Source organism: Amblyomma mixtum, chromosome 1, assembly GCF_055824585.1.
Source record: "Amblyomma mixtum isolate Tamu chromosome 1, ASM5582458v1, whole genome shotgun sequence".
Taxonomy (NCBI): domain Eukaryota; kingdom Metazoa; phylum Arthropoda; class Arachnida; order Ixodida; family Ixodidae; genus Amblyomma; species Amblyomma mixtum.
Genome location: NC_143012.1, coordinates 104,642,900 through 104,770,297, shown reverse-complemented (window position 1 = coordinate 104,770,297; position 127,398 = coordinate 104,642,900). Strand labels below are relative to the sequence as shown.

General features: G+C 46.9%; 4 protein-coding genes and 2 pseudogenes across 4 annotated transcripts; 2 read left to right on the top strand and 4 right to left on the bottom strand.

Annotated features, from left to right (window-relative positions):
- Positions 1-21,163: 21,163 nt before the first annotated feature.
- On the bottom strand, positions 21,164-25,736 carry LOC149367407 (uncharacterized). Its single transcript, XM_089573923.1, has 4 exons — positions 25,568-25,736; positions 24,907-25,460; positions 24,380-24,675; positions 21,164-21,191 (listed from the first exon to the last, which is right to left on the bottom strand). The coding sequence occupies exons 1-4, from the start codon at positions 25,734-25,736 to the stop codon at positions 21,164-21,166; spliced, it is 1,047 nt and encodes a 348-aa protein (XP_089430049.1).
- On the top strand, positions 25,735-29,388 carry LOC149367406 (uncharacterized). Its single transcript, XM_089573911.1, has 5 exons — positions 25,735-25,789; positions 28,121-28,159; positions 28,222-28,427; positions 28,949-29,108; positions 29,279-29,388. The coding sequence occupies exons 1-5, from the start codon at positions 25,735-25,737 to the stop codon at positions 29,386-29,388; spliced, it is 570 nt and encodes a 189-aa protein (XP_089430037.1).
- A 17,361-nt stretch (positions 29,389-46,749) lies between these two features.
- Positions 46,750-89,826, bottom strand: LOC149367404 (uncharacterized). The gene is made up of 3 exons (XM_089573897.1): positions 89,816-89,826; positions 89,564-89,767; positions 46,750-46,957 (listed from the first exon to the last, which is right to left on the bottom strand). Exons 1-3 carry the CDS (start codon positions 89,824-89,826, stop codon positions 46,855-46,857), a joined length of 318 nt encoding a protein of 105 aa, XP_089430023.1. The 3' UTR covers positions 46,750-46,854.
- Positions 75,828-82,335, bottom strand: LOC149367405 (uncharacterized; annotated as a pseudogene).
- A 12,909-nt stretch (positions 89,827-102,735) lies between the features above and the next one.
- On the top strand, positions 102,736-103,476 carry LOC149367403 (uncharacterized; annotated as a pseudogene).
- An 11,426-nt stretch (positions 103,477-114,902) lies between these two features.
- On the bottom strand, positions 114,903-117,956 carry LOC149367402 (uncharacterized). Its single transcript, XM_089573873.1, has 3 exons — positions 117,664-117,956; positions 115,731-117,172; positions 114,903-114,949 (listed from the first exon to the last, which is right to left on the bottom strand). The coding sequence occupies exons 1-3, from the start codon at positions 117,954-117,956 to the stop codon at positions 114,903-114,905; spliced, it is 1,782 nt and encodes a 593-aa protein (XP_089429999.1).
- Between the last annotated feature and the right edge of the window lie 9,442 nt (positions 117,957-127,398).

Genomic DNA, 127,398 nt, shown 5'->3' with positions numbered 1-127,398 from the left:
CCCCTGCCCCTCTTACTGCGTCATGCACATGCCTAAAGGCATATTTACCTACCTAAGGCATATTTACCTACCTGCTGCATTTTATGTGTTCCACATTATTTCTGCATACCTTTTCCCCATTTACAATACATTTTAAGTAACAATGCTGCTTCTTGTAACGTACCTAGGTAGGCGTCAGTGTCTGACAGTATATATATATATATATATATATATATGTATATATATATATATATATATATATATATATATATATATATATACAGGGTCTGTTCTGAAAGTAGTAGGACTGTTTTTTTCCTGAGCGAATGGGCGGACGAGAGGCGGTCTGCGCGTGCAGGATCGTTGAAGGGGGATTTTGGGAATGCTGAGAAAAATTGCCAGTCGGCTCTCGGCCCTTGAAGTGAGGAGGTCGCTTGTACTGTGAACTCCTATCGAAGCGCCTCGCCACGCAGAATCATGGAGCGTTTACAGATCAGCGATACGCGATAAAATTTTGTGTAAAACTTGGTAAAAGGGGCAAATAGACTCACGAAATGATTAAGAAGGCGTACGGTGATGCTTCCATGGGTAGATCCAGTGTTTTTGAATAGCACAAACTGTTCCGAGAAGGTAGAGAAAGAGTGGAAGATGACGACCTCTTCGGACGCCCTTCGACCAGCAAGACCAACAAAAATGTTTCGCGAGTGAAAAATTTACTAAACTGCGATCGTATGATGAGTATCAGAATGATTTCGGATGACTTGAGCTTTCCACAAACCCAAGTTTCTGAGATTGTGAGAGAAAACTTAGCCATGAGGAAAGTGTGCGCGAAGTTGGTGCCGCGAGTGTTGTCAGAGGAGCAGAAGGCCAACCGGAAAGCGATCTGCCAGGATCTTCTTCATCATGTGAATGAGGACTCCAATTTTGTGGACAATGTAGTGACTTGTGATGAGACGTGGGTGTCTGAATACGACCCTGAGAGCAGGTGCAGAGCTCAGAATGGCACACCGTTTCTTTCCCACGCCCCAAGAAAGCGCGAATGAGCAAATCCAAGCAAAAGTCCATGCTCATTTTCTTTTTTGATCGACATGGAGTCATCCACAAAGAGTTCGTACCACTCGGACAAATAATTAATGCAGTTTTTTATGTGAAAGTCCTCAAAAGACCGCAAAAACGCATTGTTCGTGTCCGCCCAGCCATCGCAAACAATTGGCGGCTGCACCATGGCAACGCGGCGAGCCACACAGCGTTCAGCGTAGTTGAGTATCTTGCCCAGCACAAGGTGGCAACGCTGCCTCAGCTCCCCTACAGCCCCGACTTGGCCCTGTCAGAGTTTTTCTATTCCCAAGAATAAAATCGACTCTCAAGGGAAAGCATCACGGATCGGTAGAGGCGGTTCAACAGGCTGTGACGAGGGAGCTAAACAGCATTCCGGTCCAGGCGTTCCTGGAGGCGTACGAAAACTGGAAAACTCACTGGCAGCAGTGTGTAGATGCGGAAGGGTGTTACTTTGAAAAATTCTAATCATTTGTACTATTAACATGAATAAATGTTTAAAAAAAATGAGTCTTACTACTTTCAGAACAGACCCTGTATACATACATACATACATACATACATACATACATACATACATACATACATACATACATACATTAAATGAGAACAACATTGATTCAATCTGTACATTTTGTTTTGTGTGATCTCTGCTTTGATGTAATAAAGTCACGTTCACAATGTTATTCATGGTGTTCTCAGATAGTCAAAACGGAGGCTTTGTTCCAAATGAAGCATTAAACCAGAACCCATTAACCATTAAAAAATGCTCGAAAAGATTCCAAACCATCGCAAAAACGCTATATACACTGCCCACAAAAACACCATAACGGCAAAGAAATACTCCCTTTTGTACTCATAAAAACTCCAAACCAGTAAAAAAATACTCCCTTTGCTGTGTGTAAAAAACACCCGGGTGGTTATAAAATAACTCCCATAAAACACCCCAAAAACACCATATATGGGGAGTAAAAAATTTACTCCCTTTTCACTCCAAAATAACTCCCTTATATAAAGGTGTAAATAAAAAATACCATACATAGGGAGTAAAAAAAACCTCCTTTTGGGTGTACGTTAGAGGACAAGCCATTTACACCTTTTTGGGTGTTTTTTTGCTAACAGTGTATGGCTTGAGTCTGGCGACGTGCACAACTTCGGAGGTTGGCGGGCGTCTTGAAGAGCGAACACTTCCTTGCGGTCGCACTTCATGCGTAACTTTGCTGAGTTTGCGGAGTACCTCGTAGGGGCCAAAGTAACCGCGCAAAAGCTTCTAGGAGTGACCGCGCAGGCGGATGGGGCTCTAAACCCACACTTGACCGCCTGGCTGGTAAATGATTTCGCGGTGACGAAGGTTGTAGCGGTGAGCATCGATTTCTTGCCTCACGCAGGTTCGTTGCCGAGCCAGCCTGCGGGCAGCCTCTGCGTCGAGAACGAAGGTATCAGCGCCGGCGACGGATGGGTGCGCAATATCGGGCAACAACATCGTGTCCAGCATAGTCACGACTTCGCAACCATGTGCCAAACGGAATGGCGTGAATCCCGTCGTCTCTTGAAGGGCAGTATTGTAGGCAAACGGGACGTAGGGAAGTATTTGGTCCCAGTTCTTATGGTCATCGTCGACGTACATAGAGTTTTGCGGGGGACTTCATTTTCATCTTGCTTGTACGATTTCATGTTTGCCACTCCTGCTAGGGCCAAAATACTGGCCTGCAGTATTTTGAAATAAATAAATATCAGCTATAGTCTTATTAAGACGCTCGGTTAGGCCGTTGGTTAGAGGAAGGTAAGCTGTGGTCTTGCGATGGCTTGTGCCACTGAGCCGCATAACTTCCTGAGTAAGTGTGGACGTGAACGCTGTGCCTCGGTCAGTTAAAACAACATAAGGGGCGCCATGACGGAGGACTATGCTGATGAAAAAGTGAGAAATTTCAGCAGCAGTACCGCGGGGAAGGGCCTTCGTCTCGCAATACTGGGTGAGGTAGTCAGTGGCAATCACAATTAACCGGTTACCCATTGAGTAAAGCTAATTTGAGCGAGTTGGTAAGTATTCATCTTATGGGGAACAGCGCAACAAAGGCGGGACACACACACACAGAAGACAAGCGCTGACTAGCAACTGATTTTATTGAAAGACAGAACGTGGAATATAAGCAGGAAAAAATAACAAAAAACCTAGTCAAATGAAAGTATGTTATGTGGGAGGCAACATAGTCGATTTCTTTGTCAATCAATGTCACGGAAGGGTGGCTGACGCACTTTGCTCTCTGAATGTGGATAAAATACGCTTCCATGACTTCGCGGCTCTATTTGTCCTTGTGGCGAAAAAGCACTGCTGTTTTTTTTGTAGATAAGGGCGCTCTTGCAATTTTTGCAACGAAATTTTGTGTCAGGAACCAACCCTTCTTCAAATCTTCTTTCGTGTTCCCCTTTCACGGTTGGAGTTGCATTTGGCACAGTGGACGGCAACATGGCAACATGCATATATTCCACGTTCTGTCTTTCAATAAAATCAGTCGATAGTCAGCGCTTGTCTTCCGTGTGTGTGTCCCGTCTTTGTAGCGCTGTTCCCCATAAGACGGTTACCCATTGATGATGTGTGAAATGGACCGAGTAAATCCATGCCGACTTGGCGGAAAGGAATTCTCGGTGAAGCAATGGTTGGAGCAAGCCAGCCGGCTTGAAAAGTGGTTTCTTCCGACATTGGCACTAGCGGCAAGTGCGTACATAACGCTTGAAAGCCGCAGCAAGCCTGGACCAGTATTAACGGTGGCGACCTCGTGCCATCGTTCGAGAAAATTTGAGGTGGCCGGAAGGAAGCTCGTCGTGGCATGCCTGCAAAACGTAAGTGCGGAGCGCTGTTGGAACACGTGCAGGTATCCAGAGTCCGTGAGGCCGTAGTTTCGTTTGTAGTGGACTCCACCCCGGAAGCAAAATGAGAAGCGACGCGCGAACTGACAAGGTGGTAACGGTGCGGTGCCCTCGATATAATCGATGAGTGGCTGCAATTCCGTGTCGTCCCTCTGTTGCTGAGCGATGGCGGATGTGGTCAGGGCACCAATAAATGCAGGGTCATCTTCCAGGTCATCAGAGCCGCACGGGATAGGAGCATGGGACAAGCAGTCTGCATCGCTGTGTTTGTTACCCGACTTGTAGGCAATTGTAGCATCGAATTCCAGCAAGCGAAGGCTCCAACGAGCTAGCCGGCCCGAGGGGTCTTTAAGGTTCGCGAGCCAACGCTTAGACAAGTGTGAGCCATCTAAACTGTTAAAGTAGCCTGGAGCCCCCGATTATGCGCATGCGTGTGAAGACTATAAATGTGTTTCTTGCATATTTCAGTAAATCAGTTGTTAGTAGCGCTCCGTGTGTGTCGGTTCCTTTCTCTGTGTACATCTTTTGCGCTGAACCAAGTTTCAACTATGTCCCACCAACTAGCCCAGCATGAAGTTTTGTTAACGCAAGGAGTGGTGGTCACTCACGACCCGAAACGGGCGACCATACAAGTAGGGTCGAAACTTCGTTATTGCCCACACAACAGCTAGCCACTCCTTTTCAGGGGTTGAGTAATTCGCCTCGGACCGTGGCAGCGTGCGGCTTCCGTAAAGAGTCACGCGCTCACCACCACCTTGCCACTGGACGAGGACTGCACCGAGGCCGACGTTGCTGGCATCGGTGTGAAGTTCCGTGTACGCCTCCTCGTCAAAATGGGCATGAATGGGCGTTGTTTATAGGCTTTTTCGGAGCTCGTCGAAGGCGTCCTGCTGTTCCTGTGCCCAGGTGAAAGGCTGATCGTCTTTTGTCAGCCGTGTGAGAGGCTCAGCCAGCCTGGAGAAGTCTTGCACGAAGCGTCTGTAATATGCGGAGAGGCCAAGAAACCGGCGCACAGCTCGCTTATCAGTGGGAGTCGGGAACGCAGCTACAGCGGCCGTCTTGTCGGGGTCGGGGCTGACGCCCTCAGGTGTCACAACATGGCCCAAAAACTTCAGCCGTTGGTACGCGAAGTGGAATTTTTCGGGTTTTAGAGATAGTTCAGCTGATCCGATTACCGTCAATACTACACTCAAGCGTTTGAGATGTTCTTCGTAGGTCGCAGCGAAAATAACTACATCATCAAGATAGACGAGACACGACTGCCATTTGAGGCCAACCAGGACAGTGTCCATCATTCTTTGAAAGGTGGCAGGAGCGGTACACAGGCCAAAGGGGAGCACCTTGAACTCGTACAAACCGTCGGGAGTTATGAACGCGGTCTTTTCACGGTCACGTTCATCGACTTCGATCTGCCAGTACCCACTGTGTAGATCAAGAGAGGAAAAGTATCGGGCATGACGCAGGCGATCGAACAAGTCATCAATTCGGGGCAACGGATAAACGTCCTTTTTAGTAATCTTGTTGAGGCGACGATAGTCGACGCAGAATCGGAGAGTGCCATCCTTTTTGGCGACCAGCATAACGGGCGAAGCCCACGGGCTTGTTGACGGCTGGATAACCTCCCGTTCTTTCGCAGGCACTCGATAGGAGCGGTGTCGTATAGGCCCCTCGCCTTCATCAACTACAATGCGATGTTTAGTGACAGGTGTTTGCCGGACTTTAGAAGTGGTCGCAAAGCAGTCACGAAAAGAGTCGAGGATCATGTGAGGCCGGTGTTTCTGATCAGCGGTTAGGTCAGGGTTAACATCAGCCATAACGGGCACGTCAGGCGTCGCTTCATGGGTTTCGCTGAACAAGGATAACGCGCAGTGGGCGACTGACTCATTAATTTCATCGAAATAGGCTATGACTGTTGCTTGCGGCAAGTGGCGGTATTCGGTGCTAAAGTTGGTAACAAGAAGCTGCGTTCGCATTCCGCGGAGGGAAATAACACACCGCGCAACGCAGACTTGTTGGCTAAACAGTAACGACAGGTTACCTTCCGCAATCCCGTGAGGCGTGCGTGGCTTGGAGCACTCCACCGTAATAAATAAACTGGACCGTGGTGGTAGCGTGACATTGTCGTCACACACGCGAGCGACAGGCCTGTCGGGCTCGCTCCTGTCGGCGATAGCACACTCAGCTGAGAACGTCACAACAAGTTCGCGGTGGCTGATTATCGCACCGTGTTTCTGAAGAAAATCAAGCCCGAGGATTAGGTCCATCGAGCAGTGAGCCAACACAACGATACAGCCAGTGAAGGTTACACCGCGAGTCTCGATTCCAGCGGTGTCACCATATGGCCTCCAGCTGTCCGGATGTGCGTTCAAGGCCAAGGTGTCAGAACTTCCCTCAGGACAGTCGTCAGACCACGACTCATGACGGAGAAATCGGCGCCGGTATCTGCGAGAGCAGTCACGCGGCGGCCATCAACGACGACCGTGGTTTTAGCCGAAGTTTGGTCACCTTTGGGAAAACGCTGTGTGGAGGAGGTCAGACTACGGGGTCGTTCAAGTCAAATCAAATCGTCTTTATTTCTCTCTCAAGGAGAAAAGGGGGTGACGGGTAAAAGCCGCATGACTGCGGCTTGACAAAGTTCGGCCCCCTCTATGTACAGTTCGGCAGTATTGCTCGTGCACATACAGAATTAAATTTCACACTTCCTCTCAGACCTAAAATTTTGCACCCTACAGAACAAAATCACTCCAAATGAAAGCACATGCAGTTTTAAATACATTCGAAACACACATTCTAGAACACATCAGGTTTTAAACATAAAAATTTCAAACACACTCAGATTAAAAACACGTTCAGTTCAATAATTTTAAATTTTTTAAAATTCTGGAAAAGACGTTACCTTTAGTGGTAGCAGAAATTAAGACATTTTACAGCAAAAAAGCACCAATAAAAAATAAAAGGCACCAAGAAAAACACAAAACGCAATCATACAAGAGAATCATGTGATGTTGGCTGCAAGGAAATGTGCATGTAGCGCTCGTAATGACAATTTTTCCGGGAAGGTATCGATGAGCGCAAGGCTATTTAGAAGAATAGCAGCATGATACGAAATGGACTGGCGACCGTACTCTGTACGACAGTGAGGCACCACCCATGCGTCACTATGACGTGTATTGTAAATGTAAGTGCGGGGGCGAAGGTTTAACAAATTCAGGATGCTGTGATTGCACGCCGATACGGATGAGCGATATGTACAAGATAGACGGTAAGGATAAATGCATTCCGTGGGAAGAAGCTTATAGCGCAAGAAGTAATCGGAAGTGTGTGCATGACAAGGGACATTAGCAATAGCACGCAAGGCACGTTTCTGGCAGATTTTAAGTTTCTGTGTGTTTTCTTTCGTTGTAGTTGACCAGACTAAATAACAGTAGTTAAGTGTCGACAAAAATAGTGCGTTATAAATTAAGCGTTTAACTGTTGTTGGCAAGAAGTTGCGGTGTCTGTTTAGTATCCCGCAAACCTTATTAAGTTTGTTGCAAAGCCCATCAACATGCTTGTTCCAAGTTAGAGTTTCCGATAATGTTACGCCAAGAGTCTTAATTTCATTAATAATGCTTACCTCTTCGCAGTCTAAACGAATTTTGCCCTTGATGTTTACCTTTGTGTTCTTAGTACGGAAAAGAATAGCTTGGGTTTTTTTGGTATTCAACCGCAGGTAATTTGTTTGCGACCAGTCTCTAACTAATGATAAAGCGTGATTGGCCGAGCAGACTAGATCATCAGTATTTGCCCCTCTGAAAAACATAGCAGTATCATCCGCGTACCCAACCCATGTAGCTGTGTTTAGAAGAGAAAAAATGTCGTTAATATAAACAACAAATAGCAGAGGTCCTAGAATACTCCCTTGCGGTACGCCGGAAGTGATGGTTCTTATGTCGGAATTATGATTGTTATTGCTGACATACTGGCACCTGTTTTGAAGGTATGAGAAAAGGAGACGATTTGCACTACCGCGTATTCCGTAATGCTGCAGCTTAGATAATAAGGTTACATGATGTACGCAGTCAAATGCTTTCGTGAAATCAATATACAGTCCTAGTACAAGTTCTTTGTGTTCAAAAGCGTCAATAATGAATTCTTTTTCTGTTAATAGTGCCAATTCTGTGGATTTGCCTTTCAGGAAGCCATACTGGTGCGGCGAGATAAGTGAGAATTTGTTTAAAAAGTTGTAAAGGCGTGTGTGCATTATTTTCTCCAAGCCTTTTGAAAATATGGGTAGTACGGAGATGGGACGATAGTTATTTATGGCATTTTTATCACCCCCTTTATGTAGAGCTACCACTTTTGCAATCTGCATGTTCTTGGGAAAACTGCTGTACTGCAGAGCTAAGTTGTATATCTTATTCAGGACAGGTGCGATCATGTCTAGGATCATGTCACTGGGGCAATCTGCATGTCGTTCACATCATGTGATTTAGAATTTTTCATTGTCTGGAATGCAGCAATGATTTCAGTCTCAGTTGTGGGGAAAAACACCATACTGTTACTAACTGCACTTGGTACAGGAAGTGGGACAGAGCTTATTGCTGGTTTACTGTTTGAGGTGCCAACACTAATAAAATGATCATTAAGCATATCAGATAGCTGTTTGGCAGCCACAATATTATTACCCACACTCAAACTGGTGAGTACAGCTGGGCTTTTACTTCGAAGAAGACTGTTTAACCGCTTCCATAATAAATCAGGGTTTTTAATTGCATCACTGAACTGCGCCATTAAGTACTGATCTTTAGCCTTCTTAAGCTTAGCATTTAGACGATTCCTGAACGACTTAAATGCTTTAAAATCTGACGCATCTTTTGATTTTATGAATTTCCAGTATAGTGCGTTTTTAAATTTAATTTGAGCTAGTAGGTAGCTTGTAATCCATGGCTTTCGAGAGTTTTTGCCACTCGAGCGTGTCGTGTAAGGAAAATGCTTTTTGTATATGTCTGTAATATCTGACAGGAAAGCGTCATACATGGAATCAACATCAGTGTTTTTAAGAACAAGAGCCCAGTTGTGGGCCTGAATATCAGCACGAAAACTGTTTAAAGAAGCATTAGTGATCTTTTGAAAAAACCATGTAGATGAGTTTTCTATCTGTGGTGCTGTTCTATCTTGAATAAATGCGAAAATAGGCAAGTGATCACTAATGTCCCACACAAGGGTGCCAGAAGTTGAAGGCTTGTCGATATTGGTAACAAAGATATCAATTAGAGTTTGCGAAGATGATGTTATACGTGTAGGCTCATTGATGAGGTTGACGAAACCATATGCATCGAAAACTGATAACAGACCAGTTCGATAGCTGGAAGAGACAGTCAGGTCAATGTTAACGTCCCCACTAAGAAATAAGAAATACTTGTTTAAAGATATGAAGTCAAAAAGCTGCTCAAGAAATTGCAGAAAAACGGTGATGTTTGCATGCGGTGGGCGATAAATCACGGTGAAAAATCTACAGCCATCTCGAACAGTCAGTGCCTCATAGTTCTCATTTGACGCAGAAAATTCTTCAACAATATGCGCGTTAAAACAGTGTTTTAAAAGGAGCAGCAAACCACCACCCCTTTTCTGCGGACGACAAAGCGCAAAGCTTTTATAATCAGAATGATCAAAGGTACAGGAGGCTTCAGTGTACCAAGTTTCAGATACTAAAACAGCATCAAACTTGATATCCACGGAATTGAGTAGCAGTTCAAAGTCATCGTGCTTATTTTCCAGCGAACGGGAATTTAGGTGAAGAAAAGACAATGTGCCTTCAGGTTTCAGGCTTTTGAGGCAGTCGGGCTTGACTGGCATGAAATTTCATGTTTCTGCGTACTTTGGCTCATTGGTTCAGATATGACTACGTGGTCCCATCATCGCTAGTCATGTTATCTAGGTCACTCATTGATGCGATATGGATCACAGACGAGCCATCTTCCTTGCGCGCAAAAATTTTTCCGTCTTTGCACCATGCGTACTTCCATCCAACTTGCTTTTTCTTTCTGATTGTAGCCCCGAGTAGCTGCTTGTTGCAACGGGTGAGGTGCTCATTTATGAATACTGCGTTGGGTGTTTCGCATCCGAACGTTGCAGTTGTGACCCGGTTTTTCTTTGCCTTTGCTAGTACACCGTTTCTTTTGCCGCGACGCATGAAACGCACAATAATGTTTGTTTCACTTGAGTTGTACCTGGGTACTCTGTGACACGTGTCAATGTCGTTTAACGAAATCGGTTCACCCACCGCCTCGGCTAGCTTAATGACAACATCGCTGGGTTCAAGATCAGACGGCGCACCCTTAATTTCCAGATTGTTCGAGCGGGAGTACTGCTCAAGCTGCTCTACACGCTCAACTAGCTTGCGGTTATCATCTTTCAGTGCTTTGTTGGTTTCTTTCAATGCCTTGATTTCTTTGATTAGCACTTTCACTTCTTTGTTTGTTACATTCATATCGTCACAGGAGTCACTGCAAAATTTGATGCTCGATTGAAAGGATTGAAATTGAGCTAGAACTTCTTTTCGGAAGTCGCCTAGCTCAGATCTCAAGTCGCTATCCTCACAAATTTCTTTACCATCGTCTTCTTTAGCCTTAGTACCTCGTGTGTTGCGACCAGTCATTATTCCACACCACACGCACAAACCAGCATGCACACATACAAAACTTCAGCAATAGACTATAAGCCCTTCGGCAGCAGTGCAAAAATACAACAACGCCAGAACAGAGAGCGTACCAAATGTTTGTTGCTTACCTGCAAAGTGCAGGAAGATTAGTGAACGTGGCAAGACGCGCACTGCTGCCGAATGGAAACCCCGTCAGTTGTGCTCCAGCTATTTGTCGATGATCCCAGGTGGCGGGTCAACCGTCAGCGCAGGCGCAGAGCTCCGATAGGTCCGCAATCCCGTAAGGTGCTGAATCAGATGCGTGGCTTGGCTTCCGGCGACGAACAGCTGCTTTAGGGTACTTGCGTCGATGAAATGCCGGATACTTTGGCTGCAAAGTGCAGGAAGATTAGTGAACGTGGCAAGACGCGCACTGCTGCCGAATGGAAACCCCGTCAGTTGTGCTCCAGCTATTTGTCGATGATCCCAGGTGGCGGGTCAACCGTCAGCGCAGGCGCAGAGCTCCGATAGGTCCGCAATCCCGTAAGGTGCTGAATCAGATGCGTGGCTTGGCTTCCGGCGACGAACAGCTGCTTTAGGGTACTTGCGTCGATGAAATGCCGGATACTTTGGCTGCAAAGTGCAGGAAGATTAGTGAACGTGGCAAGACGCGCACTGCTGCCGAATGGAAGCAAGTCGAGTTGGGGTGTCAAGTGGCGTCTCTGTTCGTCGAAAGGTCGTCGGCCTTAGGGGTCCTTCGGGTTGTCCAGTTGAAGCGTCAATCCAAGGTCGTCGGGGCGTGTGATCGGAGGTCGGGTCGAATGCTAACGTCGCTGAGCGGAAGGTGTTCGTCATTATGTCTAGTGACAGAGGCCCTACCCCAGGGGGTCGCCGTCCTCAGTTTTCCTGGTGCGGGATGGAGGACTGTCGGACGTAGGACTGGCGGGCTGGTGAAGACGACCGTCGAGGCGACGGTGAGCTGGACTGACGGGCAGTTGGTGCAGTCGGGACGTTGACCGCCAGGTACTGGTCGATTTAAACTCATAGTTTTTCAGCGCAACGGCACACGGCCAAAGAAAACAAGCAGGAAGAGAAGGACCCCAATCAACCAGTGTACATTCATCGGATGTCCGAAGTATATCCTTCATTGGATAAATGGATATCCGTAGGAGATACGCCAACGTCCTACGGCTCTCGCTCGGAAGTCCGACGGAGGTACAAATATAATTATGCAGACTGCCGACAGATATCCGTACCGGATATCCACTGGCGGACCTTTTGAGGATATTCGCAGGTAGTGCCTTCTACGCCACCATGAAGCAAGCCAGAACTATAACCACCAATTAGAACATGTCGCAAGGCCCATGGGCTTATCAAAAGCCTACAGAGTGTCCGAAATCGGACATATGCCTCGCTGTATGTCATATGCATGAATCTGTAAAGCAATCAACGACCAAAATGGCAAAGAGAGTCAAATGCAACATGATTTTATTAATGACATAAATGCTGTCTTCAGACTGCATGAGATTTTTGGATTGGAAAACGTTTATTGTCAGCACTGAGCCATAGTGGGCATTATACTAGGTGGCTTCGAGCCCATGGCTCTTGGCGACCTCGTGAGCCCACTCAGTGGCCCGGACTTGCGTCAACGGGTCTGAGCTGGCCAGTATAGCCTCCCACCGCTCTAGAGAAGGGACTGGTTGTAGGTCCGCCGGTGGCGGCGCCTTTTTGCAGCTCCATAAAAGGTGGTCATATCCGGCTATCTCGCCGCATTGTTTGCAAGTAGCGTTGTATTGTGTTGGATACATGTGTGCTAGTCTCGACGGGCTAAAGAAGGCTCGCGTCTGGAGCCGACGCCACGTTACCTCCTGGCTTTTGTCGAGCTTTTTGTCTGGTGGCGGATAGATCCTCCTTTCCAGTTTAAACTGATTGGTGTATTCGTGAAATGATATGAATGCATCTCTCGTGAAATTTGGGGACTCAACCCGGCTCACTGCTCGGCTGACATAACCTCGAGCTATACTGTGAGCCAACTCGTTTCCCCTGTTCCCCGAGTGTGCCGGCACTCATATTAGTTCCACCTCTCTTTGGTCCCAGTCTTTATGCCTTAATATTCGTTCTGCCTCCTGGGAGATCATACCCCGCGCAAAATTGTTGATAGCCACCTTGGAGTCGCTAATTATGGTGACTGCTTTGGTGCTGGCCATTGCCATGGCGATAGCCGCCTCCTCCGCTGTCCCTGAGTTTTTTGTTTTGACTGAACCGGCCGTTAATGTTTCACCCGAGTCGTTCACGGCCACGACCACAAAGGAGTCGCCTCCTTCGTATTCGGCCGCGTCTACATAGGTTGTGTATTCCGAGCCTTCGAGCTTGGCTTCAAGGGCCTTTGCTCTGGCTCTCCTCCTGCCTTCGTGAAAAGCAGGGTGCATGTTTTTTGGAAGTGGTTTAATAGTGAGTGATTTTCTAACTTTGGTCTGTAATTTTGCCTGCGCGTTTCTTTCCGGAATTCTATCATGTAATCCTAGGTTGCTCAGGATCTTTCTCCCCGGGGGTGAGGTCGCAAGCCTCCTTAATTGCGCAAATATATGTGCCTCGCATAGTTCCGTGGTGGTGTTGTACATCCCCAGTTTAAGAAGTCTTTCCGTAGGAGTGCAGTGGGGCAGCCCCAATGCTGCTTTATATGCCTGCCTTATGATCCCATCTATTTTGTTCTGTTCCGCCAGCCCCAGCTTGAGGTAGGGAACGGCGTAAACTATTCTGCTTATCACGAAAGCCTGAACCATTCGGCAGAGATCTTTCTCTTTGACTCCCCGTCTTTTGTTAGCTATTCGCCTTATGAGCCTGGTTGTCATGTTAATTGTGGACTTAAGCTTGTTTATTGTCTCTGTGTTCTTTCTATTGTCCTGTATTATAAGTCCTAGGACCCTGATTTTGTCAACTCTGGCTACCGGAGTCTCATTTACCAGTACGTGAATGTCTCCTGCGTTGGTATCGCGTTTGCTAGCCCCCCGGATCACCAGAAGTTCGGATTTGCTTGGCGAGCATTTTAGTCCTGCCCATTCCGCGTAATCCTGGACAATATCGATCGCGTGTAGGAGATTTTGTTCTATTTCCCCATCGTTTCCTGTATGCGTCCATATTGTTATGTCATCGGCATATAGCGTATGGTTTATACCCTCGACAGTCTTCAATAGCGGCGGTAGGTTCTTCAACGCCAGGTTGAATAAGAAAGGAGAGAGCACTGAGCCCTGCGGAGTTCCCTTGTCTCCCAGCTTAATAGTTTCTGACTGGATGTCTCCTAGATTTATTTCTGCGGTTCTGCCGGTTAGAAAGTCCCTTACGTAATCGTAGGTCCGCTTTCCAGGGGCAATCTCCGCCAGATTAGTTACCTCGTGTTTGACGTTATCGAAGGCTTTATGTAGGTCTAGGCCCAGTATAGTTTTGGCGCCCCCTTTGTTGGTCGGGTCTATGATGTCTGCTTTGAGCTGGAGCATGACGTCCTGCGTGGACAACTTGCTCCTGAAGCCTAGCATCGTTTCAGGAAATACCTCCCTTTCCTCTGCGTATTCCTGGAGTCTGTTTAATATCACGTGTTCCATCAGCTTCCCCAGGCAGGACGTTAGCGATATCGGCCTGAGGTTGCCCACTTCAAGTTTCTTCCCGGGTTTTGGAATAAAGATTACTTTGGCATGTTTCCATTGTGAAGGTAGAGTACCTCGTTTCCATATCTCATTTAGGTAATCTGTGACTGCCGTGACCGAGACTAGATCTAGGTTCCTTAGCATTTTGTTGGTTACCCCATCTGCCCCCGCTGCCGACGTGGTTCTTAGTTGACTCATTGCTCTCCATACCTCCGCTATCGAGATGTCCTCATCTAGCTGTGTGTTCTCTGCTCCTTGGTAAGCTGGAGATGAACCCCCTTTGTCTGTGTTAAGGTACCTGCTCTTCAGTTCCTCTATTAGGTCCGCGGCTGTTCCCTGGTATTTGTGAATCAATCGTTTAAGCTGCCCTTGTGCCGCCGACTTTGTTTGTCCTGGGTCTAGTAAGTGGCGAAGAAGATGCCACGTGTTCTTGCACCCTAGCTTTCCATTCATTTCATCGCAAATTTGTCCCCAGTGTTGACGCTGAAGCTCGTTTGTGTAGTCTTCTATCTGTTTTTCGAGTGTCGATTTTCTTTTCTTTAGCCTTCTATTGTGTTTCTGTATTTTTCACCTCTTCAAGAGGCTCTCGTGGGCTTCCCACATGTGGGCCAGCCTCGAGTCTGTGATGTCATGTTAGGTGGTTGGGGTCTGTCTAGTGTGACTTTTTACGTCTCTTTTGAGTGTCTCAACCCATTGATTTAGATCCGATATCTCCCTCGGAGCGGTTCTGTCCCGGACTTTTCGGAGGGTGTCCCAGTCTGTCAGCTTTGTTTCGCGCCGCTTCCCCGTCATCGGCCTGGTTTGTGTTTCAATCTCCATGATGTAGTGATCGCTACCCAAGGTGTGTCCTGTGTTTGACCATCTTTCACCCTCGAGGTCTTTGCCTAGCGTGAAGTCTGGGGACGTGTCTACGCTGACGCTATTGCCTATCCTCGTGGGGTCTTGCGGGTTGTTTAGTAGCGTGAGCCTTAAGTTTTGGATTTCTGTCCATAGCTTGTTTCCCTTAGGGGAGGCCGTCCGATATCCCCATGCCGGATGTGGGGCGTTGAAGTCCCCCGTGATTACTAATCCTTTCTTATTAGATAGTCTAATGGCTTTACGTAATAGGTCCGCCAGCCCTGTGCCCCGGTTTTTCGGTGAGTTGTATATATTCAGAATAAAGAGACTGTTGTCCCCTTTTCTGTTTGGGATTATTTCTAACATCACGTAGACCTTGCTTGTGTTTTCGAGTGCGTGTTGTGTTGCCGTTAAATTTCTTTGCACTAGCGTGGCCGTGAACGACTTGGGTTTGTGCTCTTTTTGCACTTCTAGCGGAGTGTACGCAGCGTAGCCATTTAATTTGACCATGCCGCTTGCCTCCTACAGCGTGATTACGTCCGGTGTGGTTATGTTTTAGAGCGCAGCTCTTTGGCGTCCGTTCCTGGGTTTCGCGTCGTAGCCGGCGTCGGCCTCGTAACCAACTCCGCCCCCTTTTCATCCCCCCAGCGCTATCGGCGTCAGCGGCATCAGTCAGTCGCTGCTATCTCTTCCCTCCTCCCTTTATCGTGTTGTCCGCTTGCTGCGCGCGCTTCTGCCCCCATCGTTTGCCGCTGGGTGTACACGCCGCTTCTCCCCCCTCTTCCTGCGAGTCTCCGGTTGTCAAAGCGCCGGCTCGAACTTAATTCCTTTCTTCGCTCCTCCTCCAATGCAACCCCTGTGCGGTGGCAATCAGAGAGCCAGATCGGTGGCGGCGGATCTGTATATGTGCACCGCCCGAGCCGAAATTGCGAATACGTGTAAAAAATAAAAAAAATTCTGTGATAGCGCATACATGTGTTGCTCGATTTCTTTGCCTCAATCTATCGAAAAGGTGAAACAGCTTATTTGCTGCGCTCAAATTTCGCATTAGGAAGTAACGTAATCGTCGGTAATTTTTTTTTAATGTATGCCTGCAGGTTCCATCTTTTGGACTGGAAGCCTCTGCAGTTCCACTGCCAGATTCTAATTTGTTGGCGAGGGGCCATGATGTCCTATAGAGGCTGCTGCTGCGGTTTCAGCGAGGGGAGGGTGTTGCCGGCAACAGGGGGAAGCCTGGCTTCTATGTTTGCTAGGTGTTCCAGAATTTGCTGGAAGCAACCCATGGTTCGTTCCCTGAACATGACGGATTCCGCCGTCAGATTGTCAGCACGTTCGGCTATTTTGTCTACCCTAGCGGTAAGGGCATCAATTCTAGCGTCTTGAGCGTCAACCCGCTTCAATAGTGTGTTCATGTCCGACCTAACCTTGATGTGGGTTTTAGCCGATGCGTCCTCGTTAGTACTTTCTGCCGCCTTTTTGGGAGTACTGTCGTCTGTGTTTCCCTCTCTCGGTAGAGGTCTTTTCAATGGGACTCTGGTGTCTGTCTCCATTGCGTTTTGAATGTCTCCCCCTTCATATGTGTCACGCGGGGGCGCCTGACTCGCGTTTTGTGATTGTTGCAAAGGAGGTTTTTCGACCACCTTCGGCTGTTTTGTGTTAGCGTTAATGAGTTTCCTCAGCTCCGCCATTTCCTTCTTTATGGTGTCTAGCTCTCTGTCTCTCTTAGCGAGCTGCTCTACCAGTTCCTTCTCCCGAGCGGTTTCCCAAGAAGAGGCTTTATCTGGCCAGCTCACCTTTTTGCCCGCGTCTCTGTCCTTGCTTGAGCCTCTTCCTCTGCTCGAGCTGCTCTCTCTGTCAGGACCCGAGCTGGCGCCTCCGGTCCCCGGTAATGGTGGGAACGAGCTCGATCTGCTTCTCCCCCGGTCGCCTTGACGGGTGCCGCTGTGGTCCCTGGACTTCGGTCTTGGTTGGTGTCCGGAGTCAAGTTGCCCCAGGTCGTTCTTGGCTTTATAAGGTACTTTCTTTGCCAGCCGATACTTGCAATTCCGGCTGCCGGTGTTGTGTGGCCCCCTGCATACGATGCATTCGGGCTTGCATGTCTGCAGTTCTCCCTCCGGTGGGTCTGGATGGTCTTCGCCGCATCTGCGGCAACGCTTTACCCATGGCTTATAGCACACATCCGTCCTGTGTCCCGTCTTCCTGCAGTTGTAGCAGGTCTCTACCCGCTCTCGGTACGGGTAGACGATGAACACTGATCCCCAGTAGAAGACTTGTCTGGGAAGCTTTTTCTCTCCAAAGGTGATGAGAATAGATCTCGACTTGCCAATTCTTCTGGCGTTGAGTACAACGATGTCCGGGTTGCGTTTGATGAATCCTTGACGGACTTCTTCCGGTGTTCCGATATCATAGCCGTTGTATACCACGCCCTTAATTGCGTCGTCGGGAGCCGCGACGTAGGGTGCCATGGCGAGGGTCTTCTCCCCGATAACTATCGTCTTTATCCTCGCGTAGGTGCTCGCGCGTTAACGATTCGGTGTGCTGATCGTGTACGTGTTGTTCACGGAGTTGATTCTTGAAGTGTCTTCGTCCAGGACATCTCCGTATGGTAGTTGCGCGGCCGCGCAGGTGGCCTGCAGTAGGTGACGTGGCACGTAATCGTTCAAGTTCCAGCCTCTGGGCCTGAAGATTATTTTATAGTCGCTCTCCGGGAGCTTCGGCATTGGTGCCCTTTTTCGGATGTTCGGGTCTTGCCTCTTTTTCTGAGTGGCAGTCGATTTCTTCTCCCCGGCGCCGTGATCGCCAGCGTTCCCACCGAAATTCGCGGCGGCGTTCGTGCCAGCGTTTCCGCTGGCGTTTCCAGGCTTCCCGCCTTTTTTCATCATGCGGTCGTGCATGCTGAGAACGGTCTCCCACTCACCGTTCTCAAATTCCGAGGGTGCCAGTTCATCTCCGTCGACGGCGTTGATCATCGTGGTGGTCACGGAGCCGCCCCAGGGGCCGGCTCCCGTCGATGCACGGGTAGCTACGCTAGGTCTGGGCGTTAGGCCTAGCTAGCTCTCACGCGTCCGAGAGGTGAAAAGTCCCATGAAATGTGAAATAGTCCACCGTTTGCCCGAAATCCAGTGTCCCCTTGCACGGAGGGAGAATCCGGATCTGTTCACGGTAGTTTCCGGCCCGCAGGCCCAAGTTGAACGCCGAAAAACAGCTGCTTGGCGGGAGCGCATGCGACGCACGTCTGCACCGCTCTGACGCGGGTGGTGATTCTCACTGCATGAGAAATTCTTCAAGCTGGCCATACAGAGGTTTACATAGCAGGAAGGATACTGCACGAACCATGAATTTGTAGCCAAACTGTGGACGGTTGTCTGCAGAAAACAATGCACACCAAGTAAATTCTTAATATGTCATTAAAGCAAGAAAATTTGACAAACCATGTTCACTTCTATGCATTCTTGGGATGGCGTTGCGCACACGAACAAACGTACACAGGAAGAGACAGAAGACAGAAAGAGCTCTTTCTGTCTTCTGCCTCTTCCTGTGTACGTTTGTTCGTGTGCGCAACGCCATCCCAAGAAAGCTATGCACCAACTCGCCCAGCAATAAGTTCTTCTACATCACTTCTATGCAATATTTCTACAGCGCCCAGCAATTTGCAGTAGGTTAGAGATCTCCACTAAGAACTCCAAACAAACATGTTCATGGGTAGTGAGAGGTGACTTTACCATTCAACACTGTGGTGTAGCAAAGAACGTTAGGATGCAGCAAGAATGTTGGTCCCGTCCAGATCTAAGGGCTAGAAAAATAGCAGTACGTGAGATGACTGCTAGAGTGGTGTTGGCAATTCTCAAAAAGTGTGAACTCGCATACAGGTTACCGCTCCGCAGTTAAAACTACTATGCAGTGGCTAAACAGGCTAGTCGCACCCACACAGCAATCCTGAGGAAACAAGACGACGGGCAGTGAGAGTAGGTAACTTTTCCCGCACAACCACAGCTTACCACTGAACACTAGCTTCGGTGCAGCAAAGAATGTCAGTATGCAGCAAGAATATTGGTACCGTCCAGATCTAAGGGCTAGAAAAATAGCAGTACGTGAGATGACTGCTGGAGTGGCATTGGCAATTCTGAAAACAGTGTGAACTCACATAGAGGTAGCTGCTCCCTAAATAGGTTCTATGCAGCAGTCCAATTCAGGCTGGTCGCACCCACACAGCAATCCTGAGGAAACAAGACGACAGGCAGTGAGAGTAGGCAACTTTTGCCGCGCAACCACTGCTTACCATTGAACACTAGCTTCGGTGTAGCAATGAATGTCAGTATGCAGCAAGAATGTTGGTCCCGTCGAGATCTAAGGGCTAGAAAAATAGCAGTACGTGAGATGACTGCTGGAGTGGCATTGGCAATTCTGAAAATAGTGTGAACTCACATAGAGGTTGCTGCTCCCTAAATAGGTTCTATGCAGCAGTCCAATTCAGGCTGGTCGCGCCCGCACAGCACTCCTGAGGAAATAAGATGACAGGCAGTGAGAGTGGATAACTTTTCCCGCACAACAACAGCTTACCACTGAACACTAGCTTCGGTGCAGCAAAGAATGTCAGTATGCAGAAAGAATATTGGTACCGTCCAGATCTAAGGGCTAGAAAAATAGCAGCACGTGAGATGACTGCTGGAGTGGCATTGGCAATTCTGAAAACAGTGTGAACTCACATAGAGGTAGCTGCTCCCTAAATAGGTTCTATGCAGCAGTCCAATTCAGGCTGGTCGCACCCACACAGCAATCCTGAGGAAACAAGACGACAGGCAGTGAGAGTAGGCAACTTTTGCCGCGCAACCACTGCTTACCATTGAACACTAGCTTCGGTGTAGCAATGAATGTCAGTATGCAGCAAGAATGTTGGTCCCGTCGAGATCTAAGGGCTAGAAAAATAGCAGTACGTGAGATGACTGCTGGAGTGGCATTGGCAATTCTGAAAATAGTGTGAACTCACATAGAGGTTGCTGCTCCCTAAATAGGTTCTATGCAGCAGTCCAATTCAGGCTGGTCGCGCCCGCACAGCACTCCTGAGGAAATAAGATCACAGGCAGTGAGAGTGGATAACTTTTGCCGCACAACCACAGCTTATCATTGAACACTAGCTTCGGTGTAGCAATGAATGTCAGTATGCAGCAAGAATGTTGGTCCCGTCCAGATCTAAGCGCTAGAAAATTAGCAGTATGTCAGTCGAGAACTGCTCGAGAGGTGTTGGCAATTCTGAAAACAATGTGAACCCACATAGAGGTTGCTGCTCCCTAAATAGGTTCAATGCAGCAGTCCAATTCAGGCTGGTCGCACCCACACAGCAATCCTGAGGAAACAAGATGACAGGCAGTGAGAGTAGGTAACTTTTGCTGCACAACCACAGCTTACCATTGAACACTAGCTTCGGTGTAGCAAAGAATGACAGTATGCAGCAAGAATGTTGGTCCCATCCAGATCTAAGGGCTATAGAAAAATAGCAGTACGTGAGATGACTGCTGGAGTGGTGTTGGCAATTCTGAAAAAGTGTGAACTCGCATACAGGTTACCGCTCCGCAGTTAAAACTACTATGCAGTGGCTAAACAGGCTAGTCGCACCCACACAGCAATCCTGAGGAAACAAGACGACAGGCAGTGAGAGTAGGTAACTTTTCCCGCACAACAACAGCTTACCACTGAACACTAGCTTCGGTGCAGCAAAGAATGTCAGTATGCAGCAAGAATATTGGTGCCGTCCAGATCTAAGGGCTAGAAAAATAGCAGTACGTGAGATGACTGCTGGAGTGGCATTGGCAATTCTGAAAACAGTGTGAACTCACATAGAGGTAGCTGCTCCCTAAATAGGTTCTATGCAGCAGTCCTATTCAGGCTAGTCGCACCCACACAGGAATCCTGAGGAAACAAGACGACAGGCAGTGAGAGTAGGCAACTTTTGCCGCGCAACCACTGCTTACCATTGAACACTAGCTTCGGTGTAGCAATGAATGTCAGTATGCAGCAAGAATGTTGGTCCCGTCGAGATCTAAGGGCTAGAAAAATAGCAGTACGTGAGATGACTGCTGGAGTGGCATTGGCAATTCTGAAAATAGTGTGAACTCACATAGAGGTTGCTGCTCCCTAAATAGGTTCTATGCAGCAGTCCAATTCAGGCTGGTCGCGCCCGCACAGCACTCCTGAGGAAATAAGATCACAGGCAGTGAGAGTGGATAACTTTTGCCGCACAACCACAGCTTATCATTGAACACTAGCTTCGGTGTAGCAATGAATGTCAGTATGCAGCAAGAATGTTGGTCCTGTCCAGATCTAAGCGCTAGAAAATTAGCAGTTTGTTAGTTGAGAACTGCTTGACAGGTGTGGGCAATTCTGGAAACAGTGTAAACTCACATAGAGGTTGCTGCTCCCTAAAGATGTTCTATGCAGCAGTCCAATTCAGGCTGGTCGCGCCCGCACAGCAATCCTGAGGAAACAAGACGACAGGCAGTGAGAGTGGATAACTTTTGCCGCACAACCACAGCTTACCATTGAACACTAGCTTCGGTGTAGCAATGAATGTCAGTATGCAGCAAGAATGTTGGTCCCGTCTAAGCGCTAGAAAAATAGCAGTATGCGAGTTGAGAACTGCTTGACAGGTGTGGGCTATTCTGAAAACAGTGTGAACTCACATAGAGGTTGCTGCTCCCTAAAGATGTTCTATGCAGCAGTCCAATTCAGGCTGGTCGCGCCCACACAGCAATCCTGAGGAAACAAGATGACAGGCAGTGAGAGTGGATAACTTTTGCCGCACAACCACAGCTTACCATTGAACACTAGCTTCGGTGTAGCAAAGAATGACAGTATGCAGCAAGAATGTTGGTCCCGTCCAGATCTAAAGGCTAGAAAAATAGCAGTACGTGAGATGACTGCTGGAGTGGCATTGGCAATTCTGAAAACAGTGTGAACTCACATAGAGGTTGCTGCTCCCTAAATAGGTTCTATGCAGCAGTCCAATTCAGGCTGGTCGCGCCCGCACAGCACTCCTGAGGAAACGAGACGACAGGCAGTGAGAGTGGGCAACTTTTGCCGCACAACCACAGCTTATCATTGAACACTAGCTTCGGTGTAGCAATGAATGTCAGTATGCAGCAAGAATGTTGGTCCCGTCCAGATCTAAGCGCTAGAAAATTAGCAGTATGTCAGTCGAGAACTGCTCGAGAGGTGTTGGCAATTCTGAAAACAATGTGAACCCACATAGAGGTTGCTGCTCCCTAAATAGGTTCAATGCAGCAGTCCAATTCAGGCTGGTCGCACCCACACAGCAATCCTGAGGAAACAAGATGACAGGCAGTGAGAGTAGGTAACTTTTGCTGCACAACCACAGCTTACCATTGAACACTAGCTTCGGTGTAGCAAAGAATGACAGTATGCAGCAAGAATGTTGGTCCCATCCAGATCTAAGGGCTAGAAAAATAGCAGTACGTGAGATGACTGCTGGAGTGGCATTGGCAATTCTGAAAACAGTGTGAACTCACACAGAGGTTGCTGCTCCCTAAATAGGTTCTATGCAGCAGTCCAATTCAGGCTGGTCGCACCCACACAGCAATCCTGAGGAAACAAGATGACAGGCAGTGAGAGTGGATAACGTTTGCCGCACAACCACAGCTTACCATTGAACACTAGCTTCGGTGTAACAAAGAATGACAGTATGCAGCAAGAATGTTGGTCCCGTCCACATCTAAGGGCTAGAAAAATAGCAGTATGTGAGATGAGAACTGCAGTAGGCCACACTTTTAGTGTAATTTGCCAGTTTTACTCACCGGTATGCTACTAGGACAGGTGTAAGAGGTTGCAGCATTTGTAAGAGCCTCTACTGTAGACAGGACTGTGATCATACTGTCACGGCAGAAATAGGTGTAGCAGCGTTTCTAGACCCCACTATCTTAGCCGAGAGTGTCAGTACACTGTCACACAAGAACAGCTTGTCTTGAGAATGGTGCGATGTCAGTACATACACGTTACATATGCCCATGTAGCCGATAGTGATCCTGTGCCCTTCGTTTCAGCCTCTTGCTTGCTTCTTTCACTTCCACCTTCTTCCCTCATGGTGTAGTTGGGGTGCCCAGTGAAGCCGCCTTTCAAAACAAATTTTCTTTTTTGTTGCTCCGCATCCGTTGTGAGCCGCCGTGGTGGTTATGGCGCTCAGCTACTGACCCGAGAGACGTGGGTTTGATTCTGGCTGCAGTGGTCGCATTTTGATGGAGGTAAAATGCTAGAGGCCCGTGTGCTTTGTGATGTTGGCGGTGGTTAAAGTAACCCAGGAGGTCGAAATTACCCGGAGCCTTCCACTTCGGCGTCCCTCATAGCCCGAGTTGCTTTGGGACGCTAAACAATATAAACCATTAGCCAAATCTCATTTCAAATACACAAGCTTGTGCCTTACTGTAGGGTTAGCTAGTATGTGTGCAGCTGTGGCACAACAATTGCCTTGTCAGAGAATGGAAGCCTGAGGAGCTTGAGGACACCAGCTACTGGCCAGCACTTCAAACCAGATGGCCGAGAAACAACAAAAACACCAATCTGGGCAGACAGGAGTGGCTTACTGTAAAGGTTCTCTTTCATCATCAACTCTCTTCCAATTATGCATGGAGCAAGAGTTGAAGTGAAGTGTGCAAAACTCTCTACAAGAATCACGGAATCCTCTACCATACAGCAGTTGTCCGCTGTACCTGTTACAAGCTTGAAATTGGGAAATTTAGCACACTTGTACGAGAGAGGAGAACAACCAGAAGGTAGAGGAATATCTGTGTGCTGCCTTTCTAGTAGTACCTCTGATGAAAATAACCTTTCCACAGGTTCCATGTCCTCCCGCTCCTTTAAGTGGTTGTAGAGCTGAGTAAGTGGAGCACCATGTCTTTTAAGGAGACGCTTTAAAAACTGCATGTTGCTCTCAGAGGGAAAAGCGCTAAATGAATCTAGTGGCCCTTGGTTGCGCACATCATCTGCAATGTGTAGAAGGCAGTGAACATTGTACGACATGTGGTCATCTCCATATAGCTTTGGAAACAGCTTCACAAAGTGCTGCAGAAGCGATTCTGCATACTCGACGTATTTGTGGCACAATGTTGGGCTGGCAAGAAGAAATGAACCACAGTGCAAGGTGAGGAAGTGAGAGTAGAGAGCAGAAGGAAGGACAGACTTCAGCACTAAGGGACCTGTGTAGAGTAAAAAAAGTCTGAATTCAGTTGCCTGCCATCGTTCAAACTCTGCAATGCTTCTTGGTTTGCGCACAAACTCACTAGGCACATGTGGAGCTAACAAAATGTTCATATCAGATAACTTCCTGCGCTCTGCAGGCCCAAGGCGTACACTCAGCGGCCCACCCAACCATAAGTGTATCAGCTTCTTCATCACACCAAGACACAGTAAGTGCATGTAGTCTAGGGGTGCACTTTTGATGCAATCCACCGGGAGGAATGTAAGCACTGACACGTCATGGTGGTGGTCTGGGTCGGTCTGGCGCCTGAAAGAGTCGTCAGTTCGGAGTGTAGAACTCTTTGAAGGGAACACGACTCTGCTGCTCACATAGGCGCCTTCAACACAGCATTTTGGGCACCCGAAATACCCCATGTGGACTTTTATACAGTAGATAAAAGACCGGGCTGGTGCATCACAGATAAAATTCTTTACCAAAACCTTAAAAGTTTGGCCTCTGAAGTTCATACCGGATGAAGTCAGCTGCTGGTGTGTAGATCATTTGTGCCATCCAACTCTGTATAAAAGCGACACGTTTCTGTCAAGTAAACTAGTTGAAAGTATGCGCTTCGTCCGTTTGTGTTTCCGTGTGTATGTCCCTTGTAGCGCGAATTGATCAGTATGAAGCACCAACTAGCCCCCGCTCTTGCATTGTTTCACTTCCGTCACGAACGGAGTCATGAACTCATTGGCCGACTCCGGCTTTGACGTCCCAGAAAACACGCCTACAACAAAAGGTGCAGCTCTGCGATAATCTACAACCATGCACTGTATGACCCATAGTTGCAACCAAGAACTTTTTGAGATAGGAAGCCCATCCACATTGAAGGACAGAGAAACACACCAACCTTCAGGAGCTCTTTCCGACAGCAGGTTTTTCAGTTGGTACTCAAGACCGAAATGGCGGTATTCGCCAGGCGGCATCGAGGTCAGCGCCGCAACATGCGTTGTCTCGCGCGGTGTTCGGAGCAAAGTACGAGCATAGCTTGGCAGATACGATGTGTCTGAAGGATGCGCCTTAAGAATCTTGAGGAGTGAGCTTAGAGCCGACTGCGATATATTTTCTTTGAGGGCCCAAGCCCGCAATGCCGCAGCCAAACTGCCCGACTTGACGGGTGGCTTTGTGGTGGGGAAAACTTTGGGCGAGTTCTCGGAAAACGTGCCGCAACTTGGAGCGGAGCTGCAAGCAGAGCTCCTCTGTGCCTCTTCCACGCCTGAAGAAACAGACTGCACCGCTTCTGCGATACCCAACTGCAGTGTTGCTGTTGTGTTGGAGTCACTTGTGTTGTCAGCAGCCTCTTGTTGGTCCTGGCTGTCATACAATGTGCCCGATCTGCCAGTGCACTGCCGTTAAAAGCGGCAGGCGCCGATGCTGTTGATAGCGCAGGAACTGTGCTTTGGCAGCTATATCGTCCAAAGTTCTCGAAGATCGCCTTTGCTTCGAGCGAGGCTTTTGTCCGCATATAGGGCTTCTCCTTGATTTTAGGCATGCCGACGCGACCACTCAAGCGAATCGTGAAAAGCAATGAGCTGAACTGCAGACGTGAGCAAGGTGCCGTCCGCAGCTGCCCGAAATGCGTCAAGTGTGGTCCGAAGCACTATGGTCCACCAAAGCAAAAATCGCACGAGCGATGGGTACGGTGGCGCGTGGTAACTACTACCGCTACTACATCATAAGCTACATTCTACCGTTGTCAGTAAACGTTGCCAGCCTAAGCAGCACGCGTTTTTTTTCGCATTTTTATTATGACAATGCAAATAATTTCTTATTTTTCCGAAAATATTTTAGCGTAAAAAAAATTTAATAGTTGCATGTTAAATGTTTCCGTAGATGTTCCGTTGCATTGTAAAGTGCCACTAGGGGCTGCTTCAGTAGAGACAATCCACTAAACAAAGAGTGGAAGCACATGGCCTGCTGGCCCGCGTATTTCGCACGTGTTTTTTTGTAGTGGTAAGACTTGGTGGTGCCGACCAGTGTTGCAGTACGCGATTCAGGCCCGCGCAGCACTTTTGGCTCGTAGCGTCATTGCAACAGGCCGGTAAGTGTCGCCTCACAATTTACTGCCCTGGAGATCTCAGTTCAGATCCCACAGTAAGGCTTCCTTTGCTAAAACCTTTGTTTTTGTTTCAGACATGTACGCAATTGTTGAGTTGAAAGACTCACAAGAAGTCGAACTTGTCCCATGCACTTGGGTGGATGGCGATAAATGTTTGTGGCCAGATATGGCTAGCGATAAAGCCGCGAGATTGGTGCGGCGCGGACAATCGCCTTTCCCGGACTTCCTTGAGTATTCGGCTTGCATAAAAGCAATATTCCGTAAGCATCTATCGCTTTCTTCTAAAATACATCAGAGCTCAAGCTTGTCTTTCATTTCCAGGAACATATGAAGAAGGGAGGAAAAAACTGGACCTTGCGCGGTCCACGTCAGATTTGTCTGCGGACGAGGCCCCAACTCCGAAGCGCAGGCGGATTGTGCGACCGCACCTGCTGCGAAGCGATTCGGACTCGAGTTCGAACTCCAACGACTTTCCCGTCGCACCCCTGGGGCTGTCAGACCCTAGGAACACGTGTACATTTCGTTTTCAATATTTAGAGTTTTTTGTGCGCGTTTGCCGTATATTTCGTTCGTTTACAAACTCGCGCGGTCAGCTAGGTGATCCACATCGTTGCATAGCACTGACTTAGAACGCTGTCTGGCATTAAGAGGTTTTACACGCAAAAAAAAAGCCATGCACCTCAGTATGCCCGATTTCCCCAGTTTCATTTTTCTAGAGATACTTCTGTGTTCATCCCTACTTTTCAAGTATGTGAATGCTGAAATCACTGCATAGTCATGTGCTGCTGATCTGTGCATGCTGACAAGGGTGATAATCATGAGTAGCTAGCCGAAGTGTGACTTTCTTGGTACTTTCATTTTACAAGCTGCATTTATTTCTCTGTGCTCAGCTCCTTGGCAGGAAAGGACAAAGGCACTGGCCGCCTTGGAAGAAGTCGCTGGTAATCGCCTTTAAACTACAATTTGTTTATATTTCTTTGTTTGATTTATTTTTAATTTATTGTGCATTTATACCCAGCGAACAATGTGACCTGTGGTGAACAAGTGGCAGGTCCCTCAGCTCGGGGCAAGTATAAATTGTTTAATCGTGTGATTTTTTATATTATGTATCTTTTGTTTTAATTTTTATTTGCATTCTAGTTTGATCAGCTGTGGCCTGTTCTCACACAAATATGGGGGCAGCTTTGAGGCAGTAGCATGTCCAGCTCTAACGAGATACCAAGGAAGAATTGCAGTCGGCCTGTATACTGATACATTACCATGTCCAATACAACTGTAATTGAAAACGGAGCTTTCTTAACCCACAAAAGTCCAGGAACTAAAATAGTCATTGGTGCCATTGGCTGTTTTCACAAGCAAACTGCAGTGATGCTAAGATAGTTTCTTGCATGTTTACATTACTGATGTCAAGCTACATTGCCATGCACTCTCAGTCTGACATGGTCGCAGAGTTTCTGGGCCTTTATACAACTAGAAATTTGAATCACATGGCAGGCGGAACATGGCACACTTGAAAATCTAATTTTCTCAATGCTAGATATGCATTTAGGTAGGATGCTGCTGCCCCAGTCTATTATCCAAAGTTAATAACCGAATGGGAGATCCACAGTTATCTATCCATTGTCTGCATTGCTAACTGTTTTGTCTCCTTATGCAGTGCTCCATGTGCCATCCAGTGTGCCAGCAGAACCTGCGAACCTGGAACCGGCTGTGGAAAATGTCATAAACTGCTGTAAACTATTTTTCGCTGTTGCTCAGTAACTACATATGTTGAGGTTTTCAGACTTTTAGATGACTGCCATTCTTTTTCCTTACAGGTGGTGCAGAATGCTGCGTCAGAAGCCTTGGGTTTGCTGGTGAGTTCTGTTGCTTGATGCAGGAAATTTTGGCATTTTAACCTGTTTCCTTGTACTTGCAGACTTTCAACGACGAGTCCTGACGAATTTCACCATAATCAGGCACACCCAGGTCGAAATCCTGGAAGCCATTTCGGCACTAAAGCAAGCTGGACTGGCGAGCCAGGAACAAGATACTACTGAAACGGTGCTGAAGCAGCCGCTCGACTCGGTAGAGGCGGTGAAGGCCTTTGATGAAGGCCTAACGCCTGCTATGAGCAGTGCCTTGGTAACTGACTGCTTTTGATTATAGCAAGTGTCTGTTTTGTGAATTTGATACATTAAGGCTTGTTCACACTTGCATTAGCTACACTTTGCATTACCAGAAATAGCCATTAAAGATAGTCTTTTTTATTTTATTGATTGCACCTTTGCTTCTCTCGATTCTGCATTGGTTTATGATGTGTGCTCAAGCAGGTGCTCAAAGCCATTAGAAGGCCAAAGGAGTTGATGAGATGGCCAACTCTGCAACTACACTATTAATGTTGCATCTATGCACTACTAATTACTAGTGGAGGCGTTGCAATGATACATTCATTACTCCATGCACTAAAAACTATGTGAAGGTTGCGCAAAAGCATCCTCTATTATTACAGGTAGCACTGCAGGTAAAGTGTCAGTTAACAGTGCTGTTCTATTGGTTCTGTGTACACCTTTCAGTTTTGCATGCAGCTGCACTTTTAGACCACCTGCCTATGTATTTTCTGAACCATCAAGTGTGTTAGCCAAGAATTGGATGCTCTCTTCCAGATCTCCGAGCTGAAGTGCTTCGGTACTAAGACAGTTCCTATAACGGTAAAGGGAATGCTTGGACATATGATGGATGACAGCACTGCAGCGCGCTTCTCAATGCATGGCCGTAAGGGCAAAGAGCGGTTTGACGCTCTGAAACTTCGAGAAGTGATCTTTGGTGAGTATATATACGTTTTTACAACCAAAGTTATGATTCAAAAGTGATGCCATGCTTGAGGTATACAAGAATACCACAAACGATACCTACAGGCATAGTATTTACTTGTGGGTCTGGCTCTGAACATCTGTTGTACACCTGGCCATCCAGTCTATGCTTTATGCTTTCAGATGCCGTCAGGAGGACTCATTACAACAGGGAGGCCACGCACGATGACGTTGACAGTGCCATTAAAGAGTGGCTGCGCCGAGCGAAGGAGCGGTGCGCCGGCAAGAAGTAGTCGACTGCTATAATTTAAACGACTATTGACACCTTATTTTAGTTACATATTTTCTTATTTCAAATGCTGCATTATGTATTTATTTATTTAGAACATACTGCAGGCCTACAGCAGGCCCAAGCAGGAGGGGCGAATACATAATATATGCAAAAAAGAACAGGTTTAGCAAAATTGAAAAATGTTAAATACAAGTTGTAACTCAAAATACAGCAATAAATACAAAGCTCAGATGCAAAGTACAAAAAGTAAATGTATAAATAAATGGCTCTGAAATTAAATGCTGTGAAGAAAACATTGAGTCAAAAGAATCAGCTCTGGTTAAGAGATCTGGCGGACACCTGTTCCACTCCTGAATGGTGCGTGGAGAAAATGAGTATTTAAAGGCGTTAATCCTAGCACTGTAAGGGGTTAATGATTGTGTATGATGATTTCGTGTTTGGCGCGTAGTGTTAGGTTTAAGGAAGGGGTCTGCATTCAGACAGTTTATGGTTTTTTAGTAAGAAAAATAGTTTCAGTCTTTGAATTTTCCGGCACAGCTGTAATGTTTCAATACCGTGAGTTCGCATGAGGGTCGTTGGTGAGTCAGTTACACGATACTTTGAAAAAACAAACGGACGGCTTTGCGTCCGTTTTATTTATTTTTAGGTGGGGCAAGTTTTAGTTTATGTCTAAGAAAGCAGAGTTTACTAAAGGCTGAGGAGCATACGTTTGATACATGTTTATTCCAGCCAAGGCTTTTCGTTATAGTAACCCCTAGATACTTGTACTCGCTGATTTCGGTCAGAAGGTGAGATGAAATATTGTAAGGAAATGAGAAGGAAGCCTTTTTGTTAGTTATCGTCATGTATACTGTTTTCTCTAAATTTAGCTTCATGTCCCATTTATTACATCATGTATGTATGTTCTGAAGATTGGAGTTTAGTAAAACTTGATCATCTTGGCAAGCAATTTGGTGAAATAAAACGCAGTCATCTGCCAATAATCTAATTTGAACAGGGGTAGTTATAACGTTAGTAATGTCATTGATATATATCAAAAAGAGGAGAGGTCCGAGGACGCTTCCCTGTGGGACGCCTGAAGTGACCGGCAGGTTGTTTGAATAGCAATCATCAATACAAACAAATTGTGTGCGGTGAGAAAGGTATGAGGAAATCCAACGAATTATGAAATTTGGAAGATCAATTAGACATTGGAATACATGAATCACCACATGGTATTGACGTACGACCACTAAATAATTTATAACTGAATTTTACCTCTCATGCTGTTTCAGTTTCACCAACTGAATGACACCTGTGACATGTAGTTCACACTTAGGTCACGTGAAGTGAAAAAAAAATGGCAGTGTAACTGCTGATGCATTGCTTGTCATTTCATGTGATGGAGCAAGCTGGACTAAGTGTCTAGTGAATTAACAATATGTATCACCGTTTACATGGCGTTTTTTTTTCGCACTTCACGTGACCTAAGTGTGAACTACATGTCACAGACGTCATTCAGTTGGTGAAACTGAAACAGCATGAGAGGAGAAATTCTGTTATAAATTATTTAGTGGTTGTAGGTGAATACCATGTGTTCTAATGTCTAACGCGGCATTTGGAATAAGAAAATGTGAGACTAAAATATGGTGTCAATAGTCGTTTATTCTTTTTGTACTTAATTTAAACCAAGTGACAGTGACACAAGGGGTCCTGTACATCTAATAAATAAGTTTTTGTACATATTTGATTCATTCTTTCATCAGGATATGGGAACACCCTCGATGGCCCAAACCCTGTATTACTGCCAGTATAAAGTCTGGCCTGCACAATGTGCCATAAAAATGTTGCAGGTTTTTCGAAACTAGCTGGTAGGTGGAGACAAAAGATATTGTCAGTGGACAACGAAGAAGAGAGTGCTGGGCTCGTGCGCGGAGCGCGAAGAGGACGAAGTGTGATCTGTGCGCCGTTGGCCGTTCGATTGAGCTGCTGTCAGCATCCCTCAGTGACTACTCCTTGTGTGTCTACATTTACGTAACATCTCTTGGTGGAGGTGCGGGTTCGAGCCACCATGCCGCTGACCCGACGAGCCGACGAACCGACGAGCCGATCCGTCGAGATAGCTACCGACGCGCCTGCCACGCCAACTGTCGTCCTAGCCCACCCTCGAGACCCGGGAACATTCTGCGGTACCGATGGCGTGGACGTCGAAGACTGGCTCTCGCTGTACGAGCGTGTGAGCACACACAACAGGTGGGAGCCCACGATGAAGTTGGCCAACGTCATTTTCTACTTGACGGGCACTGCAAGGGTCTGGTTCGAGACACACGAGGAAGAACTGACCAGTTGGGACCTGTGCAAGCAGAAGCTTACCGAATTGTTCGGTAAGTCATTCGGACGTCAGCTGGCTGCGAAGAAGGAGCTTGCATGCCGCGCACAATCGTCAACAGAGTCATATGTGTCTTATATTCAGGACATTTTAGCCCTCTGCATGAAAGTTGATTCCGACATGTCAGAGAGTGACAAAGTCGGTCACGTTCTCAAGGGAATTGCAGACGACGCCTTCAACTTGCTGGTATACAAGGACTGTGGAACGGTTGACGCCATCTTAAAAGAATGCCGCCGGTTTGAACAAGCGAAAAGCCGCCGTATTTCCCCCCAGTTCACGCGGTTGCCGAACACGGCGGCAACGTTGTCCTGCGTGGATTTATCCCAACCGTGCTCCCTGCCAACATCCGACAGCCTGACACGACTTGTACGCCGAGAACTAGAGGCAGTGTCTCCCACAATTTCCCAGTTATCGATACCGGACAGTGCCCCTGCAGTATCCCTTATACAGGCTGTTGTCCGACAAGAATTCGCCAATCTCGGGATCCGACCTGTATGCTCCATTAGTTGCCCAGATGCTCGTAATGTGTCTCCCGTGCTCGGTGCCCGACATCCGTACCACACTCGCCGCAGCCGCAACCCGGATGAGTGGAGAACACCTGACGACAGGCCCATCTGTTTTAACTGCTCCCGAGTTGGTCACATCTCCCGACACTGCCGATGCCGTCCGTCATCGACCTACCGCCGCTATCCTGATTCTTTCTATCCCCGCCGCTCGTCGTCGCCCCATGAACAGCTCGCAAGCTCCGACGGTCAGGCCCCTCCAATTAACCGCTCGTCGTCGCCTTACCGTCGTCGATCTCCGTCGCCCCAAACTCGCCGCCCATCATCTCCTGGCCCGTATGCTCGATCCCGTTCGGAAAACTGATGGCTGCAGCGTCTGGAGGTGATGCTGCTCCGACGACCGACCTTGAAAATCCCCCTTTGACTCTACATGCCCGCCGGAATATACTTAGCGTCGTCGTGGACGGGATCCCTGTTACCGCTCTCATCGACACGGGAGCGCACGTCTCCGTTATGAATGCCTGTCTACGCCGTCGCCTCAGGAAAGTGCTCACTCCTGCCCACTCCGCTGTTGTTCGTGTCGCCGATGGCGGTACTTCCGCTGTCGTTGGAATGTGCACAGCCCGTGTGTCAATCACCGGCCGCCATACTTCGGTTCTCTTCACTGTCCTCGAACACTGCCCTCATAACCTCATCCTTGGCCTTGACTTTCTTCCGAACATTCTGCCCTCATTGATTGCGCCACAAGTGTCTTTCAACTCGCGCTACCTTTTAACGAGGAGCCACCGGCTCCAGGCTCCAGTATCGCCTATGTACCGTGGATTTTGTCCGCCTGAACCCCGAAGCCGTCACATACGTATCATTCTCTTCCGTCCCACCAGTTCCCGATGGCCATCGTTACTCCAGCCCTTGATGTGCCTCTCACAAGGAGTGTTGCCCTCGCACATACAGTGGTCACTATGTTTGCCAATCGAGCGTCCCTTCCGATCCTCAACTTTTCATCGCACGTTCAGCCGCTTCCCCAAGGCATGTCGCTCGCCACGCTGTGTCCTGCTTCCGACTGCGTTGTATCAGCTGTCACCGGCTGTGTACCTCCCTCGCCGAAATGCCCCGAGTCCGACGTCCCACCATCTGACCAATACGCAAAAATTATTGCCCCTGACCTCTTACCAGCGCTAACTCACGACCTCAGGTGTCTTCTTTCCTCATTTCATGACATCTTTGACTTCGACAACAGCCCTTTGGCTCGGACCTCTGTGGTTACGCATCGCATTAACACCGGTGACGCCGCTCCTATCCACAGACGTCCGTATAGAGTCTCCGGTACTGAACGGAACACCATTCAGCAGGAGGTGGACAAAATGCTTACCAAAGACATTATAGAGCCCTCGTCGAGTCCTTGGGCCTCACCAGTTGTCCTCGTTAAAAAGAAAGACGGGAGCTGGCGCTTTTGCGTTGATTACCGGCACCTTAAACGCATCACGAAAAAGGACGTGTATCCTCTCCCCAGAATTGACGACGCTTTGGATTGCCTGCACGGAGCCAAAATTTTCTCTTCCATTGACCTTCGATCCGGCTATTGGCAAATTGATATGGATGACCAAGACCGTGAAAAGACTGCATTCGTCACACCAGACGGCTTATATCAGTTCAAAGTTATGCCGCTCGGTCTCTGCAATGCGCCAGCTAACTTCGAGAGAATGATGGACTCCTTGCTTCGAGGATTTAAATGGGTTACATGCCTGTGTTGCCTGGACGACGTCGTGGTTTTTTCGCCCTCATTTTCCACGCACCTCGAACGCCTGACGAGCATTCTTTCTGTCTTCCGTAAAGCCGGGCTGCAGGTCAACTCGTCGAAATGCCAATTCGCTCGTCGCCAACTGACCATCCTTGGACATCTGGTCGATGCCTCGGGTGTCCGCCCGGACCCTGCTAAAGTTCAAGCTGTCAAAGACTTCCCTCTTCCGCAATCGTCCAGGGACGTCGCAGCTTTGTAAGCCTGTGCTCTTATTTCCGACGTTTCATCAAAAATTTTGCTGGCATCGCTCGTCCCCTCACCGACCTCCTTAAGAAAGACAGCCCTTTTACCTGGGGCCCTGCCCAAGGAGAGGCCTTTTCCTCCTTAATCCAACTGCTCACTTCCCCTCCTATATTGGCCCATTTCGACCCTTCGGCGCCAACTGAAGTTCGCACAGTTGCCAGCGGATATGGTATCGGCGCTGTGCTCGCCCAACGTCACCAAGGTCAAGAGCGTGTCATTGCATACGCCAGCCGTCTTCTTTCCACCGCCGAGCGCAATTACTCCATAACGGAGCTCGAGTGCCTCGCCCTTGTTTGGGCGGTCGCTAAATTTCGACCCTACCTGTTTGGCCGCCTTTTCTCAGTTGTGACGGACCACCACGCTCTTTGCTGGCTTTCTTCGCTGAAGGACCCCACAGGCCGGCTTGGTCGTTGGGCATTGCGCCTGCAAGAGTACTCTTACACCGTTGTTTACAAGTCCGGGCGCCTACATCAAGACGCTGACTGCCTGTCTCATCACCCTGTGGAGCCGCCAGTTTCTGGAGACAGTGACCTCGGCCCATGCTTGTTCGCTATCTCTGATCTGCTTAACATCGCTGCCGAGCAACGCCAAGATTCCTCCTTGCGTCCCCTTATTGACCGCCTCACTTGTGCCATGATGACATCCTCTTCATGATGACATCCTCTACCGCCGCAGCCTTCGCCCTGACGGCCCTCCGCTCCTGCTCGTCGTTCCTCAACGTCTCCGCTCGTCTGTCCTCGCGGAACTACACGACCTGCCCACCGCGGGACACCTCGGTGTCTCCCGCACGTACGATCGGGTCCGATGCCGCTTCTTTTGGCCCGGCCTTTACCGTAGTGTTCGCCGTTACGTTGCCAGCTGTGACCTCTGTCAGCGCAGGAAGCGGCCCTCCACTGTGCCTGCCGGCCTGATGCAGCCTATCGACGTACCTCTGGAACCCTTTCATCGTGTCGAACTAGGCCTCCTCGGACCTTTTCCTACGCCCAGTTCCGGCAACCGTTGGATCGCCGTCGCGACTGACTACGCCACTCGGTACGCTATCACACGTGCATTACCAACCAGTTGCGCCACCGATGTCGCCGATTTCCTGTTGCAAAATGTCATCCTTCATCATGGTGCCCCACGCCAATTGCTGACGGACCGCGGCCGCTACTTTTTGTCCCGGGTAGTTGACTACATACTCCGGTCCCGTTCCACGCAACATAAACTCACTACAGCGTACCATCCTCAAACGAACGGGCTTACCGAGCGCCTGAATAGGACCCTCACTGACATGCTATCTATGTACGTCGCACCCGACCATCGTGATTGGGACACTGCCTTGCCCTATGTAACGTTTGCTTACAATTCATCGCGGCATGACACCATGGGCTATTCGCCTTTCTATCTTTTGTATGGCCGGCGTCCTGCGTTGCCATTGGATACACTCCTGCCGCCTTCTTCGGCCTCGACCACGGAGTACGCACGTGACGCCATCGCTCAAGCAACCTCGGCCCGCGAAATCGCCCGCGACCGTCTCACCGCCTCCCAGGCCTACCAGAAGTCAGTTTACGATCGCCGACATCGCTCAGTACATTACACGCCAGGATCACTAGTCCTCGTTTGGTATCCCTCTCGCCGTGTCGGCCTTTCAGAGAAACTCCTACATCAGTATAAGGGCATCATGGGAAGTAGCGGGGCCAGTTGGTTCATTTTTCAACTTAAAACAGTGCGCAGGAACAGGACACAGTCGAGAAACACACAGACACAGCACTGACTGAAAACTGACGAATTTACTGCTTTGCTTGCAAAAAATACAGAAAGTATCGTCTAAAATACAGTAAAAGCAGTAAATTCCTCAGTTGTCAGTCAGTGCTGTGTCTGTGTGTTTCTCGACTGTGTCCTGTTCCTGCGCACTGTTTTAAGTTGAAAAGTATACGGGCCCTTATCGCGTGCTCCGTCAGGTGACCGACGTGACTTATGAGATTGCCCCCCTCGATCCTCCGCCGTCATCCACCCCCCCCTGCCACTGACGTTGTTCACGTCGTTCGCCTCAAGCCGTACCGTGCACCTGCTACGTCTTCCACTTAGCATCGGAACGATGCTTTCGCCGCCGGGAGTTGTGTCAGTGGACAACGAAGAAGACAGTGCTGGGCTCGTGCGCGGAGCGCGAAGAGGACGAAGTGAGATCTGTGCGCCGTTGGCCGTTCGATTGAGCTGCTGTCAGCATCCCTCAGTGACTACTCCTTGTGTGTCTACATTTACATAACAGTATTGATGAACTGCAATTTTATGTCAAAATCATACAACTCTCAAAATGGCTCAATGCTGGTTCATGTCAAGCAGAGTAATATGCTTGCAAAGATAACACCTGCTTCAGATATTTTAAGTTCGTTTTGAGGAAAGGAAATGGTGCAGTATTTGTCTCACATATCTCAACTATGCAGTAAGAGAAGGTAGAAGTGAAAGGAGAAAGAGGTGAATTCTAGAAGTGTGTGATGAGAGGCTAGTTGGTAAGGCATTCTCAAGACATAAAACTACGCAGGAGACAGGACACAGAAAAGATGCAGACAGGACGGGCGTGTTCTGTGTCCTGCGTAGTTTTATGTCTTGAGAAAGAGGTGCCAGTAGTGGAGGTCTCCAGAATAATTTCGACCACCTGGGAATCCTTAATGCACACTGACAACGCACAGCACACGGGCGCCTTTTGTGTTCCGCCTCCATCGAAACGCGGCTGCCGCGGTCCGCTTCGGACCAGGGTACTCTGGCTCGGTAGATGAGTGCCTTAGGCACTGCGGCGGGTGCTATTTTGCTGCATGAAGTTTTTGATCTACAGAAAACACGTTGCATCGCAATATCCCTTAAGACATTACACGGCCATCCCACAGATATCCGCTGCTGGATATCCCCCCGTTATCCGATTATGTACGTCCTTCGGACATACGCTGCATCTCCGGTGCGGATATCCGCAATTGGATGTCCATCGGTATGCCTTATGTACATCCCTTCTCGGCACTGGAGATTCGGACCTTGCTCGGATATTCCACGGATATCCGTGGTTCACTGGGACCAACAAAGCGCTGATCACTGTCAACTGTTTATTTAGGGACGCACACACAGCTTAAATACACTCAGACCAGCGCAGGGGCACACCGTGCAAGGTAAACAGGAAAAAAAACTCGTTTCACATCTTTATCGCAAAAACTTTGATAGGGACATCTTTTCTGCAGCATACAGAAGAACTGAAGTATCGCTGACACAATCTGACCCTGCTCTCTGAATATAATATGCATCTATAGTTTTACGGGTTGTTTTTGATTTACTTGTGCTCAGAATCCTCACTCCCGAAAAAACCGGTGTGCAATCCTTGCAATTAGCATATTGCTCGACAAGTTTAGCACCTTCCCCTTTCCTTAGGTCTCTTGCGTGCTCCCTGAGCCGGTCGTTGACGCAGCGCCCAGTTTGCCCGATGTACGATCTGCCACACGTCAAGGGGATTTCGTACACAACGCCTGTGGCGCATTCCGCAAAGCGGTTCACGTGCCTCTTTTTAGACCCAGGTTTTTTGTTTTCACCTATGATGCGTCGGGCCAACTGGCCAAGCTTCCGAGGGGCTGAGAGGACCAACGGCACGTTGTGCCGGTTAGCCACCTTTTTGAGGCCATGGGATACTTAGTGCACGTATGGCATCACTTCAGGCCTTACTTTAGCCTGCGGAGGGGTTATTGCCTCCTTGCCAGTTCCGGGCTTCAACTTCTTCAAGAGCGCTTCTGCAACAGCGACAACTGGTCGATGTCGCGGGGTCGTTCAGCATAGCGTGGCCGGGGTGCGCCTGGTGAAAAGCCGTGCAGGCCAATTGGAGGTACGGGCGGTTACGACGGATGTGGCCTGCTTCGCCGCAGTGAAAGCACATGGGCCTGTTGTTCGGTGTGCGCAACACGTTTGCCTTCGTGACGGCTGGGCGGCCGTTTGGCAGCGCTGTCGTATACGGGAATCGGTGGGACGGTGCGGTAGTGGCAGGAGAGTAGAACGCCCATGGTGGTGGCGACGGGCTGCGCAATGCCTCACTGTATATCATCACATAGGGTGCTGGCGGCTGAGGAGGTGGAATGGTCTGCACCGTACGGCGTATCTCGCCACGAACAGCATCCGAAATGGCGACGACACTAGAAGAGTGCTCAACAGAGCGAAGCTTCTGCAGCTTTTCGCGGACGATACTCCTGATGAGCTCACGGAGGGTGGCATTCTCGTTCCCGGGCTTCGGCATGTGGCACTCCACAGCGGTGAGGTTTAAGGGGCGGCCGTGGTGAGCAATCGGTTGCTGCAGGGCGAGCTCTATGCCTGCCGCTTCCTTTGCAAAATTGGCGACTGTAGCCGGAGGATCGCGCACGAACCTGACGAACAACTGCTCTTTCACTCCTCGCATCAGATGGCGCACCTTCTTGGCTTCCGACATTTTAAGGATCAGGGCGGTTGAAAAGCCGGGTCATGTCCTCCACGAGCATCGCCACGCTCTCGTTTGGCTGCTGCGCTCTGGATTGCAGGGCCAGTTCAGCACGCTCCTTCCGTTCGTTGCTTCTGAACGTATCCAGCAACTGTAGCCGGAAATCTCGCCAGGTGTGGATGGCCGACTCATGATTCTCAAATCACGTCCTGGCGGCGTCCTGAAGGGCAAAATACACGTTCCGAAGCTTGCCGTACTCGTCCCACAGATTATATTCAGCGACCCTGTCGTACCCGTCAAACCAGTCCTCCACATCCTCAAACTTGTCGCCATGAAACGACGCGAGCGTACGAGGCGTACGGAGAAGTAGCGGTGGCAAACTCACAGAATGCTGGACGGTCTGGCTGGCCGCCGTAGAGGTCATGTGGGGTGGGGCGGTGAGAGTATTGTATTCCGGGGCAAAGCCTCTCAAGCGGCAGCTTGATTTATGGACAGGTGTCGTGTCCAGGATTTTTGGCTGAGCGCTCTAGGTTCCTGAGATATCTTCGTACATGGATCGATACCCAGCGACTCCGTCAAATAGTCACCGGACGCCGGTAGAGCGTTCTTACTGGCAAAACAGTAGTTGGTATGAGCACTCAGCAGAGGACAGCCGACCGACCCTATAGCCGAGCAGAAGACGAGAAAGTCCGACGAGCGGCAAAGGACGAAGACAGATCGCACGGGGGCGTCGGTTGAATGCCTGAAATAAGTGTGGCACTATTTATAACTTTTTATGGAAGAAAGGGAGCGACCATTTATGCTGATGTTAACAGCGGAGAACTTAAACGGGACACGAGAAGAGAACACACAACGAGCGCTGATTTCAACAAATTTCAGCAGTGTTTCATTGGAAAGGAGACATCATCTTATATTCGCACGGACAGCACACGTGTCACAGACCCGTCATTTACACCATGATACACATTTCGTCCTGCACACTCAGAGCAAGATTACTGCACGCACAACATCTCAAGTTCCTTCTTTGTTAACTATATGGACGGCTTGCTGACGTATTCATCCTTTAGTTAGGAAATCTCGGCGGCCTTAGCAATCTCGCAGACCAACTGGACATTGTTTCTTCAGCACTTTACATTGCTTCAATTCCGCGGCACATGATTTGGAAAGGCACTCCCTTACATGAATGCCTAAATCGTTTCCGTTTATTGGGGTTTAACGTCCCAAAGGAACTCAGGCTATGAGGAACGCCGTAGTGAAGGGTTCCGGAAATTTCGACCACATAGGGTCCTTGACGTGCACTGACTTCGCGCAGTACACGGGCTTCTAGAATTTCGCCTCCATCGAAATTGCACCGCCGTGGCTGGGATCGAACCTGCGTCTTTGGGGCCAGCAGCCGAGCGCTGTAACCACCGAGCCACCGCGGCGGGGCTATGCCTAAATGCTTGTAGGCTTGATCAAAGTTAATTTTGCGCACCTTGAGTCTCTCATTGGTGCACCTGCCTGTCTGCCCTACATATTCTTTCCCACATTTTAAAGGTATCGAATACACCACGGCTTACGCGCATTCCATGAAGCGACTATAGTGGTATATTGTGTACCCTTTCTGCTTTTTTTGGATGATATTCATTCACTCGTCGGCAAAGGTTGTCAAGTTTCTTTGGTCTGTTAGAACGTCATAACGTCCAGCAATCTTTTTCAAGCGATGGGAATTGTGCCATCACAAAGTACTAAACAATGACGAACGTACACAAACACTCTTCGAACGCTTGTCACAATGAGGGTGTTGTTTAGGAATCTCACTTTGCGAGCGAGGTACAATCACTAAGTACTGGTGCAATACACGACCCGATGCACACGCCACGCCAGTGCAGGTACACGTCTCCTTCCCAGGGGTGGACTTCAAATACACAGAAATGAGTTCCAAGAACCCACCAGTCGACACCTCGGAGGCATTTTGAATGCGACTGCACCGTAGGCATTACACATTTTTCGGAAGTGTCCTTGCGGAAACTCTCTGGTTCTTCCCCCGTTGTTTGCATCTGCTGTGACAAAGCCTATAAGTATGCATCTTGAAAACGTAGCAGCACGAAAATACGGGGACAAAAAAGACACAGGTACGGCAGGACGTATGCTGCACTTCCAATTGAATTTTATTGCGGAGGCCAAAGCTTAAGTACAGCGCTACTATCGTCTCGTGGCAATCAACCGCAATGGCCCAAAAAAGCCAGTTCATTATCAAGAAGAGACAAGAAAGCGGTGCTAACACACTGACCACCTGCTTTTCTAATGTGATATGCCTCAATAACCTCTCCATTCCCCAAGAAACTTAATTTTCCGAAAATGGGTTTAAACTTACAGTCCCCGCAGCGGACAGCAAGATGACAGCTCTTCCCTTCTTTCACCAGATTGTGATGCTCCCTAGCTCTCTCATTAAAACAGCGTCCAGTATCACATATTTACACTCTGTTGCAATTGAGCGGAACGCTGTACACTACCTTAGTGGTGCAACGGGTGAAACCTAGTTGGTGGTTGATAGTACAAATCGGCTTTTTCTTATTAACCATCATAGGACAAACTTTTGATAGCTTGCTTGGTGCGGAGAAGAGCACGTTTACATCCTATCTTCTTGCAATTCTCTTAAGATTATGAGGCACTCTGTGAAGGTACGGAATTACTTGACTCGCCACCCTGTCATCATGCTTATCTGTCTCTTTGGTGCCCTTTTTCTTTTGTAGCAACGCCTCTGCAACAGCTGACAAAGAATCTGGAGGAAAGCCTGACATGCGCAATCGGTCAGTTTGCAATTGAAAACTTTCAAACATTTTATGTGGACATGACTTTTTCAAAGCGCAATTGAGGCAGTTCATGGCTATTGCTCTTTTGATTATCTTCGAATGAGCACTACTGTAAAGGAGGAGTGCCTTTTGTGACCTAGGATTGTGCATCCAGCATATTGTCACGTTGTAGTGACGGCAGTCCAGCGGTCAGGAAGACACCAACCAGTCTTGGAAACGAAGCTCTTTATTTGGGCTGACTTGCGCCCGCAAAAGAACTGAATCACTCGGAGGCGGCGTAAGCAACAAACGTGCTCGTCGGTCGTCGAACTACGAATACCCGCTGCTCGTGGCATCGTTCAATTTAAAGCCGGCTCGGAAACTTCGAGATAACAGGTCGAGATCATCTAGAGTAATCTAGAAACACGTAGACGAAGCTGTTCATGGCTCTGAACAATCGAGATTAGTCCGGTCCACTGATCTCCACTAGGTGGCTGGATGCCGCATTCCCGCTTTCCGAGACGAGCGCGAGTGAAGCCACCGGAAGTTGGACCGCTTGTCCCGGAAGTCGGGTGTCTGCTGTGTATTTCAATGCAAAAAGTCGTGTCTTTCGCCCTTTCGTTCTCAGTTTTTTGCGTTGTTTTCGTGTGATGTCTGCTGTTATATGAAAGGAAGAAGCAAGCTGAACGCGAGAAATGTGAGCATTGTGTGCAGAACCCTGTAATTTCTGCGAAAGCGAAGAAAACAGGCATGCAGGTCTCACCCTGCCTTGGCAAGGGGGTACGTGCATTAAACACTATGTTCTTGCCTGGTTCGTGTATTCCGAGCGTAAAGGAGAAGTAGTGGAATGACTATGAGGCTAGGTCACCTTAAAACCGAATTTTCGTGCAGTAAAGAAGAGGCACAGCGCGAGAGGAACGACTGACAAGAAAGGCGAATGGTGCAGTGCGCGTGAGAAGCGCTGTTAGAAGTCAACTGCACCAAGCACCACGAATTAAAGACCATTCAGGCTTAACTTGCTACAACACGAAACAGTACATGACACGCTCCGTCGAAAAAGCAGTACCATACCTTTTGGAGGCGCTAATGTGAACCAACCGAACACCGTCGACACCTCACAAGATAGTAGCCTAGCCCTCGCTCCGGTTCGGTCTAAACTTAATTCGGTAAAATGGTCGCTGCAAAGTAAGCTGCCTGGTGAATGTTTCAACCTATTCTTTCTTATATTTATCCCCCATTGATAGCATAACTTGGGCTTGAGCGTGGGAACAAGCATCGCAGTAAAGAGCACAGTTGGCGAAGCTAGGCAAACGAGACGACACCGAGCCGAGTAGACGAGGCTCCATACTTGCTGTGCGTAGCGGCGTCCTGTCGTCTGCTATTGTCGCCCCATTGAAATGCAATGGGCCCTTATTTTTGAAACGTCCTTCCCGAAGACTTCGCTGGTCTCCTCGCTCAGTTGGCGGCGCAAAAGGTAGGCATTGTCATGGAAAAAGACGAGAACGGCGAAAAGACGAAATGCTAAGTGGGAAAACAAAACTGGAACTGAAAAACCGTGCTGAGCTCCGATTTCATGCACTGCCAAAGGCTGACTTCCGGGACAAGGCCGCTTACTTCCGGTGGCTTCACTTTCGGGCGCCCGATGCGGCATCCAGCTCCCCTAGTGGAGATCAGTGGTCCGGTCGCTTCTCGCGTCAGGAACAAAAACGATAACACCAATTTTCTGCGGCCTTGCGCGAACGAACGGACGCTACAATGATACGTGGCAATATATGCCCATCCAAAAAATGAATTCTTAGGTCAAGAAACTGTAAACAGTTTTCGCTAGGCAGTTCAAAGGTAAAATTTAAGCCTTTTGCTACCGTTTTGAACGATGCGAGAACATCGGCAACAGCTTCGTCAATAGATAAAACATGTGGCTTGTCCATTATCACCAAATAATCGTCAACATATCTAAATATGCGAAGGTTAGGGAGTAAGCTCAGCAAGCTTTTGTCATTGCAGGAAAGGAAAAATTCAGGGGGCACTTTGACTGTCTAAAGTGCGTAGAGGCGACAGTGTTTTCCACACCACTTTGAATGCTTCTGTGGCACTGGTGGCGTCACTTGTAATTGAGTGCTAATTACTAAGTGACGACAAATCACTAATTAATGGTTAATTACTGATTTGTGCCTGAATACTAATTAACTGCTAATTAATGACGCTTAAGCTTCGCCTTTAGGAGTGGAACGCGACAGCGTGTTGTAGCGCTGCTATGGAGTCCACGGAACCACCCGTTCGGCGCGATGCCTTGCCCTTTGAACGCTTTTTGAGAAAAGGAAAGGGCGCAGTAATTCTCTGTCATCCCGGTGGACACCTGAACCGCACCGTAGATGAAGGGAGGAAGTGATAGTGGAAGAAGAAAGACAAAGATGGCCCGTAATGAAGAAAATGAAAATTGTATTCGAGGAAAGGAAATTACTCAGTAACTGTCTCACATATCTCGGTGGACACCCGTCAAAATTCAGGGGGGCACTTTTTTGACTAAAGTGCGGTCACTGATGTGTGGTTAAGATGTTAAGCTTCGCCTATAAGAGTGGAACGCGACAGCGTCTTGCAACGCTTCCAGGAGTCCAGAAAATGCCATCGCCCATTCGGTTCTATGCCTCCCTCGTCGGCAGATTGATTTTTGAGGAAAGGAAATGTATGTGTCTCTCATATCTCGGTGGACACCTAAACCTCGCCGGAGGAGAACGGAGGAGGTTGGGAGTGAGCGAAGACACCGTATTCACTAGACGCAGCTTTGTTCTTCCCAAACCATCGAGCTGGCATGGCGGAGCGGATAGCGTGCTCGTCTCACACTCCGAAGACCGGGGTTCGATTCCCGAGCTCGACGAATTTACTCGGTTTTATTTATTTATATGGCCTGACTTGAAAAGGTAATTAGGCTAATTCAGCAATTAAGCAATTAACTAAGCTCAGTCCCACTTACTTGGAGCATCACTATACGATCCCTTCAATTGGTTGCCTGGTTACTAGCCGAAGTACAATTGGCCCTGTTTGAAATTCGCGCACTTTGACGTCACGACCGTTTCGACCAACTGAAAAGCGTGACATTTCTGTCGACAACTGCTGCTTACAACAATGAGACATTAAAGGCTTTCGCCTTGAAATGTCAGAAAGAACAGGTGGCGCACACGGCCCAATACAGATTCCTGCTTTCTGTGTGTGAAACCGGTGGTTAAAGTTAATGGCAGTTGACTCTAGATAAAATTCTAAAATGGCTAAAAAACGGTCACTGTTCACACCTGCGCTGTTCTGAAACGGCACTTCTACAGAATCCTCCATTAGAAAACTTTGCTTTGGTCTCCGCAATAAAATTCAATTGGAAGTGCAGCATACGTCCTGTCGTACTTGTGTCTATTATGCCCCCGTTTTTTCGCGCTGCTACGTTTTCAAGATGGATCAATACCCACTGGCCCAAACTTCAGGGGTTTTGCATAGTTTTTCTATAATTATGCAGCTGGGAGCAAAGATTGAATAATTTGTTAGTTGTGTTCACCTTTTTGTGTCAGCCTTAAATGTTAGCTTGCAAAGAATGAGTCACCAACAAGACCAGCACCAAGCTTTATTGGAAACATACATGCGCCCTCCACCCATGGCACTATCTGCTAATCTGTGAGGCGAGCCTCTGCCGGTTATTGTGACGTCCGCGCCCTCTCGTTCACACTAGGCTGTTCGGCGCGCAGGACGTGCGGCATGGCAGGGCTATCTATGGCGGCAGGCGGGTGAGCTTCCTAAGAGAGTACTTCGTCGTAAAACAAACACAAGACATCTCGTCTTCCGCGCGGAAGCGCTGTTCGCAGTGTAGGATGCAAACAGTGAGATGCACTTAATACATGTGAGGCCGCAGAATGGCGCTGCGTTTCAGGGCATTTCCTGTTGTTTTTGTGAAAATAATTCCGGGCCCCCAGTCGATGTCGTGGCATTCTCACTGTCTCATTGGGGCCAAAGTTTCGTCTCTGACAACGTTACAACACTCTTCCAGGCGCCTCTCGAAGTTAGTAGTCCTGCCGGAGTAAACTTAGTCGCAGCTGGGATGCTCGTAAATGGCGTTTGTGCCGGATATATAAAGCTTTCGTTCAATGTTTTATCAGCATTAGCCTGGCCACTACTCCCATTGCATAACCAAGGGCTCTTCCAAATACCTCCAATTAACCCAGTCCTGTACCAGCTGCGGCCATCCAACCCCTAAAAACTGCTTAATCTCATCCGCCCACCTAACTTTGTGCTGCTCCCTGCTATGCTTGCCTTCGCTTGGAATCCCCTCCGTTAGTCTTAAGGAGCATCGGTTATCCTGCCTTCACATTACACGTCAAGCCAAAGACCATTCTCCAGAAACTATCTTCTCTTGAAATCTGTTCAGCTGTGCGCCGAAAATCAATCTGTTGCAAGAACCTTGCTCCAGCGAGAAGACCGCATTTGCACCTCTCCCAAAGAGCGGCCAACTGACTCAGTCTGTGCGGCGAGCACTAAAACATGCCGCTATACCCCGCAGATATGTGAGGCGTGGCCTGCGCACGGCGTTCCTACAAGAAAGCTTAGACATGCGAAGGTCAACGTAAAATACATACTTCCACACACAAGAAATTATATGTCACGTCCTTTAGACCATCCAGCTACGACCATGTTTACATTGGAAAGACAGGCACCTCGAAGAGCGCAATAACGATGCCAGAAACTAAAAAGTGGCATCTAATGCTATAGCCGACCACTCGGTGCCAAAAGGACGCGGTGTCGACCGAGATGCTGGCTGCCGTGTTTTTTTTATTTTATCTTAAGCATCTGCATTCTCTCCTTTGTCGTGTTTTCCCCACCGCGTATACACAGTATGCATACATATAAGATGGAAAGCGCCTAAGAACTGCATTTTCAAGGTTCGAGTTTTGCCGTACCGAACACTGTATGACACGCAATCGAGCCAAGTCGGGATCGGCAGATCATTACTTAAGTGCAGCTGCTTCTCTTCACTACATCTAGCCATTGCTTGAGGCCAATTTGAACGACTGGCAGAGCACGCTTCTGACGCTACTGGTTGCGCCAATTTCCCGATCAGGGCTAGATGAGGATGATGAAAAACATCTGTTTATTACTCAGGAATTGTGAGATGTACTGGCAACGGCCTTAGTGTAGGACGCGGGCTGCTGCTGCGATCCCATCGATGCTGCTCTTGTTGGCTGGCCTCCCAAGAGACTCAAAAGGTGCTTGTGGTACGGGTGGTTCCGAAGCTCATCTCCGCAAGTACACTCTCCACTTTCCACAGCGGTGACGACCAGGCGCTGACGCAGGGCGCGGCGAAATCTACCGCTCAGCCACCGTTCACGCAGCTCCGGTGCAGGCAGTCAGTTTGAGCACGGACATCCCGTGGCGCATCACCGCAGCGCTGACAGGGCAGAACAATTTAGAGCCCTCGATCTGTTCCCTGCGAGAAAAATATGAATAAAAAAATATTTTCAAAGCATTTCTCAGCACTCTCAGGGGTCATTCGCTTCGAACGCAACGCTTTCGTGCGCGGGAGATCTATCCATCGCAAGCGCTGTGCACATCAGCGGTGGCGCTGCGATCGGCCACTCTTGAAGAGCTTCAAAGCTCACTTTAGCCGCGACACACTAGTATTGACACTGGTAGCACAAAATCCAGTCAGAACGTTGTGGCAAAGTCACCAATGTTTTATAATGTTGTACAACATAGTGCAGCAACGTGCCCATAAGTTGGTCAAAATGGCACTATCTGCTAACATTGCAGCCACGTGCTCAGAAATTGGTTGCCGTAATATACCATCTGCCATCGTTGGAACAACATAAAGGAGCAACGTTCAGGCATATGGCCTGGTGAACGGTATTATAATGTTTTAATCATAACAATAAAACAAGATTACGATTATATTTCAAGCAAAGGTTTCAAAAATTTTTCCGATTGTTGTTACAGTAAACATTTTTTTACTAGCAGTACCTTGGAACGAAACATTTTATTGCGCCTGCTATAGATTGCATGCACAGCCCCATTAATTTCTCAAAAAGCTTTGCTTATCACGCCCTTCAGTGGTGACTACATAAGCTTGACTCCATGCTATCCGTTAGGAGGTGACTGTATGAGTTGCATATACACGTAGTACAATATTGTGGCTCTCAAGTACCGCTCGCTCGTTCTCGTTGGCCCTTGCAAAGTGATACGTTGTGAAGCACACCCACTGGCAGGCCTGCACGCTCGTGCAGGGTTGCTGAACTGTTCAAGAATGCTAGTTACATTACGAAAATTGTGGCAGTGTTGCAGCAATATGTTCTATATATGTCAAATGTGTCTTAAAAGAACGTCTTGTTGGGCAAGTTGGTAACTGTTCATCTTTGGTTACAGGCGCGAAAAAAAAAAACAGAACACAAGACAGAAAGACGGGACGAAGCGCCACTCACAACTGATTTATTCGGAGAAAACGTGCACAGATATATGCCGTCTTACAGCAAGAAATGCTATCATCTTTGAAGCAGATATGATAGCGAACGGGTGAAAAAATTTCTCTCAGCCTTATACAAAGATATGGATGTGTCGCTGACGCACATGCTTCCTTTTTTTTTGCAATAAAATAAGCTTCAATTAGTTCCCTAGCTTTTGTGTCTTTGCTTTTTGACAGAATTGGTTGGTTGGTTTATGGGGTTTAACGTCCCAAAGCGACTAAGCCTATGAGAGACGCCGTAGTGGAGGGCTCTGGAAATTTCAACCACCTGGGGTTCTTTAACGTGCACTGACATCGCACAGTACACGGGCCTCTAGAATTTCTCCTCCAAAGAAATTCTAGCCGCCGCGGCCGGGATCGAACCCGCGTCTTTTGGGTCAGCAGCCGAGCACCATAACCGCTGGGCCACCGCGGCGGCTTTTTGACAGAATTAGTGCACTAGAAAAACATGGCTCACAAGAGCGTGACGGGCAGGACCTTATATGCTTAAGCATATTTGGGACTTCTTTATTTTGCTCAACGTTTCTTTCGTGATCACTGATTCGCTCGTTAACGCAGCGCCCAGTTTGCCCTATATAGGAGCGGCCGCACGAGAGGGGAATGTCATACTTCGTCGCACTTTATGAACGATCGCCCATGTTGAATTGAATTGAATTGAATTTATTTTTCCAGAACAACTGGAAGGATTTCCAGGCAAAAAGCTGCTTTCGCAGCTTGACTGGGCCCGGAAAACCGTTACATACAGTGGCTTAGACTTTTAAGGTGATTGAAATAAACATAAACAAGATACAACAAAAGGAGAACAAAAGTACACACTATTTGAATACAAACAATAAAATACACTTACAATGAAATATACATACATTAAAGCAGAGTACACACATCAAGTTGTATAAAATGATCAAAAATTTTAGAACATAGTGCATCTAGAGAATCAGAAATACATAATGAGTGCAAAAAAAAAACAAAAAACAAAAAACATCACATATCAACAAAATACCGTCGCAATTTTTTGAATCTGAAATCTGTGGTATGTTTATATTTGTTAAGTACATGCGGAAGATTGTGTTGCAGTGTTTGTAGTTTATAATTAGTCCTAAAATGAGGAACAAACCAAGTATCCGTGCTGCGGGTATTAGCTGAGTTATGTTTAGTTTTTAAGGACGCTGTTTCTGTAATAAAGGCCTTGTAAGAACTATTAGAAAAATAAAACAAACGTAACATCCGGAAGTCGTACATGTGGTCAATGCTGATGATGTGATATAATGGAAAGAGAATGCTTGTTGGGGATAAGTAGTGTACATTTGCGATGTGACGAAGGGCTTTCTTTTGGAGGCGCAGAATCATCGCGATATTTGCTTTCGTAGTGGTTTCCCATATTAAACTGCAATAATTAATATGAGACTCGAAGAGTGCATAATAAATTTGTCGCTTAACCTTTTAGGGTAGCAGCGTGCGGCATCGTGACAGTGCTCCTGTTGTCGCAGCGAGCTTTTTACAGATGTTATAAACCTGCGTATCCCAGCTAAGATTAGCTGAGAAAACTACTCCCAGAATTTTATGCTCATACACAATTTCAATCTCATTATCAGCATATCTAATTGCGTGTTGAATTTTAAGTGGTTTATTTTTTGCGCGGAAGATAATTGCTTTTGTTTTTGCTGCATTAATATTTATCTTGTTGCTCTGCGACCAGAGCAAGAGCTTGTCAAGCACATCATTGCATTTTAATACTAATTTGGGTACACTTTGGCCAGAAAATAACACCGTGCTGTCATCTGCATATATTATGAACTTCGCCGTTTGGTCCAGTGTAACAATATCATTTGTATATAAATTAATTAATAAAGGCCCCAAAACACTTCCTTGTGATACGCCATGAGTAACTGTTAAAAAGTTTGACTGTTCTCTATCGACGCATACGCACTGTTTTCTACCACTGAGATATGATCGAAACAGTTCGAGTGGTATGCCCCGAATTCCGTAGAGTGAAAGCTTATGCAGTAGTATATCATGATTAAGACAATCAAAAGCTTTCGTGAAGTCAATAAATAAACCTAAAGTATAATTGTTATTTTCTATATTTTCTAGTATATTTTCTTTCAGAGTCAATAAGGCTGTCTCGGTTATCTATTTTTCCGAAATCCATGTTGAGCATTGGTTAGCACATTATGCTTATCTAGAAAAAGAATTACTCGATCATAGATTAATTTCTCTAGCCCCTTTGAAAATATTGGGAGGACAGATATTGGCCTGTAATTTGAAACCAAATTTTTATCGCCTCCTTTATGAACTGCAGTTAATCTAGCTTTCTTCATGGCAATTGGAAATATGCCCGTTTCAAGGACCAAGTTATAGATATGAGTTAGAACAGGAAGAATATGCTCCAAAACTTATTTAACAGGCTTTACTTGGATATTGTCTACATCTAATGCTGCACTGTTGTTCAAATGCATAAATTTTGTGTAGACCTCTGATTCATTAGTTGGCTGCAAAAACAAACATTCAGGAACACTATGAATAGCCATATCCAAACTTACTGGGTTATTTTCTCTTGGTAGAGATTTGATGAAATGTTCATTAAAATGTACCGCGAGTGCCTTTCCAGTCAATTCGGAGTTGTTAAAAGTTAATCTGTTTGGCTCTGTGTTCTTCGTTCCGCGACCTAAGACCTTGTTTACTACTTTCCAAACGATATTCGGGCTTTTTCGCGCGATATCAGTGAATAATTCCTGGAAGTACACTTTCTTGGCCCGCCTCAATTCGGCATTCAACCTGTTTCTGGCTGCTTTAAAACTGTCTAGGTCGGCAGGTGAGCGCGTGCGCAGAAAAGCATGATAAAGAGCATTCTTCTTTGTGATCGCGCCTAGGTGAGCCCTTGTGACCCACGGTTTCCTTATCTTTTTTGGTTGCTTAAAGCTCCTAAATGGAAAGTGTTTTATGTATATCTGCACGAAGATTTCAATGAATGCGGTATAGGCAACACTTGGATCTCTAATGTGAAGTATGAACGACCACACCCTCTCCCGCACCCTCTCTCTTCTTTTCGTCTTCTTTCAATACGAGAGCAAAGGCTTCCGAGTTTTTCAGGGGCTGAAAACACAAGCGCCACACCATGCCTGCTCGCGACCTTTTTCAACTTGTGGGCTAACTTGTGCACGTAGTCTAAGAGCACTTGCTGCTGGGCTAGTTGGTTTTGGTCCATACTGAAATCGGTTTTAGGCGCAAAAAACAGACGAGACACATAGGAAAAATAACAGGACGAAGCGCCAACTTCCAACTGATTTTATTGCATGCAGGAAACGTACTTATAAAGCTTGTCGTCACATGCGCAGGAGGGTCACCTAAAGCTCAAGAACGACATGATAAGGCGCGCTCCAGGAATTTCTTTTCACAGTTGAACATTACAACAGATGTGTCGCTTGCGCACATGTCGCCTTTATTTTTGATAAAAAACGCTTCAATCCATTCCCTAGCAGTAGTGTCACTGCTTTTGCCCAGAATGCGCACATCAGTGAAGCATGGCTCACAACTACGGGACAGGCACTTACTAATGTGCTTAGTCAGATGTGTGCCTTGCTTTTTCTGCTCTACATTTCTCTGATGTTCCCTCGTTCGGTCATTCAGGCACCTGCCTGCCTGACCTATGTAGGAGTGTCCCCAAGAAAGGGGGATTTCGTAGACGACCCCTTCAGTACATTTCACGAACGGGCTCCTGTGCTTTGTTCCGCAGCCTCGTTCCTTGGTGTTGTCTTTGTCAGTACGGGAGCCAAGGCCACCTAGCTTTCTTGGTGCCGAGAAGGCGAGCCGTGCAGCATGGCGGCTGGCAACTTTCTTCAAATTATGGGCCACACGGTGCACGTATGGCACCACCACTGGTCTTACCTCTTCTCGAGGGACCTTCTCGAGGGACCAGTACTTTTCTGTCTTCTTTAGGAGACACTACTTCTAGGGAATTGATAGAAGCGGTTTTTATCAAAAAGAAAGGCGACATGTGCGTAAGCGACACATCTGTTGTATGGTAATGAGGGGGTGTGGTAGATGGTCCTTGGCGATCACAGAATGAACAAGGGAGGGGAAAACCTTAGGTTGCTTGAGCCAACGTTTCGACAAGGGGACTTGTCTTCGTCTGGCCAAAGCGTTCATCATTGGCAGGGATTAAATAGGGCCTTCGCTCCGAGGAGGAAGGCGCCGGGGGTGGGGAAGGAAAGTGGTGTGAGAGGGAATCCGTGTCAGGAAGGGGAGGGAGGTGAATCTTGATTCTTTAAGCTGCAATAGTGGGCTCGGCGGCACAGTGATGGCTCCAGCTTACGACATTTCGTCCTCATGTTGCAGTTCCTCAGCGCGGTACCTTGGTTGCCGCTCTTTGTCTGCCTGGCCGGTGTTCCGCCTTGCCCTGCTGATGCCAGCCCGAAAGACTACCTGTCACCTACCTTGCCGCCTCGGCCTCCTGGAACGTGGTGCCCTTTCGAACTACTACCGGCGGATTACGGCGCACTGCGGGGCAACTCGTGACGACCAACCCAGCCTGACCAACAATCATCCCCATATTTGGAAACCCGATTGCCTCACCGTTATCGATCGACAAGCGTCACAGCCGATCAGGATATAAAACCAGTTCACCCGGAAGCGCCTTTCAGTGGGCTCGGCGGCACAGTGATGGCTCCAGCTTACCGACATTTCGTCCTCATGTTGCAGTTCCTCAGCGCGGTACCTTGGTTGCCGCTCTTTGTCTGCCTGGCCGGTGTTCCGCCTTGCCCTGCTGATGCCAGCCCGAAAGACTACCTGTCACCTACCTTGCCGCCTCGGCCTCCTGGAACGTGGTGCCCTTTCGAACTACTACCGGCGGATTACGGCGCACTGCGGGGCAACTCGTCACGACCAACCCAGCCTGACCAACAATCATCCCCATATCTGGAAACCCGATTGCCTCACCGTTATCGATCGACAAGCGTCACAGCCGATCAGGATATAAAGCCAGTTCACCCGGAAGCGCCTTTCAGGGGGCTCGGCGGCACAGTGATGGCTCCAGCTTACCGACATTTCGTCCTCATGTTGCAGGTAACCAACCGGCATTGCCTTTTTGCTACGAAATCTAGCTATAGGGGTATTGTTGTGTTGCCGAGCCCACGCTGTTGGCGCAAAATTGCATATGACTGTACACGGATGTTGCTGAACTTGTTGTTGTTAGCGGGAGATGTAGAGACGAACCCCGGGCCTCTTGATAGTGTTGACGCTATCTCATCTCCTGAACTGGTCAAGATGTTACAGGATCTACAATGCGGGCAGTCAACCATACTCGGCGAGCTTAAATCAATTAACGAAAAGCTATCTGACCACGACAAAACGTTCGAGGACCTGAGTAACAGGCTAGGAAAAATTGAGTCCGAGTTTATGTCACTTACAGCTTTGAAGTCCGACCTGAGCGAAGTTCAATCGGCAACAAATCAGTGCTTGGCTCAGGTATCTGCTCTGACTGCCCGCGTTGTGGATGCTGAAAATAGGTCTCGTCGCTACAACTTAGTGTTTTTTGGTTTGACGGACAGCCCAACCGAATCCTGGTCTGAATTCGAAAAGTTGATCATTGACCACTGTCATTAGTTTCTTGATGTCCACATTCAACCACGAGATATTGCACGTGCCCATAGATTGGGTACTTACACACAAGGAAAAAAAGCGGCCGATAATCGTTAAGTTTGAGCGCTACAAAGACAAACACCTTGTGCTTTCTTTGTGCAAAAATTTTAAGGGAACAGATTATAGCGTCAGTGAAGACTTCTCGCCTGAAACTCGTCTTGCGCGGAAAAAGCTTTTTCAGTTTGCGAAGGAACGTAACCTTAAAATCAAATTAAGAAATGACAAGCTTATCGCAAACAACAAAACTTACATTTATGTTCACGCCGCACAAAACGTTGTCGAAAAATCCTAGCACGAAGTGCAAATTAAACGCGAAATCACCAACGTCAATTATTCGCCGGTGCAATTCTTGTACACTAATATCCGCAGTGTTGTACCGAAACGTGATGAAATTTGCAGCCTCATTTCTTCTTCTTCGAGTGACTTAGTACTACTTACAGAAACTTGGCTAAATCCATCAATAACTGATCTCGAAATATTACCTTCACTCCCTCACTTTGATATCTTTCGCAAAGATAGACCCGGCAATGCGCGCGGTGGCGGTGTTCTAATCGCCGCTGACCGATCGCTGCGCTGCACGCTCGTTAATATCTCGACCCTTTAGAAATAATCTGGATATGTTGCAATGCTACCTTTCCGCGCTTCCTAATTGGTGTTTGCTATCGACCCCCAACTAACGACGACTCTTTCTTACATTTATTTTACGAATCATTACAAGCTATGCCGCCGCTGTGGCTCAGCGGTTATGGTGCTCGGCTGCTGACCCGAAAGACGCGGGTTCGATCCCGGCCGCGGCGGCTAGAATTTCTTTGGAGGAGAAATTCTAGAGGCCCGTGTACTGTGCGATGTCAGTGCACGTTAAAGAACCCCAGGTGGTCGAAATTTCCGGAGCCCTCCACTACGGCGTCTCTCATAGCCTTAGTCGCTTTGGGACGTTAAACCCCATAAACCAAACCAATCATTACAAGCTATAACAACCATGTATCATAACACCCCCGTCGTTCTTTTTGGTGACTTCAATTATCCCTCGATAAAGTGGACTAACCCCACTTCCACCTTGTCAAAGTGCAACAACGAATGTGAATTCATGAACACGTGCCTGACTTTCGGTCTATCACAGCTAGTCACAGAACCTACTCGCATTACAGACCACTCCTCTAATATCCTGGACCTCATTTTAACAACCCACGCCGATATTTTTTCTGCGCTTATCTTTCTCCCGTCCCCGAGCGATCACGCTGTAATCTGTGGCTCTTTCCAGTGCAGTTCACTCAGAAGCAAAAAAAAACAAGAAAAAACTGACTCTTTATGGTAAAGGTGATTATGCAGGCATGAATACAGAGTTGGCCTCTTTTTGTGACACCTTCGCGGCCAGTTATCAAGAGCGTCCTGTTGATACTAACTGGCAACTTTTTAAAACCGAAATGCTCCGTCTAATCGCAAAGTACATCCCCACTATCACAATAACAGAGCGTGCGCAGTCGCCATTGTTCAATTCCGTACTAAACCGGTTGAATAACAAGAAAAAAAAGGCTCTTTCGCATTGCAAAGCATTCTAACAACGACGCTGCATGGGATAAGTATTTTCGGGCCGCCAGCGAGTACAAAAAATCTTTATATACCGCCAAACACAACTTTTTCAACAACACTCTGCCCTCTATGCTGCGTAACGACCCAAAACAGTTCTGGAAAACAATCAATCCTTCAGTTTCAACCAGTATTTCTTTTTTCCATAACGACGGCTGCAATGCTCCTGAACACGAAGTTGCTGGTGTACTAAATGATGCATTTTGCGCTGTCTTCAACAGTGAGACACTTGTGCACCTCCCTTTACTATGCCAAAGTGCTTAAAAATACTAAACAAGTCAGTAGTTTTGTTTTGTCACTCATATTTCAGCAATCGTTAACTAGTGGTACCATTCCTGCTGACTGGAGGATTGGGAAGGTCGTTCCTGTCTTCAAAAAAGGTAACCGTTCATGCCCCACCAACTACAGACCAATATCTACCACAAGTGTTTGTTCAAAAATCATGGAGCATATTATTTATTCCCAGGTTGCGTCTTTCCTTTCATCGGGCAACTTTTTCCACCCCAATCAGCATGGCTTCCGTCAAGGTCACTCTTGTGAATCACAGCTTGCTCTTTTCCTTCATGATATTCACACCAACCTTCACCTTAATACACCCATTGGCGCATTTTTTTTTTAGATTTCGAGAAAGCTTTCGACAAAGTATCGCATCGTCACCTGCTACTCAAACTGTCATGCCTTAATTTAGACCCTTGTGTGCTCACCTGGATCAGCAGTTTTCTCACCAATCGTCTCCAGTTTGTTGTCGCCAACTCCCATTCATCCGCTCTCTACCATGTCCGGTTGGGTGTTCCTCAAAGTACTGTTTTAGGCCCCCTTCTTTTCCTAATTTATATTAATGACCTGCCAAATAACATGTCATCTAACATACGCCTGTTTGCCGACGATTGTTTGATTTACCGCTCCATAAATAACCAATCAGATGTTGCCGACCTACAGAACGACCTCCTTAAAGTGCAAGAGTGGTGCGATACCTGGCTCATGAAACTAAATGTCAATAAAACCTTTTTAGTCTCTTTTCACCGCCGACGTGACTACTCACCTCCCAACTACCTCCTTTACGGTTGACCCATAACTCAAACCGACAATATTAAGTACCTAGGTGTCCATATCTCCAGTGACCTATCCTGGCACAGTCATGTTACTAATATAGCTAACTCAGCCAATCGCGTCCTTGGATACTTACGGCGTAACTTTTCCTTAGCACACCCTTCCGTCAAACTAATTGCCTATATATCACTTGTCCGACCTAAACTAGAGTGTGTTGTGTTGGGTTTATTGGCGCTAGAGTACGCTAGTTCTATACTCGATCCTCACCAAACCAACCTGTCGAATTTACTAGAATCTATTCAAAATCGCGCTTCGCGATTCATTCTTTCAGAGTACTCATATCGCGCTAGTGTAACTGGACTAAAATCTCGACTTGAACTTCGTACCCTAGCATCCCGTCGTCAAGTAGCTCGCCTTTCTCTTTATCATACATTTTTTCACAGCTTGCCACCGAACAACGCACTCATCCGCCCAGCCCATCGTTTATCCTGTCACAGCCATCCCAAAGCAGTATACCCCCAGCGCACCCACACCACAACGTTCCAAAAATCATTTTTTCTCCGTACTGCCCTGGACTGCAACGACCTTCCCGGCCATATCGCTTCCCTTGAAGATCTTCAACAATTCAAGACTGCCATCGAAAATCATATTTTTTTGTCATAACTGCCGTACTCCCCGCCCACCCGTCATGTAATACCCCTTAAATGGGGCCTTTGAGGACTTAATAAATGAAATGAAATGAAATGAAAAACTTATATCCCGGGGGTGTGTAATGAACAAAGGCTTTGAAGGGGCTGCGACGGGGGGTTGGCGCTGGGTGGACCTGAAAAACTCAGATAAGAGGATTAGTCAGCGTGGTACAGGGAAATGACAAGGCAAACAAAATAGGCTGGCACTGGAAGGAGAACGAAAGGGGGGGGGGGACATTTCCAAGGAAGGACAAGGCAGGGGGGGGGGGGGGGGGGTGAATGGCTCGAGTTCAGAGAAAGCCAAAAGGTGGGGTCGGATGGGGTAACAGGAATGTCATGGTTTCCGAGAACTGATAGTAGGGAATAAGGATAAAGAAAAAAAAAGAAGGTGACAAAGGGAGAGGGTGAGAAGGCCGGAAATGTGGTGTGGTGGAAGATATGACGTGGGAAGGGTTTAAAGAGCGATAGTATACTCAGAAGTACTTGTGTTTGGGCGTGTTGGTTCATAACTTTTCAGGAGGACGCAGGGGCGCAACAAAAGACACGGACATAGAAGCATACAGGGACAAGCGCTTGCCCCTCTCTACCTCCACGCCCGTGCCTCCCATCGCGCCCCTGTGTCCTCCTGAAAAGATAATATACTTATACGAGGTTCTAGGAAATGGTCTGAGCACGTGCAAGACATTTGTTAATTTAAAATTATGCTAACCCTGGAATGTACCTGAGAGATTCAAGGTTTCCTCTGGACATGTTAATCCCTGTTGGTTGCAGTGTTTTAAATTTGTGGATTAGGAATGCTTCTCTGTATTTTCTGTCCCTATTCGATTTGAAGCCTGACTGAAGAATGAACAATTTGAGTTCGTCGAATTTGTGATGGCGTTGATTAAAATGGGTCGACACTGCCTTCTGTTCATTCCGTGTTGTGTCAGCCCGGTGCCCGTTTAATCTGGCACTCATTGTTGGCCCGGTTTCTCCGATATATTGTTTCTGGCAGAAGGAGCACTGGAGCATGTAGATAATATTGGACGATGTGCAGTCAAAACTGGTCTTTATATCGAAACTGAAATCGCTTGCCGTACTTTTAACTGTAGTGTCCCTTTGTAAATGTTTGCATGTCTTGCATCTAGGTCGAGATCATGAAGTTACTGTCGGTGGTGGTTTCTTACCGAGCCTAGCATGCACCAGGATGTCCTTCAGGTTTGTGTTGCGTCTGTATTGTTTAACTGTGAAAAGAAATTCCTGGAGCGCGCCTTATGTCGTTCTTGAGCTTTAGGTGACCCTCCTGCGCATGTGACGACAAGCTTTATAAGCGCGTTTCATGCATGCAATAAAATCAGTTGGAAGTTGGCGCTTCGTCCTGTTACTTTTCCTATTTGTCTCGTCTGTTTTTTGCGCCTAAAACCTATTGCAGTATGGACCAAAACCAACTAGCCCAGCAGCAAGTGTTCTTAGACTATATTTCTAGTACAGTGGGCCCTTCCTTTTGTGTGTAACCTCCACGTTTCATTGATGATTGTATCACATGTGTCGTTGCCAACACCTGTCGTGCGAGGACAGTCGCCTTTTGCATCAAGAACGGCTTGGTACCCGTTGAAGTAAGTGCGCTTTTTCGTCCAGTGCTTCGTTCATGGGGTCACGTACCGTATTTTCCGGTATATAAGAGGCGGCTTTTTTTCAAAAATCTTGCTGGTCCGTCCTATACAAGGGTGCGTCTTATATGCGACTTTTTTTGTTTTTTTTTTGCGAGTTCAGAAATTACTCAGGTCCATGTTCAAGCTTTTTTCACCGAAAAAACATCACTAACAATAACGGGGTTTTAACACGGTTAATACTTCAATACGGGGACCATCGAGAGCAACTTTATTATTAAACGGTGGTGATGACGACTTCCGGAATCATAAACCCGCGACCGTTTCGCAGGCCCCAAGCAAAAGTAATGTGAAATGCCAAAAGATGGTGACAATCGCGTTTCTCACCATTGTCAAGACAAGCCGGCGTTTCTTTCTGTCACCCTTTGCAACTTTGTTTGCTCCGTGTAGGTAGTACGTACGTATTTGAAAACTTTAAAAGGGCTTTAAAATAGCTTCCTTAATCAGATAAGCCGACTTTTAGCGGCAGGGTTCCCCTCTTCGATCTTGATTGCTGGTTGTGAGACCCTCCTCCAGAAGTTGAAGCATGGAACAGGAATGACCGGTTGTAATCGGGAAAAGGCCGAAAAACCTTTGGTTGTGCCGTACCTACACAAGACCACTCACAACCTAAAAAAAGTGGCCAACAGGCACGGTGTGCCGGTTGTGTTTTCGGCACCCAGTAAGCTGGGAGGGCTATGCCCCCGCATCTGTGGCCCGAAAAAGAGTGGGTGCCAAATTAATCACAAGCATCGGTTTGCGACATGTTCCACGGGAGTGGTCTACGCTATTCCCTTGACGTGCGGGAAGGTGTATGTCGGCCAAACCGGCCGTTGCATCAATGATCTATTAGGGGACCATTCAAGAAATGTTAAGAATTTTAAAGACAAGTACGCACATTTAGTTGCGCATATTAGTAATTGCAGTGGTTGCGTGGCCCGATTTCATGAGACGAAGATTCTCGGCAAAAGCATTGATAAGACGACACGTCTCAGCTTGGAAGCCTTTCATATCATGAAATATGGCAACAGTTGCATTAGCAAGCCTTCGATATCTCTCTTAAACGCTGAGGCCTGTTTTTTAGATGCGACTAATCTGTTCACCCCTTGAGCGCCTTGCTTGGTTTTTCGTATTTTTTTCCGCAGTGTCTCTTGATCGCACGTGCGTTCTGCAACTTCTTATCTTGTGTATGCTGCTGTGTATATAAGGTGTTCCCTTGCTCCAATAAAAATCAGTTGACAGTCGGCGCTTGTGTCTCGTCTCTTGTACTTTGTGGTCGTGTGTGTTTGCGCCCTTTTAAAGTTTTCAAATATGAACCAACTTGCCCAAAAAGAAGTGTTAATGAAGTACGTACGTAGTGCGAAGAAAATGTTTCAGCTGGGTCGCCTCCAGAAATGGGCGTGCTTTTTGATAGCACATCTTAAGATCAAGATTTCGAAGGTTTTAAGTTAATATAAAATGTTCTTATGGACATAAGGAGAGTTCCTTCGTTCTTTTTTTCTTTTTTTGCTAAAACGTGGGTGGGTACGGCGTGAGTGTTGCCTTTTTCGATCACTTAGCGGTGCTTAAGAACTTCTCACAGGTAAGGTGCATTTTGCAATGGTCGCACAAGCATGTTTAATTAAGCCTCACTAGCCTAACTGGGTAAAATGGGATGCGTCTTATACACGGGTGCGTCTTATATAATAACTTTTTCAATGACAGCCTGCATATATGGGGGTGCGTCTTATACAAGGGTGCGTCTTATACACCGGAAAATACGGTAAAAATAATTAGCAAGATCCTCAGGTCGGAGTTATGGCGCCAGAATCGCCTTTTTTTATGACCTTCTGCGTGTTGCCTGCTTCGCACTAAGTCCTGCATGTGTCGCTGAGAACACTTTTCGGTCCATCACGAAGTTGGCCTCAAAGATGACTGAGCAACAGTGGACGTGCATGCTCAGCAGTTTGCTGAGGGAAGCAAGAAAGGACCAGAAGAAGAAGGGTGGTGAAGGATTGGTGATAATGGGTGATGTACAGCTGCAACGGAAAAAGAATGGCACAAGTGAATCATGACCGGAGCTAAAAAATCGCGACACGCGGCGCTATTGTTCCCGAGTACGCCGATAGCGAGAGTGCCAGGAACATTCCATTTCCTAAAGCGGGGGTGGCCGGCAGAAAGCAGCCCACCTAGACATTCGCCCATCAGAAAAGCGACATCCTAAACGAACGCCTGTAGATTTCTTATCAGCCAAACCATGTTCCAAGGTGGCTAAGCACATAATCTCGTTTTCTTTTTACGCTTTTTTTGCGTTTTTTTTATCACCGTTTTCCTTTTAAAATGTGCTGGAGATGAACTGTCAAAATTAAGGTGTAGCAGTGCCTACGTCACACGATAGCAAAAGTTTAAAAGCAGGTGTAGTTCGCATGAAATTTGCAACAACGACGTAAGGATGCCGCGAATCGACGAGGCGACAAGAGTCCAAATCTTAACCCTTGTCCAAGACGGTCGGACAAGAAGGAGCGTTGCTGCGGAAGTTGGGTGCTCGCTTGGAAGCGTTACGCGCATTGTTCGGGCTTTTCTCCAAGAGGCAAGGATATGAGATGCGGCTCGAGATGGGCGGCCAAGACGAACCACCGAAGAAGAAGACAGGGTGATTGTGGCCGCCGCCTGTTGTGACCCTTTCATAACAGCCGAGGAGATAGGACATGAACTTGGCCTACAGAGATCCCTCACTGCCATAAGAGAACGCCTTCGTTCAGTCGGGCTCCGCAGCAGGAAGTCTTGCCAGAGGCCACTTTTGACTCGAAGAAACAAGGAGCTCAGGTTGGAGTTTGCCACTAGGCATCTTTTGTGGACAACCGAAGAATGGATGACTGTAGTGTTCACGGACGAATCTACCTTCAGCAGCAAGTGGGACCAACAGCGCCGTGTTTGGAGGCCAGATTGCACCCGGTAGGTCATGTGCTTCTGTGTCTAAAAGGACAGGAAAGCAGCAATTTCTAAGTGTCCTCTTTTATCGAATACGTCCGGAGCATAATTGTCGCCTGTGTATGGCAGCTTCTGCGGTGGTCTTTTCATTTTTTTTCTACACGCCTGGCAAATTCTAAAACCTGTAGCTAAGAAGTTTACGTTTCCTTTAAATCCTGTTATGCGAATGTCCAAAAAGAACTGTTGAGCTGCGGAGTAACAAGCAAAACTGTCACTTTTTTTGTTACAGGTTTGAACCCGAATATACGCAACACGTCGCCGCTAGCGGCCGGCGGTCTCTCAAAGTGTGGGGGGTTATCACACACCAGGGGCTTGGCTCACTCATCTGGATAGATGGGGCCCTGACATCATCAGTATATGCGGATATACTTGAAAGAAACTTAATTCGTTTCATCCTGGATGGCCCGTTTCCAGATGGATGCTTCATTTTTCAGCACGACAGGAGCCCCATCCACACAAGCAGGTATAATTACATTTAACGTAGATGCACTTCGCACGAAAGAACTATAACATTTTTCTGACAGTTTGTAAATGAATGGCATGGATTTATAAGAGTGATTTGATATGGAGGACAAAGTTTTTTTTTTTTAAATAATATTATGAATGGACGTTTGGATGCTGTTGGGGTGCTACCGTTGCTTTTCGCGGCTAATAAACGTCTGACTTTTTGTCATTTAACTTTCTTTCTTTTTTTACTTTCACCCACTTACAACGTTCTTTCCTAGCTGATCTTTGAAAAAAGTTGCATTATCATTTCTTGCTTTTTTATTAACTTTCACACCCAAAGGCAGTTTTTTTTTACCAAACGATTGCTTTCGTTCGATATATAAGAAAGTAATACAACGCGATGCTTACACATATAGCTTTAGCTTTCTTTTATTGCATCCTCATAACTCACTCGTTCTGTTCCTTTGTTCGTGCTACCCGAAAAGATTTCCCATGTTCATGATTTTAAAACATTCTTTTCTTTCTTTTTAAGGATAGTACGGCAGAAGATTTAGGAGCTCTGCATTTAGGAGCTCCCACGGCCTCCAAAAGGAGCTGACTTTAACATTATAGAAAATGTGTGGGGCCTCATGAAGCAGCAGCTGGCAAGACGGCAACTACACGGAGCGTCACCAGATCTGCTTTGGGAGGCTGTCCAAGAAGAATGGACAGCCGCCGCGGTGGCTCAGTGGCTATGGTGCTCGGCTGCTGTCCCGAAAGACGCGGGTTCGATCCCGGCCGCGGCGGCTGAATTTCTTTGGAGGAGAAATTCGAGGCCCGTGTACTGTGCGATGTCAGTGCACTTTAAAGAACCCCAGGTGGTCGAAATTTCCGGAGCCCTCCACTACGGCGTCTCTCATAGCCTTAGTCGCTTTGGGACGTTAAACCCCATCAATCAATCAAGAATGGACACGACTAAAAGGCGTGCCCGGTATCGCGAGCACCCTCTATGCCTCACTACCTGCACGGGCACGCAATGTCGTGGAGGCTGGTGGAGCGTTCGCCCGTCACTAATCCACTAGCTTGGAAGAGCTTCTCATAATTTGACACTTGTCAATTCATTTCACACCTTTCTATTTCATATGCTGTGCTAAAATTTCAAGGAAATTTGACAATAAAGAGAAAATTGGGAGTTTAAACTGCTGCGTTCATTTCTTGCCAAAAAGTAAACTCGTGTCTGGAATGCGCAAGTTCAAGTATCATGCCATTTATCTTCGCTGGCGCTGACAGCCATTGACAGTCTATTGTCCAGCAAACCATGACTTTGAGGGAAAACTTCGATAAAGAATATACCGCTACGAACGCCAGCTAAAAAAAAATAAAGAAATGGAGTCATGTGCGCCACAACGTTGGCGCTTGATTCTACCGATAAAGCGCACAAGCTATCATTTAAAATGGAGGCTTTCGGATGGGCTGCTTTCTGCCGGCCACCCCCACTTTGGAAAGTAGAATGTGCCAGGCACTCTCGCTATCTGCGCATACGGCTACAATAGCGCCGCGTCTCGCAATTTTTCCGCTCCGGTCATGAGTCACTTGTGCTAATCTTTTTCCGTTGCAGCTGTACATCTGCCAGAGAAGATGAAATCTGTTTTGGAAAAAGGACCGAAGTACGCAGTGGAGCCAAAATTGCCGTCTAAAAATCTATTAGCCATCAACCGACAAATTGCAAGAAAAGCCACAGCGGAGATGCGAGAAAAATGCCTGCTGGAAGGCGTTGAATCCCTTCTAAAGTCAGGTTATCAGAACACCACAAGAAACATGGGAATGTCGAAGGAAGCCATTGCGTCGTACTGCAGAAGGAATCAACTGCGTCTACTACAAGCTGATAAGGGCCGCCGCGGTGGCTCAGCGGTTACGGTGCTCGGCTGCTGTCCCGAAAGACGCGGGTTCGATCCCGGCCGCGGCGGCTAGAATTTCTTTGGAGGAGAAGTTCTAGAGGCCCGTGTACTGTGCGATGTCAGTGCACGTTAAAGAACCCCAGGTGGTCCAAATTTCCGGAACCCTCCACTACGGCGTCTCTCATGGCCTCAGTCGCTTTGGGACGTTAAACCCCATAAACCAACCAACCAACAAGCTGATAAGGAGGGCGGGTTTGTAGTTGCTCTCGGATGATAACTTCTCAGCGAGAACAACTCAGGCGGTTAGAAAGAATTTTGTTCCAATTTCTAAAAATCTACAAAAGTGAAATCGGCCGCGATGGCCTTATGTGATCGTCTGGGGTTGAGCACCCTTACTAACCAGATTAGAGATAGCAAAAAGAGCGCGCTAAAAGTTTTTGTTTTCTGAGTAAGGAAGTGAAAGAGCTTGCAAAAGCTCTAGACGATTTCAAACGCGAGATAAGGGCTGACCTCCGAAACTTGAAAGACAGTGTCAAGTACTGTAGCGACATATGTGACGGCGTCAACGAAATCAAAACCGAGATCAAAGAACTTCGGAAAGAAGTTCAAAGGCTGTCTAAACAAAATGATGAACTGACTGCTGAAAACCAAAGCTTACTGAAAAAAATGAAGAACTCGAGCAGTATCTGAGAGCAAACAATCTAGAAATAAAGGGTGTACCTGAGGAGGGTGATGCAGTGGACATAGTTAAAAGGATTGGAAATTGCTCAATGAGCTAATTGTCGACTCTGATATTGATGTGTGCCTTCGCGTCAGTACCTTTAAGTCCGACAAGAAGAACATTGTTGTCCGGTTTGTGCAGCGCACGAAGCGAGTCAAGCTCTTGCAGAAATGCAAGAAGCAGGATATCGATACCAAAGACCTTGACTACGGTGGCGAGGGTACACCTGTGTACTTGAATGAACACCTGACTGGCACAAACAAAAAGCTTCTCGGCGCAGCCATTGCTCAAATGAAAAGAGCAGGGTGGAAGTTTGTGTGGTTTACTCGCGGTCGAATCCTTGCAAGGAAGGACGAGCAGGCAGACATTTTCAGAATCGTCAATATGACAGATATTGCTAACATTGCAAGCTAGACAACATAACCCGCATTCTTGTGTGCTTCTGAAGCTGTTACAATGGAAAGGCAGGAAATTTATTGTTCCTATTATGACTGTCCTACATTTAACAAAACGTGTGCAACAAAGAACTTGCCGTTTGCGACCATACATTTGAACATGAGAAGTGTTAAAAACAAGATAGACAATTTAGAAATGTACCTCGATTCTCTTTCAGTAAAATTTGATATCGTAGTCCTTACTGAAACTTGGTTAAAGAAGGATGAAGTGCCTCCTCACATTCAAGGTTATAAGAGCGTTATGAGAACAAAAAGTAACTGCGCAAAAGGACGGGACAAGAGAAAGAGAACCACACGGGACAAACGCAGACTGACAACTGATTGATTCCACCAACTCCTCTTTCTTTCAGCAGCAAAGCGCATGCGCACCAACCACAAAAACAAAAAACAGAAGCGACACTCATCTCGTGGAATCAAAGAACTCGACCTCCTTGCGGTACAGGTGTACTGAAGCATCGCTAATGCACTTATCAGGCCCTAACCTCGCGATTTCCAAGGCCTCGATAATTTCTCGTTCTTTCTTATCCCTCGAGCGTTCGATAATCTTAGTCCTATCGAAAAGCGGATTACAATCTTTGTCATCATGCTTGGAAGTGTGTCAATGCTTAGGCAGATGCTGCCCCCTTGAATCTTCTAAGGAATTTGCGTGCTCTAATAATCTAATGTTGACGCAGCGGCCAGTTTGCCCTATGTAGAACCTGCCACAACTCATGGGAATCTGATAAATTACATTGCATGTACACTGTACGAAATTATTCCTGTGGTTAATGCCACACTCGACCTTCTTTTGCTTATTTTTTCTCGCCAAATTGCACAAACGCGACAACTTGCAAGGTGCAGAAAAAATGGCGTCAACGCCGAATTTTCCGGCGACCCTCTTGAGCGTAGCCGTTAGCAGAGAAAACAGGAGAGGTGGCGGTATAGCCATTTACTTTAAGTGTAGTTACGAATATGAAATTCTTTATGACCTAACGAAGCTGAATGAAAATAGCGAAAGCCTATTTCTTAAAGTATCGAACGTGGTAGTCGGTGCACTCTACAGACCACCATCTGGCATTGTAGCGGAATTCTTAAATTTTTTTGAAAATGCCCTTGAATCACTTCGGCATCCAGCTGCCTCTTTCGTTATTCTCGGTGATGTGAATATTGATGGTCTCTCCGATGAACCATGTGCAAAATAATTTAAAGATATTGTTGATGAGCATGCGTGTAAAAATATTATAACCTTACCAACCAGGATTACTGCTGATACTGCCACGTGTATTGATGTCTGTGTCACAAACATTGAAACCGAAAATCTTATTGCTGGTGTGATGACAAGCAATATCAGTGACCACATGCCAATCTTCTGTCTGGCCTCTGTCGCAACAAAAAACCACTGTAAAAAGAAGCATATTAAGTCAAATGTCCGCACAATCAACGAACAGACACTGGGAACCTTTCGTTTTCTTTTACAGCAGGCAGACTGGGATCATATATGTAAAGACACCAACCCCAAAACAGCTTATCAAAAATTTCTTCATCAGTTTCTTTCCTGCTATAATACAGCTTTCCCTCTGCGAGAAAGTAAGACCAAAAATGGAGAAATAAGAAAACCATGGATAACCAAGCATTTATACAAAAGAATTAAAAAAGGGACAACATGTATCATGGTTTTATAAAAAATCGTGATCCCGCTTTGCTTGTTGAGTAGAAAAAGATCAGGAATAGACTGAACTTGGACCTCAAAAAAGCCAAAACAGAATTTTATCAGAATAAGTTTAGCCAGATCAACGGAGACCAGAAAAAATGTGAGACATGATTAACCGCCTTATGAACAGAAAGCATAATTGTGCTGCTGTGCAAGAAATAATAAAAGACAACGAGCATGTAAAAGGGCAGAAACTGGCAGATGAAATGAACTGTCACTTTGTTAACATTGGTCAGTACGCTGGGCAAAATACCTGCACGGATAACTGTCCACAGGGACATAGGCTGCCGCAATCTGTTATGCTTTGGCCATCTACTCCTGCTGAAATTGAGACAATAATAGCGCAACTAAAGAATGATGCAGCAGCTGGAGACGATGGAATAAGAGCATTGCCACTTAAATACACTGCGCCTATTATTAGCCCAATATTGGCACATATCATTAATGCGATGCTTCAGTCTGGAGATTATCCTGAAGAATTAAAAATTGCTAAAGTCACGCCCGCGTATAAATGTGGTTGTGCATTAGATATCAATAACCATCGGCCAATTTCCGTCCTCCCTGTTTTTTCGAAGATATTTGAAAGAGCTATAAGTGATCGGCTTGTGTCCTTTTTTGAAAAGAATCAGATTATTACATCTGCCCAGTACGGGTTCCAAAAGAGAAAATAAACGGAAATGGCTTTGATTCATATTAAAGAAAAGATAGTGGAAAACATTGAACAGAAACTTTTGACCCTTGGGTTATTTTTGGACCTAAAGAAAGCATTTGACACTGTACAGCACGACATTCTGATAAAAAAGCTGGATATGTATGGTGTACGAGGAATAGCACTCAATTTAATTAAAAGTTATTTATGTGATCGCTACCAGTATGTTGACATTAATGGTATAGCATCCAGTAAAATGCGAATTCTGTATGGTGTGCCCCAGGGATCCATTCTAGGACCGTTTTTATTCCTGGTGTACATCAATGATATTACCTCAGTCACTGGCTTTACCGACATAGTTTTATATGCGGATGACACCAATGTCTTCTTTACTGGAGCAAACAAAGCAAGCTTGGAAAAAGCTGCTAATGAATACTTCCTTAAATTATCAGGATGGCTTTTAAATAACAAATTGAGTCTAAATACAAGTAAGACAAAATACATTATATTCAAGCCCATAAATAGGAGAGACTATTCAACCATAAATGTAACCTATGATGGAACTCTGATAGAACAGGCAAAAGAACAAACATTTTTGGGTGTTTGGTTCAGTGAAGAGCTTTCCTGGACTACGCATGTTAATAAATTAAAAGCTGATTTGGCGCTAATAACTGGGAGCATCTATACGATCAGGAATCTGATAACCACGTCCTTAAAACAGGTGTTATATTATTCTCTTTTTTACTGAAGATTAAGTTATGGAATATTGATCTGGGGGACGACGCCAGCCTATAATTATAATAAATTAATTGTTTCACAAAAGAACGTACTACGCTTATGTGAGAACTATAAAGGCGATAGGCGCAGCTTACGGACCGGGCCGCTTTTTGTTAAGTACAACATGCTAAAAGCAAACCAGGTCTATTACTTTAAACTGCTGCAGTGGGTTCATCGAAACAAACTACATATCCATCTAGGACAATATAGCAGTACATACCCGATCCGCGAGCCTAAACGAAGAGTGCCTATGATACGAACTAATTATGGTAGCCAAACGCTAACTTTTCAGTCTACTAAACTGTTAAACAGCTTTGGGATGCACATGGATTTCAACAAACCTTTTACTGTTTTTAAATGTGAATGCAGACACTTCTTGGTTAATTCGCAATTTCATACACAACTTAATGATATGTGTTTCTAGTAGAGCCTCATCAAATCGATTTAATCTTCAATACGTGTTCCGCGGTTTGCACATGGAATGTGGTACCTAACGCTTGCCATTGGATACAAAATTGTTTTTTAAGGCGGAAGCCTTTAATGCCTCATCGCTGTAAGCAGGAGCTGTCGACAGAAATGTCACGCTTTTCAATTGGTCGAAACGGTCGTGACGTCAGAGTGCGCCAATTTCAAACGGGGACAATTGTACTTTGGCTACTAACCATGCAACAAATTAAAGGGATCGTATAGTGATGCTCCAAGTAAGTTTGACTGAATTTAGTAAATTGGCTACTTAACCAATTAGTCTAATTAACCAGATAAATAAATAAAACCGAGTAAGAAATTGGCCGAGCTTGGGAATCGAACCCCGGTCTCCGGAGTGCGAGTCGAGCACGCTACCACTCCGCCATGCCAGCTAAATGGTTTGGAATGAACAAAGGCGCGTCTAGTGAATACGGTACGTGCCTTCGTTGACTCCAATCTTCCTCCCTTCCCGTTACGGCGAGGTTTGGGTGTCCACCGATATATGAGAGACAGATACATTTCCTTTCCTCAAAAACCAATTTACCGACGAGCAAGGCGTATTTGTCCGTGTTTCAGGTTGGTCCTAATTGTCGTGACGTCACCGCGCGCGAATTTTGACGGGTGTCCACCGAAATATGTGAGACAGTTACTGCTCAACTTCCTTTCCTCAAATACAATTTTCGAGTACTGTGTACTGAGATATGTGAGACGGTTAATGCCTAATTTCCTTTCCTCAAATACAATTTTCATTTTCTTCATTAAGGTCCCTCTTTCTTCTTTCACTCACACTGTACTGTGCGGCTCAGGTGTCCACCGAGATGACAGAGAATTACAGCGCCATTTGCTTTCCTCAAAAAGCGTTGCATTCAAAGGGCAACGCATCGCGCCGAACGAACGGGTGGTGGCGTTCCTTGGACTCCGTGGAAGCGCTACAACACGCTGTCGCGTTCCACTCCTAAAGGCGAAGCTTAAGCGTCATTAATTGGCAGTTAATTAATGCACCCACAAAATGTGCAATGAACAATCGCGTAGCAGAATGCAGCATTCAGGCTTTCGCCTTTCACCACTTTAGCCGCTAAAGTTCCTCGTAATTTTTGGTGTTCTATTTTCTTTTCTTTTGTTCATGATGGGGAGATGGCGCGGTGGCAGCTCGAGGAACGGAAAGGGAACGGCACGTGTTCCTTCTGCGCTATCTTTTCATCAGGAACATTATCTAATTCGCCCAACTTTCGGCTTTGCTTTTCTTGTGTATTGGTTTTGATGTTTGTAGTGCCGGTTTTGTACTTGATGTTTCCTATTGCCTGTGCCCTTTGTATGCAAACCTGGATATGTTTACAGAATCCGCTTTTTCTTACAACTTTGGATCGTTTGAGACTGATGTACAGGACGGTAAAATTTTGCCTTTTAAAGAATTGTTTACATTTTTTCCCTGCTACTGGCCGAAGTATTATGCCTGAGTTCTGTTCGTTGATGCAAAAATTTGTACAAGGGGCCAAGGCCTCCTCAGGCTCTTAGCCTTTAGCCTTAGCCTCCTCTTAGACACTGTCTGAGGAACAAATAAATAAAAAAAACTGACAAACAAAGCATGTCGTTTAGAACTATTGTAACTGAAAAAGGCACGTGGCAGAAAAATCTTAGCATGTATTTGGCTAAGCACTTGTCTAAGCTGCATGTAAATGATCCGTTTTTGACGAAACGATCAAATGAAATTTGTGACTTTTTTGAAACCAACCCTGATGTTTGGAGTGCTTTTTCAGTGGACGTTGTAGATTTGTTCTACACAGTTCCTCATGGCCCCTTGTTCTCCGCTGTTAGGGAGTGCATTGAAGAAAATGGCCCGATTTCTTTTCAGAACTCAGCCGGTATTTCCATAGATGATTTTTTAGCCTTATTACAGTTTTACCTGGAATCTACTTTTATCACTTTTGACCAGCAGTTTTTTCTGCAGAAGTCAGGCATATGCATTGGGTCCTGTGTGGAACCGGTGCTATGTCACATCTTTTTATCTCATATTGACCAAGCTCTGCAACAAGTTTTACCCAGTGACAAGGTTTTTAAAGTTTTTAGGTATGTTGATGATTTTATGATTGTTTTAACTAAAGAAGGTCTTTACAACCTTGATGAAACAGTGGACAGTGTTTTATCTGCCTTTAGAGACCATGGAAAAGGTCTGGAGTTCACACACGAACTACCTGATCATGAATCATTACAGTTTTTAGACTTGACAATTGAGTTCTGTGGCGATCGGGTCTGTTGTTCCTATTTTCCGCGTGCAAAGAAGCAGCTGCTACCTTTTAACTCCTGCCATTCTAAACTTGTGAAACGCGGGATTGCTTCGCTTTGCCTTGAATCGGCACTCAAAAAGTCATGCCCTCACAAAATGCGGGACGGTTTTAATCACCAATTGGCTAGGCATTTTGCAGCCGGGTTCCCTCGTTCGCTCGTGACTGCGGTGGTTGAATGTCTCCTAAAGAAGACAAAGAAAAGTACTGTTAGAGCTAGGCCAGAGGTCCCTCGAGAAGAGGTGAGACCAGTGGTGGTGCCATACGTGCATCGTGTGGCCCATAATTTGAAGAAAGTTGCCAGCCGCCATGCTGTACGGCTCGCCTTCTCGGCACCAAGAAAGCTAGGTGGCCTTTGCTCCCGTACTGACAAAAACAACACCAAGGAACGAGGCTGCGGAACAAAGCACAGGAGCCCTTTCGTGAAATGTGCTGAAGGGGTCGTCTACGAAATCCCCCTTTCTTGCGGACACTCCTACATAGGTCAGGCAGGCAGGTGCCTGAATGAGCGAACGAGGGAACATCAGAGAAATGTAGAGCAGAAAAAGGAAGGCACACATCTGACTAAGCACATTAGTATGTGCCCGTCCCGCAGTTGTGAGCCATGCTTCACTGGTGTGCGCATTCTGGGCAAAAGCAGTGACACTACTGCTAGGGAATTGATTGAAGCGTTTTTTATCAAAAATAAAGGCGACATGTGCGCAAGCGACACATCTGTTGTATTGTTTAACTGTGAAAAGAAATTCCTGGAGCGCGGCTTATCATGTCGTTCTTGAGCTTTAGGTGACCCTCCTGCGCATGTGACGACAAGCTTTATAAGTACGTTTCATGCATGCAATAAAATCAGTTGGAAGTTGGCGCTTCGTCCTGTTACTTTTCCTATGTGTCTCGTCTGTTTTTTGCGCCTAAAACCTATTTCAGTATTGTGTACGTAGGGCGCCACCACAGGTCGCACCACCTCTTCTCGAGGGACATCTTCCCCAGCTCTCACAGCCTTACCCTTAATCTTCTGCAGCAGGCTTTCAGCGACAGCCGCTACGAGCGAACCAGGGAACCCAGCTGAATACAGCCTGGCCAATTGGTTTTGAAAACTTAGATGCGTCTTGTGAGAGCATGATTTTTCAAGGGCAGATTGGATTGGTTCACTTTGCCTCCAATATGGCCTTGAAAAATCATGCTCTCACAAGATGCATCCAAGTTTTCAAAAACAATTGGCTAGGCTGTCTTCAGCTGGATTCCCTGGTTCGCTCGTAACGGCTGTCGTTCTTGAAGTCTGACATTCATTGATGAAGTCTGACATTGAAGTCTGACAGTGGTTTTTTCTGCGCCCAACAAGCTCGCCTCTTTGTGCAGGAGAGTTAACAACCAGCAAGTTCACCGTGGTTGTGGGCAAACGCACAGTAATCCACATGTTCCTTGTGCCTCCGGTGTTGTGTACTCTGTGCCCTTATCCACCGGGAAGGAATACATTGGTCAAACGGGACGGTGCATCAATGTCCGACTTCAAGAACATAATAACAATGTAGGTAATATAGCCATCACTGGAAATCTGGCCAAGCACTGTCAAAAATGTGAAAGTAAAATTTGCGCTCCAATATTTGACCAATGTGCAATCATTGGGAAAGAACGAGATCGTACGTCGAGAGAAATAATTGAGGCTTGGAACAGCCGTCGTGCGAAAGACCACTTTGTCAGTACACCATCCATTAGTTTATCTCAGAAAGAATTGGACTTTCTGAGAACCGCAGGGCCTGCGTTGTGACTCTTTGCGTTGTTTGATTTTATCCCATCCTCTTTTTATTGTTTATTCCGGGTTTTTGGTCCTTTAATTGTGACATAAGGTTAGCTTTTATTAGTCGCAGGCCTTTACTCCTTTTAGTTGTTTCGTGCTTTTAGCCCCCTTTTTTGCCTCTAAAAATTCATCATCCGGCCCTTTACACCCTGCGCTTCCCCTTATCGTCTTTCACCGCCACTGCATTTACCAATATGTTTTACCTACTGACGTGACCGTCTTCTGGATTCCGGTGACCGAGCAGCCCTTTTATCTATGTTCCACCCCCTTATGATTGCTATATATTCTCTGTATTTTGAAATAAAAATTCAGTTGATAGTCAGTGCCTGTCTACGTCCTTCCTTGTTTCTTGTGTCCCATCCTTTGCGCTGCTCCACCGTGATGCACTTCATAAGTGCCCGGCTTCATACGTCGGCGAAGCAAAAAACCTCCCCCAAAGAATAAGGCAACACAAGAATGACGTCCGGCTAATGAACTCGGAAGCCAACCCCCTCGCCGAACACTGCGAGCGCGCCGACCACCCAATAGCCTTCGAGGAGGTGAGCGTCTTGGCCGTGGAGCCAAACCTGTTCAAGAGGCGACATGTAGAGTCATGGCACATCCGGCTCACAAAGGCGGCGATGAATAGAACTCCAGGAACGCTCCCCTCTGCGTACGTTCGTGGACTGCGCCACGTGCTAACAAAGGGAGAGCGAAGGCAACAACCCGCTGCTGCTGGCACACTTTAGTCGCCACTGAAGAAGGGACCGAGTTGGTCCCGAAACGCGGGGCAAAATTTAAAAAAAAATTTTGGTTGGCGTCAGTTTTTTTTTCTTTTTTCTCTCAAAAAAAGTTGTATTCTGCGTTGCGTTATGTTCGGAGAATATCCTTCCAAAAATAACATCATCGTGCAAATAACACATGGAAATATTCCTTCCACTTTTGGCCACGTAAAAGCGCATCCATAATTCGTTCAAAAATGGCAGGGCCGTTCATCGTGCTAGCTCGCCTCAATGACCTGAAATACGTGGTCTCTCACCAATCTACGCAAGGACACCGTACTAGGAAAACTGAAGTCGTGCACGTCGCACGACTGAAGTTCTTTCACTCTGACGACCCAGATTGATTGACTGTCCCAGAGGGCTTCGTCTGCGAACGGGGAAGTGTCACGCGCTACACATGGACCCTGGAGGAACAGCGAAGTAGGCACGCAGAAAAAGGAGGAAGTTCGATAGCTTGTCGCTGATGCACCAGGCTCGGGTAGAGCTGCCTATGTAAATAGCCTTTGTAAATAGGACCTCTAACAATATATCAGATCATGAATGGCCATTTACCAGTATCCCTCAAGGGAAATGTATACAACAGCTGTATCTTCCCGGTACTCAAGTATACGGCAGAAACGTGGAGGGTGACGAAGAGGGTTCACCTTAAGTTAAGGACAACGCGGTGAATTATGCAAAAAAAAATGCTAGGAGTAACGTTGAGAGATCGGAAGCCTGCACAATGGGTGAGGGAACGAACGCGGTTTAATGACATCCTAGTCGAAATGAAGAGGAAGGAATGGGCTTGGGCAAGGCATGCAATGCGAAGCCAAGACAACCGCTGGCCCTTAAGTGTAACGGAGTGGATTCCAATAGAAGGCAAGCGTAGTAGGGGGCGACAGAAAACTAGGTGGGCCTTAAGTAGGCCCAGAGTTCCCAATGAGTTTCTGATATTGGCTCGACCACTCTTTACCGCATCCAGTGGTGGCCCTGGTTGTCCATCGCTTTTCCAGTACTGGCTGTGCCGTCACAAAATCATGGCTATCATGGGCCAGGTTAGCAAGAATTTTTCCGCTGTTCGCTTTTGTCGGTAGTGCCAACTTAAAATCATGGCTGTCACGGGCCATGTTGGCCAGAGTGTTCCCAGTGTTTGCCAGAATTGACTAGGTTATTTAGGAAAGCTCTCTATATTGACCTAGCATTGCCATCTCTCATTGAATGTTAAAAGCAAACTGGCAAACAGCGGTCAACCTTGTGCCATCTACTAACACGACAAGGCAATGTTCAATATTTCTACAATAGAGAGCATCCGTTTCTTTAATTTTTTTGAACTCGTAAAAAGTCACTTGAGCTCTTGATTAGAGGTGTGAGACCTGTATAAACCTCTCTCATCTCAGTTTAACTATATTTGGCTTGTATACGTTGCAAAGTAGATATTTTAAGCTGATCCTTGAGGTCAAAACACAGGTTCCTGGAACACATTATAGCATGCGAGCAGTCTTAGAATAGTAGCGCGGTGCTATTGCTCGACTACTACTGCTGCAATTCTGTCACAACATCTGTGCTACGCGGACATTTAAGGGGCATTTGAGCCGAATGGTATTCGACATGTCTACTGGCATTCGGACCGAACGGAGTTGTGCGGCACTTCACAAGAATTTCCCGACGCATTCGGAAGCATTTAAAACGCATTCGCTCGCTGCATAGGTGCTGTTTGTTACTTCACTGTTTTTCAGTGGAACAAAAAAGTGACGACAACTTCGGTGGTGGTCAGTGGACTGTAATTATTCCGCCACAGAGGAACCGGTCTGTCGCATAAGACCGACAAGGACACCATCCAGACCAACGACCACAAATGTAAAGAATTCTATCGATCTATCGATCTAAATCTAAATTTTCTTTTAAAAAGTCCCGTAAGTTTAGCAATTAAAGAATGCTCGCTGGCGTGACCCAGTGGTAATGATTCGTGTAATAATTGAAGTAACGGAACGTAGCTGGTGGGTGGAACAAAGAATGAACGTTTATTGCTTGGTGTTACTGGCTTTATAACGACACAGCCAAGGTCACATGACTGATCCTGATAAGCAAGAGTGCGACACGTGTGAACCATCCTGCTCATGCTATACCTCAGCGCGCGTGCTTGATAACACTGCATGAGGCGTGCTTGATGATGCTACATCCCTTCCCCCTAAGCTGGAGTAAGCGTGACGATCCGGAAGCTTCCGTAGGCGAGTCGAACGACGTGGTGGTTGTTGGTCTTCGGCTTGAGAGCTGACTTCCCGTGCCTCCGGGCCTTGATCTAGATACTAGATACCTAGTAGATCTAGTTGCTAGATACCGCTCGTCCTGTCCTCTTCTCGCTCTTCAGTCCTGTCAAGTTTGCGGTTATTCCTCCTCTCCAACTTGATCAACTTCTGCCTGCTCGGAGCTACGCTGAGCTTCTTCGTGGGTCGGGAGTTGGCTCGGCTTGCTAGGTGACAACCCTGTGTCGAGCGGTGGCCGGAGTTGGTTTACGTGGCGCCGCTGCTGTCCCTCCGGTGTTTCCACTGTAATCATACGTGCTCCAGTCGTGGACACTACTGTCGCCGGCATCCACCTTCGACCAGACTGAAACTGGCGCGACCATACATGCCTCCCCGGTTGAAACTGTCGGTGCTTTTGCTGCCCCTGGCACAGGTTCGCCGGAGCCATCATTTCCTGTCACCTTTGTGTCTTTGAGTGAAGCTGTCAGCCGGGTTCGGGGACGGAAGCCCAACAGTAGTTCTGCTGGCGACTTTCCTTCTTCCAATGGTGTCGTTGAATAACGGAATAGAAAATTGATTAGTCGTTCTTGCAACGTGCCTGCCGGATTGTTTCGAAGCCCTTCTTTTACTGTCCGCATGGCCCGTTCCGCCAAACCATTTAACTGAGGATGGTATGGCGCTGTTCTTACGTGCTTCACGTGGCTTTCTTGCAAGCAACTGGACATTGTGGCACTTGAAAACTGTGGTCCGTTTTCCGATACTGAGCAGTGTTGTGGGCCAAAACGTGCGAAAATCCCTTGAAGTGCATGAATGGTGGTCTCCGCTGTGATGGTCTTCAAAGGTATGGCCTCAATCCACTACGTCTCGGCATCAATCAACACGAAAACTTGTCAGCCACTGATGGGGCCCGCAAAATCCATATGCAACCTGTACCATGGTTTGTTGTTGCTCGCCGGCCATGGAGACGGCACTGCAGAAGCCGGCATGGGCCAGCATTGTATACATTGAGGGCAACCATGAACCAGCACTTCGATGTCCCTATCTAATCCGGGATACCAAAACAACGCTCGCGCTGTGCGCTTCATGGCACTGATGGGTGACTGTCGTTCAGTTCCTTTAGCATGCATCGTCGCGCCGCATCCGGCAACACTACGCGATGGCCCCAGTAAATCAGGTCATGACTGGCCGCGAGCTCGTTACGGCGAGAAAAGTACGGCATCAGGTGTTGCTGTGCTGCCGATAAGTGCCGCGGCCAGCCGCGTGAGATCCACTCCCTGATCTGACGGAGCGCCTCGTCCGAGCGGCTTAGCTCTGCTATTTCCTTAGCGGAAAGGGCCATGGAATCTAGACTCCGCGTATACAGCACGTATTCCATGGGCTTTTGGCCTCCTCGGTCACCCAAGCACGGCAATGGTAGGCGACTGAGAGCGTCTGCGTTAGCATTTAGCTGTCCTGGGTTGTACTCGAGATCATAATGGTAAGCCGACAGTAGCAATGCCTACCGCTGAATTCTTCCTCCGGCCACGTGCGGAATCGTCCTATCCGGGTGGAACAGTCCTGTCAGTGGCTTATGAACCGTCACCAGAGTAAAATGCTTCGCCAACAAGTAGTCCCGAAACTTGCTGACGCCGAACACCAAGGCCAACGCTTCTTTCTCTAATTGCGAATAATTCCGCTCAGCCGGCGTCAGTGCTCTCGAACGGAACGATATGGGGTAGTCCCTGTTTCCAATTCGGTGTGACAGCACCGCGCCGTCCCCGACTGGCGAAGCGTCGCATTCAAGCCGCAGCGGCTTTTCGGGGTCGTAGTGCACGAGAAGTTCCGCTTCTATCATTGCGCGCTTGGCTGCCTGGAAGGCTTCCTCGTCTTCGGCTCTCCATTGCCATTGCTCTCCTTTAGTCAACAGCCTGTAGAGTGGAACCAGCGTGGTTGAAAGGTTGGGTAAAAACTTGGCGTAATATGTGATCAATCCCAAAAAGGATTTTAGCTGGCTCACAGTCTCCGGTCTTGGTGCGGTGGTGATGGCCTCCATATCCTCAGTGGGGTGTAGGCCAGTCGCATCGATCTTGTGCCCCAAGAACGAAACTTCCTTCTCGCGGAACCTGCATTTGTCACGGTTTCAACTTCAGTCCGTTTTCGCGCAGACGCTCGAAGACTTGCCGGAGAGTTGAGTCGTCTTTTTGTTTTTCGGCAATAATCCAGGTAGCCCTGCTGTGGACCATAGCCGCACCCTCGCGCGACGCCCATCCAAAAGAGCCACTGCTGCTTCAGCCTCACGAGCCGGTACAAACGCCGCCTTCAGCCAGCAAAAACAGACCCACAAACGGCAATCTTCCGCCATCCCTAGCCGGAACGAACTCCTTCGTCTGGCAACCTGGTGCTAGCTCCTGTGCGGCCACCCGCCGCGACTACTTCAGGCGCCACCGTTCTACGGCCACTTGGGGCACGACACCGCGAGGAACACGGTCAAACACTCATTGTTTTTCCAGGTTAGTTACATGGCAAACGCCACTTGTGCGCGCACAAACGATCCTTTTTTGCTCGCAGTGTCGTGCCCCATCGAGCTGCGCAACTGTGTACGTAAACATATGTACCACCTACTTTGTTCCCTCTGCCAATCATATTTTGACCTTTCGTTCCTACTCATCACGTCGGGTGACGTGGAACTAAACCCCGGACCTGCAAACAGCGATACATCTACTTATCTTGAACAAATATCGCAATACTCAGTGAAATAGCATTAATCCGTGCCGCACAGAATAACATAGAAAGTCTCGTCAATGGCCTTTCCTCCCGCGTTGACCCTCTAAAAAACAGTAGAAAAGATTCAGGCCGCAGAGCCGAATACATCCCTTAGCTCACATGGCGACGTTGCCAAGCTGACATCTGAAATCAGAACACTTACGGAAAAGTGCGAAGATGCGGAAAGTCGTCTGCGGCGATCAAATTTGCTATTCTTTGGGATTCAAGATTCCAACAATGAAACATGGGCTCAGTCTGAAACACACATCGTTACTTTTTTATCGGAGAAACTAAACATCGCCATCACAGCTGACGACATCGAAAGAGCACACAGGTTGGGCCGCTTTTAGGCATCCAAGAATCGTCGCATTATCGTAAAATTTCTGCGCTTCAAAGATAAATCCAAAATCCTTGCCGCATCATCAGAATTGAAGGACACGTCTTTTTCCATTAGAGAAGACTTATCAGCGCGAGTGCGTCTAGCTAGGAAAAAACTTTACTTATACAGATCCCAGTATGAATCCAAGTTTAAGATCCGTTATGATAAACTGGTCATGGATAACAAACAGTTCATCTACAAAGCTGAGTCCGATTCAGTGGTCGAACTGTCATAGCCATCCAAATGCGCACGTGTTTCAACTGTTTCACACGCACCACATCACAGCCATAACCCTCAAAAAGCGCCAACTGTTAACACAGTATCTATCATGCTCTCAAACGTTCGCAGTTACATATGCAAAAAGAAAGCACTGGAAACCTTTCTTGAAGATAACAATACTGACATCGCAATAATGACTGAATCATGGCTGAGCCCAGATATTCAGGACCACGAACTTCTCAGTAATCTCGTCACCTACACCAGCCATAGGCTTGACCGTGTAGGGCGTCGAGGAGGAGGCGTTTGGGTATTTATGAATCCAAGACTCGTCTGTCAGCGCATAGCAACTAACTGTCATCACGAAATCCTTTGCCTTCATGTTTCACTCCCGGCCAACGCGCTAATACTTATTTCTTGCTACCGCGCACCCGACTGCGATAATTCTTTCGTTGATGAACTTCACTCTGTCATTTTAAACTTGCATTCCCGCTTTCCTCGTGCAACCTACTTATTGTCCGGCGACTTCAATTTCCCTGATATAGACTGGAATAATTTCACTGCAAAATCCACCCTATCAAAAAACTTTGTCGACCTTGCTCTCACGTTCAACTGCACTCTGATGGTCACTGCGCCAACTCGTGGTTCTAACATTTTGGATTTGATTCTCGTCTCCAACCCCGAGTTAATTAAGTCTGTTCAAAGCATAAAGGGCGTAAGCGATCACAACATTCTCTTATTCGATCTCTCCATTACGTTACAACATCGCCAACCTGAAACCAAGTACATCAGGGACTACAACAAAGCCAATTTTAACAAGATAAATACAGAACTATATGTCTTTCTTCAACATTTTAGTCCCCTCGCTAATTATAGAACAGTTGAACAAAATTGGTCCTTATTCAAACACAAAATACTGTCTCTCATCGACAGGTTCGTTCCCCTGGTGCGCATTCGAGGGGATGCCAGCAAGCCTTGGTTTTCTAATTCATTGCGAAAACTAGCCAGAAGAAAAAGGCGTACTTTTCGGGAAGCTAAGCAAGCGGATTCTCCCCAGAAGTGGTCTTCCCACTTTAAAGCTCTACGTGAATGCACGGGCCAATTGAAGCGCTCCAAACGAAAGTTCTTCCACCAAGACCTTCTAACTATTCTACGCGACAAACCGCAAAAAGTTTGGAGCATATTAACCCCGAAACGCTGCCCGCCACACATGTCATTGACCCATTCTGATGGCTCGCATGTACCAGGTAACCAGTGCGCTGAAGTCATGAATTCGTATTTCGCTTCTGTGTTCACTCATGAACCCACTTCCGGCGTTCCCTTCCAACCGTGTATTAACTACTCCGAAATGCAGCCGGTCACAATCACATCTGAAGGCACAGCGAAACTAATATATAACCTTAAGATCTGTAGCTGTCCAGGCCCTGACAACATATCGCCTAAAATTCTAAAAGGTACCAAACTGGTTTCTAGTTTGATTTTACAGATAATATTCAATCAGTCTATCGCTACAACATCAATTCCAAGTGACTGGAAAAATAGCACCGTAACCCCTGTACACAAATCTGGCAGCCGTTCTGACACTTCGAATTACCGCCCCATTTCTTTGACGTGCATCTCTTGCAAACTGCTAGAGCATGTACTGTATTCAGCCATTGCATCACACCTTGACGCCAATTCTTTTTTCTTTCCGAATCAGCATGGTTTGCGTCGAGGCCGTTCATGCGAAACACAGCTATTCGAATTCACAACAGACCTTCACCTTAATCTCGACTCCGGCTTTCAAACTGACGACATTTATCTGGACTTTTCTAAAGCATTTGACTGCGTACGCCATCGTCGCCTCATGGCCAAACTTTCGATCCTTCATCTTGACCCGCTGGTTCTATCGTGGATCCACTGTTTCCTTTCTAACCGTTCGCAACGCACTGTAATAGACAACCACCATTCTTCAGCTACAAACGTCATTTCGGGTGTTCCTCAGGGCTCTCTGCTCGGCCCTCTTCTTTTTTTGGTATTTCTTAACGACCTTCCTTGCAACATATCATCGTCAATTCGCCTATTCGCAGACGACTGCATTCTGTATCAACGCATATCATCAAACAACGATCAAGTCCTCCTCCAAAATGACCTCAACGAAATAACCAACTGGTGCACCCGGTGGCTGATGACATTAAACGTTTCAAAATGCAAGTACATGACAGTATCACGTAAACGCAATAGCTTAAATTACCAGTATTCTTTAAGGTCAATCCCCCTAACACAAGTCGAGTCCTACCGGTACTTAGGAATAACAATCACTAGCGAACTTTCATGGTCCGAGCACATCTTAAACATAGTAGCTGAAAGTTCAAAATCGCTCAACAGACTGAGAAGATACTAAGCCGTGTCCCCTCCATTCATCCGCAAACTCGCTTATGAAACATTTATTCATACTAAACTAGAATATGCCTCACCCATTTGGAACCCGCACCAGTCATAACTAATTGAAGCATTAGAATCAGTACAAAGTCGTGCAGCCCGATTTATAACTTCATGTTACGATCGCAGAACCAGTGTTTCTGGCATAAAATCATCGCTTGACATACCGCCACTGTCTTTTCGCCGTAAAATTTCCCAACTCTGCCTTTTCCACAAGTTATACTACAGTTTTGCTCAATTGCACTGCACACTTCTACTCCCTCCCAATAGAACATCTAGTCGTCTTTTTAACAGCCTGAGCCTACAGCCTTTACATGGTTCTACCAATGCCTTTCAAAAATCCTTCCTGCCATCCGCCATTGAACTGCGGAATGAGCTGCCTGAGGCAGTTGTAACTGAGCGCGATGCAAATAAATTCAAAACCCTGCTTTTATCTCATCCATTTCGTTAGCGCACTTACAGTGTAATGCCCGACAATTTTCAGTACCACCTCTGCACATGTTACATTTTCGAACCCTTGTCTGCTAATCAGTGTTCCCGTTTTCTTCCTGTATATATAGCGTGACGGCCACAGTGTACCTGTTATTGTTCCCTTTTTCATTTTTCAATGCTCTTTTAACAATTGTTTTGCCTTCTTTACTGTTATATTTCAAATGTTCCTATTCTTTGTGATTTCGTATTTTTGCTCTCCCCTTAAGTAATGCCCCACCTAGGGGGTCCTTAAGGGAAAATAAATGATGATGATGATGATGTCATCCAAGTACACCTTGACGCGAGGGAGGCCTTGCAGAACGGATTCAATGCGGCGCTGGAACAATGCTGGAGCCGATGCGATGCCGAAAGCGAGGCGGTTGTGTGCAAACAACCCTTTGTGTGTGTTCAACACGGCCATTGTTCGTGCCTCATCGTCCAGTGGAAGTTGATTATACGCGTGTCGTAAATCCAAAGTGGTGAACACCTCGCCCGCATACAGAGATGCGAAGATGTCCTTAATTTTCGGCAACGAGTACTGCTCCAGATGTATCGCTAAATTCACTGTTAGCTTGAAGTCGCCGCAGAGCCGAATATCACCGTTTCGTTTCAGTACGGGCGCGATGGGCGTAGCTTACTCGGAAACTCTCACTGGTGCAAGCACTCCTTCCTGTACTTGGCGGTCGATTTCTGCAGACCTTTTTTCCCGAAGCGCATAGGGCACTGGTCGAGCCTTGAAAAAGCGTGGTACAGCGGCTTCTTTTTTGTGAAGTTTCACGGGCGGTCCCTTACAACAACCTAACTTCTCCTTGAAAATGTCCGAAAAAATTCAGGGGGCACTTTGACTGTCTAAACTGCGTAGAGGCGAAAGCGTTTTCCGCACCACTTTCAGTGCTTCTGTGGCACTGGTGGCGTCCCATGTAATTGAGTACTAATTACTAAGTGATGACATATCACTAATTAATGGTTAATTACTGATTAATGCCTGAATACTAATTAACTTCTAATTAAGCTTAAGCTTAACCTTCGCCTTTAGGAGTGGAACGCGACAGCGTGTTGTAGCGCTGCCAGGGAGTCCACGGAACGCCACCACCCGTTCGGTGCGATGCCTTGCCGTATCAACGCAACGGTTTTTGAGGAAAGGAAATGGCGCAGTAAATCTCTGTCATCTCGGTGGACACCTGAACCGCACCGTAGAGGAACGGAGGAAGTGGGAGTGAAAGAAGAAGGACGAAGATGGCCCGTAATGAAGAAAATGAAAATTGTATTTGAGGAAAGAAAATTACGCAGTAACTGTCTCACATATCTCGGTGGACACCCGTCCAAATTGAGGCGGGGGGGTTGCACTTTTTTGACCTAAAGTGTGGTCGCTGATGTGTGGTTAAGATGTTAAGCTTCGCCTCTAAGAGTGGAACGCGAGAGCGTCTTGCAACGCTGCCAGGGAGTCCATAGAACGCCATCGCCCATTCGGTTCTACGCCTCGCTCGTCGGAAAATTGGTTTTTGAGGAAAGGAAATGTATTTCTCTCTCATATCTCGGTGGACACCTAAACCTCGCCGGAAGGGAAGGGAGGAGGATGGCAGTGAGCGAAGACACCGTATTCACTAGACGTGCCTTTGTTCATTCCAAACCATCGAGCTGGCATGGCGGAGTGGATAGCATGCTCGTCTCGCACTCCGAAGACCGGGGTTCGATTCCCGAGCTCCACCAATTTCTTACTAGGTTTTATTTATTTATATGGCCTGACTAGAGAAGTTAATTAGGCTAATTGGGTAATTAAGCAATTAACTAAGCTCAGTCCCACTTACTTGGAGCATCACTATATGGTCCCTTCAATTGGTTGCATGGTTACTAGCCAAAGTACAATTGGCCCCGTTTGAAATTGGCGCACTGTGACGTCACGACCGTTTCGACCAACTGAAAAGCGTGATATTCTCTGTCGACAACTGCTGCTTACAGCGATGAGACATTAAAGGCTTTCGCCTTAAAATGAAGCCAGAAGTTTCATTGTCTCTGTGTCACCGTGAACCGCATGTATGTTCTGCGACTTGCATTCTTCCAATAGTGCCATGCCAGCTTTCCGGAAGGCTTGAATGGTGTTCCGGCCACACAATAAGAGGCCCGTCGCAATCCAGTACTACGACCGAGCTGTCCACTTGAGTGTTGCGGCATAGGACTCTCATGGCCACCCGGCCAAAGGCTGGCAGCGGCCTCAGGAAGCACGTCAGGCGTAGTGAAGTCTTCTGCAGTGCCGGCCACCATTAGCGATGGTTCTCGAATACGCTTCTTGGAATGACGCTGACAGTGGACCCTGTATCCACCAGCATGCGCAGGTTCCGGCCTTCCCAGATGAAATCCCTTTCGAATGGGCGTGCGGAATGGTTACTACTGTAGCTGTGAGCCACCAAAGCGTAGAGCATTTCTTCTCCGCTTGCGTCACTGGCGTCCAGCTCCTTCACCGCGTAAGTTCCTGAGGGGTTAGCGCGACGACTGGAGCACATTCTTGCCAGGTGTCCCTTCCTGCCGCACTTGTGACACGTCGCTTTCCCTAAATCTGTGATGCCGTGACCCTCAAAGAAGGCCTCCAAACGAACACGGTAAGTGGCCCAGATACTGGTTGTGTCGGCGAACTCAGGTGGTCAGGCTGTCATCGTTCAGCTATCGCACCCTCGTCGCCACTGAAGTAACGGAACGTAGCCGGTGTGTGGAACAAAGAACGTTTACTGCTTGGTGTTACTGGCTTTATAACGACACAGCCAAGGTCAGATGACTGGTCCTGATAAAACAAGAATGCGACACGGGTGAACCATCCTGCGCATGCTATACCTCAGCACGCGTGCTTGATAACACTGCATCACGCGTACTTGATGATGCTACAATAATATATGGCCTAGCCTAGCCGCTAATCAACAAAATATAATCCTTGTTTGAGAAGTGCACAGACAGAGCTCACGCTGTTGCCTTTGTTGGATTTCTGGGCATAATGACCCGCCTAATTGTCGTGGAACAGTATGCATTTGAAGGCGTTTTTGCACGCTCAGCTCGAGCGAGTGTTTGGAAACCAGCCCAAAGGCGCCTACAAACATCTAATAAGTTTCATTTCATTAGATTTTTTAATTAAAAAATCACTTTCTTTGATTCGCTCTAGGAATTCCCTGCCGTAGTGCGCAGCGCGCGTCTGCTTCATGGAGATCGCGATTCAAACGTATTAGCTTAGTGCAAATGCATTCGTACTTTGTGCGCCGTTTTAGCAACATCCAGAAACGAAACAGTCGCCTCGTCATTTTGAATCATGCGTTGCGCACATGAAGTATTAGGCCGGTGCTTCATAAACGCACGCGGACTCGCGCTAAGAGGTTCCTACGCTTCCCTACGTCTTGCCCTGTGATCGCGCATTTCCCGAGTTTTCTGATTTGCTATGTGCGTCTTTTTCTGGAAATCACAATGTTAGAAATTGTGGTTTTTCTGCATTTTATTCTTCTGTTGCGTAATTTACAACGGAGGCTATATGGCTTAGAGCTGTGCACGGGCCGAAAATTTCAGCCCGCGCCCGGCCCGAGCCCTACACTACTGACAGAGGCCCGGCCCGGCCCGACACTGAAGAAACCTAAGCCCGCCCGGGCCCAGCCCGAGTTAAGGCGCGGCCCGGGACCGGCCCGACCTGCAAAACTGAAATTGAAGTGACGATGAAGCAGAAAGAGATAATTTAAGGAAAATCAGTTTATTTCAATGTTTTTAAAATGCTCGGCGCTCATGGTCTAGAATACTACAGGAACCTTACTACCCGGAAACCCGCAGAGCTCTAAACTTTTGACTAAAGGCTAATTCACTCTAGTGACTCGCGGAGGCACTCGAATCGTCACGGAGGGGGCGACCCCAATGAGTAGCCAGCGACATGTTTGATGGCCGATTTCGCTGTCCTCCGTGACGAATCGAGTCGCGCGACTTCCGTGCATTCACGTGATGGCAACTAAACTATGCGCCTACGCAGGTAACCATGGCGAGCAAGAAGATAATGGTCAGAACACGTCGTTGTTGCCACACGAGCGAGAATCCTGTTGTCCCGTACATGTGATAATGACCCCCGGCCCCCGTCAACGTGTGGCGGAGGGTACTTTTGCGAGTGCCTTCGGTTCGATACACCTCACCTTCCTTTGTGCAGTGTCATTTGGGCTCGAGAGACCACTCATGTGGAGATAAGTTTCGAACTTTGCAACAGTAGGGCGGCTGGAGCCACGCAGGAGCAATCGCGATCGCGAAGCCCGGCCGGCCCGTCCGAGACAAATATAACGTGGCCCGAGCCCGGCCCGGGCCCGGGTGAATAGACTTCCGCAAGGCCCGAGCCCGGCCCGCGGGCCGGGCCGGGTACGGGCTTTCGGGCCGGCCCGAGCCCGTGCACAGCTCTAATATGGCTCTTGCCTTGCTTAGTTGTTTAGCTTTTGCCTTGTTGTTTAGCTTGTTTACTCGCAAGTTTTTGTTTCCTTTCGAACGTCACCTTTATTGGTGAAAACCACCGGGCGTAGTTGCGAACCATAATTCAACATGCTTTTGTTTGTTTTTGCTTTTTTGCGTGAAACTTGGACACCAACAAAGAATTTGAGGATTCTTCGACGACCAGCGAATAAATGGACTGACAACTGGTGTTTGACGCGTGTTAAGCTAGCGTGTTCGGCACAAGTACAGTACACAAAATTATGAAAGAGCACGCATTCTGCTTGCATAATATATTATTGCTTTATATTTCGTTATTTTATCGTAATATTTTAAGCCATCTTGAACTAACACAAGCCATATCAGGCGGCCCCACAAAATACGCGAGTGTCTGAAGTCGTTTTGGCGAAATCCATCTTGAAGCTCTATGTTTTTCACATCAAAGTTTTCGGGCGGCGAACATTATGCCTTTGCAGCGGCTTTGTAACAATACTTTGACGCTTCCATTCCCTTCCACTTGTTTCTTACAGATATTGCGCTCTGTACTGCCTGTGACTCATTCTCCAAAAATTCCAAACACTTTTCAGATGTTTTGGCCCCGTCCCCTCTCTCTTTCAAGTCCAATATCTCCCCACTTTTTCTCCCAGCCGCGATTTTTTTCTGGTAGCGCGCTAACCCAACATCTCCTAAAGCTTGCTAGTCCCCCATCCCGCGAAGCGCTATCTTTTTTATTTTGGTCACTTTCTCGAAGCTGTTTTCCCTCGCCTGCAGCTACGCGCTACGCTGTCCGTGCATCCTCCTGCGATCTCCCGTTCTCCACCTTTCAGCTGGAGGCTTTTTTTCGTGACCATAAAACCTGTTTAAAGGACAATGATTCTCCCCTCTCCGGCCAACCCCCTCTGCCCCACCATCGTCTCCCTGCCAATCGTATTGGAACAGCGCGATCCATCACAATGACACATCCTAGACGCGTCCTGCCTTGGCTGAAACGGCGGCGCCCAAACACACAACCAGCGCGACGAAAAGCATGCACACTAGAGCTGGCACCGTTTATAGTGTGTGCAAGATATTATTTGTAAGTATTAAAATTCTTTTATCTTGATGTACGTCTTGAAGTCAATGTCGTTTGGGAGTAAATGTTGCTTTGACTACATGCGGCTTTATTTTTCCGGCAGGAAAAGAGAACGAACCAAAACACGAGGACTTCTGCGTACCTACTTTCATTGCGAAATATCTTCCTTGACGTCGTGCGCAGTGTAAATGTGCCCGAATGGTAAGAATTTGATATTTCGTCTTTGGTGAGATGAATTCACCAAACAGTTACTAATTTGTCTAACAGCGGGTTCGAACTCTTGTGACCTGAGATTGGATGCATTCGGGAATACGTTCGTCATATAGCACTTATGCACGAGAGGAATCAGAACCGCTTAATTAATTTTCCACTGCGGACCAGTCGGTAAGAATATGTGTAATATTCCGTACTGTTTCGCTGTGGCTTCCACACTTGCAAGCGCAATAGAAAATCCTCAATTTCTGGCTAAACCTTTTGCCCAAGCTGTCTCTCAATGAAAAAAGGGCATTACTTTGGACTATCAGACGAGTGCTTTTGTGTGGTTTTCTGGTCCCATTGGAATCCGTATAGCATGCATGCGAAGTGACTGCTAAACAGCTAAAAACTGGTAAACTGCTAGATTAAAGAATAAAGTGCCCTGAGTTTCTTGCGTTCAGCGTATTCCGCAAAAAATCGCAAGCTGTATCTTTAACCGTATTTAAAAAAAAACTGATCCAAAATGTTGTTTTCACGTCCATGTAGAAGGGATGCTACAACCTGTGCATCTTTACTTGGATAAAAAAATTAGCTCACAATAGGAGTTATGATATTAAAACAAAATAATACATGAACCTGCTTTCAATATCATATTAATTTGCTTTTGCCGCATTGAGTATGTTTACGGGGAGTGCGACACGGCGCATTAAACTAAAAATGAACCTTTTGGAAGAAGGCAAGTTAAAATAAAAAATTCCGCTTTATGCAGCAAAAGTGGTGTTTGTTCTAAGCATAAATTGAAATTATCCTCCAAAATATGTTGCTCGTGTATTCACGTAGACTGCGTCTCACAAAATTCAGTGTTATTTAATCATTTTTGTTTTTGTATTGTGACGGCCATAATTAGGCTTATCATGACATCATGCATCTCTTTGCAGGCTCGACACATCGTGAGGTCATCGGCAAGAGCTGGACGATGAATTTGTTTCAATGCAATGCAACAGTCCTCTTTCAAGAGGCTTGCAGCGATTACTGCGGATATCACCGAACAGCTCCCTGGAGGACAGCTACGTTAAGCACTTTATGGATGCCTTAGCCGTGCCACAACACCTTGCCGAGCTGCGTTGGCAAACCTGAATGATCGCCAAGCACCAAACTTGAAAATAAATGATTTTCCCAGAGCCTCTGCCACCATGCTCTTGGCCCCTCTTTCTTTACTCCAGAAGAATCACTGCCCAGGCTGGTGGCAGCACAAGCCGTCCTGCGTTCGCTACAAGCGTGACACTTTTAATTCGTCGCAATAAACGGTTTTTTTTGCACGAATTCCTTGGCACCCTCGTTTATGAATATTTGCAAGGTAGAATGGTACATCCACAGTGCCTGTCACTGGCGAGTGGGCCATATTGCATGTGGAAGTGCTCGAAAGCTGGATACCATTATTAGAAAGCTGGATAACATTATTCGAAAGTTGGATTCCAGTATGAGACCTTTAATGGCCCAGGCTGCAGCACGAACGCCGGGCCTGCGTTGGCCGCTCGACCAGCCGAACGTCGGCCCTAACTGGGCATGAAAGTAGGGCCAATGTGTCACAATGGTAGCGCTCGGCCCAAATGCCAGTGCAAGACCAATGTTCGTGCCATTTTTTTCCAACAGTTGCCCGCCGTTCGACCAATGGTGTTGTGCTGCCTGGGGTGGTGCAGCGGTTACGCGATGGTCGATGCCGCCACCCGTGAGGCTTTTGCGACCCAGCTTGCTTTTCCCGAGCGGCCAGTGGTTCATTCAACTGCCACGGTGGGCAGGTTCTGATGAAGCCTGAAGGTGAGGTGGCCTAAGTCTTTCTTTTCGATCGGGCCACCTGCCACCCGTGAGTCCTCGCTCAGAGCGCGGATTCCCTGGCGAACGGGGTCCTTTAATGTTGTCCCACTAGAGGGGAAGAAGAGTGGTTGCGTACCTCTGACTAGAGCAGTTCATGGGCTTCATGTGCACGAAGTTGACGAGCGACTCGAGGCCTCCCACGTGGTGCTGCTGCTCCCTGCCTCCGGTGTTGACAGTCACCTCGGGCAGCGCGTCCAGCGACTCCAGACTGGTGGCGAGGCGTGTGAAGCTGCGCACCGCCGGCAGCTTGAAGGACGCTGCCTGCTCGGCCTCCTCGGTGCTGCACACATGGGAAAGATTGGAAAAACTCGTTCGGTGTAGTGCAAACGTATGAGCCATGGTAAATAATTTTTAGCGGAACGGGGACACGACACAAGAGAGACGACAACACGGGCGCTTACTCCAATTAAGCGTTTAATCAAGAGAGAGCATACGAAATATATAGCCCTCCCAGCGTGTGTGCACGCGTACAAGGCACCCATACACACCATGCACCGATCTTATCACAGTAGGCGCGACCAAAAGTTTTTTAATGTCAATTTCTTTCATACCAAAAATGCGGGTCTGAGCTGTGTTAGTGACACTTCTGTTTTTCTATATGAAGCTCAGCAAAAATTTTTGTCGCGCCTACTGTGATAAGATTGATGCTTTGTGTGTCTGGGTGCCTTCTACGCGTGCGCGTGCGCTGGGAGGGCTATATATTCCGTACGCAGTCTCTTGATTAAACAGTTAGAGTAAGCGCCCGTGTGGTCGTCTTTCTTGTGTTGTTTCCCCGTTGCGATAAAAATAATTTATTATGCCTGAAAACCAACTAGCTCAGCAGTTAGCCCCCTTAAATATTTGAGGGGCTGGAAGTCTGATAATTTTTGCAGATGCATGTTAAGTTTTCACGGGTTTCTTCAGGTTGGAACTTTTCATTTTGTGTAAAACCAACTCTCTCCTTCGTGCACGAAGGCGAGATTGACCTGTAAAACGATTTCATTGCAATTATGCAACATTTTTTCCTTTTTTTTTGTACCATAAGCCATCAGACCGGGAGAGAAAATTAGGTGCGGTTCACCTACTGGTGAATCCGGTCGGAGAGCGAAAGCCATGGCGTATCGGGCAACTATAAGCGGTCTGCAACGTTGAGTGCGTTTCGGAAACTGGACAGGCAGCGCCCTTACCGTGCCACCCTGGCAGCTGGCAGTTTATGGTTGATCGCGAGAGTTTGCTCACCCAATCAACGCTGTGGCTTATTGCTGCAGTGCCATGTGTGCCACAACGTTGTCAGCACTAACACTAACGCATGCAGCTCATATCTCTCTCACATCACCCCCCGTACCTATCCGCGCGATTCAGGCGTCCACTGACCCAGGGAGCCAGTTATGCGCAATTGCTTTTTATGAAAACTACAGAGAATGTTTACTACAATTGAATAGGAGTAAAAACACGGTATTGTGCTGCGTAGAAGACGACGGTGAGCAGGCAGTGTTGCGGGACGGAGCAGATGGAAGTTGACGAACGCGACGCTCTCCAATGCACAGCGCAAGAGCGTGGTGCAGTTTAACACGAGGCGTGTTGGCTGAGGCGTTAGCGTAGCTTTTTTTATGACATGAAAATAGTGCTGAAAAGAAAAATGTAAGCATGCTTACGGCACGCAAATTCCAGGCCACCATAACCCCACCTCCCAAAACATTAAAGTCTGGGGGTCACACACATGCATCCAGAGAGGGCAGCCAGCTAGGCAGCTCTTGCAGGGCAGCATATTGCCACGTATCATTGTAGTGTCCGTTCGTTCGCGCAAGGCCGCAGGAAAGGGGTGTTACCATTTGTGTTCGTGACGAGAGAAGCGAACGGACTAATCTCGATTGATCACAGCCATGCCGAGCTGCCTCTACGTGTTTCCAGATTACTCTAGATGATCGCGACCTGTTATCTGGAAGTTTCCTTGCTGGCTTTAAATTGAACGATGTCACGAGCAGCGGGCATTCGTAGTTCGACGACCGACGCTCACGTTTGTTGCTTACGCCGCCGCCGAGTGATTCAGTTCTTTTGCGGGCGCAAGTCAGCCCAAATAAAGAGCTTCGTTTCCAAGACTGGTTGGTGTCGTCCTGACCGCTATACTGCCGTCACTACACCGTGACATCTGTCATGAGCAGCGGGCATTCGTAGTTCGACGACCGACGCTCACGTTTGTTGCTTACGCTGCCGCCGAGTGATTCAGTTCTTTATTTAGGCTGACTTGCGCCCGCAAGAGAACTGAATCAGTCGGGGGCGGCGTAGAAAGAGAAGTTTATTTTTTCTGTTTTAACATAGAAAATGCAAAACAAAACAGATGAACTTAATGATCTGATCAGTCAAGCCCATGCGCAGTGACGCAGCACTGAGCACGTCAGTAATGCAGTAAAAATGCCGATACTGGACCGCCGCGCAGGACGATGAAGTATGTCGACCATTTGCGCAAGAACTCAGCCTCGCTCATTGACAGAGCGTCCATGCATGCTTGTTCAAAGAGGCGCGTGCGCAGGCGCTGCAACATTGGGAACATTGTTCTTTGCGGACGCCCATTTAAGGATGCCACTCCACGCTGCCGCCACAAAACGAACATGCCGACACACAAGAGCATATTTTGAAACACTTCGGGAGAACTAGTGCGCGCTTCCAGGCGGGTTAAAAATATGCGTGACACTAATGTCCAAAAGGTGCGCGCAACTACACACTCAAACATTGCGTGCTGCAAAGTTTCAAGCAGACCGCACTGCGGTCATCGGGCGGAGGGCGCCACGCCCCACGCCGCAAGGCGGTCTCTTGTGGGCAGGACCCGCCAGCCTCGCAGCCAGCCGAAGTCCCTGACATCTGCAGGAAGCGTAGCTGAGGTCAGTTGGCGCCAGCGTGCCCGTCTCGTTTTCTGGAGTTGTTCGCGGGTCAGCGCAGCGACCGTTAGTGCTTCACACATCCTGGAGGGCGGGGTTTCATCAACATCCAGATCGGGCACGCTGGCAGTCAACGACGTCAGTATGCGACGCACATTAACGAAAAATGCCGGCGGCTGCTACGTTAGCGTCGGTCGTCGAACTACGAATGCCCGCTGCTCGTGGCATCGTTCAATTTAAAGCCGGCAAGGAAACTTCCAGATAACAGGTCGCGGTCATCTAGAGTAATCTGGAAACACGTAGATGCAGCTCGGCATGGCTGTGATCAATCGAGATTAGTCTGGTCGCTTCTCGCGTCACGAACAAAAGTGATAACAACCCTTTCCTGCAGCCTTGAGCGGGAACGAAGAAACACTATAATGATACGTGGCAATATACACACACCTAGTTAACTTTCTTGAAGATAACTTTTTTTTTTCCAGTGTGCAGCATGGATTCCGCTAGTCTCTTTCACAAATGATTTGCATGCCCATATAGACTGTGGTTTTTCAATTGCTGCATATTCCTCGATTTCTCTAAAGCTTTTGACAAAGTGAACCATACACACCATGCACTACTTCTTCATAAACTAAGCTTCCTAAACATAGACCCTCCAATAATTGACTGGATTAATGCTTTTCTCACATCCCGCGTTCAGTTTGTAACCCCTAATGAAGTGGACTCACCCTCGGCCCGAGTTCAATCCGGCGTTCCGGAAGGGTCGGTTCTAGGTCCTCTCTTATTCCTGATTTACATAAATACCTTACCTTCTCACGTTTCTTCCAAAATTTGTCTTTTTGCAGACGACTGTGTTTTATACCGAAAACTAACTGATGCTTCAGATGCTGTATTAATTCAGAATGACCTCAATATTATTGTGGAATGGTGTAATACATAGTGTATGCAATTAAATATTAACAAATGCAAATCAATGAGGGTATCTCGCACTAACCACATAAGTCCCACATCTTCACTTCTAAAGCCAGTAGCACCCTTGGATACATACTCCGTAATTTACGCCTTGCACCATCATCATTAAAATTATTATTGTACACAACTTACATTCGTCCACAACTTGAATACGCGTCATCTGTCTGGGATCCCGGTCACGTAACACTCATACATTCTCTTGAGGCAATACAAAATCGCTCAGCCCGGTTCATCTTAAACAACTACCAAAGGACCGCTAGTGTTACTAATATGAAAACCTAATTACAACTACCACTTTTATCGACCCGAAGAAAGCTATCTCGCCTGTCTCTCTTTCATAAAATATACCACCATAACACAACTTTGCGCTATCTTTGGGTTCAACCACCGTCATACATTTCAACTCACCGTGACCACAGCAAAAATGTACATATTCCACACTCAAATACGCTTGCATATTCATACTCGTTGATTCCTCGGACAAGCAATGACTGGAATAACCTACCACCATCACTAACAAGCATATCTGAAATTGAGAACTTTAAATCGGCATTACAAAGTTTCTTTTCATAGCTAGTGCTCATATCACCATCATGGCGTTCACAGATGCGTTCATATTTCCATTACGGCTGTTTGTTTATTAGGAACTGCGTTTCTTGTTTAATCTGTTTTATTTCTCATATTTTTCTGTATTTATTAACACCGTTACCAATTTCGTAGTTTACTCTTTGTACCTTTGTTCTTTTTCATTCTTTTTGTATGCTTACTTTTGTTTTTGTACCGGTTTTACAGAGATTGTGTATATTTTCTGGTAATAACTTTTTGGGTACAATGTGTATTCCTCTGCATCCGCCCCTCCCCTCTATAATGTACATTTGTACCCTGAGGGTATAAAAAATAAATAAATAAATAAATAAATAGTAAATGATGCGTATAGTAGTAGATGCGTAATAGTAGATGATGCGTATACAGTACTATAAGGACGGGCACGTACTGTGCTATCGTGCATTAGCAGATAGACGAGAAATCGGTATGGGATTCCTCATAAATCAGAATATAGCTGGCAACATAGCGGACTTTCACAGTATTAACGACAGTGTCGCAGCTATCGTATTTAGGCTTAATAAGGTGTACAAGCTGAAGGTGGTGCAGGCCTACACGCCTACATCAGGCCACGATGACCAAATAGTTGAAAGCTTCTATAAGGATGTGGAATCGGCAATTACCAAAGTAAAATCAAAGTACACTGTACTAACGGCCGCCTTTAATGCGAGGTAGGTAAAATGCAGGCTGCTGACCAGGCGGTAGGTGACTATGGCATGGGTTCTAGGAACAGTAGTGGAGAGTTATTAGTAGAGTTCGCAGACAGAAATTATTTACGGATTATGAATACCTTCTTCCGCAAACGAGCAAACAGGAAGTGGACGTGGAAGAGCCCCAATGATGAGACTAAAAATGAAATAGACTTCATACTGTGTGTACACCCTGGCATCGTAGAGAATGTGGATGTCCTCGGAAAGGTCCGTTGTAGCAACCGCAGAATAGCAAGGTCTCGTGTTAGCTTAGATTTGAAGAGAACGGAGGAAACCAGTGAAGCGGAAGGCAATTAGTGAGTTAGCGTTAAGAGGGAAGGTAGAGGAAGTCCGGAAGTCGCTGCAGAACAGATTATCCGGTTTAACTGAAGAAGACGACCGTAGTGTTGAAACAATGAATGATAATCTCACAGCTACCGATACAGAGTGCGGAACAGATGTAGGTGGCAGGATGGTTCAACAGGATACCGGCAAGCTATGTCAGGAGACCAAAGATCTCTCAGGAAGCGCCAAAGAATGAAGACATCTAACTCCACAGGCAGAAGAGAACTAGCAGAGCTATCGAAGTTAATAAATAAGCGAAAGGTAGCCGACATAGGGAAGTTTAACATGGAGAAAATCGAGCATGCTCTAAAGAACAGACGTAGCCTAAAAGCAGTGATCAGAAAACTGTTCATAGGTAAAAATCAGATGTATGCGCTAAGAGACAAATAGGGCAATGTCATTAGCAGTATGGATAAAATAGTTCAAGTAGCCGGAGAGTTCTACAAAAATCTATACAGTAGCGAATGTAATCATCAAGTTACTGAGGGAGGCAGTCGAGCACAGCAATGGGACATCCTGCCAGTAACGAGGGAGGAAGTAAAGAAAGCCTTAGGAGCAATGCAAAGGGGGAAAGCAGCTGGTGAGGATCAGGTAACAGCAGATTTGTTGAAGGACGGAGGAGAGATGGTGCTAGAAAAACTAGCCGCCCTGTATACACAATGCCTTGTGACCTCGAGAGTGCCAGACGCTTGGAGAACGCTAACATTATCTTAATTCTTAAGAAAGGACAAGTCAATGACTTGAAGAATTACAGACCGATCAGCTGACTGTCCGTTGCCTACAAAGAATTTCCTAAGGTAATCACTAACAGGGTCAGGACAACGTTAGACTTCAATCAACGAAATGATCAGGCAGGCTTTCGTAAAGGATACTCGACAATAGATCATATTCACACTATCAATCAGGTGATAAAGCAATGCGCAGAATATAACCAACCCCTATATATAGCCTTCATTGATTACGAGAAAGTATTTGACTGAGTGGAAACCTCAGCTGCCATGCAGGCATTGCGGAATCAGGGTGTGGAAGACTGTAACGTAAAAATATTGAAGATATATGTAACGATTGCAGAGCTGCTATAGTCCTCCATAAAGTCAGCAATAAAAGTGCATTACGGGAAGAAATGTGCTTGGGCAGGGCATATAATGCGAAGGCAAAATGGCAAGATAACCGCTATCCTTAAGGGTAACGGAGTCGATTCCAAGAGAAGGCAAACGTAGCAGGGGACGGCAGAAAGTTAGGTGGGCGGATGAGGTTGAGAAGTTTGTGGGGTTACAGTGGCCGCAACTCGCAAAGGACAGGGTTAATTGCAAATACATGGGAGAGGCTTTTTCCCTGTAGTGGGCGTAGTCAGGCTGATGATGATGACATTGCACAGTACACGGGCCTCTAAAATTTCGCCTCCAAAGAAATTCGACCACCACGGCCGAGATCGAAACCGCGTCTTTCTAGTCAGCAGCCGAGCCCCATAACCATTGAGCCACCGCGGCGGACTTTATACATTTTTAGAAGCCGAAAAGATCTCCATGATGCCTTGGTGAAGATATAGGCAAGTTTCATTGCAGGGCGGAACTTTATGGTTTGTTTTTGAATTGCATGCAGATTGATGCAAATTTCTTCCAAGGAGTAATCGAGCAAGAATGTCACATTTTGAAATATAAATTCTCAATTAACTCTAAATGTTAGATTCGTGGTGAGCTTTTTGTGACGGCTTAGTCAGGACATGTCCCAGCAGTGAGAAAAAACACTGCTACTGTGCTGTAGTACTGTCTATGACTAAAAAAATGTGAAAAAGTAGCGAAGCGTATGTTTCTCATTTTCTCGAGCGAGGTACCCCGCAGTGTATCCCTTCACTGTCGTGACAAGTCCAATGGTTAGCACATATTTGCGGGTTAGATGCGTTTGATTCCAACAAAAGCCACAACAGCACAACATTTCTCATCAAGTACATCAGTTTTCTTGTGGCAGCACATCAGTTTGACTAGTTGCACCAGACATATGATGGTCATGAAGAGTGCATAATTGAGGCTGAATGTTTTTCAAGAAGTTGAAAATTCATTTCAGAGACTAGTTCGGTTCTATTTAAAGTAGCGAGAATATTGCAAGTCTACATGGAGTCAAGCAACCGTCTTCAGCTTATTTCAACCAACTGGAAATAAATTTTTCGCGATTTATTGTGAACTATTAGAATGTAGCAAAATAATTGACTCAAAATTACTATATACAGCTCGTAAATTTCAAATGTCTTGTTCAGCCTAGCGAAGGAAATTTTTATTTTGCCAGGTGGTTCTAACTCCACTGAAAGGTATATATGGCTGACTTTAAATCTTTTTAACCCAATCATAACCAACCTCAAGTAAGGCTTTCTTAGTTTGTTTGAACTCCTTCCTATTTGTCAAGTACAGTTGTACTCTGCTGAATCTTCCACACAATCAGTGGAAACCAAATGGAAGTACGATTCCCCAATTGGTTCCAGCAGATTTCTGTTCTATCCAATTGGCAAGTCTAATTGGAGTCAGTTGTCTTCTACTGTGACTTGATCGTAACCACTTGGAAGCAAGGCTCTTGGAAGTAAGGCAGTTGGTCCTAACTGGTTTCAGTTCACTTCAGGTGGAGCGTCTAATTGGACTCAGTTGGGTTCAGCCTCACTCAAGCTTTAAGTTGGGCTAGTTGGTAGTCGGTATGACACATATTGACTAGCGTAGTTCACACACACAAGACAAGAGAAGGCGACAGCGTGTGTCCTGTCGCCTTCTCTTGTCCTGTGTGTGTGAATTTCGTTAGTCAATATGTGCGATACCCTTGACTCAATCATAATCGAATGGAAATAAGGCTTTTTCAATTGGTTCCAACTATTTCCAGTTCATTGCTATTGACAGGACGAATTGGAATCAATTCATAGTGATGGTTCAACAGCGCAAACACACACAGACCAAGAAGGAGACAAGACACACACAGCGCTGAACTTACAACTGATTTTTTATTAGGAAGAAGCATGTCATAATATACACACACGAAAACAACACACACGAAAAAACAGCGCACATGCGCAATGTAGTGACACTGATCTGTTGTTTCGTCATTCTGACCAGCGCACTAGAGAAATTGCTGAAGCCTTTCATATTATCCGGAAAGATAAAGGGTGCGTGAGTGCGCCATCTGTAACATTATCTGTTAGGGAAATGAAAATGCTACACAGTGGATAGCGGTTCTGTGGATACACACGTGCTTTTAAAGCGGTTTTTACCTTTTTTAGTACTATGAGATTGTTGACATTGCGCATGTGCGCTGTTTTTTCCTGTGTGTTGTTTTTGTGCGTGTATATTACGACGTGCTTTTTCCTAATAAAAAATCAGTTTTAAGTTCAGCGCTGTGTGTGTCTTGTCTCCTTCTTGGTCTGTGTGTGTTTGCGCTGTTGAACCATCACTATGAATCTACACCAACTAGCCCAATCTGCAGTTCTTCTAAGGAATCAATTGATTTTTTTTACTGGGTTGCGCTCCGCTGTCGTTATGGGGAAGCTCTTTTTTAAGTGCTTAAATCTTATCGATGTGTAGAAAATTCTCGCACGCTTTGTTCGGATTTGTTTCGTGTAGCGTACTAGTGCAATCAACTTTTTATAAACGGTTCCTAAATTTAACGAGGTTTACAGTTTTAATAACCTTAAAAGTCTGTTCGAAATGTTTGAGCTCATTTTTAGCGTGTTTAATACAGATGAATATGAGTAAATGCTCACTAATATCAGAAAGAATGAGGAAGGCTTTAAGACTGTCAGGTTCAAAATTTGTCTTGAACAAGTCACGTAAGGACGAGCAGGAAGAGATAATGCGTGTTGGTGAATGAATTACTTTGGAAAGTCCCCTTGCTCTTAGCAGAAGGTCTGTGTTTTTAGCGTGAGTATTTGAAACTGTAACGACGAACTTCCGCTCGCAAGTCTGTGATTATTTCCACGCTGACCCATAATGCGGACACGCAGGAGTCTTCAAAACATACAATCGGATCCGGCTGCGTTACTACTGGCGCGGAATGTATATCTGCTCATGCCTGCCCTGCCAACGTCGCAAGACCCCTGCTCACCGTTCTTAAGGCGAGTCGCAGCCGCTACCTTGCCCACCGCGCCCCTTCGACCGCGTAGGCATTCATTTTATGGACCTCTTCCCTACACTACAGCCGGTAACCGTTGAGCTATCGTCGCAGTTGACCACTTGACGAGGTATGCAGAAACCGTCGCCCTTCCATCCCCCTCAGCGCCTGACGCAGCCTCCTGCATTTTGCGACGGTTCATTCTTCGCCAAGGCGCACCTCGCGAACTGCTGAGTGACAGAGGACGCGTTTTTTTATTGGAAGTTGTCAAACCCTTGTTCCGCAAGTGCAACATCATTCACCGAACAAGCTCCGCCTTTCATCCGCAGACTAACGGCCTTACAGAACGATTTAACCGTACCCTCGGCGATATGCTCTCTATATACGTCTCGTCAGACCATTCAAATTGGGATCTCGTCCTTCCATGTGACGTACGCCTACATCACCGCAACGCAGTCGACTACCGGCTTCTCCCCGATCTATCTTCTTTACGGCCGTCATCCTTCAGCTCCACTTGATACTGTTCTCCCATACCAACCTGACGCATCTGAGTGTACTCCTCTTTCGCAAGCTGCACGACAGGCAAAAGAGTATCGCCAAATTGCCCGTTCTCTCACAACTGAGGTCCAATACCGTCGGAAATCCCGCCACGACAGCCATCACACGTCCCAGCACTTTTTCTCTGGTAGCCTGGTGTGTCTCTAGATTCCATCTAATACTCCGGGCCTCTTCTCGAAACTTCTTGCAAAGTTTCAAGGACCCTACCGAGTTGTGGAACGCAACTCGCCTGTTAATTACGTGGGGAACCACTGATGCCGTCTCCTGATCTTCGCCGGCGAGGACGCGAGGGTGGATGGATGGATGGATGGACAAGAACGCCCCCTTTTAAACGGGGTGGTGGCAATTGCCACAATGCTCCGCTTTTCTTTCTTTATTTTTGTTCAACTGTGTTGTTAATTCTCATTAATTCTCCATCTTCTTTACCTTCGGTTTTCTTCACGTATGCCACATCTCTGCTTTTCACCCCTCAATCCTCCAATCGCTCTTTGCTAACTTCACTGCAGATTTATTCCAATGCTCATGGTTATCTTTAAACCCTAGGGCCTCAGGAAGAGTGACTGTGCCTGCATCGACATCCGAATGAATACCATCACATTTGAGTATGAGGTGTTCAATTGTTTCTACAGATCTACCACACACTGCACATGTGTCATCTTCTTTGTTAAATTTCTTTTTGTAGCCTCGCGTTCTAAGGCACCCTGACCTAGCTCCAAAGAGTAGGGCACTGCTTCTTGAGTTATCATAGAAAAATTCTTTCCTGATCTGCGAGACTGTTCACGTGCAGCGCCTAAAGCCGTATTATGACCCGGCCATCTCACCTACGCCGTAAGTCGCCAGGATGGCTCCTCTCCTCCCGGAGGGCTAGTTGTAACGACGAAGTTCCTATTCAGGCGAAGGCGATGATGAACGTCTGACCGTTGTATTGAGCGCCATTACCATCGCTTTGTGTGTGTGCTCTCGGTTCTCGACCTCTGTGTCTACGGACCGCCGGTGCCCAGTACCTCTAACCAACCCAGTAACCATCTTACAGAAACTAACAAATTAATGTTCTTGTCGCCACCAAACACCAGCTTTAAACAGCTGTCATTTGCATATAAAAATAGTGATTAAAGAAAACGAAAAAATTGGTGAGACAGTCCTCTCGGGGATGATAACACGCAGCAAAAATGGCATTGTCGACAAGAGTAGAAAAAATTTCATAAGCATATGTGGATGCAGTGGACATCGGCAGTAACTCAGGCTGCCTACCCAGGTCAAAATCTTCAGCTGGAAATTGAACTGGGAGTAAATAGTTTTGAAATGGGAGTAACTGGTTGCAGTTGAAAGCCAACGCGTATCATTTGCAGGCCAAGTGGGAGGCAAATGGTTTCAATTTGCCGCCACCTGGGAAACATCATTTCCCAGTCGACAGCCAAATGGAAGGAACTGGGGACCAATTGGGAAGTAAGTGGTTCTATTTGTGGGTCAAGTGGGAATCAAAAATTCCCAATTCAGGGCCAACTGGGCCGAACTTGTCGTGGGGAAAACCAAGTGGGAAGTTTTTTTTGCTTCTTTGAGGGACAGCGAGAAGGAAATAAATGCTGCTGCGACTCAGCACATCTTACAATCATTAGGTGCAGAAATGAATGTACTGCGAAATTAGAGGGAAGAAATCAATCCGATGGCACTTTGTGCACTGCATGCGAAAATACCCTAGACACTCTCCTGGAGAATAACGTCACTTTCCCCAAAACCGTGCGTTGCGTGTTGCATGGGTCGCGCTGCAGCGAACATATCGTGTGTCCGCATTATTAATAATGCTGAAACCGTATCAGACGACCTTGTGACAGGAGCAAATCAAACACTTAGCAAATTATATTTATGGTCATTTGAAAATTCATTACTAATCAATAATGCCAAAACCAAAGCGGTCATTTTCCGTGCGAAATCAACGTCATGTAATACCTCCACTGCCCTGCTTATAAATGACTCTGTAATTGAATTTTCTTCCACTCTTAAATCACGGGATTTTTTCCTTGAGTTGATGCTGTGGGACCATCATACTGATTTCCTGCGCACTAAACTTTCTCGGGTTTTAGGTATGCTTAGAAAATGTTGACATTTGCTTCCACCGCATCTCATGCGCTTACTATATAACCCACTTTTTGACTCGCAGCTGCGTTACTGCCATTTAGTTTGGGGAAACAGCACAAAAATAGCTCTTCAAAATCTAGTCATTATGCAGAAGAATGCCCTACGCGCAGTTGCAAATCAGCTTAATCATGCCCACTCTCATTCACTTTTCGCAAAATATGAGGTAATTAAAGTTAGTTTGCTCTATGTGTACAAGCTACTGGTAACTCTCAAATCAGAGATGCATAAAAGGCGCAAAACCCTGCATGAAACAGCAAAATTAAGAGAAAATACTTCGCCTCGCCCTACTCGATATCCAGAAATTTGGTTCGTACCGACACCTCGCATAAATTACGGCATGCAGATGATTTGTTTCAGTCTTCCACAAGCACTAAATAAACTGCACCTCCCTGCTGAAAAACTACGTACATTACAAAAAAAAAGAGTTGTTCGCGGTCATTGCTTCAAGGAACTGCGAATGATGTTTCCTGCGAATGATGCGAATGATGTGCCTGGATTCACGGAGCAATCCAGGCAGCCTTCGCAACCAGGCAGAGGCTAACCGCCTTCTTCGTTCATTGCAGAAGTGCGCGTTTGAGGAGCGGAATCCGAAGCTGCTACCGTCACCGCTGGTGGAACCTACACGTGTCCACGGATCGTCCCCCTCCCTCCGTTCTCTACTGGCAAGCCGCACCTGCGCACTACTGACCGATATCAACGGCGTCCCCTATATAACCGCAGCACGACGGTCCCCACATCATTCGCGGAGCAATCCAGGCAGCCTTCGCAACCAGGCAGAGGCTAACCGCCTTCTTCGTTCATTGCAGGTGTGTATCCTGTATCTTTGATTACAAACATCGATCTTAGGCTACTGGATTGCTCCGTTCGTGTTTGTGTCCAGCGTGGGTGATAAGCCTCCTTCAACCATAAAAGAACTTTTAAAGGCTATGACTGACTTGAGTGCGCAGTTTGACTGTAAGCAAAGTGAAGTAAAGCAAGATTTAAAGCATGTGATTGATACCGAAATGGAATCTGTCAAAACTTCAATGGGCTTTATCAATGAAAAGTTCGAAGAATTTAGAACAGAGATCTCTGAGCTCAAAAAGACCCTGTCTGACGTGAAAAACGCAAACCAGAAATGAAAAAAGAAAACAACGGACTCACAAAGGAAGTGAAAACTCTCAGGCACGAATTAACTGAACTGCAGCAGTACAGTAGAAGAAATAACCTTGAAATCAAAGGCATCCCTCCAGCACCCAGTGAAAATCTGATTTCAGTGATGACATCAATCTGTCATCTCTTGAGCACCAAGTTCGATGAATCCGATGTTGAAGCTATCCATCGTGTGCCCTCAAAAAACAAGGATGAACCCAACATCATTGTTAAGTTTGCTTCCAGGAAAGTGAGAGACGGCATTCTGAAAACAGCGAAAAAGCAACGGCTGAGCACTACACTTCTGAGCTTTGACGATCACGAGAATCCCGTGTTCATCAACGAACATTTGTGCCCGGCAAACAAAATTTTGCTAGGTAAAGCACGGAAAGCCAAAAAGGAAAAGCAGTGGAAACACACATGGGTATCAGATGGCAAGATCCTGATGCGCAAGACAGATACCTCGCATGTTCTACATATAACCTGTGACGATGATCTTGCTCAGGTAGTCTAGAAACATGGCCTTTTCCGTTGAGGAAATCAGTGCTAAGTGGCACGAGAGCGAAAACCTTTCCATTTTTCATTGCAATGTCCGCAGCATAAATAAAAATCTAGACCAACTCACTGTACATTTATCGCAACATTTATTCCAGTAAGATCTTATCGCTGTAACTGAAACCTGGCTTAAGAAAGGAGAAATACCGTACATACCGGGTTACACAACGCTATCTTTACCAAGAGATAGCACCGCACGAGGGGGTGGCGTTGCTTTTTTTATAAAAAACGGCATAGATTATCAGCAGCTCTCGGATTCCTCTCCGAGCTCTAAAACCACGGAAGCACTTTTTAGTCGCCTTAAGACAGACGTCGTAATAGGCGTGGTATATCGTCCGCCAAACACGTGCAAAAGTCAGTTCATATCTGATATGGTGTCCATTCTGGTTCCTCTGATGTCTTTTAATAATCAGTTAGCAATAGTTGGTGATTTCAATATTGACTTATCAAAGAATGACTGTCCAGATTATATTTTCTTACTGGAATCGTCCAACCTCAAGAACGTTATCAATGTGCCCATTAGAATTACACATCAGTCTGCAACAATTATTGATCACATCTTATGTAACCGTGATATGGATGCCTGTGCTGGTGTTTGTAATCAAAACATTGCTGATCACTGTTCAACTTTTCTGTTCCTGCCACGGTCGGGTATCGATTGTACTTGCCCTACCCATACCAATGTATTTTCACGGGTGGACTACGCGCATGTCAGGCGTTTGCTCGAATCTATTCATTTCGAAAATCTGTGTCACAGTGACGTTCACACAGAATTTGCTAACTTCGTATCTGCTGTTACCGATGCAATTACTAAGTCAACGCTGAAGTTTTCTCGGCGCAACTATAAACATGCCATATATCCTTGGATTACTGAGGAAATACTCACAGTATTGAAAAAAAGGATTCATACTACAATAAGCTCAAAAACAACAGAACAAATGCTTATTACTTGAAACAGTTTAAGTATTACAGAACCAAATCCGTGGCGCTGATGAGAAAATCAAAGAAATTGTATTATACTAATTTGGTTAATCGTCAAGGAAATGACACTAAGCAAATATGGAAGATTGTAGGAGAAGTTACGGGAACAGTTAAAAGAAAACAGATCGTTCCTGACAACTTGTCAATAGATACTGCAGACCAGTTTAATCAGTTCTTCTCAACCTACAGTCAGAACAGTGCGCAACCTACTTCCTTAGCTTCAGTGACATCCAGCATACCTCGATGTATCAATAATGAATTCAGTTTCTCGAACATTACTAGCGATGAAGTTGCAAGTGTTGTGGCGAACATGCCCACGAATAAAGCGGCCGGGCCAGACGGCATAATGGCTAAGGTAATCAAGGACAACATTGATTTGTTTTGTGTTCCTTTGTGCAGAATATTCAATCACGCGATACACTCTAGCTTATACCCCGATACTTTAAAAGTTGCAAAAGTTGTCCCGACATTTAAAACTGGTGACCCTAACAACCCGTCTAGTTACAGGCCAATATCTGTACTGAGTGTCGTCAATACCATTTTAAAATTAATTGCTTTCCAACTGAAAACCTTTCTTTATGCTAATCATATTATTTGTCCTCAGCAACACGGATTTGTTTCTAGCAGGTCCACGTCCACGGCTGTAGTTACTCTATCACAGCTTATCCTATCTGCTCTTCATAACCATAATGTTGCTGTAAGCGTATTTATAGACACCAAAAAAGCTTTCGACACAGTCTCACACTCCATTCTTTTAATGAAACTGGAAGCATATGGCGTGCGTAGCGGGGCACTTGAATTCTTTAAAATTTATCTTTCTTCACGACAGCAGCAAGTTGTCCTCAAACAGTTCAAGTCTGCATACCAAACTGTTTCGTGTGGTGTACCCCAGGGGTCAGTTCTGGGACCGCTTTTATTTTCACTCTTTATTAATGACCTCCCCAATGCAATACAGTGTTCTCAAATTTTGATATATGCGGATGACACTGCACTTATCTTTACTGGCAACACACTTGAGTCAATAGAAAATCCTATTAACAATGAACTCCAACGTATCTCGACCTGGTTTCGTACTAATAATCTAACTTTAAGCACTGAAAAAACTAAATATGTTATTTTTCGTTCAAAACAAAAGTGTATTGAATCAAGTGATTTTTCTATATGTGTTGACAACAATGTTATTGATAGTGTGTCTTCTTTTAAATATTTAGGGGTCATGTTTGACTGCCACTTGTCTTGGAAGGAACAGGTGCACAGTGTGTGTAAAAAGGTTGCGTACGGTTGTTTTACCTTCGCTAACGCACGGCGGCACTTTCCACCTGCTATTCTTAGATCACTGTATTTCATTATGTCATAGTCATCTCAGTTATTGCAGTGAATCATGGGGAATCACATACAAAACGTATTTATCACCATTGCTAAGACTACAAAAACGTGCCTTGAAAACCATGGAATTAGCTTCTTCGAATAGTTCTAAAAATAACATTTTTGACGCAATGCAAATCATGTCATTCACAAACTTACGCGATTACAAAATAGCTCTTATGGTTAATAATATTATAAATACCAACTACCCCTTACCTCTTGGTGCATTCAGTATTCCCGTCCGCAACACTAGACAAGCCAGCAATGGCAATTTTAACCTTCCTATTTGCCATAATGCGTACGGAGAAAGACGAATAGAATTTACAGGAGCGAAAATTTGGAACTCGTTGCCAATTGAAATAAAGCAAGCTAGGAATTTCAAACTGACATGCAAGAAACATTTTTTGGGAATGGAAGCAAGGCTATAAAGTTAGTTTTTCTTCAATGTGTTTGTGATTGCTGTCCTATATGTTATTTTGTATTGGACTGCTTACTAGCCTCATTGGCTATCGGTCCAAATATCTGTGTATACATTTTGTTTGTGTTACTCAATAAAGACTTCTTGATTCTTGATTCTTTGAATGTATCATTTTGTAATCATGTGTTCTGTTTATTTCTTTTCCATTTCTTTTCTGGCACTACATAATGTTCTTTTGGTGTTTTCTGCTTGGTGATGTTTTGCTGTTGATGATACTCTTTTCCCTGCTGCCGCTGTCGACGTAGATGTTTTGCTTCTATGGAAGGTGAGGCCTGTCAAGCCACAAAACCGTGGCTTACACCTCGCGCTCCTTATCACAGTTTGCTGTACAGCGTTTTCTTCTCGTATGTTTTTGTGATGTAACTTTTTGGCTGTGGTAGAAATAAAGAAACTCATATAAACTCAACTCATATTTTTTTCTCTTTTTAAGCCCGCTCTCTTTCTATCTCCTGCTCGTTGTGACATAGGTGTTTCGGGCAGGGTAACATTACAATTATTTATTTATATCTGCCCAACCATCATCTATTTTCGAGACCATGACATGCCGTGACTGCCGCGGACCAACGGCGGGGCGGAAAGCGCGGCGAAATTGTCTTGGCTACCAACGCATTGAAGTTCGTATCGTATTTTATCAATAATAGTGCGAACTGCGCATGGCGATATCAGCTGTGAAAGAAGTAATATGTTAAAATTAAAAAATTCTAACTTATACTTTGTGCGACAGCAAGCAGACTACTAAGTATAGAAACGTGACAATACAAAACAAGCGTCAGTTTCGCACACTCCTCATTAGTTAGGGCAGCCATGGCAGCAACGGTTGAGCGCTTGAGGTGTGCGATTTCTCATCGTGTTCCGCGGGAACATGGTGTTTAAAGAACCTCGACATAGAACTAATTATTCGGTTATTATTGCTGGCCAGATTGTTCAACAGTTCTTTCCTTGATGTAGCTGAAGGACGACAGTTTGATGGATTTTACTACTCGGCGAAGTGGACCCGTCACTATTAATTAGGACCACAAGTCGTTTTCACCGGCTGGAATCGTTACCTTTCCAGGTGCGTACTCAGTTCTCACATTGAAGTGCATTTTATGCTGTTTTTGCGTCCGTAATGAAACAGTTCCAGCGCAACAGTTACGCTCACTCGTTTGGCTGTTTTGCCAAACTCGCTGTGCATTGAAACAAAGGCTGATGATGTATGCAACTGGCCTCTACTACCGAAATGTGGGCATGCGTTTGGATGGTGTGCCGAAGTGCATGTGGAAGCACACTCCGCTGAGCACGACTGCCTTTTAGTGCCGCAAGGGCACATTTGACGTTTCATAGACTTGCGTCGGTACTTATGGCGTACATTACTGGGCTTGTTTGTAGAGGTTGCTGTGCTATTCTCTTGTAATAAAGGAGTAATTACTCATTGGCATCCACCCGAGCGCAGCCATACGGCTACAAAGGAAAGCTATACAGCTTTCTCAGAAACTTCGTAGTAAAGGAAAAATTCGTCCTGGTCCGGGGTTCGAACCCAGGACCACCGCTTCACCGGAGCAGTCGCTCTACTCCGCTCTACTTTGTGGCGGTGGCAGATCACAACTCTGCTCCTGGGTGTATTGCATAAGCCCGGTTGGCCTTTCCGCGTCCGTGCTTCGGCACGCGTCCGCCACGGTAACCTGGGTACCTAAAGGTATCCAGGGCCAAAGGAAAGGAACGGGGTAACTGGGTGGTAAGTCCCTACTCTGGCCCAGGACTCCTATCTGAGAGGGCAAAAGCGGCACTGGGCCCAGCAAGGCCTTTGTCATTAATTCTTGGCGCTATGGACAAAAATACAAATATAAACCTAAGCGGCCGTCGAGCGGCGGGCGCTCCGAGATTGAGAGAGTGCGATCTGAGGGAAGGGTCCTCTGGTGCAGAGGGGAGTTCTGGGGCTCCCCCTGCTTTGTGCAGCCTTTGTGGCAAGACCTTTCGTACACAAAAAGGGTTGAGAATTCACATTCGGAAGATGCACAAAGACGTGAAACTGAGTGCAGTTGGTGGTTCGGGGCACCACCATGATGTTACAGGAGCCTCTGGAAAAGAGGACAGAGGTTCCTGCGGGAGAGAGTTCAATGACCAACAACTCGGTGCGGGTCCTAGCGCACGAGTTGTGACTGCTTGCAGGACGCAGTGAAAGGACAAACCAATGACGACTAGGGCCAAGGCCCGGATGAGACAGGAGACTCATACAGATCGAAATGTTGCCAGTTCAGGGACCCCAGAGGTCCTAATCCAACCTGGAACAGACGCAGACCAGGTCAACGCAGAAAGGGGAAAAGGGTCGTTGTCACACAGCGAGCACGACTTGCTGTGTTCGTCGATCGAGGGTAGTGACCTCGATGCAATCCCGCGGGATGTTCCCAGTCACAGCGGGACAGAGGTGTCAGAGGCTAGGAAGGAAATGGGGGCAGAACTCCTGGTGAAAGCACGAACTGTGTGCCCGGACCGCGCCAAACTAAATAGTCCGGGTTCCACGGTGGTTCGGCGTGCGAGTAGCCAGCGAGGGACGCCCTCTGAGTACTCCAACACACACCACTTGGGTGTGGGTGCACGAACTGCGGTCCAGGATGGCGCGAACAGAAATGATCCTGGACCCGCGGTGCGACGGCGTGTTCCCCCCCCCCTCTCCCCCCGAGTGGGACGTTTGCTCGTCTTCCAACGAGTTTATCTAGTGACCTGTCGAGCAACGCTCGGCAGGTTTTGGAAAACGCTCAGCAGGGTGCTGCTTTTGTGTTTTGCCGGGCTAACGCCCCGGTATACGCGGTTTTCGCGGCTGCTGCCCCGGCAGACGCGGTTTTGGTTGCTCCTGCACTGGTAGACACAGTTTCGTGACTTTCGCGGGACCCCGCCCCGGTAGACGCGGTTTCTGTGGATCCAGCGGGCATCGATGGAGAGGTGTCATTCACCTCGACTCTTCGAGGGACAATCCATGCTTCCCAGCGTTCTGGTCATGTTGCGGTTCGAAAACGGAGCTCCGTGGGGTGGGGGGGGGGGCGAAGTCCATTTCGCCCCTTCGTCCATTTCCTCTGCTGTCGAATCTTCGGTCTCTCGTCGTTGGTCGTCTCCGGCGGCGTCCGGATCCGGGTCGGATGCTCCATCTTCCGATAGTGATGTAGTTGTGCGAAAGCATCCTGGCGCTAGGCGCATGGTAATTAGTTCAAGTAGTGTTAGTAGTTCCGGGTGCGAAGGGGATGATGTTTAAGTTTTCAAGTTTATTGCACAGAAAAAATATACAAAGTTCACGGTGAATGAGGCATCTGCATCCTTAGCCAGTGGCTAGTTTCGGATCCATTACAAACATGTTACATATCTAGGCAGTTGAACAAGGCTGAACATACAAAACTTATAACTAATATAATGGAATAAAAATAATCAATTCAACAGTAAGGGGAGGTGTATTGTTCTGACAGCATGTACTTTTTTAGAGCAGGTGCAATGTTCGAGATGGACTTAATGCTGAATGGGATGATATTCCAAACTTTGGCGCTGACAAATGCTATGCTTCTACATCCGTATACATTGTGTGTTGTGGGTAAATTGAGGTTATTGTTGTCAGCGTGTCTGGTGTGACTTGAAGGAAGCTTCAGAATGGAAGAATTCTGAAATGCACTGCCGATGGTGTGATGTCTGTCGCGGGTCCATCTACTGCTAGGCAGGACCAACTTGCTAGGCTGCAGAGCGCGGTGTTGAGTTCCGATTCTGACGAATCACCAGAGCTCAGCCACAACACGTGTATAGACTGCGGCAGAACTTTTACAACAAGGGTAGGCCTCAGTCTTCATCGTAAACGGGCCCTCCTACACGCGTACAATGCTGACATAGTGGTCAGCAAGACGAAACCGCGATGGCTTCCGGAGGAGAACTTCAGGCTGGCTTCTCGAGAAGCACAGATCCTGAAGAAGGCAAGGGATGATAGGGTCCATGTCTACAACATGAACGAGAGCTTGCAGGCGCTTTTTAGACATCGTACATTCGATAGTCTGAAGTCGCACCGGCGCAAGGCTGCGTACAAGGCGTTAGTGAAAGATCTCCTTGCCAAACCATCGGAGCCACTAACCGAGTTAGCTAGTGTCAGTTGTGACAATGAAGCTGCGGCCAGTATACCTCAGAGCGCTACCACTACCCAAACAGATCACGACCTTAATCGTGATGAACTAAGATATTTGTTAAGCAGACCATGTCCCCGACTTTTCGGGGCTGACGACCTACGGGCGATCGCAAAGCTGTACCTGGATGGACAGGATGTTCTTCCTGCATTCAACAACTATTTAAGACAATACTTCCGCGACCAACCGCCCCGGCGTGTGCAACGACAGACACAACGAAAGAAAAAGACGCCGAGCAAACGAAAGAAACAGAGCATGGAGTACGCCCGATTCCAAGAAGAGTTCAAGAAGTGCCAAGGGCGGTGCGCGCGAGAGGTACTAGATGGATCCAAACAGGCAAACGTGCAGGACACTTCGGCCTTTCTACACACGTGGAAAGAGATAATGGAAATGGAGCCACCGTCTCTACCTCTTGGTACTGAAGCAGGAAATGTGACAGAAGTATCCCTCTTCCAGCCTGTCTCCAGGAACGAGCTAAAAGGCAGCAATGCCGAGGTTGAATTCGGCACCAGAACCTGGCGGCTTGACAGCGAAGGATCTACGGGGGGTGCCTGTCTCGGTGCTAAAGATTATCTTGTCACTAATCATGCTTTTGGGGCGACTGCCGGTCTGCTTGAATGGAGCTCGCACCATTTTCATCCCGAAAAAGGAGAACGCGAGCGAGCCAGGAGAATTTAGACCAATCACGGTGGCCCCCATTTTGGTGAGGCTGTTCCACAAGATTCTCGCAGCCAGACTACAGTGCGCCGTCCCATTAGATATGAAGCAGCGGGCGTTTATGCCCGTGGACGGCTGCGCCGAAAACATACATCTGTTGGCGGGTGCCATCCACGAAGCCAGACAACGATACCATCCGCTGTTCATGGCAACTCTTGATATAGCCAAGGCGTTCGACCGGGTTACTAAAGGAGCCATCCTTGAGGGTCTCCTACGCAAGGCATTGGACCAGCCTTTTCTGAGGTATATCAGAGACTTCTACGATGGTGCCGAGACAGCTCTTGCTTTCCGAGGATCAACGCAATATGTCAAGCCTACAAGGGGAGTTCGACAAGGGGACCCGCTCTCACCGATGCTATTTAACGTAGTGCTGGACGAATGGTTGGCGGGTTGCCCGCCGGAGATAGGATTCAAAAGTGGCTCTTTAGTAGTAAATGCCATGGCCTTCGCCGACGACCTCCTTCTCATGGCATCAACGTCGGCAGGTCTCCAAGAACAACTGGACGACCTGTATGCCCACCTCACACCACGAGGACTTACCAATAATGCTACCAAGAGTCTGACGGTGGCATACCTCCCGCACGCAAAAAAGAAAATTACCAAGATAGACGACAGCCAGCAGTTGACCATCGGCGCTGATGAGATTCCAAAGGCCACAGTAGAAACAACGTGGCGCTACCTGCGGCTGACCTTTTCCCCCCAAGGTATGACACCATCAGATATCATGGCTGAGTTGAAGCTCTGGCTGCAGAGAGTTAGTGCGGCACCTCTGAAGCCGCAGCAGCGCCTGGTGATGCTCCGGTCCTACCTCTTGCCGCGACTTATGCACCGTGTGGTGCTTGGTCCGGCCACCTCAAAGTTATTGACGAAACTAGACAAGACGACACGAGCTGCTGTGCGACGCTGGTTGCGTTTGCCACATGACGCAACGCAGGCTATCTTTCATGCGGCCATTGACGATGGCGGACTGGGCATTTTGTCGTTCCGGGCCACGGTACCCTGTTTAAAGCTCAAACGACTGAAGGCACTGCGAGACTCAACAAACGAATCTTGTACCGTGCTGGCAGAGATGACGTACCTGACCGACAAGATTGCCAAAGCAGAAAAGATGGCAACCTACAATGGAAAGGCCTTAATTTCTGGGAAGATCGTCAAAGAGATTTGGAGGAATCAGCTATACACCAGCGCGGACGGTGCATCCCTCCGGGGTGCGGGAAATGCCCCAGGTTGCAACACCTGGATCCGGGAGGGAACATACCTTCTCAGCGGCCGCGATTTCATCGACGCCCTGAAATTCCGGCATAACGCTATGCCTGTGCTTGCCCGCACCAAACGGGGCAGGGATGTTTCCATAACTTGCCGAGCTGGATGTTCGGCCATGGAAACACTCCGCCACGTCACTCAGATGTGTCATCGCACCGACCAAGCCCGGACCTCGCGGCACGACTCCATTGTACGGTACATCGCAAAGCGGGCACGCGAGCTCGGTTTCGAAGTCGAGATGGAGCCCCACTTCCTGACCAAACAGGGCACGAAAATTCCGGACCTGATCCTCAAAAGAGAGGGTCAGACGGTCCTTCTGGATGCCCAAGTGGTTGGGGGGAAGGGCGTAACACTTTCACAGGCCCACGACATCAAGGCGTAAAATATGCCATTCCCGAACTGATTCAGCAACTACCAGGTAGCTCGAAACCTATCCTGTCCGCGGTGACAATATCCTACCGTGGAGTTTGGGCCGCAGCTTCAATAAAAATTCTTAGAGACCTTGGTTTTGCACAAGCGTACTTTAAAATACTAACTCTCCACTGCCTGCAGGGGGGGGGGGGGGGGTTCAGGCCTTCAGACGTCACCAACAGATGACGGCCTTTAGAAGGTCCTGATTACGGGGGCCCTTATCTCGCGATCCTCTCTCTTACCAACCTCCGGTCCTACTGCCGGCAAACAGTAGTAATTTGTCACCTATAAACGTGAACAATTATGCTTTGTTTTCTAGCAACCCTGACTGATTGGGCTCGGCAGAAGAGTATTGCTGCTAGCGCAGCTCTAAACCTGACGATTATGCTCAACGAGAAGATTCAAGATTCAGTGAAAGCGCGAAGCCCCGAGCGCAATAAAACAGAGAAGCACTCAAAAGTCGTCTGCAGTGTTTTGGGCTCCCGCGATGGCCATGTACTCGCTTACTGAAATGTATTTGAGCTAGCTAGAGTGCTTCGACGTCCCGACGCCTCCATAGGGAAGTTTGTGGCTGGGATGCAGTGGGCCCCCTTGCATTTGGGTTTGAAACAGGTGCCCGCTCCATCTGGGATTGCAGCGGGTATCGGCTGCATTGGGATTGCAACTGGTTCCAGTCGCTATTGGTTCCAGTCCAACAGGTTTAAGGAAGAAATGTCCAGTTGTAACTGGGACCAGTGCAACTGGAAATGTGTTCCTGAAATCAGTTGGCCTGGAACTAGTTAGAAATTTTCACCTGGGATGCCTTTTCAAACAAAGCCCACACACCGCCACCCCGACCAGAAACACGATTTGAAAAGAGTGTTTGGTAGCTGTCGAAGCGGGGAACGTGTATTTCAATGCTGCACCATGTTTCCGAGATCATAATGGCATGAAAGGACACGCTGCAGCATTTAAATAATGCAGTAATTGTGATTCCTTGTTTCTAACTGACTAGCATTAATATAGAGACATTTTAAGCCTGTTGAAAAACACTGAGTTGATGTGGCTTTTAAATTCATCCGGAAGAGCGTATGGGTAAATAACTAAGGTTCAGCGCAAGTCGTGCGATGTCAGTATATGTAACATTAAGTGAGCTGATCAAGGTCAGGGGATTTGGTAATGTGAATTGCTGACATACAGCAGTATTTTTCCGTTAATGTGCCACAGATACATCTTTCAAGAGTTGCGGTTTACTTTTAGCCAGATTTTCGGGCAGGGGTGCTTCGTTTTCAGCAGCGATCCGTTCCTTCCGATTCGCTCACCACATGTCTCTCACGTTTTCTGAAATCAGGTCGCTGCGTGGTCGAGCTCGTGTTTGTGTGCGGCTTCGGTGTAGTGGATGCAACGTCTTCATGTGGTGAGGTCGGTTGATGATTTTCGTAGTTTCGCCAGTAAGCAACCTCACCTACAAAGTTTCTATTTTTTAGTTTCCCCTGCGGAGGCTGTGGGACCTTCTGCGAAGCAGCGCTGCGTATCTACGGCCCGGCGACACAAAACGTGACTTTGGCGGGGATGGTGAGCGGTAGAGATGGCTAGATGACCCGTACTCTTCTCGGCGCAGCTACTCGTCTATATTCCGCAGCCAATGGCCGGGACGCGTTCGTGGGGCATGAATTTAGAAGCCACGCAAGCCATTTCTTTTGTAGAGGCAGTGCCGAAGAATGTGTCCGGGTTCGCCGCAACGGAAGCAGAACGGGCGCAGCTGGTCAGGTCGGGTGCTGGTCCTCCAGAGGTCGGCGTTTCTTGGGTGAGCTTGCAACTGAGTTGGGCGGGGGGGGGGGGGGGCGATTGTGACCTTTGTGGCGGTGTGTGCTTTATAAGAACTTCTATTTGGGCTAGATTGTGCATTGTGCTCGAGAAAGGTAAAGAGTAGCGCGGAAAAAACACACAACTATCTCCTACGTCGTTCTTCAGCTGTGTGTGTGTTTTTTCGGTGCTACTGTTTCCCTTTCTCGAGTGCGGTGTGTACGTCTCCTGAGGCTGAATGAGAGGACGCCTCTGGCTGCGCACTGTGGCTGCGTAACTCCTGGCCTGGGCTGTGCGGCCGTTACAGTCGCGGTGCCAAGTGCCTGTTGCACTTCTTCTCGCACCACGTCCATGAGGGTCACTACTTGAGGCTGGGGGAAGTTGGCAGCAGTCGTCGTAGCTCCTCAACTCCTCGCAAATGATTTCACGGAAAATTTTCCCCAAGTTGTATCTAGTAGTGGTTGTCGTGTCCGGATGCAGAGGCATAAGCAGGGTGATTTTACTTCTGAGTCCGGACGTCGAGGGTCTTCTTGATCACGCAGGCTGCCTGAATGAATTCATCGACGATTTTTGGCGGCTGGCGGATGTGGCTGGCAAAGAGTTGTTCTTTTACGTCGCGCATTAAAACCGAACTTTCTTTTCGACGCCCATCTCAGGGTCAGCGGGGTGAAAGTGGCGCGTCCTGCCTTCGACGTAACCGCGAACGGGCTCGTTCAGAAGCTGGATCCAAGACTTGCGTAGTTGTTCGGCTCGTTCTTTCCTCACGACACTGGTGAATACCTCCAAAAAATCTTTCTTGAGTAGCCCACTTAAAGGAAAAAGAATACGGTCACTGACCAAGTCAAGAAATATTAGACGTTTCGGAACATCGTACGGGTTCCTTGATCACTGAGCGGGACAGGAAGCGCCGCTACTCATATACGCAACACATGACGTAACGAGCGTGCGTAGATTGGTGGCATATTTCCTTGCATCCGGTTCATGGTAGCTGGTGTCGACTGGATGGTTAGCGGTTCCAGCAGCCGCCGAGATGACACGTTCCTTTCCTTCGCGACGACAGTGGCGTGGTCCCAGTCAATCGCGTGACCATGTTCTTGCACATGCTGTGCAATGGCGTTAGTCGCGTGATTATTATTTCTTACGTAACGTTTGTGTTCACTGAGCCGTCTCGTAAGCTTTCCCGTCTCACCAATGTACACCTGGGGGCAGTCAGCACATGATATCTGGTATATGACGCCAGGATACTCTTCAATCAGCAGTCTATCTTTCACGTTCACGAGCTGGTTACGGAGCTTGCTGGTCGGGATGTGGGCAATGCGCAGGTCGTATTTTGAAAATACGCGCGATAGTGCCTCGCTGATTCCCCGCACGTAAGGAATGGCTGCACGCGCCTGGAACATCTTGTCGGTCTGTGTTTCCGGCTTCAATATCCGCTTTTCAATTTTGCAGATAAAGCGACTATGATAGCCATTGCAAGTCAGCTCCCGGTGGACCGTCTTCAGTTCGTTCTTTAATGAGTTGTCAGCTGAGGAAATGCGTACGGCACGTGTTATTAAAGATGATACCACTGACGTCTTGTGGCCGGCCGGATGACAAGACGTAAAATTGAGGTAGCGACCTGTATGCGTAGGCTTCCTATAGACCGAGAAGGTGAGGGCGCCCTCATCCCTGCGGACCAGTACATCCAAGAAAGGTAATGCGCCGTCTTTCTCAAGTTCCAGGGTGAACTGTGTATGCGCATTCTGGGCATTTAGGCTGTCCAGGAAGCGTGAGACGTCTTGCTTCTTCAAAATACAGAAGCAGTCGTCCACGTACCGGTAGTAGACTTTCGGTGCAGGATTGAAGATGGATAGTACCTTTTCTTCCAAGGCTTCCATTATTAAATTGGTCGTTGTAACGGATATCGACGCTCCCATTGCCGTTCCCCGTGTCTGCTGGTAGAAGCTGCCGCCGTAAGAAAAGTACGTGTTGCCAAGGCAAAATCTCAGAAGCTCGCAAAGTTCGGGGACGTCGAAGGGTGTGCGGCCAGGGAGACCAGTGTCAGCTTGCAGGGATGTCTCGCACGTATCTACTGTCAAGTCCACTGGTACGCTAGTGAAAAGCGACGTGACGTCGAAGGAAACCAAGATGTCATATTCACTCAGCCAGATACCATGCAGCTTGGAAACAAACGTGGACGAATTTCCGACGTGCGTCGGGGTTTTACCGGATAGAGGACTCAACACCTGGTGAAGATAGCCTGCGAGCCGATAGAGCGGCGACCTGGTGAAGTCGACAATAGGTCGAAGTGGTACACCAGGCTTGTGGACTTTGGGCAGGCCGTAAATTGCAGGTGCTGAGCCGTTCGTGCAGAGCAGCCGGTAATAAAGACTCTTTTGGTGTGGAGGGACCAAGTTGAACCGTCTGGCGAGCAGTTTTTGCAGCTTGGTTTGCAGTCTGCTGGTTGGGTCATAGGCTAGAGGAGTATAAGTCTGATGGTCCTCGAGAAGGGCCAACATCTTGTTGTTATACTCGCTCCTGTCAAGCAAGACTGTAGCGTTTCCTTTGTCGGAAGGAAGGATGGCGATGCTACTGTTCCTCCGCAGGCTGCGAATGGCTTGCTTCTCAGCTACCGACGTCTGCATTCTTGCACTGTGTTTCCGCAAACCGGAGAGCACTCCAACAGCACGGGTGCGTGCCTCTTCTCGAACGGCAGAGGGGAGTTGACTTACCGCTCTTTCGACCGCGCACACCACCTCGCTTGGCCTCGGTGATGTTTCCGTGTTGAAATTCAAACCGCGGGAATGCACCTCAGCCTCCTTCTCCGTCGGCGTATACGAGGATAGGTTCATAACGATTTGTGCGCCTTGTCCCGCTCAGTGATCAAGGAACCCGTACGAGGTTCCGAAACGTCTAAAAGTTATTGACTTGATCAGTGACCGTATTATTTTTCCTTTAACTCAATGCCTGACCAGACGTATTTTCGTCGAACTATTGATTATAGTAGCCCACTTATCAATAGGGGCGACTCGTGGTTTTCACACTACGTACGTGCTGAGCCCTCGAGTGAAAATAATATGTGTCCGATTTTCGCCGCATCATCACAATTGCTGAATAATGCCACACGCTCAAATTGGTCCAACCATTCTTCGGGGCATTCACCTTGAGAGCCATTGAATGTTGGCGGCATCCACGGCTGCTGCAGGATGACCGGGGCCGACGTCTTTGATGAGACCATAGTTGACTTTGCGGCATCTTTTCGCTGTCTGGTGTGCTCCGGTAGGGTACCGAACTGAGGCTGACCTTCCTGGAGATGCTGCCTGGCTCGTTGAACTGGTGGCTCGTTCTCCGGAGCAAAGCGCAGAGGGCTGGAGTCACGACTTGTCGGGGGTATCCGGTACATGGACGGCGTCCTAGCACCTTCACCAGATGCCATGTGAGGGTGACTGAAATCCGGAGGGCAGAAAGAGCAAAAATAGCGTCTAAACAAAACTCGGCTTTTGGGTTAACTTGCGCCAACAATGGACTGGATCACACGGTGGCGGCATTGCAACAAGCGTGCTCGGCTGTCGTTCGAACTGAATACATGTTGCTTTCAGCAGCCCTTAATTTAAATCTGATAGCGTACTTTGCAGATACGCGTGCAAATTACCGCAACGTACTAGAGGAACGTAGAATCGGCTCCGGCTTGATGCGATCGATCGAGATAAATCTGGTCGCGTCTTGCATCACAAACAAAGCCATGAAGCGGCGTGCCGGCAGCTTTGAAGAATGAACAAAAAACACTACAAAAAATTTGCGGCAACAATTTCTTGCCTGTTACCCTTTTTTTATAGATAACATTATTTTATCGAGTTCTGTATTTTTGACAGCTACTTGCTATATGTAAACCTGCATAAGAATTTTTACTGCGTTTTTTAGCCTCCTAAACCATGCTTATGCCAAAGCTTCAGCTGCAACTCATCATCATCATGATCAGCCTGACTCCCCCCACTGCAAAGGCCACTCAATTAACCCTATCCTTCGCCAGCTGCTGCCACCGTATTCCCGCCAATTTCTTTGTCTCATTCGCCCACCTAACCTTCCGCCGGCCCCTGCTGCGCTTGCCTTCTCTTGGAATCGACTTCGTTACCCTTAAGGAGTGGCGCTCTGTCCCGTTCTCTTGCCTTGTGTTTGTGTGTGTGGTTTTTGGCGCCTTTAATTTACAATTACCTTAAGGACCAACGGATATCTTGCCTTCGCATTACATGCCCTGCCCAAGCCCACATCTTCCTCTTGATTTCAACTAGGATGTCATTAACCGGCGTTTGTTTCACAAACTCCGCCCGCTTCCGATCTCTTAACGTTACACCTACAATTTTTCTTTCCATAGCTCACTGCGTGGTCCTTAACTTAAGCTGAACCCTCTTTGTTGGTCTCCACGTTTTGGTCAATCGGTGAGTACCGGTAAGACACAGCTGTTGTATACTTTTCTCTTGAGGGATATTGGATATTGGTAAACTGCCATTCATGATCTCAGGGAACCTGCCGTATGTGCTCCATCCCATTCTTATTCTTCTACTTATTTCCCTCTCATGATGCGGATGAGCTATCACTACCTGCCCTTAATAGACATATTCTCTTACTACTTCCAGCACCTGGCTACCAATTGCGAACTGCAGTTCCCTTGGTTTCTGCATGTCAATTTTTAGCCGCACCGTTCTGCTCTGCCTGTCTAATTCATTGATCATGCTTTGCAGTTCACGTCCTGAGTGACTTAGCAAGGCAATGTCATCAGCGAATCGCAAATTACTTAGGTATTCTCCATTAACTCTTATCCCCAACTGTTCCGACTTCAGGCCCCGGAATACCTCCTGTAAATAGGCAGCAAATAACATAGGCGCGATCGTGTCTCCCTGCCTGACACCTTTCCTTATTTGAATTTTATTGCTGACTTTATGGAGAACTATGGTAGCTGTGCAATCGTTATAAATATCTTCCAATATTTTCACATAGCACTCTTCTACACCCTGGTTCCGCAATGCCTGCATGACTGCTGAGGTTTCTACTGAGTCGAATGCTTTCTCGTAATTAATGAACGCTATATATAGAGGCTGGTTATATTCTTCGCATTTCTCTGTCATCTGATTGATAACGGGAATATGGTCTATTGTCGAGTATCCTTTACGAATGCCTGCCTGATCACTTGGTTGATTTAAGTCTATGGTTTAAGGGCTAGTCAAGTTGCTGCTTCGCTTTTCTTCTTTCCTTATATCCGGCGTAAGATTATACAGGGTCTGTTCTGAAAGTAGTAGGACTCATTTTTTTTTAAATAAAATTTATTGATGAGAGTAGTTAAAACGATTACAATTTTTCAAAGTAGCACCCTTCCGCACCTACACGCGGCTGCTAATGAGTTTTCCAGTTTTCGTATGCCTCCAGGAACGCCTGGACCGGAATGCTGTTTAGCTCCCTCGTCACGACCAGTTGAACCGCCTCTACCAATCCATGTTTCCCCTTGAGCGTCGATTTTATTTTCGGGAACAGAAAAGTCTGGCGGGGCCAAGTCGGGGCTACAGGGGAGCTGAGGCAGCGTTGCCGCCTTGTGCTGGGCAAAAAATCGGGGTCCTCATTCACATAATGAAGAAGATACTTGCAGAACGCTTTCCGGTTGGCCTTTTGCTCCTCCCCCAACACTTCCAGCACCAACTTCGCGCACGCTTTCCTGATGGCTAAGTTTTCTTTCACGATCTCAAAAACTTGGGTTTGAGGAATGCTCAAGTCATCAGCAATCATTCTGATACTCATCCTACAATCACTGTTCAGTAAGTGTTTCATTCGCTACACATTTCCGTTGGTCTTGCTGGTCGAAGGGCGTCCGGAGCGGTCGTCGTCTTCCACTCTTTCCTTACCTTCTCGGAGCAGCTTGCGCCACTCAAAAAATACCTGGTCTACCCATGGCAGCGTCACCGTAGGCCTCCTTAATCATGTCGTGAGTCTCATTGCCCGTTTTACCAAGATTTACAAAAAATTTGATCGCGTATTGCTGATCCGATAAAGGCTCCATGATTTTGCGAAACGAGACGTTTCGACAGGAGTTCACAGTGCAAGCGACCTGCTCTCTGCAACGGCCGAGAGCCGACTAGCGATTTTCCCCAGCATTCCCAATATCCCCTTTCAACAATCCTGCACGCGCAGACCGCGTCTCGTCAGCCCGTTCGCCCAGGAAAACACCAGTCCTACTAATTTCAGAACAGACCCTGTATATTTAGAGAAATATATAAATTCATTCATTCATTCATTCATTCATTCATTCATTCATTCATTCATTCATTCATTCGATATGCTCCAAAATATTTCTGCGATTCTACTGTCAGTAGAAGCGCAAAGTTATTCAATTCTTAAATTTAGCTTAAGCTGTACAGATCGCGAGATTCAGAGATGCACAGTGCATCATATAAATGAAGCGAATTCACCGAATTCACCGAAGCGAATTAAATCGAATGCGGTCCATGAAAATTTTATGAACTAATGGAGGTGTACCCGAAAACAGCGGCGGAATTTTAGACGTAAAGCAAAGCTGTGATTTATAAGCTTATATAGGCCGCTAGTCTTGGGATCTCACAGAAGTAATTACACAAAAGAGCAGTTATTAAGCATGGTAAATATCTGCAGTTAAGTTCGTTCGTTAGGTACAGTTTTTTTAGCCTAACTAACCTTTCTAGTCAGGCCATATAAATAAATAAACCGATTAAGAAATTGGTCGAGCTCAGGAATCGAACCCCGGTCTTCGGCGTGCGAGACGAGCATGCTATCCACTCCGCCATGCCAGCGCGATGGTTTGGAATGAACAAAGGCGCGTCTAATGAATACGGTGTCTTCGCTCACTCCCATCCTCCTCCCTTTCCTCCTGGCGAGGTTTAGGTGTCCACCGAGATATGAGAGACAGATACATTTCCTTTCCTCAAAAACCAATTTACCGACGAGCGAGGCGTATAACCGAATGGGCGATGGCGTTCTATGGACTCTTTGGCAGCGTTGCAAGACTCTGTCGCGTTCCACTCTTAGGGGCGAAGCTTAACATCTTAACCACACATCAGTGACCACACTTTAGGTCAAAAAAATGCCCCCCTGAATTTTGTGAGACAGTTACTGCGTAATTTTCTTTCCTGAAATACAATTTTCATTTTCTTCATTACGGCTCCTCTTTATCTATCTTCTTTCACTCCCACTTCCTCCCTTCCTCTACGGTGCGTTTCAGGTGTCCACCGAGATGACAGAGAATTACTGCGCCATTTCCTTTCCTCAAAAAGCGTTGCGTTCAAAGGGCAAGGCATCGCGCCGAACGGGTGGTGGCATTTCGTGGACTCCCTGGCAGCGTTACAACGCGCTGTCGCGTTCCACTCCTAAAGGCGAAGCTTAAGCGTCATTAATTAGCAGTTAATTAGTATTCATGCATTAATTAGTAATTAACCATTAATTAGTGATTTGTCATCACTTAAAATTAGTACTCATTTATATGTGACGCCACCAGTGCCACAGAAACAGCGAAGGTGGTGCGGAAAACGCTTCCGCCTCTACCCACTTTAGGTAGTCAAAGTGCCCCCTGAATTTTATCTACAGGGAACGCATTTATAATCAACCGAGATACAAATCAAGTAGAAAGAAGATACACAAAGCTATATATATATATATGTTCTAATCATGATGTCAAAATTATGCACATTAAAACAAAGGAATAAGTGTTATTAATTTATGCCGTGAAGTCTTTTCAAGTATGATGTTGTTCTTGTGCAGAATATTGAGGTAATGTGGTAGACTATATGTCAGTGACTGCTTACCATATGTAGTGCGGCAGAAAGGTACTATCGGGGACAAAAGGGGTATACTCCACGCGACCGGAGCCGGAGCAACGGAAAACTGCGTTTCGACGCCATCTGCAAGCGCCATCTCGGACCCAGACAGCCAATCTGTGACCTTTATTATCAGCAGGCATGTTGCTTGACTGGTTTCAATATTTCGTGCTTTTGCTCGCCAAAATTCCGAGCGGTGCCGCAGCAGTAGCAATCTGGCGGCCCTCTTTTCCTTTTGTGTCTTCTTTTTTTCAACGCGCGTTCGAGATATGGCTTCAGAGCCGGCGCTCGCACCGTCATGATGCGATCAAATGCCCGCGCGCGCGCGGCTAAATTGTCGTAGAAGCAGCGCATTTTATCAATATTGAAGCGAGCCAAGCGACAAGCCTGCTGATAATAGAGGTCACAGATTGGCTATCTGGGTCCGAGATGGCGCCTGTAGATGGCGTTGCAACGCAGTTTTCCGTTGCTCCGGCTCCCGCCGCGTGGAGTATACCACTTTTGTCCCCGATAGTACGGACCATGAGATTTTGTTCCGTGTGTTATAAGATGGAATCGAACGAATGAGGTTGAATCTTGATAAGAGGAAATCATTCTTAGTTGAAACAGCATTTTTATACATAGAGATTAACTTGAATGGGAATAACTCTGAGATTTTCATGATACTGAACCTTGCAAAGTAGGAACCCGTATGAGTAAACCAGGGCACCTTAGCTATTAATCTAATTGCTCGTTTTTGCGCCATTATAATTTTCATTTGGTTTTGCTTGTTGTCCCCAGGTCATGGGACAATACATTATATGTGGCAATATAAATGCATTGTAAATTAATATTTTAAATCTAGGCGGAATCGGATGCCATTAATCTTGTTTATTTTAGCGCAGATATTCTCAGTATGTTTATCCCAATTAAGTGATTCGGTCCAAACAACACCAAGACATTTCACAGCTGGCACGACATCAATTTTTTTGTTTGCTAACCAAAGGTCAAAATTTGCACGCACCATTCTGTTTTTAGCTCGGAATATTATTGCTTTGGTCTTCGTGATGTTTACCCTTAGGTAGTTCTTAGAGGACCACTGACGCAGGAATTCTAAGAACTTATTGCAGTGTTCTAGCAGGTATGTTTCTGTGTTACCTGAGGAAAGCATTGTGGGGTCGTCTGCATACGCTATTACGTTGACAGGAAGGGGAGCAGATAATATACCATTAATGTAAATATTAAATAAAAGGGCGCCCAGAATGCTGCCTTGTGGTACACCAGAGAGGATAGGTTTCGAGGTTGATATAGTGTGATTAAGGGAGACCATTTACTTACGATATTTCAGATATGATTCAATTAAAGATAAGCTGTTACCTCTAATTCCATAGTTATTGAGTTTATGTACCCGTAAAGCATGAATAAGCAGCTCAAATTGGAAAAATCAACAAATATTCCTAGTACAAGGAGCTTTCCCTCAAACGCATTTATTATTATTTCTTTTTGCTTAATTAGTGCCATTTCCGTGGACCTTTTTTTTCTGAAACGAAACTTACTGTCTGATAGGACTGAATGTTTGACCAGAAAAGTATTGATTCTCACATAAATAATATTTTCCAGACCTTTGGATAATATCGGAAGAATGGAGAAAGGCTTGTAGTTAGCCATATCTGAGGTAGCACCACCTTTGTGAATGACAGCCACTTTTGCTGCCTGCATCTCTTTTGGAAACACGCCAGATTCTATAGCTATATTATAGATATGCATTAGTATTGGAGCTAGTATGTCAACTACAAATTTCAAGGGTTTGATCTGAAAGCCATCTTTATCTTCAGCTCCGCTATTTCTTAGATTTCTAAACGCTGTCACTATTTCACCTTCATCAGTGGGATACATAACAGGGATTCCGGAATGCAAGGTGTATTATACGCGTAACCCACAGGTGTGTCAGAGATCACAAAATGAACAAGGGAGGGGAAAACCTCAGTTTGCTAGAGCCAACGTTTCGACAAGGGGACTTGTCTTCGTCTGGGCAAAGCGTTCATCATCGGCAGGGATTAAATAGGGCCTTCGCTCCGAGGAGGAAGGCCCCGGAGGTGGGGAAGGAAAGTGGTGTGGGAGGGGATGCGTGTCAGGAAGGGGAGGGAGGTGAATCATGATTCGTTAGGCTGCAATAGTGGCACAACTTATATCCGGGGGGTGTATAATGAACAAAAGGCTTTGAAGGGGCTGCGACAGGGGAAGGGTAGAGGCGCTGGGTGAACCTGCAAAACTCAGATAAAAGGATTAGTCAGCGTGGTACAGGGAAGTGAGAACAAGGAAAAAAAAAGGGCTGGCACTGGAAGGAGAAAGGAGGAAGGGGGGCATTTCCAAGGAAGGACAAGGCAGGGGGGGGGGGGAAATGGCTCGTGTTCAGAGAAAGCCAAAAAGTGGGGGCGGAGGGGGTAACAGGAGTGTCATGGTTTCCGAGAACTGGTAGCAGGGGATTAGGAGAAAAAAAAAAAAAGGTGAACAAAGGGAGAGGGTGACAAGGCCGGAAATGGGGTGGAAGATATGACGTGGAAAGGGTGCAAGGAGCGACAGTATACTTATGTGAGGTTCTAGGAAATAGTCTGACCACGTGCAAGACATTTGTTAATTTAAAATTATGCTGACCCTGGAATGTACCTGAGAGATTCCAGGTTTCCTCTGGACATGTTGATCCCTGTTGGTTGCAGTGTTTTAAATTTGTGGATTAGGAATGCTTCTCTGTATTTTCTGTCCCTAGTCGATTTGAAGCCTGACTGAAGAATGAACAATTTGAGTTCGTCGAATTTGTGATGGCGTTGATTAAAATGGGTCGACACTGCCTTCTGTTCATTCCGTGTTGTGTCAGCCCGGTGCCCGTTTAATCTGGCACTCATTGTTTGTCCGGTTTCTCCGATATATTGTTTCTGGCAGTAGGAGCACTGGAGCATGTAGATAATATTGGACGATGTGCAGTCAAAACTGGTCTTTATATCGAAACTGAAATCGCTTGCCGTACTTTTAACCGTAGTGTCCCTTTGTAAATGTTTGCATGTCTTGCATCTAGGTCGAGAGCATGAAGTTACTGTCGGGGGTGGTTTCTTACCGAGCCTAGCATGCACCAGGATGTCCCTCAGGTTTGTGTTGCGTCTGTATGTTACCCTTGGTGCGTCGGGAAATATTTTCTTGAGACGGTCGTTACCAGTTAAAATGGGGTGGTATTTCCGCAGGATATTGTTTATGTTTGGAAGCGCGTTTGAGTATTTCGTTATAAGTGCAGGAGGTCGTTGACTGTTAGCTTTTGTTCGTTTTTTAAGAACTACATCTCGTTTCAAAGTGTTTGCTCGTTGGAACGCATTATTAAGGGTTGTCTGTGGATGGTTTCTGGTGATTAGTGTGTTTTTTAGCGAGTGGAGGTGTTTCAGGTAGTCATCGTCGTCGCTACATATTCTTCTTAGTCTCGTTGCCTGTCCTACGAATATACCTTGTTTGCAGTGTCTTGGATGATGGCTAGTGAAATCTAAGTATTGTTGTCGGTCAGTAGGCTTCCTGTAAAGTGTGGTTTTGAGCTTGCTATTTTCTAAATGGACAGTGGTGTCAAGGAAATTGACTTGCGTTTTCGAGGAGTTGAAGGTGAATTTAATGCTGGAGTGGAATGAATTGAAATGTGTGACGAATGCCTTCAGGGTCTCAGCCCCATGCTCCCATATCATGAAAATATCGTCTATGTACCGCAGGTGTACGAGTGGTTTATTTAGAAATGAATTTAGAAGTTTAGATTCTAGTAGCCCCATACAAATGTTCGCGTAGGAGTGCCCATGCTTGTTCCAAATACTTGAAGGTAGTAAGAAGAATTGAATTCAAAGTAGTTGAGTGTTAGTACCAATTCAAGTAGCGTGAGGTACACTTCAGTTTCGTGCGGGTGAGGACTTTGAGTTAGAATTTTTAAGAGTGCGTCGATGCCTTCATTAATGGGAATATTTGTGTACAAAGCGGCGACGTCAAGTGTGACAAGTATGCTATCGGCTGGGATAATGGAAGCGTCATTCAGAGACTCTATTATGCGGAGAAAGTGCGGTGTATCCTCGACAAAGGAAGGGAGGTGGGTGGGAATATCTGCAAGATAGTTGTTCAGGAAAATTGATAAGTTCTCTGTGGGCGTGTTATTGTTTGAAACGATAGGTCTGCCGGGGATATCTGCGGTAAACAAGTCTTCTGCGGAAACCTTATGGATTTTGGGAAGTAGGTAAAAGCGTCCTGCCTGTTTGTTTAGCGGATTTAAGAAGTGGTAATCGAACTGCGTGATTAGTTCTCTTGATAGTAAGTTTGCCAGTTTGTTCAGAATCAATTTGCAGAACTCTGAAGTGGGATCTGAATCTAATTTCTTATAATGACAAGGGTTGTTAAGTTGCCTAAAAGCTTCTTTTTTGTATTTTTCGGCTGGCAGGATAACTATGCTACCTCCTTTGTCTGCAGGTTTAATGACTATATCGGTTCTAGAAGCTAAGTGGTTCAGAGTAGCCTGTTCCGTTGGGGTAACGTTTCTGCGTTTTCGAGCTTGCTTTGTTTGGTCTATAATTTCTTTCGAGACAGATTTAATGTACAAGTCTAATTCTGGACTCTGCTGCGCTTCCGGCGTCCACGTGCTTTCGGCTTTGAGAGGGATGGGATTAAGGCTGGTTACTGCAGTAGGGTGAGCACGTGTTGACCACGTGTTACAGGAAAGAGCTAGGTTAGAAATTGGGGTGTTTGCTTTTTCGGCAAATAATTCCTTAATTCGCAATCTTCGCGCAAATTCTGTGAGGTCTCTGTGAAGTTCATACTCGTTAAAATTATTGCTAGTTGGACAAAATGTAAGGCCATGCTTCAGAATCCGTTTGTCGCTATCACTTAGGGATTTGGAAATATCGACAATGTTGCTGTCAGTGTCCTGCGGCGGAAAATGCGTATCTTTTGTCTGTATCGAAATTGGAGGGCGGTTGTTAAACTGTCCAGATGTATTCGTATCTAGCGGAAATTTATCTCTAATTTGTTTATGCTGTTGTTTATCGTGCAGCTTGC

Excerpts from the sequence above, each read along its gene's own strand:
- LOC149367407 (XM_089573923.1), bottom strand. The coding sequence starts at position 25,736 with ATGCCTAAAATCAAGGAGAAGCCCTATATGCGGACAAAAGCCTCGCTC. Across the intron at positions 24,676-24,906 it reads TGACTCCGTTCGTGACGGAA|AATTTTATCTGTGATGCACC; the intron begins GTGAAACAATGC and ends GTTTTGGTAAAG. Across the intron at positions 21,192-24,379 it reads AAGAAGCTGATACACTTATG|GAGTGCTGTGCGGGCGCGAC; the intron begins GTTGGGTGGGCC and ends TTATTTCCTCAG.
- LOC149367404 (XM_089573897.1), bottom strand. Across the intron at positions 46,958-89,563 it reads ATGAACTGCTCTAGTCAGAG|GGAACAGATCGAGGGCTCTA; the intron begins GTACGCAACCAC and ends TTTTTCTCGCAG.
- LOC149367402 (XM_089573873.1), bottom strand. The coding sequence starts at position 117,956 with ATGGCATCTGGTGAAGGTGCTAGGACGCCGTCCATGTACCGGATACCC. Across the intron at positions 117,173-117,663 it reads GGTGAATGCCCCGAAGAATG|TGCAAGAATGCAGACGTCGG; the intron begins GTTGGACCAATT and ends GCGGAAACACAG. Across the intron at positions 114,950-115,730 it reads CTGCCCCCAGGTGTACATTG|TTGAGGAGCTACGACGACTG; the intron begins GTGAGACGGGAA and ends ATTTGCGAGGAG.
- LOC149367406 (XM_089573911.1), top strand. The coding sequence starts at position 25,735 with ATGCCGACGCGACCACTCAAGCGAATCGTGAAAAGCAATGAGCTGAAC. Across the intron at positions 28,160-28,221 it reads CAGAAGCCTTGGGTTTGCTG|ACTTTCAACGACGAGTCCTG; the intron begins GTGAGTTCTGTT and ends TTGTACTTGCAG. Across the intron at positions 29,109-29,278 it reads ACTTCGAGAAGTGATCTTTG|ATGCCGTCAGGAGGACTCAT; the intron begins GTGAGTATATAT and ends TTATGCTTTCAG.